Here is a 121,432-nt window from a genome sequence, read left to right as displayed (position 1 = left end):
CTGAACCCACCCCCTGAAAGGAACAGCTGGGAGTAAGGGCTCATCATCTCCTGCAATCAGAAGCATTTCTTCAAGTTCCTACCTTGGTTCTTTACAGGAACTCCTTGGAAGGGGAAGGTGAGTTGAATGGTTGGGAATAACGATTAATTAATGATGCTGTTCTCATTCCATAAACTTTGTGAGCTGGAAGCAATGTGCAAAAGGGAACAGCTCCTTCCTTGTACTGTTGTGGCAACTGTAATTTAGGGGACAGGATCTCTGTGGTGTCCAGCTTCACTGAACAGAGCAGGCAGGAGAGTAATCCCAATGTTCCCCTGCCCCAGGGATGGGCACAGGACAGAGCAGCTCAAGGGCTGAGCTGGCAGGTGCCTGTGGACCTGCACAACCTGGCCTTGGACAGCATATGTTATTCCTTCCTCTCCCTTTTTCTCCTGCTCTATGCAAAGGGAAGGATGTTCACAAGCCAGTTCTAATCCTGTATGACCAATAATGGGAATTTCCCAGGTAGCAACTTTTGATGGGGCTAAAAATCCAGGGCTAAGTAGAAGAATTGGCATTTCTAACAAATGGCTGTTTTTGGAGATCTCTTCCCAAAGCAGAATTTTCAATTGTAGGTGAAAAGCTAGTTCTCATTTGGGAAAAATTCAAGCAGTTCTAGTTCCAGTCCTGGAGAGCTCTGTATGGGTGGATTCCCTGGGCCACATGGAGCTCATTACAAGATCAGACACTCTGTAACTTAACAGAGTGAGTGAATATGTCATTTAGACAAGTGCATTGTCAGAAATAAGCCTGAGTTGGTAAAGTGGAGTCAGGATGCTCCAGGACTGCTCGGAAAAGGGAGGGAGGTGCCAGTTTGTAGGACCTGAGCAGGCCAAGCTGCAGCTGGGGAACTGCTGGGTCCTTGTGAGGACCTCAGAGCCCAGAGAGGTGTGATGAGGACACAGCCAGAGTGTGGGAATCTGGTGCCCAGGCCCCGCTCTGCTCAACGTCTCGGACGTGTGGAGGCTGCTCTGGGACTCATTGTGTGCGAGGGCAGATTGGGGAGAGCAGTATTTACTTTGGAAGGGTGAGGAGCTTCTGTCAAAAATACTTATTGTTGCTGTGAGACTGAAATACCTTTTGCAAGTGGAAAACAGAGATGTCTCCATGAAGTCTATGATGATAAAATCCAGGCAGCTGACCCAATGGCCAGAGAGCACATCCTCAGGAAGCCTTGGTGCCTTATCTCCTGAAGAGCATGAGAAATAATAATAATAATTTTAAAAAATAATCGTTTTTATTGCCAATTGCCTGCGTGGAGCCGGGTGGGGAGGCTCATCCTCTGGCGGGAGGTGCAGGATGATGCTGTGGGCGGCTGCCAGGGGAAGTCAGGGACCCCCCCTGGGGCCGGGAGCCCCGGGAACACGGCTCCCCGGACCTCCCGGGCCCCCCAGGCCGGCTGCCGCCCTCCCTGGCCTCCTGCAGCTCTCCTCTGCCAGGCAGGGAGCTCCTCACTCGGCCTCCTGGGCCGGGAGCCCAGCGGTGAGGACCGGCCGGGCTATTCCCGGGGACAAGTTCAGCTTCCAAATCCATCCCCCGAGCCAGGGAGCTGGTTGGGGTCAACACCAGGAGATGCATCCCTTCCCCGGTCCCCGAAGCCTGGGCATCCTCTTGGCAAATCCCAGAGAGTGCCGTGGGCATGGGGGAGGGAGGTGGGCCTGTTTTTGGGGGTAGGGATGCAGTCCAGAATATGCCCCTAAAAGGAAGAGGAAGTATTCTCCTAAAGAGGGAATAAATAGCTAAAAATATTAGCTATTAATAGCTCCTTTCCTCCAAAAATAAAATCCCTTAGTGATACCAAAATAAGAAAGCAAAGGAAAGTCGGAGGTATTTGGCCTTCCTTTGAAAAAGGAAGCTAAAAATAACTATATATATATAAAAATCTCTCGTTTCTAGGGAAAGTCTCTGCCCCCGCATCCAGCTTGCACAGTTATATAAGACTTGAACTACATCCCCCTCTCCTCCGCGGCCGCTCACAACGCGCTGGAGCCGCGGCCAGATGGAGAAAGGTTCCGTCAGGAAAGTTTAACTCAGCGGGGAAGCTGCAGCCAGTGGAGGACACGATTCTCTCGCTGAACTCTCCAAAAGCCTTGGAAATCTTACAGTTGTGTCATATGCTGGTTTGGGGAATGCTAGTCCGGAGGCAGCCGCCAGCCCTCTTTCACTTCTTTATTTATTTTTTTTTTTTTCGCTTTGCACTGAGTTTAATTTGGGTAGCAGGATTCAGCAGTTTTAAGTTGGAAAAAACTTAGTGGAAGAAGATATTTTAGGAAAACCCTGTCATGTGAACTAGCGGGAGCCGATCAAACTGAGCTATTAAAAGAAAGACATTGTATTTTTAAACGGGGCAGCCTAGGGCAGCCAACCTGTGTGCCCAAAACCGCGGAGCCGGGGCTGCTCCCCCGCTACAGCTCCGCGTGGGAGGAGGCCGAGCTTTCCGTCGGGATCGCCCATTCTCCGCTCGCTCTGGGATACCCTTTGGCAGGGCCAGGTGCCCTCGGCCGCCCCAGGTTGTGTGTGCTCCCCCCCTGCACGCAGCTGCTCACCCCCAGCTCTCCCCTTCCCAGCTCTGCTTCATTGCCCCCCTCGCCTAAAGCCCCCGTCCCAGTTCTCCGCGTTTCCCAGTGCAATTATAACGAGGGATGCTGGAGTGACTGGTCACAGGCACAGCGAGGAGTTTGGGTGACAAGGGTGGAAGCTGGGTTAATTACTTATTTCTCCCGACTAATAATTAATTAAAATCGTTTTGCTCTCCAAGCAAAGCCGCAAAGTCTCGGTTTCCCTTGAATGTTTCCAAATAGGAATCAGGTGGTTCTGAGTTTGCTTCACCTGATGCCAATAGTGGGTCCGATCAAACACGCCGGTGACTCAGGGGTGACACCTGTGAGGAGGGACCGGGACCTGCGGGGTCCCGTGTGGGGCCGGGGCCACTGCGGGAGCAGCGCCGGGGGAGATTGTGAGATCTCGCTCGTGGCTTCAAAGCTGCTCGTTGAGAGGGTTGTGAACGGGAAAAGCCTCCAGGTACGAGCCTGAGGGTCAGGTGCAACTTTTCCGTCCTTTTCCTCCATCCCGGGCTCGGGCAGGAATATCCTCACGGGAGAGTGGCCGGGGCGCGGTGCCGGTGCTGGGGGAACGGGGAGCCGAAGCTGAGCCCTGCAGGAATGGGGGGGAAAAGGCTCTCCTAAGAACCGGCGGGGTGCGAGGGGAGATTCATTGCGGGGGCTCTGGGGGGAGTTGAGGGGAGCGGGGTTACCGGGACGGGGCTCCCCTGCACCCCGGGGGCAGCCGGTTGCATAACGGGCCCGCGGGGCTGGGAAAGGTATTTCCGCCCCGACGTGTCCAAAGATGACAAAGGGTAGGAAAGTGAGGTGCGCTGAGTTTCCCTGGGCTGCTGCAGTTGCTAGCCTGCAGGACAACAAACCCGGGAAGCAGAAAGTTTGATTGCGATGCCTCCCTTCGAGTCGATCTGGGGAGTGAGGGAGTGAAAAATGGAAATGCGGTGCGGGTGCCAGGCACCCCTCCGCACGCAGCACGGCCAAGTCCCGCTGCCGTGCCTCAGCCCGGGGCTCCGGCTGACCCCGGCAGCCACCCGGCTCGCCGCGCACCCCGAGGGGCAGCAGAGCTGCCTCGCTCCCCGGAGAATCGTTTATATATGTGACCTCTTCATCTCTGCTGGAAAAAACACTGTGCAAGTGCAGTTGCACGGAGATCCTGAGCCCAGCACCGAATCGAGAGGCAGATGCTCCTTAGCACACTAGTGAAAACTATACGTTGTGAGACAGCACCAGTTCATGACATCTCTGACTTTATTTTCCTGTTTTCTTTTGCTTTATTTTCCTGTTTATACATAGGACGTGTAAACACACACGGGTTGTCTTGGTTTCGGAGGCTTCCTTGGCTATTTCATTCTTGCTAAGCTCCACGTGTATCGGTGGAAATCCATGGGGTTGCTCCTCTCTCTTCTAAATTGATCTAAAAATAGGAACAGAGAGAGTTCTGTGGAACACCACTAAACAGATACACTGATTTTTAATTTTTCTTTTCTTCTTTGTATGAAGAATTGAGCCAATGGTAATTAAAAGCCAAAACCGGTGCCAGTAATAAGATGGGTATTAATAGGGTGCTGGTGAATTTAAAAGACATAAATATAAGCTGTGGACTTTGCTTTTCTGAATGATTTATTCAAAGGTAGAGGCAGTAGGAGCCTGAGCTTGTCTCTGCTGGGAAGAAGGAAAACTTCTGCACAGAAGCCCTGTTGCTTTGAAAGGCTTTGCAGTTCCTGCAAGTTTTGTTTAAAAAGCACACACTGGGATTTTTAACATCATCCATATTTCTTTCTTTCTCGCTCTCTAACTTTCTGCTCAACAATTAAGTGCTTGTGCTGCAGACTGAGAAAGCCGCAGAGCTGCCTTGGCCCGGAGCTGGGAGACGTCATGGATTCCTGAGTGTGAAGTTGCAGGAAAGCCCTCAGTTTGGGAGATGGAGGCGATCCAGGGGTTTCCATGGCACTGGGATAAACAGGAGGAAACAGTGAGGGAATCCCGTTATTTTACAGCATTCAAAGACTATAAACACTCGGAGCAGGAAAGGAAGTGGCCTTTCCCTCTCTAGTAACCCTCATCTCAGAGCAGAGAACTGACTTCACTTCAGGAACAAGCTCAGCCCAGTTCGGATCCCTCTTTGCACCTCCAAACACTCACTAAGGAGGCGAGCAAGAGGGGTTCCCTCTGTCCGGGCGGCACTCGTTGAACATGGTTTAAAGAAGATTTTTTTTTTCCTTTTTTTTTTTTTTTTAATAATTTTTTTTCTTGCTATTGATTTTTTTTTTTTTTAAATTCCCGATGCAGCGAGAAACTGCCTGCAGGCTGGTACACTACCACCACATCATGAGGTCTATGGATCAAGGTAGGGTCTGACTGCTGCGGTGTCTGTGTGCTGTGTGTGCCCCCGTGTGCGTTCCCCTCCCCGGGGCTCGGCAGGTCCCTCCCTGGCCCGGGGGTTTGTCCGATCGCAGGCTGGGTGGGCAGGAGGGGGTTCATGGCAAGAAAGTCCCTCGGGGAAGGGACTGGGCTGGCTTTATGTTTGGTTTGGTTTGAAGCGCTCCGCCACGGCGGTACAAATCTGTCTGGAGGAGCCTCCTTTAAACTCCAGCCAGAGGGACTCTCCTCTTCCAAGCCATCACCCCAGGAGTCTCGCTGACTAACCCGGCCGCTTAACCCTTCCGCCGCCTGCCAGGTCGGGGGCCCGGGGCGTCGCAGCGGCTTCCCGGGACCCGGCGGAGCTCGAGGGGCCGGGCCGGGGCTGCGCGGCCGCGCCGCCCGCGCGGTGCCCGCGGGTCCCGCCGGGTCGGTGCCCCCGCGGGGCGGGCGCGGAAGGGCCGAGCGGCGGGGCGGGGGGCTCGGGGGCGGGGGGCTCCGGCCGCGCTGCGCGGGGCCGGTGGAGGCAAGAGTTAAGCGCGGCGAGAGGAGGAGCCTGTCCCGCTGTCAGCCCCGTGCGCGCCCCCCGCGCGGCCGCCCCGACCCGAGCCACGACCCCCCTCCGCAGCGCCGGTGTCCCCGCTGCCAGCTCGGGGACGGGGCGGCTGCGGCTCCTCCGGCATCCTCCGCGGGCCCCGTGGGGAGGGCCACGCGAGGGAAGGCGGAGGGGGCTGCAGGGTCGCACGGAGCGGGGCAGGGGGCACCTTTGCGGGCAGTGTTGGGGAGGGGTCTCTCGGGGTCGGCGTGACCACCAGCGGGCGATCCGTGCGGAGGATGCTCCGCGCGAGGAAAGCCCTCGCCGCCCGCAGCCCGGCTCCTGTATCGCACCCGTGGACCAGCGAGCCCGGCTGCCCCCGCCGGGCCCCGCAGCCTCCGCCCGGGCGGCCCGGCTGCTCCCCCGGGGTGCTTGGGGTGCGCTGAGCCCGCCGGCCGGGCGGCAGGCGCAGGTGAGTTGGGTTTTGACTGGGCTGCCGGGCCGAGGAGAAGGGGCAGGAGGTGGAGTAGGGAAGTGCTCTTCCATCCACTCGCTCCATCCTCGATTCCCCCGCCCGCGCTGGCACCGCCGCTCAGCCGCTGAGTCAGAGCCGCCCTGGGCCGGCGGAGGGTGTGCGGGATTCAGGGGACGAGCCGAGTACCGCAGGGCTGCCTTTGAAGGGCCCTTAGTAGCGGCTGTTTGTTTTCTCCTGCCCGGGTAGCGAGCTCCCCGGGTACCTGCCAAAACACACTCGTTAACACCTACACCCAAAGGGGATCATCCGAGAGCTCCAATTCTCGGACAAGCCAATGGAAAGACTCTGAGTGGCTTTATACCGCCTTAGGATCAGGCCATTGCCCTGCCTCGTGTCTCCTCTGCTTTCTCCAGACAAAACTCTCTCTCTCCTGAGTGTTCCATCTGTTCTTAGTCACTCTCACAACACCCTGTGGAAGTTATTTTGCTGCAGAGAGCAGCAAAGGGAATGAGGAGACTTCTTGCTCTTCTCAGTGATCCTGCTTTCACCTGCCACAGGATAGGAGTGGATCAAAGCACAGGGCAGCTCTCCAGCAACAGCACCACAACTCCTTCCAGTGCTGTGCAGCTATCTGTTCCCCAGAGCCCTGCAGTCACAGCCCAAAATGAAAAGCACTGATTTATTACTTTTATTTCCAGGTCAAATATTTGAGATCACAGTAGCCAGCTGAGCAGTGCAGTCAGTTGCACCACAGAGGCTAGAGATGCTCCTGGGTCCCAGAAGGTATTTTTCCCTTTTATGCAAAATGCTTCTGTCGGTGGTGCAGGGGTGACTGGAGCAGACCCTGCCACTGACTTGCCTTTGTGTTACGAGGCTGCTCCCAACATTTCCACGAAGGAAAAGCAGCAAGGGGTTAATAGCACATGACATTTTTGGATCAGTCTCAGGCTTTGGGAGGATTTCTGCACCCACAACAAAGTGTAAGAGTCTTATTAATACAGGGTGTGTAAATGATGATGTGTTAATAATTTTAAGTCCTCATCCCCTTTTATGATTAGAGCAGGCTCGAACTGAGGAATGAAGGCTCTCCATAGCCTAAAACCCTGCCAGCAAAAAGCTGCTTCAGTAGTTTTGCTCCCGGAGCTGTGCTTCTGCAAGGGTCAGCCGCAGCAGGAATTTTGACCAGGTGACCATGAGTCCCTGTGTCATCCTATGGTCTCACATCTGTGAATGCTCTGTCCCTTGAAGCAGCTCCCTTCTATCAGTCAGCCTGTCCTGTGGGACACAGTTACACCAGCTACAGTCAGCAAATGATTTCAGAGTCTCTCATACAGGCTAGGAATCACATTCACAGATGGGACACTGACATAACTGGAGCTCTCTTTTATAACATTCCAGTAGATATTCTAAGTGAAATGTTTCATCATTCGTTTTTTTTAAAAATAGCCAAGGATAATAATATCCTAGAACTTCTTTTCCACTACTGGCTTAATCTATTTTTTTTAAAACTATGATATGTGCATTCCTTTGGTTTGCACAGCAGACTTCAGAACTTAATGGGAACATAGAGATATGAGCAATTTTTCCATTGTCCTTTATTGCCAAACCACTTTAAGCCTGAAATTGGGGGGTAATCTCTCTGACTCAGCCTCACCCCAAAACTGAATAGCAGTGTGTGTGCATGTGTGCCTCTCAGAGGAACTACCAGATATTTCTCCCTTCTCTCTCCCTCCTTTTCTTTCTCTAATAGCACTCCCCACACTCCAGACCAAGCAACTAGTCACTCACAGTCTGAGCTCATTTTAAAGAGCTTGGATTCAGTCCACGTGCAAGTTTTAGTTGCCTGTTAAATTTCTAATGCCTGCCACATACACCATTAGAACACTTAGATTTTTAAGACAGCATTGACTCATATTTTCTTTGGGTTTTAGCTGCTAAATAGACAAGCAGCATTCTTAATCCACTTTACTTCTTTTGCTGTTAAAAGGTTTAAAATGAAAGTATACCAGTATTAAATTACAGTTTAAATTACATTTTGTGTGGGGCCACATAATAATTAGCACAGTCACCACATCTCTGAGAAGATCATATAAAACTTTCTTCAGCTTGGGGCATCCTCTGATCCCTTGCTGTAGTGAAGTTATTGGTACAGGGAATACAGTGGGACAGTATAATAACAAAATGAAATGAAAATAATAAATGATAAATTACATTTGCAGTACATTTAAACCCTGAGAAATATGTTAAGTACTTTTTAAGTCACAGTTTGTATTACACTAGAAACTACTCTTTCTTAGCTTTGTTTTTGGATTCCCTGTCCCCTAGTACCTGGGCAGTCCAGTATTCACATACTTTTAAAGTTTATTGAGGCACAGCCCTGCCAAAGGCAAGCAGTGATCCAACTATGTGGAAAAGGACTCCTTCCATTCTCCAGTTCCCTGAAATGGCAGCACAATGTATTTCCAGTTCTGCTCTGTGTGGAGCCTCCTGCAAGTATACGTGGCTGCAATTTTTGTTAATGCTGCCAAGGACAGACTTTGCTTCAGTTCTTGAAACACCTTTTTGGCTCATGACAAAGCTTTACAGAATAAAACCCAGGAGTTAACGCTGACTCCCAGATCTCCAGTGGGTGCTGTGAGCCCAAGTGGAGCCGTGACCAGGGGCCAACAGTTGGGGCCATGTTGGCCTTCTGATAGCAGTAACAGGAGAAATACATGGAGGGTCCTTGTAGAAAGAAAGTGTTTCTGATATGAGAAAGATTGAGATTTAGGGAAACCAACTAGTATTTCCTGTCTTTGGACACTGTATTCCAGCCTTCCAGTCCAGCCCTAATGGAAAACAAGCATTGGGAAGTGTTGGTCATGTTGTTTGGGTTTTTCCCCTTGATTTGGAGTGGCCAGATGATTTTTCTGTGTGTATTGAGCTGAAGAGCCCACAGTCTATTTAAGTCTAGTAGCTTCCCTGCCTTTTTTTCATTGTTAATTATTAATGACAGACTGTGGGTAGTATTTGTCACTTATGTAGTTATTAACAGCTAAAACCATTTACAATGTTTTATTCTCATTATGGGCTTGAGAGCCTGATTTTGGTCTAAACTAAACAACACACAGCCTTTGAAGGGTTCCAGAAATGACACCTGTCCCTTGAACTGAATTCTGCAGCTGCTTCATGCACCTCTAATATTTAGGCCAGATCTGTATTTCGTGCATTTGTACCATTTCTCCTTGAAATAATGCATTGATGGATTCAAACACAGCCCACAGTGTAGAGCATTAGAACTCACATCTCTGTGCACTCAGAGCATGTGGAAACTGTTATTCCTACAGGTTATGCCACAGTGATCCTATGGGCCCAGTGTCCTTACATGCCCTGAGAGCTGCAGGAGAGAGTGGGGGGAATCCAGTCAATCGATGCCTGGTCGCTCTTGCTCCTTGACATCTGTCAAGTTGTCTGCTGGGCAAAAAAAGTTGAATCCTATAAGCTGAGCTAATTCCTAAATTTCTCTAACACTTTTCTCATTGCTGTCTTGTCGCCCTAATTCCTCGCCAGTGTCAGAATTTATGATTACGTGTATTAGCAGCGAAACTATTTCGCATGACATGGTCGTTTTGGAAAGCAAAAGGTACATTTTCCATTTGTGGAGTATTACTAATTCTAGGAGTAGCTGGGGATAAGTTTGAAACTTCACATGCTTAATGGATTGCAGGCAAGCTCAGAAATAAGGGACGGGATAAAGACTGAGCAGGAGTTGGGGTCCTTTCCCCATGCTCTCCTACCAGTCACCCACATGTCACTTTAAAAGCCCAATGTTATTGTTCATATCGTTTCTTTTTGTGGTTGATACAATTGATGCTCTCCAATTGTGCTCCGTGTGCTGTTAGCTGCAAGGGTGACAGCTCTCTTTAATGCTCAGCCAAGATCAGCAAGTATATTTGGTTTTCCTAATGAATTTTAAACAGAAGGGCCAATGATAAAAGGCCAGCATTCAGCACACGGTAAGGATCATTGTACAACAGATATAAATAGTCCAATTTAATATATGCTTAAACAATTCAGAACAAATCAAGCCCTCAGACAGAGCAGCACGAGTTCCCCAAGGAGCCTCACGTTCCTGAGGGTAAGAGCTCAACCCCATGTGCAGCTTTCTGGGGTGGCCTCATTTGTGGATGTCAGTCCCAAGACCGCTAATGACCGGCTGCTCCGGCTCCCCCGTCTGTCCCGGCGGCAGCAGAGCCCCGGCTCTGTCTGAGGGAGACACTCCGGAGCTGCACAGCCAGCGTTTCGTGTAGGCTGGGAATCGCTGCGGCAGATGAGGTAGCCTTGAGCTGTGGTCTCCAGCTCAACCACAGAGCGAGCACTGGATCCTTTCCAAAACAGGCTCCAGCAGTCCCTTGCTCCAGCACAGAGCAAGGAGCAGGAGTCAGGAAGCAGCATCATGTGGCACAAGGGATGGACACAGCCTATGGTCCTTCCACACTGCTCACACACACGTGTGCACACCCTGCAGGGCCGTGTGCTGGCCACTGGCACCCAGCAAAGCTCCATCCCGGGTGGCTTTGGCAGTGTGTGCAGGAGAAACTTCAAGTAGTTAGATCCAAGGAAGCCATTGTGTTACTATGTATATTATGCATTAATGAGAAAAAATGTTATCCTTTCAGTCTCCACTGCTTTAAAGCTTGGCATTGACAGCTCTGACATCACTTACTAATCTAGCGCTGTGAATTTGGAACAATGGCTTTTAAATTGCTCCATTTAAATTGCTCTTCAGTGGGAAATGTATGGAGTGAATATATAGAGTTGATTCTGTGAATATACCAGCAGGGTTCCCCCTATTTCCAGCTCACCATCTCCTTCTGTAAATACCTCAGTAAACACCCTGGCACATCCCATCTGCAGGATCACTTGCCCTTTCTGACAGTCAGGTTTCTCTATCCCTTGGCACTTCCTAGTGACAAATTATTGCCACAAGGCCTGATTCCAGTGTGACTGCTGCCCGTCTGCCCTCCTGCAGCCCCACAGCAGGTGTTGCTGCCCCCTTACTACCCTTTCAGCTCCAGCCCTATGTGGTGTTTCTCCTCACCCACAGGTGCCTCTGATGCCTCCCAGTAACTCCCTTGGCTGACTGGCCAGTACTGGGCCAGTAGAAGCTCAATGTTGAAACTGATTTCAAACTGTAGGAAAAGCCTGAGATCTTGTCCTCTGGACTAGCAAAGGATAGAGCAAAAGAGTATGATGAGAAGGCAATTTGTCATTAATTGGCTGGACACACTAATGAGAAAGGTGACAGGGTATAAGCCCAAATGTAGAGATGCTGGTTCATGTGTGCTCTAAAACAGACTTTCTGTGAATTTAGACAAGTAATGTGGGGTCAGATTTGTCATGTAGTTAATGCTGCCGTGCTGACAGGCTTAGCAAATAAAAACAAGCTGAAGTAAACACCAAAATACTTTTTTAATGATCTTGGTCCCCCTGCCTTTGCCTCCCTGCCCTGTCTACAGACTAAGAGCATTTTTCAAACTCGCAAACCTGATGACAGCCATCTGTACACTAATAAAGGGCACCATACAAACAGGTATGTGCAAGGGAACAGCCTTCTGACCACAGATCCTCTGAACACACAAATTTAGGGTCTCCAGTTACCCACGAGTGAAGTCACTGGTGGTTGTAGCAGCCATCGGAGGGGTAGGAGGCTGCCTGGAGGCAGCGACCAGCACCCTGTGCAGGGCCAGGGGAAGATGCTGGTGAATAGAGTCAATGTGGTGGAGGTGGCTGAGGGGACCTGGGCAAGCTGGCAGCACCAGCAGTGTGGTCAGCAGGGAACGTGGAGAGAGCCCATTCTCTGAAATGCTGTTTGTGAGCAAGGCAGGAGGAGAACAGAGGCTTTGTGCATGATGGACTTGATGTCTCTAAGGGTGCTCCAGTTAAGGCCTGTGACTGCAGAAACCTGCCTGCTGCTGCCCTGGCTGCAGCCTGCAATGGGAGGCAGGAGCACATGGTTCATCACGAATGAAGCCTGGAGAAGGCAAGGGCAGCACCTGGACTGCCTGGAGCTGCTGGAGACCTGGAAACCTCAACAGAAAGGGGCTTGACTGCTGAGGAGTGCGAAGTGCGAGGCAGCAAGTAACGCCCCACATGGGGTAGCAGGGCAGAGATGCCCACCCAACAGGAGGTCATTTCTGGGGCTCCCATGCCTGGGCAGGCCTGTTACTTCCCTCGCAGCCCTACTTCTTCCATGTCCGTGCCACCTCCCCTGACCTCAGACCCTCTCCTCCTCGCTCCCACCACGACCCCGCGGGCCGCGCTGCCGGTGCGGTGCTGCCGGTGCGGCGGGGCCGGTGCGGTGCTGCCCGGGCCGGTCCCGGCTCCTCCTCCCGGGGGCGGCCCCGGCGGCAGGTGGCTGCCCGGAGCAGGAAGCTGCCACCGCTCGGCCCCTCGTGTGCCGCCGCCGGGCTCGCCGCCCGCACCCGCCGTCGGGGGCACCCGCGCCCGCCGCGCCCTCCGCCAGCACAGCTTTTTTGCTTTTTTTTTTGTTGTTTTACCAGCTTTATTCCTCTTTTGTTTCCCGCCCTCTGACTCCTCCGCACTCGCACTTGGAAGGACACCGCCGGGGGTCGCGGCGGCTGCACTCGGGGTGCCCTCGACACCGGGCGGGCTCCGCTCCGCTCCGCCGCTGCCCGCGGGCGCTGCCGCCATGAGCGCCCCGGCCCCCGAGCCCGGCCCGCAGGACGGGGACCCCGGGCACGGCCCCGGCACGGCCCGGCCGGGCAGCCCGCAGGAGGAGTTTGACTTCTCCATCCTCTTCGACTACGACTACCTGAAGCCGATCGAAGGTTGGTGAGGAGCCGCCGAGGAGGAGCCGCGGCCGCGCCCCGACGGAGCGGCGGGGCCGGGCCGGGCGCTGCTGCGCCCCTCGGCAGCTCCTCGCGGGGCACCGCCGGGCTCTGCCCTGACCTGTCCTGCCCGGGGCCGGGCGGTGGGTGCCGGCGATGCGCTGCTCGCCGGGCCAGGCGCAGGTCGGGGCCGGGCGGTTCGGGTTTGGCGGGGCTGCTTTGCCCGGCAGGTGCTTGCGGACGGTCACTGCTTGGTCCCCATCCCGTGCTGCACTGTCTGAAAGCGGCTGTGGGAGCTCCTGTTGGTCCCAAAGTTTTGCACCCGGGAATGAGCGCAGCTGCCAAAGCCGAGGCAAAGGAGCTCGGCTCAGTTGGTCGCCTTGTGACCATCATCGTCATCGTGCTAGAGCGTGTGTTCTGGAAACTCAAAAAGGCCGCTCAGGCATTCGGGCTTAGAGTCCCGAGGAGTTAATTACCTGCCACGAGTTTGAGCCTCCTGCTTGGATGGCAGGGAGCTGGGTAGATCTAGTTTCCAGTTTGGGTCCAAACACCATAAGCTTAAGTTAAAACTAAGAAAAAAAAGATCTGCAGACTCTTCTACTTCTCTGAGCTTATGCTGTGATATTAAAAGCACCGTGCCAAGTGCTCCCTGACTTCCTAAATGATAATTCTATCTGTTGATGATAGTAAAAAGTGATACTTCCTTACCCATAAAATACAGATATGTGTAAACCAGAAAAAGCTGAAAGAAAGAGGACCCAGAGGAATGAATTGCTGGGATATTGTTCCTAAGATACATTCATTTGGATTCTGCACGGTGGACAGGTGGCATTTCTCTAGGGCATCTGAAGAGAGATGTTGTGTTCCTCGAGGATGGTGTAGGATGAGACCTTTGAGGCCTCATGGTAACATTAGTGAAACAGAGCTATTAGTGAGGTTTATTCTTTGTGTCCCTGTTTAAATATACAGATGTGCACCAGCATCAAAGCTCGGGCTGGTTAATGTCATCAGATGCACAAAGCTGAATTTTCTTTCAAGTAGATCAAATTGTGCTAAAATATATCCACGATGGTCAGTGATTTTAATGAAAATACATTAAATCTCAGTGAAAGCTTCAAATGCTGATTTGTTCACATCTATATAGTAAGCAGTACTGCTGTGAAGCCTTAAGTGGGAAGTTCTACAGAATATAATAGTACGTAGGCGGAGTGTAGAAAGTTTAATCTTCAAACCACATAAGTGCAGAGCAGTATATGCTTGTAGAAGTAACTTCCTTCTTGAGCCTGCTTTCTCCACATTTGAATTACTGGAAACCATAATTAATAGTAATTTTGTTTGTTCCAAATATGGAAATCATTAGCATAAAAAAAAAAAGAGATCACAACCATATATACCAGCATTGTAATCTGGAGAACATTCTCCCTGGCTTTGAAAAGGCACCAGCTAGAGTCTGTAAGCAATCCAGTATACATCCGTGACCTTTAATGTAGAAAAGATTAAAGCATGTTTACATGAGAACAGAAAATGTTCACATTTTGAGGAAGGACTTTATCCACATGCCGGTGGTAAATGATGCTCATTGTTCATGTGCGATTCTGGCCTCGTCTGAACTGCAGTTGAGAAAACAAGGCCTTTTCAGAGGAGGATTCAAAGTGGAACCAAAACCATAGGAGTGTCTGTGGATCCCAGCACTTCAGTCTGGTTCCTACATTCAGAGCCGGTTTGAAAGAGGCTCTGGTGTCCTCACGGCCTGGGCTGCTCCACCCACTGCTCACGACAAGTCCTCTAATAGCAAATCTCTGTGAGCATGCTAAAAGGGTTTTTTAAAATTAAAAAAAAAAAAATAAAGGGGAGGAGAAAGGAAATTTGAGGCTCTAGGAATGGACTGGGATGAAAGTTTATTTCTGATAGGAATTTTTTTTAAAGGTTGGGATTTGGCAGTATCCACCCAAACTTGTGTTTTAAAAGTAGGATCTATATCACAACTTGTTGCCATGGCAATGCCAGAAATATCGTTGCTGAAAGTGGCTGGTGTTCAGTAGTGCTTAAGTGTGCCTGAGACAACAGGAGCATGGAACTGCTATAAAAGCAGCAGGGAAAAGAAGGGTAAATAAAAGTCCTACAGTCAATATTATTAATATTAAATATTCCTCTCTAAGCCAACCATTTCCAAAAGCAGAAGTGCTGTACAAAGTGTCCTTTTCCCTAGGCCTTCTCCCCTTACTTGCCAGACTTTAATTAGCAATTATCTTCTCAGCATTTGCAAATGAGAAACACCTGCTGAACTCCGTGTGCCCAGGTGAACAGGATTTGGGGAGTGTGGGCAGGGCAGGTATCCTGTGCTGTTAAGTTGAAGCTGGGATTTGACTTGGCCATTGAGGAAGTTTTCTGTCTCCTTTTAAAGTAAAGTGTTAGATGCATTCCCTTGAGAGTTACCTGTGCAGGTGTTGCTAGTGATATCCCAAGTTTTAGCTTATTTTAAGCACGGCAGGTGCTGCATATCTTTGTTCCTCCGTGCAGAAGATTGACAGAGAGTTAATGAGCATTTAAAAATGAGCTCCTACAAAGAGAGCTCCCTGGTGAGTAAGTTCTGATAACTGCTTTGTGTATTCTTCCCTAATACCTGTTGTTGGCTACTATGAGAGACAAAATACTGAAAAGCTGCTCTGCTTCAGCAGCTCCCTTCATGTAGTTTTGTGGTGTTCACTCTGTGATGATCTGCTGACAGGTAAAGCTGTCACATAATTTTTAATTTTTGAGGTTAACCCTTCTGGGAGTTGATCCTCGGAGGGGTGTTTTGAAAATCCAACCAAAACTTATCCTTAAATAAGATTCCAGACAAAATCCTGCCCTGAGACAACAGGTGAGACTGCAGATGGGAAAGAGTATTTTCTCATGGGCTCAAGCCCTTGCTGTAGCTCAGCAGACTCTTACATTGCATCTGGTGATATGAATCTACAAAGTCTGTGTATATATAACACAGAGAGGGAAGCAGGGAGCATCCATAAATATTAATATTCCTCTAAATGCTTGTTTGTATGTAGACAGGCTCCCAGGGACATTGCCACGTCTTGTAGGTGTCAAGCCCTGTATAATTTGCCTGTTCATTTTTTTTTCTCCCAGATGCAAAGCTATTAAAAGGGAAAAAACTGAAAGTGCCTGCAGCTGGGTCCTGGCTCAGGAACACAGGAGGCAGTGTTCAGCCCTGCCGTAAAGAAACAAATATGCACATCTAGCAGAGAATTCCAGATTTCACTCAGGAAACCAGCTCTCACTTGGAGCTTCCAAGCAGTTTGTGTAAATAACAGACAACCCGGCTTTTGAAAAATGCAAAAGAGCTCTGCACTGGTCCCTTCAAATGACAATGAGCAAGTTAATTAAGAAAAAAATTGGCTCTTTTACTTATGCAATTAAGGAACTCCATTTAAATCCCAGGAGCTGCGCTGCAGCAAGAGGATATGAGGTCAAAACCAAACTTCAGTCCCTGCCCTCCCTTGTCCTGCACGTGTCTATCTTTAGCTTTTCCCAGATGATGGTTTGGATAAACCCAGCGTGGAATGCAGTTGCTTGGGTGATCTTTTATTCCCTAATTTCATGCTAATTGGCAAGGTCATATTTGGCTGACTGGATGACTTTGAAGTAACTGCCTTGTTTTAAAGCAGGGGAGGGTGGCCCTCACAGAGCTGCCTATGCACACACTGGTGTGGTCCTGGGCTTGAGGGATCTCTGGATCCTGGCAGGACCCAGCAGGGTTCTCCTTTCTGCCTCTCAGAGGTATGTGAAAAGGAGTTTTATAGATCAAGGCTTGAATCCTTTGAAACTTAAATCCCTTGATCTTTTCCACCTGTGATTTCACTCTTGGGTTCTGAGGGCAGTCCTGAGGGTACCTACCTGGGCACGCTGCCCAGCTTCCAGAGGGCTGGGGGAGCTGCCTGCACCCTTCCTGGACCTGTCTAGAGGAGCTGGTTTGTTGGTTATTTGCAATACAGTAGCTCTGCTTCCATTCCCTGTTGTGGGGAGAGAGAGGGAGAGGTGGTTTTGTGAACTAGCAACCAGGTAAATGCTATGGAAAAAAAAGGGGAAAAGCGAGCTGACAGCTTGGAGGCAGTTTGGGTGGGATCCTAGGGGGCTCGGGGCTCAGACTGTTCTAGGTAAGGGACATGAGTGATGCAGGGTAGGCTGTTTGCTGACAGTAAAGCTGAAAGAGAATGTGAGGAGGTGTCAGTGCTGTCTGGGTGAGAAACTTGCTTTCTTTTAACCCACTGTCAAACCAGAAGGATATTTTGGTACTGAATCAGAGGGTGATTCAGCAGTGAAACCTCAGGCTGGGAATGCCTGAGTGAAGGGAGATGGGAAAGTGCTGTAACTGCCCATGCAGGGGAGCTGTGCTGAGGCTGCTGTGGTGTTTGCTGAGATGTCCATCACAAAAGCAGTGAAGAGGACAGTCCTTTGCTGGAGTATTTCAGTCTGTGTTTTGGGATGCAATATGCAGGAATGGATGAACTGCTGAAGGCGTCACAGCCTTGGGTGCAAAACCTGCACCTCTGGGGAACATCTTCCCCCTGTCTGCCCCCTCTCAAACGCAGGAGCTTGACCCTGTCTACAAAAGCAAACTCCTGGTGGTGCTCCTTGCCTGGGGAGGCTGGGGTGTTGGCTCTGGTCTGTCCTCTCCTGGAGCAGATTCCTAACTCCAGCCTGCCTTAGCCAACTTGGCCTGGAGCAGAGTAGCCAGTCCCCTCCTGCTGAAGCAAAAAGCAGAATTTCTCCTGATTTCGGTGGAAGAGCCGTTTATTTCTGAGAGCAGCAGTTTCACCCCTGTGCCCCTTTTTCCCTCCCCGGTGAGGTCAGAGCTGCAGCATCACCGGCGTCTCCATGGTGACAGACCGTGACGTCACCGGCGTGGGCAGCAGCAGCCGGGACAGTGATTTCATTGTACCTCTGGAGTTCTGCAGGGCTGGGACTCGCTCAGGAGACCTCCCCAAACCCCCCAAGCCTGGCTCCTGACGAAGCCGTGCCGATGAGTCAGGGCCGGCAGCCTCTCCCCTGCCTGAGCCGCAGCCCCTGGGCATCGCTGCCTGGAGCTGTTCCCTGAGGTTTTGTCTGCAGCTTTGCCCACGGTCCTGCTTTATGGATGAATTTGCCATGTGGGGGGAAAGTAAATATTGTTGCTGTCCAGAAGCTGTGGGTGTCTGCTTGGCCAGGGGCTGTGGCCTGGGTGAGCTGTCCCAGTTGCAGGACCAAGGAGCTCTGCGGAGCTCTTCCCGTGAAGGCAAGGGCACGCTGTGGCTTGCTGTTGTGTGTAAACGTTGTGATTAATATCTGGAGCGTGGATCCTCTGGGAGGGTGAATGCCAAGGGTGAAAGTGCTCTTTTAAACACAATATTACAGGGATAAGCAAAGAAAATGTAGGTTATCTAAAGCCCAGTTTTTAGTGGGCAGTGGGTGGTGATGTTTGTTTGTTATTCAGAAGACTTTAAAAATTACATGTGCACATAGAAATACATGTTTGCTTTTCCCATATCCTTCGACGTGAATCTACCTACACTGGCTTTGCTGATGATACTCTGAGGAGTTTTAGTTCTTTACCTGCTGTCTGTGTTTCTGGCACAGATAAAGCAGTTTAAGTGTTCGATGGGGGCAGCTTTAGCTGTGGGTGTGTTGAAAGGGTTGCCCATTCCTTGACGTGAAGCTGTTCAGCCTGGAGAATTTTTCTGCAATTGCTGGTCACTGCACACATCCTGCCCTAAGCCCTGGCACCAAGCCTCACTGTGTTTGGTGCTGTTTTTGCTCCCTTGCATCAGCTGGAATCGGGGGGTTGTGCCTAGAGCAGTGGGAGTGATGTTTTGCGTGTCTGGGGGGGGTGTGTTTCTCTGCCGATGCCGAAGGCGTGACGAGTTCTATTAAAAGTGAATCTCAGCATCAATATCTGGGCTTGATGTGTCAGATCTGACTGATGGGGATGACACACTATTCCTGGGAGTGCCAAAGCTCTGAAATCAACGATGCTAAAAATATGTTCGGCTCAGAATTCGGTTGCTGTTTTCCCATCCCCAAAACAGCTGCGTGCTGGGATTAAAAGCCAGAGGGAACCTTAAGAAATCTGCAGGCTGGACTCTCCTGTGCATCTCCTTTCCTGTCACAGGCATTCTGTGTGTTGGTTTGTTTGCTTGGCTCTTGGGGTTTCCCACTAAACATGAAGGCTCAGCAGTTCCTGAAAACAAACAGAAACCCCCTGAAATTAAGTAAAAATCTCTCTGCCTGTAAAAGTTTCACTACAAACTTTTGCAGCCATTGCAGAAAGCACAGTCAGCTCCTACCTGGCATTATGCCCGACATTATTTTCTCGTGTCATGTAGGAGTTAGAGAAAATGCTGGAACAGTTATTTAAATATTTAAATGAAACCCTCTTCGCCTGTGGCACATACTGACCTGTGCCCATAATCCCAAACTGTGGAGCTGTTTCAGCTATTTCCTGCTGGATATGTTGAGAGCTTTAAAAACATATTAAAATCCTGATAGTACTTTGCATGCTTTTGTGTGATGATGAATATTATTCAGCTCCCAGGCTGGGGAAGCTCCAGGAGCTGATGCACATGATCTGTCCTGGGGATACCTGGCATGACTCCATTCTCTTGGATGCCACTGGCTTTAAGCACCTGATGGTGTTCTGGAATCAGATCAGAACGGGGCTCAGTGATGCTGGTGGGAATTCTGTGTTGCCTGGAAGCATCCCTGTGCTCTGCAAGTTGGGCATAGTTTGCAAGATGAGAATCTGAAAACTGAGGATTTTTTGCACCAGGAGAGAGGGTTGCACTGAGCACTTCTCTGTTACTCTGTGTTTTATAATCCCTCTCTGGCCAGTTGGGCTGGAATTGGAATGTGATTGCCTGTAACCATGGGGCTGGATCCTTTCTATCTCTCTTTTCTAACGAATACTTGTGAATGTGTTTTCTGATCATCTGGTGCATTCTTATGTGCAACCTGTCACCAAAACTTACTGACATTATATGGAGCCAAACAAATCATCACACAGAACTGGCTTTTTAATTTAATAGTTTGAGCTCAGCTTTGGTTGGTTTCTTGAAGAGCTTGGCTGTGTAAGAAAGGTTTTTCTCCCTTCACCAAAAGCTGTTCCTCAACCATTTGGTTTTACAGAGACCTGTTTGGAAGTGATTTTGTGATGTGATGGTCTCAGGCCAGCTCCTAGTTAACAAAATTTGACCAAAGTCACAGCGCCCCAGTTTGCCAAGGGGTGTATTTGGCAGAAAGAGCAGGAGGGCCAGCACTAACATGGGCAGAGAGGCTGACACACTGCTGACCCTTCCAGGTGATCCCTCTAGGTCAGGCTCAGGCAGTGTGGAGGTGTTTGCAGTGCTTCTGTCCATGCTGCACCTGCTCTGAGCACTTGAACTTCCCTGGCTGCTAATCCAGTACTTTTCACAAGCATTAACTGCAGTTAAAAAGAGTTAAACAAATATTAAGCTAATACCAGATCACAACCAGTTTATAAATATGCATTTTTTTTAATCCATGATTGCTCAGCTTCTGTAATAATATTTATAGTCTTAAAGAGACCCTTCTTTTTCCAGAAGAACCGACTCCACATAAAACCAACAGCCCACCCTCTGGAGTTACATACGCTCATGATGTCTTGGACTGTGGCCTCAAGCCATGCCCCCTGCCTTTTCCTAGCCTTTCTGCAGATCCCATGGGCAGATATGGACAGCCAGATAGTAGCATAGGGACAACACCTACACACCCTGCCAACGCTGCAGGGGCCTCTGCTCCGAGCCCTAGGATTGAAATTACTCCATATCATGAACTGATTCATTCAGGGGGTCCCTTCCGCAGCAGAGACACAGATGTTCTTTTGGTAGAACATCAGTCAAACTCAGCCACCACTAGCCCAAGGGTTACCCTGCCTGTCCCTGGCTTTGAGGGCTACAGAGAACCACTGTGTCTGAGCCCAGCTAGTAGCGGCTCCTCTGCAAGTTTCATTTCAGAGACAAATGTATCTCCTTGCACGTCACCATGTGTTTCACCAAATAATGGTCCTAGTGATGACCTTTGTCCACAGTTTCAAAACATCCATACTCATTATTCTCCTAGAACCTCTCCAATAATGTCACCACGAACAAGCATCACGGAGGAAACCTGCTTGGGACGACATTCACCATCAGCCCGTCCCAACTCAAGGTCTTCATCACCAGGTGCAAAACGGAGGTACTCTTGCACTGAGCTCTACAGCACTCAGCTGCCTTCCACCTCTCCACGGCAGTCACGGACCCCCTCTCCACAATCCTCTCCTCGCGTCCCCTTGAGAGAAGACAACTCTTCAGTTACTTACACACAGCTGGCCAGCGCTCCTCTTTCCATGGATGCTATGAGCAGCCTTCCTACGGATCCTTCCTGTGGTGTTCCCACGAAAATTTGGAAAACCAGCCCTGATCCTTCATCAATGTCTTCCCACAAAAACAGCATTTCATGTCACGTCTTTCAGACTGTTGACTTCCACGGGCCTTGTGAGCAGGAGGACAGGAGAAACTCAGCCCCAGAATCAATTCTGTTGGTACCTCCATCCTGGACAAAGCAACTGGTGCCTGCAATCCCTATCTGCAGGTAGGTACATCCTTCCCGTGGGAATGTGTTTTCTCATGTGTGGTGTCCTCTGTCATGCATGATGATCCCTAGGGAGTGTTTTCTTGGGCAGATCCTACTGCAGATCAGAGCTAAGTGCTCAGGCACAGCACTGGTTAATGGGGGCCCAGTCCATTATGATTCTGAGAGATGAATAAATCTGGATTTGGAAGAAACATCACCAAAATGGTTCACTGATAGCACAGTACACTGCAAATTCAAATTGCCAAATTATTTGTCTCAATAGCAGACTGCAGACAGCCCTTGACAAAGGCTGAAGAAAGCTGGTGCCATCCTGCTGCTTTTAAAGAAAATGATGGGATTGCTTTTGTAAATTCAGTCACTTACAAATTTCCATCAAGGGTGAAAATGCTTTAAATAATTCCTGATTCAAAATAGAGGACGCTGCTTCAAGTCAGACTGAGTGTTCAATCAACTCCGAGTGATTTACTGTTGGTGGTTAATTTGTTAATTGTCCCTCAACCCAAATCTCAGCCATTGGCACTCCCCTCATCAGCTCCATCCATTGTCTGGCACCAGTGGCAGGGCTGGACCCCGAGGGATGCAAATCTGCCAGGACCGAGGGTGCCAAGTGTGTGACTCAGCTCCCAGTCACCACTGCCACCCTGCCAGCCCTGCCATCCTGCTCAGCACCGAGGCTGTCCCCTCAATGACATTATTCCAGGTTGCTCCTGACCTGCTAAACACAAATTCTGAGTGAAAGAACACAGGCTGTGACTTCCCTTGGCTCGCTAGACTGGTTTCTGGCAGCAGCTTGTGCTCCCAAAATAAGAGTAATTTGAAATCCAGTGCAAGCTCTAGTTGTACATTTCAGTGTATTCATTTCATGTTATAAACCCTTGTGTATTTTTGTAACAGGAAAACTAGTGTCAGGTAAGAATATTTAGCATTTTATTCACGTGCATTTTAATATTTATGGAAATCATAAAGGTTATTAATTTGCACGACCGGTAGGTAATGGTAAAAGGAGTTAATATTTCACAATATGTATTCTGTGATCAAAGTTTAAGACACACAGCAAAAGCTAGATAAAAGAGGGGGATCTTTTAAAAAATAAAACTGCTACAGGTATTTCTGCATAAGAAATATAAATATTCTCTTCTGCATGGAGATGAGTGCTCAGAAATTACTGTCCCCACCCTGAATTTCAGCAGAGTTTGTAATCAGATGTGAGCAGGACAGCATAATGTCGTCGGAATTAATAGCAGACTCCTAAATGGTTCAGCAAGAGATGCCGCGGTGGGGCGCTGGGAGGGAGGTGGGGTCAGGGCTTTGAGAAATGAAGGGCTCAGGAGTTTCACTGGGGTGTCCTCTCTCTGCCCAGTCTGCCTGTTCAGTCGCTCCCGCCCCTGGAGTGGCCCCTGTCCAGCCAGTCTGGCTCCTACGAGCTGCGGATCGAGGTGCAGCCGAAGCCCCATCACCGCGCCCACTACGAGACCGAGGGCAGCCGCGGCGCCGTCAAGGCTCCGACCGGGGGCCACCCCGTGGTCCAGGTAAGGGACTGGGGAACACCTCCCTAGAGGAAAAGTGGCAGTGAGTTCATTTCTGAAGGGCTTGCTGGGGGCTGGCCCTGAAAGGGGAGGACCCTGTGAACCTGGGCGTGGTTGTGTTCGAAGGGTCTGAAGCTGAACTGTGGTGAAGTCCAAGATGTTTGGAAGGTTGGTTTGGATTAGCTTGTGAACGCTCAGGAGCTTGGGCAACGTATTTGTCACCTTTCCTTGGCTATGTGTTAAACCTCCTGTGATCCAGCTCTCATAAGATGCCCGGTTATCCTGAATTCCAGCTGAGCCCCGTTTTACCTTGACAACAGACTCTCCTGTGTAAACGAAGGCTTTTCATGAGGTTCAATATATACAAACATCAAACCTGATTTTCCAACTTGTCGTAGCTCAGTGACCTCTCAGACTCAGATTTGAAACAAGTGGCAGATGGTGTCAGATCTGCAGCCCCACGTCCTCCTGCTGGCGGTGAATGAGGGTTTTGGAGCCACAGCCACCCGGGGCCACATCAGTTGTTTCCCTCATGTCCCCCTCATTTCAGCCCATGTCTCTGGGCAGGAAAGCCAAAGCCAGGCTGGTGGTGTGATAGTGCTGGGGATGATGTGTGGACCTGGCCACGTTGGCCACAGCTACAGCTTTCCCTGAGCAAAGTTGGGGTGCACCCTGCAGATGTTCCTGACACACTCAGGACTTGCATGAACCAGGGAAATATTGACATTTATGCTTAATTTTAATCATGTGATCAATACCACTAATTTCACTGGGTTGATTTGTGCTTAACTCCAAACATATGTTCAGTATTCCCCTGCAGGCTCAGCCCCTTTTAAAATCAAGCCATAAATTGTTAAATCAAGGAATTAAGTTTACTTTGGTTGAGCTGGACTTGCATGAATGGAGTGGATATTTGAGTAAAGGGTGCAGGATAATAATAAATAGCAATCACATTTGCCATACCTCGATATATGCAGGCTTTTTAGTTTGAGTCTGACAAGCTCGTAGCCCTCTGTGGTGTGTTTGAACCTACCTGGACATAGGAATGATCTTGCCAATCAGCACTTGCTCCTTTCTCAGTTTGCTTACAAATACAGTATCATTTACCTTCCCAAGGTAGTCCTATCAACTGGATATTTACTGCAGTGAAGGAGTTTCTCTTGACATGGGGAAATATTAATAATTTGTTTCCTTCCTGTAATCAATATCAATCAAAGAGGGATTTATATTTTCTGTTGGGGGCAGGATCCAATACTCCTAGTTTTATCATAATTTGCCTTCAAGCTTCAGGGTCTAAAACTATAAATTCAAATGTCCTCATGAGTTTCCCAAGCAGATGTGCCTCTGCACAGCTGTTCCTGCATCTGGGGAAAATATGGACAGTTTCTTTCTGAAGGTTTATTGTAAAGCTGGAAGTATTTGTTGGATTTGTGTTCACTTGAACATAACAAGGTTCATATGGATGCTGAGCAATGAGATAGTTGCACCTGTATGTTTTATGACATTTGAAACTGGGGGAGGCTGGTAAAATCCAAAGCTTTCATGTCAGAAGTTATTTGGCTTCGAAGTTTCTTTTTTTTTTTCTTTCTCCTTCTTTCCCCTGAGTGAATTTTAACTTTTGCATCTTGTCAGATGCAAACAGAGAAAATGAAATAGGAGAGATTTTTAAAAGGTGGGTGCTGTGTTGAGGGAGGTTTGCGTGACTTAAAGGCAACTGGTTGCAAGGCAGTTAAATTGGTCTTCCACTATTTTGATTACCTTTTCTAAAATACAATGTATTTTTTTAAAAAATCTGAGTTTAAAAGAATTTCCCATTAAATTAACCCTCCATGTGAGTAATTACCAGCTGAACCTTCCGGAGGAAGAGATGTTGGCTGGTTTTTGCAGCACGGTGTTGGCCTGCAATATTTTTTTTTTTTGGAAACTGCATTTTGCATGCAAGTTTCTTCTTTTGGGTGCTCTGAAGCTACAGACCAGCAGATCTCATATCCTCCAGGCCTTATCTTGTGGTTTATCTTTCTGATGCTGCTTCCTCTTCTTCACGTGTCAAGCCCCGAGAGTTTGTGCACAAAGCTCTGCACCAGCTGTACGCTCCAAGCATGGCAGAAGAAGAGTCTGGTTAATAAAACCTCTGGCCAGATGCACCACATGCAATAGGGCATTTACTTTGTCTGCCAGGAGGAGGAAGAGAGAAGCCATTCATGACATCATCTAATTTTAGGCACCATCTGGAGTCACATGGAGAAGCGTAGGCTCCCGGTTTTAGGTGGTTTTGAGTCACTCTTGGGAAGAACCTACAGCTTGCTGTTAATTACAGAGAAACTCATCTAGCAGGTCCACCTGGTCACTAAGACCACAGAGAAGGGTAGGCATGTTTGATTTCCTGCTCTTTTTCACCAAAGTTGAAGGACAGCTGCTTATTTGTACCCAGCTGCTCCAGTCAAGGCTCCGGAAGAGACCATCCAGTAGCAAAGGCAGTGACTGTTCCTGTGTGAAGAGCTTATGGAAGTGATTGGGATAGAGGTAGCAGTCCAAACACAAACCTAGCCTGTAATGGTAAAAATTCAATACATTACCCAACTTTTTAGCTTGGTACAGCATCCAAATGTAGACCAGGGCTACAAAACCCTAGTTCCCAAGTGGAGGACAATGGTGGGCACAGTGTAACCCTAACCCATCCTGTGCCTGTGTGTTCTGGTCTCCTCCTCAGTTCTCATCTTCAAAGCAAGAAAGCTGTGCAGAGACCCAACTTTCCTCTGGGTTTTAACTTTTGAAATTGTGGTGACTTTCACTGCCTCTTTTTTTTTTTTTCTTATTAAAAAGAGGCTGGAATGGCAGAGTTGTTAGTGGAGCTCTCAGGAGCTGCTTTACAATAACAAACGTATGTTCCACTTTGCTTTTATATTTGAATTTTGCTGTATGTGTTTTCTTGTGGTTTCCCAGTCAAAGGAGACCTTGTTTCTTAGCCTGGGCTTCCCATGGGGCTCTGACTTTTAACTGTATGTGACTTCCAGCATTCAGCTAATTCATTCGCCTATTAGTGAAACCTTTGATGGAAACTCAAAACCAAATCACAGCTTGATGCTGTGATTCACACTCTCACGCGTAGGGCTGGGCTGGGGACACGCTCCTGCTGAAACCCCAGCCAGCCCTTTCATGGAGATTTACTGCCGAGGGCACGTCAGGGGAGCTGAGTCTGTCCTTTTCCTCCCACCTTCCCACCAGCAAAAGCGAAGCCCAGGCTGTGCTGGACTCATGTGGCAGAGCCAGCTCATGCTCTGCAACATCTTTGTGCCATTCTCGTGGCCTTCACTTCCTGAGTGGGAGCTCGGCAGGTTTTGGCTCTTGCAGGGGTTTCTGTCCCCAGCCCAGGAGCAGCGTGTGACAAACTGGTGCACGTTTCACACCTGATTTACCTGCAGGACCACGGGGCTTGTTTGCACAACTGTGATCATTGTAGGGGCCTCTTGAGCTTTGAGCTCGTGGGCTGTGGATATATTTACTGTTGTTATATGTGCTATTGCAGGGATTAATGTGCAGTGATGAAAATGGGGATTTTAGCTACATCTGGGAAATTCTCTTCAAAACTAATACCCCATCAAATGTAATGGCAGGTCAGTACTGTACTGTTAATGTGGCTGTACCTTGAGATCTGTCTATCTGAAAGCTCAGGGAAGCCATTGAGGAAATGAAATTGCTGAATAAATCAAAAGTAGTGTAGGGAAACACTGGACTGGAAAACAGGGCAAGATTAGAGGACGAGCTGACCTCTATGCTTCTCTAACTAGTGCAAGAAGGGGAGTGCTGGATAACAGTGAGGATAATGAGCTTCTGGGAGAATTTAACCGGAGATAAGTTGCATGCTCTGTTGCTTAAAGTCTTTAAAGTGGGTGTGCACCCCCCTGTGTGAAAGGGACACTGTCACCCAGATGTGGCTGAGTGTGTGCAGCTCTCTCAGTCCCTGAGAGGACAGGCAGGGTGCAGTTGGGGTGCAGAGGTGCAGGGCAGAGGGTCAGTGAACCCCGTACCCCAAGAGAGCGGTGGGATTTTCCCATGTGCCAATCTGCTTTGAGTTAGAAGTGAATGAAAAGCTCTCCCTGAAACTTTTGAGCCCAATTCAGAGTACATTGCTTTTGACAGGAAAGAGTTTTGGCAGAGGTGAGGGGAAGGAGGATGTACTAACTGGTTTGAGGGTGATGCCTGTGCTATGCAGATCGGATTGTGTGGATTGGAAATATGCCTGGATTAAGCAGATGCATGATTTAGGCTACTCTTTCATGTAGGTTTTCACTGGAGAACTGTTCCATGTTTCCAATGAAAGCTGGAATTTCTGGCTGTTTGCCATGAACGTGGACACTTCCAGTGCAGCAGTAACACCAACATAACTCATCCCATTCAGGACGTGCTCGAGTATCCACAGGAGAAGTTCACACAGCGTGGACAGTGTCCTGTAAACTCACATCTGAGCTCTCTGTTCATGGGCTTCACGGTCCAGCTAAGCCTCCAGTTTCCTCCCTTCCTCTCTCAAGGCCAATGTCTGTTGAACTGGAAGTGCCTCATGCCAAGCCAGGGCTCACATCTGGGTCTCCCCGTGTCCAGAGGGAGAATTGTGCTCACCAGGCTAGGGCTGTTCAGGGGGCACTGGACTCCTCCTGCCTGCTCTATGAAAATTTTCTGGAGTCTCTATTTCATTCTGAAACAATTGTTGAAACCCTGATGCTTCCAGCAGACCTGAGTTATTCTTTCTCTAATCATGTCTTGTCTTGTGGGTTTCAGCATGAGAAGGAAATTGGGGAGGGGAGAGGTTCCTGGGGTTGCTATTTTTTCTTCTTTTTTCTTTTTCCCAAAAATGCTTTTTTGCCAAGATCCTTTCCAAAATCTGGCTGACATTCAGTCCAATAGCCAGTGCCTGAGCAAAGGCCATAGTGTGGTTTCTGGACCCCAAACCTGCTTCACAGGAGGCTCAGCACTGAGCCCTGGCAGAAGGGTACTTGGTTCAGTGCAGTCAAGTCACTCATTTTGGACTGAAATGAGTATGTCCAAGATGCTCTCGGTGCTGTCCCATCTTGCCCCTTGTCACCATGGTTGCTCTCAAGCTTTGTGCCACATCTGGGTTGCCTGGTGGAATGATCCTGGGGCTGCCACACTGGGAAGGATGAGCTGACTGTGGCAGAGGAAGGTGAGGTGATAAAAAGCAGCTCTGCTTTGCCACCCTCTGCTCCGCTCCATCTGAGCTGAGGCTGGTTCCCACAGTGCCTCCAGTAGCTGGCAAGGGTCCAGCTTTGCTAACTGGTGGCAGAGCTCCATGCTGAGAAACTCCCCCAGTGCAATTCTGTCAAAATCATCAAATTTGCACCCTCTGATTTACTCGTGGCACAGCGAGTTCTGTCGTGCTGGGGAAGTTTAAATATTTTGTCACGAGTGTGTATGGAAGTGCTTCCATTACACAGTTGGGTTTCTTAGTAAGAAAAAGTTCATATTTTCACCCAGCTATAATGTGATCTCCAACTCCTTATACCTCTACATGTGCAGTAGTCAGTGCCTCTTCTTTTAAACTTTCAGCTGAGGTAGTCAAAGCATCTTGAAAACAGGATCAGCTCTTCATAGGAGTAGGGAAACTGAAGCATAGAGAGGGAACAACCTGCTCACATTGCAGTATAAGGTCAGTCAGAAGCAACCCCCCCCAACTGCTTTCTCCCAAGAGCTGCTGTCTCTGTCCCAGCCCTGTATTTTAACCCCATCTGAAAGCAGAAATTCCAGTAAGACACTGGGAGTCTGGTTGTCATTTGCTGTAAGGAGCAGCAGAGCAAATGAGATTCAGTCCTTGGAATTTTGACAAAGTTGTCACCAAAATAAGAAACACTTAAAATTGAGTATCATAAAAACTCATAATTTAGCAGAATCAGATGTTCAAAGGATTATCTTTGGAGGCCTTTTTAGACTGCTCTGGTAAGGAGCAAAAGGAACCAAGGCAGAGATTTCCTTCTGGTTTGCGTTCTTTTGCTGTGTCCCAAGTACATTAAATTGAACAAAAACATGTGACAAGATTCAGCTTTGTTGCTCAATGTCAACTCTAAGTGAAGCGGACAGAGAAGCCGCTACATGATACAGTGGCTGGATGACTTTGTCTGAATTACTGACAGTTATTGATATGCCCCTCTGCCTGAGACAATACAGGGACGTTTTCCATCTTGGGAACAGTATTGTTGAGCAAGGACCTCCTCAAAAATCCTTGAAATTGTCGCAAAGTGTGTTAATGATGAGGAGTAATGATCCAGTCCAAGACATGAAGTTGGTTGCACCAGGAAGGGAGCTGGGCAGGCATGACAGAAGTGCTGTGCCAAGCTGGGGCTGTTCCAACGAGGACATCTTCCTCTTGTCTGCAGCAGAGGGTCTGAAAACGCTCACTGGCACGGAAACCAGCCCCGGGGCTGATGAAGAGGCTGAGCAGGGAAATAGTTTGCGGTGTCAGAAGCTTTGAGAGACAGGTTTAACTGTGCAGGCTCTCGCTGTTTGTAGAGGAAGGTGGGCGTTGGGGAGCGGTGGCTCCTGCCTGGGGCAGCCGCGTGTCGCTCCTGGCCGGCCCTTCAGGGCTCTCTTATCTCCTTGTGTACAGCAGGAAGGGGGAAACTGTAGGAGGAAGCGATTTCTCACGCGGCTTTGTATTTGCTTCTAATTAAATGTTGCTTGCTGGGCCCTGTTTTCCCACTTTTCACTACCGGCCAGGGATGGTGTGTCTGAATCAGCCGCGCTGTGCTCGGGGCTGACCACACACATGCACACCCCGCTGGGGGAAGCCGGAGTGACTTCCACAGGGAGAGGGCAAGTGATACACAGCGGTTAATGGACCAAGCCTCATGTTACAGTGGGCTGAAAGACGCAAAAGAGCTGATTATTTTCAAGCAAATAAAATCACCAAGACTAGTGAATTAATTCCCCGAATTTATATCTTCCTTCTGGCGATAGCTTGCATTGTCTAGACAGGAAGATGCGTGCAATCGGCTTTAAAGATGCAGCTTTATACCTCCCACGGGAGAAAGACCTAAATTCCTGACAGGCAAAGCTCTGTTGAGATGAATGGGAAACAAATTACTCCCTTGTACTCTTTAAGGCAATTGGCGTCTGTATCACACAGGCTCTTACTGGGGCTCTTCAAAGATGCCGGTAAGATTTGCAGGTGCTCCTGGCTTTTGTCTTGCAAAGCCCATCACTGTTTGCACGGAGACTTTCAATGTGCAACACCTAAACTAGAAATCCCCCAGAAAATTCGGCTGTGCAACCCATCAATTAAAAGGCAAAGGCAGAAGCCTGCAATAGAAGTGGGAACTGAGGTGTTGCAGCTGGTGAGTGGTGCTACTGCCTGTTTGTGCCATTTGCAGAATGAGAAAGGCATTCCCTGCAGCAAGGCAGGGCACAGGGGATGGGGACCTCGGGTTTCTCACTGTGCTTTGACTGCCTGTCCCTTGCAGGACCTGGGAAATCACTGCCCCTCTCTGCCCTGGCTTCCCTATTTCTTGTGAGTCATCTATTTCTTGTGAGTCTTCCTTTCTCTTGCTAATAATGTAATTAAAGATAAAATACAATAATATTTAAACTCAAAAAAAACATATCCAAGATTGAAAGATTTAAATTTCAATGGTTGCACTAAATTCCCCCTATATATGCATATGTTGTATCTATAGGTCACCACCTACAGAATCTTTAAGGAATTTGCCTTGCTTTCCAACTCAGCTGTCAATTTATCCCTTGGCTAACAGACAGCATAAATAAGCAGTGTTACAGGCTTCACCTGTGCCAAGAGATTTGCTCTTCATGCAGCACAGCAAAAGTGCCCCTGTGTTTTAAATCCCCCCAGCCAAAGGCAATGCCAGCTGCAGGGTTTGGTTTGTCTGAACCCTGGGGTAGGGATTGATTTAGGTGTGAATTTTAAACTCCAGCTTTAAGTGCTCTGTATTTGGAGCTGGGGTCTCAGTTTATGAGAAGACCTGAGTTTTGAACCAGTGCAGGAGAAAAAAATGTGTTTCATGTGCCTGATGTGTGGTCTCGATGGCTGTGGTCGCTGATCCTGTCACAAGGGTTGTGTTCAGGTGGGAAACTGGGCAGCTGATAAACAGCAGCTAAAGGCACATCTGCTCAATTTTTTGCATGCAGAATCACACATTTGCCTTTTTGAAAATGACACTTAAATCCCCCCTCTCCCAAATTTGACTGGTATTGATCCGTGCATTGAGAGCAGAATGAATGAATTTTATTTATGCAGAGGTGAGAAGATGATTTTAATCGTGCTGCACATTTCCATCTTGTTTAGAAACCCAATCATAGCTGCAAACCAAACAAGAAAAGTCTCCTTGTTTTCTGAATGATGTTATTTGTTTATCTGCCAAAGTGCTTTGCATTTCCTCAGGTCACAGACCAGCCCATGTCTGGCTATGTTAATATTATAAGAGTTAGGCAAAAGCAAAGTTTAAGAAAAATCTTTCAACTGAAAGAAATAGGATCTTAAAATCCCAAAATAGAGTATGGAAAGGTACACATCATGTCTGGCTTCTCTTTTCCCTTGTGGCAAATGTGACTCAAAGGAGTTGGTTTTTTTCCAGCTTGATCTGTATACAGTTTGGGGGAGTTTTATTGTGAGTAGGTCACCTTATAATACACAAAAATATTCCCTCCCAGAGGTCTGTATGCATAAATCTTTCTCGATTCTCACTCTCTTGAAACTGAAATCCAGATGATTTCGTTTTCTTCATGGAAAGAAGAGTGAGAAGGAGTGGAGGCACACCTTGGTGTGGGGCTGGTGCTCTGGTCCTGCCGTGGCTCCCGTGGCTTTGAGGAGCCGCTGGCTCCCTCCCTGTGAGATGGGCAGAAGAGCAGCACCGAAAAACTGAGACTTTAGAGCAGCTTGGTTGTTGCTACGGAAGGAAAAACTGAATTTCAAAGTTATTATTTAAAAACCGTTTTAAATCTTCACTTCTCAAAGTTTGTTTAAGGGTCAAATTTATTCCTTCTTTGCTTCGCCAAAGAAAAGATCAGCACTATGGTTAAATACTAAAGCAGCTGCCTGGAATAGTGGAGATGAGTGTTTATTGACAGTAGCAGTTTTTTGTAGTTCAGTTTTGAGGAGAAACATATATCTGAAGCGTAGCTTTAATGTGTTCTTTCGTTCTACCTCACAGTGCGTTTCTCTTTATGAAAATGCAGCACAAAATACTAACTCTGTCCCTGCAGAGCAGGGTTAACATCACTGTTCCCCTGGTATAGGTCAAAAGAGAGGTTTTATGACATGATCGAAGCTATGTGGTAAATTGGAGGCAGAACTGAGTGTAAAACTCTGATTTTAAAGTTCCTGGAGTGTTTCTGTGGGCTGTCCATCTTCATTTTTTGTTCCTGAGTCATCCTGATGTGTTCTTAGCAAGTGGAAGGTAGATAGAAATGCTTATGGTAAATGATCATCTACAACCTTGAAAACATAACCAATTAGCTCAAGATTAGGACACACCCTTTCAAATGGGGATACTTGACTTTTACATATATTTTTCTTTATTCTTGCATTTTATAATGCTATTTGGATTTTACAATGATGTCATCCAAAACCATTGCCATAATGTCATAAATTACCAAAAAATATGTTATTTTCTTCCACTTATCAAACAGTTGATTTAAAATCTGGTCCTGTGGAAGACCAGGAGGCCTTTTACTGGGTGTTTTATACCCTCTGGCCAGGAGATAATACAAACATTGCCATATGAACAGGCAATCAGTTCCTCTCTTCTTTAAGTTGTGTACATTTATACAACACATACCCACAGCCATGCACGTTATTGGATGACCATGAACAGTTTTGCCTTGGGAAATGATTCTCTACATGAACAAACACCACTTAAAATTACTTTTAAAGGTGGCCAGTATTAAAAACTATATATGTAGCCAGTTCTGTTACAGCTGCTACTGACTGTGCTCACTGGGGGCAGATTTTCTTTTGTAATTTATTATCTGTTTTCCTCCATTTCAGCCTCCCACCTGTAACTCTGGGATTTTGTTCTGCCAGGACAGAGGGTCGAGCAAAAGCTGCTTTGCTGTCACTGTAATAACCCTTCCTGTCCAAAGAATCCCCTCGTAAATGTAGCTGGATCCACAAAGAATTACTCTGTCAGGCATGACAATAAACATGCTCAGTACTTAAAAAGTGCTCTTCCCTCCACCCCCCTCCCCTTTAAAGATGGCTTTTGGTGATACAATGGCTTTTCATTGAAGGCCAGGAAATCTTGGATTTTGAAAGTACCATACTCAGGGTGAGTTTCCGTACAGCTCCCAGCAGACCTGGGCTATGGGCCTCCATGGATCAACAGGGGGTGATTCCTACATTAATGCCTGTTCCCAGGAGATCTGTCATCTTGGCCTCTGTTGCCTTTAATCTCTATACACTCTATACATTTCTAAATCTCCCCATGGCTGCCGTGGTATTTATCACATTCTTGGCAACGCTGCTTCTCCAATACCAACCTCTGTGCTTGGAGTCCAGCTCTGCTCCTCCTCCCCCTCACTCCCAGAGCCAACTGACATGTTTGCACAAAGCCTTGTACCCAATTTTCCCTCCTCACCATCTCCCAAAGCGCTTGTGCGAGTGAGTTATCGGAGGTGTCTGAGCTGTGCCTGGGCTGGGTTCTGTAATTCCGTCTTGCACAACCCCTACTTAAGGCTTGTTGACTTCAATGGGGCTATTCATGCAAGTGGAGGCTGCACATTCGGGCCCTTGGGTTGTAGGGTCTCTGGGGCATAGACCCTGTCTTTGTGTGCCTCAAAAATATGTGCTAGATGAGTTATGATAGCTCAGAAGAGTGAGTGTCGCTTTACATTTGCCATACTGAAGGAAGGTTGCCAGGATTGCATTGATGCTGCATGTGGTCCCCTTCCAGGGGGGAATTAATCCTTCTTTGCAAAGATACCTCCTGCTGACTGGTGAAAAGAAAAAAGGAAAAAAACCCTGGTTTGGCCATGAATACCATTAGCTTAATCTTCCTTTTCTCTGATCTTCCAGTACTATTTGCTTTGTATGGCTTCATCAAGGTTTTGTATGTGGACAGAATAATTGAAAACAAATTTAGCATGTCTCAGACCATAAAGTTCCCTTTCAGCTACATCACTGGCTATGCGGTAGATAAATGTCTGGTTTTCATTTTTGGTTATGTGAGAAATTTAGAATGGTTTGATTCGTAATTTTGAACGTTAATAAAGAAGGAGAAATTTCCTTGTCTCCTGGCCTATGGAGGCATTCTGGCTTTCTTGCAGCAAATGCTGTTAAAAAAAATGTTATTTAGTACAGAAGAGTCTGTTTGTGTCCTTGAGGCCTAGAAACCCCAGTCTCCAGGGTGGACTAAGACCTCCTTGTGCTCTTCAGTCTCAGACCAAAAATGCCACTTCTGCCCGTACAGGTAGTATTTTAGTGCAGTGCAAGATGAATGGCTGAAGATGAACCTGACTGGGGGAAGGATGAGTTTCAAAGAGCAGTGGATCAATGGCATATATATATATATATATATATCTGTGTGTGTATATATATGTGTGTGTGTGTGTGTGTTAATATCTGTGTATATATATGTGTGTGTCTGTGTGCGTGTCTATAGATCTGTTTGGTTTCCTGACTTGAAGGCATTGCAAGCCCGGTGTGTGATAATAATTTTTTGGGTGTCTTACCAGCTTCACGGGTACATGGAGAACAAACCCTTGGGTCTGCAGATCTTCATTGGCACAGCAGACGAGCGGATACTCAAACCTCACGCCTTCTACCAAGTCCATCGCATTACGGGAAAAACTGTCACCACCACCAGCTACGAGAAAATCATCGGCAACACCAAAGTTTTAGAGATCCCACTGGAACCCAAAAACAACATGAAAGCAACGTAAGTGTGTTTCTTTTTATCAGCAAAGTTGAGGCAGATGAAGTTGGCATGTGGAGTTCCTTCTCTTTGGAAAGGAGTCACTAAAATGAGTAAAGATCCCTGCTCTGGAGGGACTCTCCTGTCCAACACACTGGGATGATACACAAGTGTAAGACCCTTTTTACAAAACCATGAGCAGCAGGTACAGGCACCTGGGTTAAAGCTGCTTGAGGAGTTACCATTCATCAGCTGACCATGCAGGCACTTTTGCTCTTTACTCCAGCTGCTGCAGTGACTATATTGTAATCACAGAATGGTTTGAGTTGGAAGGGACCTTAAAGATAAGTTTGTTCCACCCCCCTGCTAAAGGCAGGGACACCTTCCACTAGACCAGGTTGCTCCAAGCCCTTTCCAATCTGACCTTGGACATTTCCAGGGATAGGGCATCCACAGCATCCTGTGCCGGTGTCTCACCACCCTGTAGTAATCCATCATCGTCAAAGTCAGAATGGATTTGTGCTGCACTAAGGAAACAAGACTTGAATCTCAAGTTCTTATGCTGCAGGGGCACAGTGAGAAGCAGGAGCAGCAGACAGTGGAGGAAAGGTGTACAATTCATTTTACAACATTTAATGGAAGAGAAAACATCTCTTCTGAACTCAGCCAAGTGCTCTGGCCATGAAATCGCTCTCTACTGTTGTAATAAGGTAACAGGAAAGCAAGTACAGGCACATCTTGTCTGTATTACTCCTACCAGTTTTATGGAGGCAGAGGGATGAAGTGGGCACCAGTCTGAAACTTTAGGCTTGAATGTGTGCCAGGCAGCATGAGAGTGATTGCTCTGCAGAGGGAAGAGCTGTATCTCCATCCTTCAGAGGATAAAATTGGCAGAGCAGTTATATTTTTAAGCCCCCCTACTTCATCGCAAAATCCACATTCTTTCTTCATATTTTTTTCAGAAAATATACCTCATTCCCAACAAGGAGCCCTGGAGTAATAAACCTCTGCACATATGCAATGGCGAGGAACCGTGTGGGTGTAGGAAACAGCTTGGGGTTTATGCCTCCCCAAATGTGATTTTAATTCTTATCAAAAGAAGAGAAATGATGTGTCTTCAGAGCTGATTTAAAAATGGGTTGGCAGTGCCTGTTTAATAACAGTGCTCACTGCACCCTCTGAGGAGCATTGCTGAGCTAAAGATCTCAGATTCTGTAGAGATTAATTGCCACATTCTCCTAGTGTGGACAGGCATGTTTGCAAGGTTACACTGGGCTCTTGAGGAGCGATATTAAGTCCACCAATATTAAGTTGTGGTGCTGATTTAAGCAATCCAAATCCTTTCATTGCTGCTCAGTCCCATCCTGCTCCTGTCCAGGGACACGTGAATGGATGAATGGGAGCAGAGAGTCATTTTTTGCTCTGCCAGGCTTTTGCCTTGGCTAGGAACAACATCCCAGGACTTTGGACATGTTCTGGGACCGGGCTGCAGAGCACAGTTCTAGTAGTACAACCCACCCTGTCCAAAAGGAGGAGAGAGCAGTTTGGTTCCTGCTTTGGAGTTGAATTCATGCTTGCTTTACAAACTAGGGGGGAAATGTGCCTGGATGATGCATGCAGTGATGGTTCTGTAATTAGCTGGTTTGACTGCTGTGATTCCCCATGGAGCTGAACTAATTTGGCCACGTGCAGGCAAGAGCTGCTGTGCAGTCCCTGGGCACTGGGCTGTCTGGAGAGCTGGTGCTGGAGGCCCCTGCCCTGGGGTGGGCTCTGCAATCTGCACTCTCTTGCTTAGCACTGGAGGGAAATAAGACCTGGGCTTATAACCTTTGGAGAGTGGCTTCTGCTGTTGCCAGAGAGTGGGGAGAGGTCCAGCAGCATCTGCTAGAGTTCAAGTAGCATTGGGATGATACTCTCAGGCATATGATGTGACTCTTGGGGATGGTCCTGTGCAGGGCTAAGGGTTGGGCTTGATGATCCTTGTGGGTCCTTTCCAACTGAGCATATTCTGCAATTCCGTGATCTCTCATGTGCTGCACGTCTGGGATTTCTTCCCCTGTGCCTGCTGAAATGTCAGTGTCAAGATCCTAAACAAAGCAAGCACTCAGAGGTGTTCCTGGAGCTCAGTCCTCGTGGCTGTCACCCGTCCCCAGGCTGTGGGAGAGCGGGGATGTCGAGCTAACGGTGTGTGTTTGCAGCATCGACTGCGCGGGGATCCTGAAGCTGCGCAACGCGGACATCGAGCTGCGCAAGGGCGAGACCGACATCGGCCGCAAGAACACCCGCGTGCGGCTCGTCTTCCGCGTCCACATCCCCGAGTCCAGCGGCAGGATCATTTCCCTGCAGGCGGCATCCAACCCCATAGAGTGCTGTGAGTATCCCTGAGATTGGCTCCTTCTCTTGCAACAACGACCACCCCGTCCTTTGGCTCCAGGCCGGTGCCCTGCCCTTCTGTGCTGGCTGGGGCTGTGCCGCCGTTCAGGTGACCTGTGGCTCTTACCTGTATACGCTCCCTGTCCTGAAAGGAGCTTGGGTGGCTGGTGGCTCCTCAAGGTGCTTAGAGCTTGTGAGGACAGCACAGGACCTGGGGGCTTTTGCAAAGTTTATTTATTAGTGTGTTGCTGCCGGATCCCTCTGGCTGTCAGGTGGTTACTGGGAGCAGGGAGCCAGCGGGGGGGTGTGTATATGGCACACATGTTTGTGCATGAGCTGCCTGCCTTCCTGGCCATGGCTTTAGTTTGAGAGGAGGCACAATCAGAACTTGTTATCCACAAGCTGGCAGTTGGTTTGGGGTTTTGAATTCAGACTTGGGACAGATCCTAGCACTGTGGCCAGTCCCGTCTGCCAAAGGAGTGACCACAGCCCTCTGATCTGAGCTGTGTCAGAACACAGCTGAATTGGAGGAGCAGATTTGATTTTGAGGCTCAGGTGCATTCTGGTTATTGGTTTTTCTAGCTGTCAGTGCTAAGGGGTGCACAGCTCAGGAGGCTGAAGCAGGGAAAGCACAGGTTGTTCTGGTATTCCCCTGAGGGACAAGAAAACTCGCAGTTTTGATTTCTGAACTGCAAATCCTTTAAGTTATAAGCTGAGAAACCTGCACCTCCCACGCATTTTAACGTACTGGATCCTGAGAAAGAGAGGCCTCTGATGAGGTGCCCCCTGTGTCACAGTCATTTCTGGAAGGGCTCCACCCACTTTGCTGGTTCATGTGCATCCTGTGATGCTTTTTGTTGGTAAATGGTGCCTTTTTGGCAGTTTGGGGATTTCACAAATACCTAATGAACAGTTTTCCTCTCCCTTTGTTGAATGACTCACCCCTTTAGCAGAACCTGTCTTGCCATAAGTCATATGAAGTTACTGAAGTGTTTCTCACGTGTGAGTGTTATTTATTGAGATGCAGGCTTTAACTTAAATAACAACTGCTTAGAATGAGAGAGGAGCCAGTTTTGGATGGGAAATCAAACTGGAGAGTGAATTATTGATGGCAGCTTTTTAAAAAACAGTACAAACGAATAACCAAGGCTAAGGAGTGGGTGATGGATATGTATGATCTCTTGGCAGTGGTTATGAGAAGGTACCAACTGTCAGATCATTTAAGCAGCTGAGCAAGTCTCTGGGCACTGTGATGGGGAAGGGAGAGTGGTGGGAGTAACCACCACCTTTCTCCATAGGAAACAGTCACGGTCCTTTATGGGACCAGATGGCTGAAACAATAGTGGCCTCCACCCCAAACATGTCCCTGCTGAAACAAAGGTCCATTTGCTAAAGGAAGCATTCAACGGGGAGCTACTCGGGTGGGGAAACTCCAGGTGTAACTCCTACACCCACTGTGCAGGAAAACAGCACAAGCCCAGAGCGGACGGTGGATGGTCAGGCAGGGCGTCCCACAGATCACCCCCCACTGACTCAAATTCTCCTCAGGAAAAGCAAATAGGAGTTAGCCAGGCATTTCTAGGGCTCTTCCACAACTGCACGTTGTGTTTGTGCCCATCACCCCAGGGCACTCAAGCAGAAATCTGGTCACGGTTTAAAGAATAAATCACATTTTTCTGAACTGTATGCACACAACTACTTTGCCTGTGCAATGACTGCTATGGCAGTGGCTTGGTTAAGATGTCTAGGCTTTTATTCTGAGATGTCTTTGCATTGATTAGTCTTAGGGACATAAAAAAGCCAAGAGTGAAGATACTGGTATAAGTGGCTTATTTTTTTTTTTCCCCCATAATTAAAGTATTAAAATGTTGGCTGCATAGCAGACAGCAAAGCTACAAGAAAAAAATGTATTTGATCCCTAAGGAAATAAAACCAGAAAGTTTTATTTTTGGGATACTGGATATATGGAATTTGGAGAGATATGTTAGGGCCTGTGCTTTTCCAAACTTGTGGAAGCAGAGTACAAAGTGATCTGGAGTAAGAAGCCTCTCCCATTCAGTGGGTATGCTGCATATTTAGCGCTGCTTTTGCATTTCAGTAGCACTTCCTGATCTCAGCCCAGTTCTGGGAAGATGGTTATAAACATCAGTTGGCTCGGCCAGCATTAGTAATTCAGACTGAATCTCACTAGCAATGGTAAACTCAGCTTCTCCCAGACAATCTGCACAGAGCTCACAGTCAGTCTCAGGTAAGCTCAGGTGCCCTCCCGAGAAGGGCTATGTGACATTTTCTCCTTGTCCTACTTCCCACCTTCATGTGCTGCTGGGATTGGCTTTTTTCCCTTTTGTTTGCTCTTCGTATTTTTTTTTTTTTTTTTGACATGGCCACCTGAGAACCCTTTTCCTCAGGGACTCTCTGTACGATCTCTCCTGTCTGGTAGCAGTTAATAATATCCCGCTGGAAAAGCTTCAGTAAGTAGCAGCTCTAAGATAACTGGCCATTTCCCTACCAGTGGGGTTCCCCTGAGAGCACTGTTGCTACCAACAGAACATCTGAGTGTTCTCCTCAGCAGGAGCCGATCCCAGCAGAGAATTCCCATCGGTGTCAGCAGATCATTATGAGCTGCAATGAAGCAAGAACTGTGAAGTATCTGCTTTTCACAGGGTGATTCGGTTCCACCTCATCTGTGTCACATTCAGCACTTGACAGATTTTAGGAGGGGATTTCACGGGTTCAAAGCATCATCCGGAGCAAGTTCCTCCCCAGGCAGTTGTGTGGGAGGACCGAGGAGGTGATATGTTGTTAAATGATCAGTTGTGCCTTAAAAAGGACCTCATATCCAGACAAGCCTGCACATTCAGCAGCTCGAGGCCTTTTTTCTTCCTGTTGCCTGTTGATTCATTCTGAAGCCACTGAGGAGGCAAAGGCATTTGAAATCCCTCTGACAATTGTAGCAACAGGCCATTGCTTAGTTAGATATAAAAACACTGTCTTGTAGGTGTGGTGCCCTAGGAACAACAAACCACTTGGTAGATCACCCATGGAGAGCTTTGACACCTGTAGACCATTATTTTCAAACCATGAAGACAATTTCTGTAGCAGTAGTTCCATTCCTTTGCTGTAATTTGCCTTTCACTGTGACATGGAGCTCATTTCTCAGTGAGTGAGTGGTCTCTGGTGTTAAAGACATTTTTGACACGAGGCTCCACCTCCCTCAGATAGACTTGTTGGCGCAGGTCAGTCATGATACCTGGTAGCTCCAGCAGGGTGCCTTAACATCTGGAGTTGTGTCTCTGCTCATCTGAACTGTCCAGAAGGAGCAGGATGGAAGGGAGTCCAGAGTAGTCACATAAGCACCTGCAGGGCAGCTTGTTATACTCCAGTCTGTCAGCAGCCAAAAGCTGCTTCATGCAAGTGTCTGTGAGATGTGAGTGTGAGGCTTAGGAGTATCCCCTGCACTTTGTCCCAGTTTTTATGCTAATGAATCCTGGTTACACCTTCCCAAAGTGTGTCACAGTTCTTGTTTTGTATAATCCATGTTTGCTGATACTAAGCTGTGCTCATGAATCCCTTAAAATGCAAACGATTGCACTTGGCACGAGAGAAGGAGACTAAAATCTTGTTCTTATAATAGATATTCCGAGGTGGTAGAAAAACAAAACAAACAAAACTTATTGCTAAAGAACCGTGTGTCCATCTAAGGAATTTAAATAGTTTCTATTACTGACTGTATTTTGTTCCATTAATTGAGTCAAATATCTTATTTCCCTTTAATCAATTTCCCTGGAAATTTCCTTTATTTTTCTCTCCTTCTAGTAGATTTTCCCATAATATTAGACAATCTAAGCCTATGATTTGTGACACATTAATAACTACAGAGGAAAGAGCTAGTCATGTAAAAGAATGTTGTCTTGGCAAGCCAGTGAGTGCTTTTCCTCAGCCGGGAGTTGTGCTGGTTGGAATATAAGGGCAGGCAAGTAGGAGCTCTAGTTTATTCAGATAGAAAAGCAGAAACAAATGGTCTTTTGCATTTGGGAATATATACCTATGTGCAAGTATAACCATAATCACAATTATTATGGGAGTATCGTGATTTCCAGATGAATTAAATGAGTTTTTTTTCCCCCTTTCAAACTTCAAGACAGTCACGCAGTCAGCTGTAAATAGAGCTGACACAAAACCTGGTGCTTTCTCTAAAGAGAACGTTTTCTCTCTCTTAAAGCACAGAATGTAAAAGCTAATTCTGACAACGTGTACCACTTTTAATATGCAACAAAAAAAATTCTGTCTTTGAAGTCTGAGTCAGACTGAAGGGAAGTGCCTGCCCTTTTTGCAGGCTGCAAGCCTTGCTCCAGGGGTAAACTCCTGTTTACTTCTTGTCTTTGCAGTGCTGCTGGTGGTGAAAGCAAACGCCCCAGCATGTTACACAGAGCATGGACTTCTGAGTATAATTTAAGCTCAGCAGCTCTCCTCCACAAGGGATTAAAGGGAAATGCTGTGCATACCCACAGAGATGATTGACAGAGAAGTGAACCGAGGCCATGGTTTTCCTGTCATTAATCACACACTGGTTTGGTGAGCTGGCTGCAGTTCATAGAAAGTATCACACTGATCTGACACTGCTGCCATCGGGGCTTGTCACTCCTCCTGTGTGAGGACATCATAAATTATGTGCAGAGAAGGAGGTGGAGAAAAGCCCTCTATTTTTGGTGCTTTTAGCTTGGATGGCTCTGCACAAACTGCTGATTAAGTCTTGCTGGCAACAAATTGGAAACTGTTGTCATTCCTACTGGGTTCATTTCATAGCATTTAGACCATGTTTTCAAGCTTTCCCATCTAATCACAGGGGTTGGAAATTTGCTTTATTGACTTGATTCTAAGTCTACCACTACCCCATCCCTCTGATTGCAGCTCTCTAGGGTGTGTTGCTGATGTCTTATCTGCCTGCTAGAGATCTCTCCTCCCCTTGGCCCTCCCCTGGCTCCCATACTGCAGTTTCCCAGCCTTTACTTCTGCCACCAGAGAGCTCAGGTTGCTTCAGCGTGTGATGGATGGGATCAAAATCTCTCACAACATTAATGAGTTGGATAAGCATTGGACACAGGAGTTCTGCTCCTATCAATCCTACCACAGGCAGCTCATGGTAAATACATGCAGTGTGACAGCAGGAATGGAATATTTACTTTGGCTCATTGAGGTTTGCATTGAGGTGGAAGAATTAATCCCTTAACAAATTACTCCTCTGCTATTGCTTCTAGGGGTCAGGCTTTTTTTAGCACCAGACACCCAGCTCTCTCTGCTCTTTTCAAATCCAGCAGAAATCAATGGCTGGATCCAAGAGCCTCTCTTTAACCTCTCATCAGCAATGGGGACAACAACCTAAGCTCTGTGTTCAGTGTTGCAAGTGTCAGAGACAGCGTGGAGAGGTTTCGCTCTAACAGGTATCCATTGTAGAATCACAGAATGTCTTGGCTTGGAAGGGAGCTTAAAGCTTACCTTGTTCCACCCCTGCCAGGGGCAGGCACACCTTCCACTGGACCAGGTTGCCCTGTCCAACCTGGCCTTCAACACTTCCAGGGATGGGGTATCCACAGCTTTTCTGGGCACCCTGTTCCAGGGCCTCGCCACCCTAACAGGGAAGAATTCTTTTGTCACAGGGGTTTGCCTGGAGATCTCAGCCTCTCTGCAGAAGGTAGCACGGAGGTAGTGCTGGTACTCCAAGGCTGGGGAGTATCTGGGGAGTATCTGTGGAGTATCTCTGCTCTGGAAGTGTCGGTCAGATGGGCACTGCTCTGCACAGAGTTCACGAGTCTGTTCCTCCTGAGGGGCAGGTCACAATAGTGTTTTTTTCTTTGCCTACATTACCCCATCCAGCCCTTGTTTGTACTGCACATACAGGGAGAGAGATTGCCGAGACGGTTCCTCTCCAGAGGCTGTTAAGAGACATTTAGCTTCAGTTAACACTACTCATAAAACGAGTCAGCTTTTGGGCAAGACAAGGCAGCACTTGGAAGCCCTCCCAAGCTGGTGGAAGGAAACATGATGCTTGGGCAGGGAGAGAACCACTCGTCCCAGGAGATGAGTGCAGGAGGAGCATGGGCAGGGAGACGTGGGAGGAGAAGGACTCGCAGGAGCTGGGATTACCTAAGGAGCATGTTATGGAATACAACTGGTATTGTCATTTGGAACCTGCTAACAACAATGGGTAACACTCTCCTGGGGGAGATTTGGAGCCACAACAGACTTATCCAGGTAATTCAGTTGTCTCAAAACATCCTTTTTTTTCCCCTTTAAAAACAAATATCCTCTCTGCTGAAAAAAGGAACACTTATGGATGCTGCGGGCAGGTGGAGAAAGAAGAAACGCCTTTCCCTGCCTTGGCATACTTCCTTAGGGTCAGCCTCCGGGCTTGTACATCCCATGTGAAGCATTCAGAGCTTTAGGCCTTCCTAACCTTTCCTGCACCTGCTGCCATAGGGAAGGGAATAAAGGCTCAAGCCCCAACCAGTGCAGGGTGCATGTGAGCCTGGGTGGGCTGTGGGCAGAAGGGGCTCTTCCCTCCGGGCTGAGGCTCCTGGGGGTGGTGCAGCACTCCAGGACAGCGGCTCTCTTTCTCTCCTGTGTCACTGCATGCATTGTATTTCTTGGCACCAGGAACCCATGACATCTTGATTTGCAAACGGTCAAATAAAATAGAAAAATAATGTCCCCTGTTAATAGGTTGACACACTGCTTCAGGCCAAGTGTGAGTATTTCTATAGCATTTGCTTTGCTGCCTTATGTCAGTAACTGTTGCTATTGAAAGTAAACACCCCAACTGGTTAAATCAACAGTGTTTTGTTTATTCAAAGCTCATAAACTCCAGTAGCTGTAGGTCACTTTATGAAGTGCCAACCCCTGGGGGGAAGAGAAGGAATAGTGTGAAATTATTGCATGCAGTCCACCCATCGTGAGCCTTAGAGGAAGGGGATTTATTGGCAATTAATATTTCTTGCAGAGGAAAAAAAGTAATCCTATTGAGGCAGCTCCACACTGAACCTTGAACCTCCATACTGGTGGAAATGGGGAATGGGATGAAACCTTCTAGGTTTGGGTTAAAAAATGAGACCTTTGAAAATGAAAAGTGGTTTTGTTTTTTTTTTTTAAGAGCACCCCTTCCCCTCTCAGCCTTCCAGGCAGTGCTGTTGAGACTGTTCCAGCTTGTCTGGGGAGGGCAGAAGGGCTTTTGGCACTTCCCAAGAGCCGGGATGCACATTCCTGCTGCTCCTGGACTGCTTGGTAGGTCGCAGTGTACACAAACACTGCACTCTATGGAAGTTGGACAGGGCTTTGGTCTTCAGCAGCGATTTCCAACTTGCTGAGATCCAAACTAAGATGAGTCAGATGGTTATTTCCAGGCTAAAACTTATCCTTCCTCGTCCTGAAAAAGCCTTGGGAACCACTGATCTGGGGGATGTCAGGTACCAAACTCTCTATTAACACAATGAAGTCTGAGAAATGTAGGTTAATTTGGAATTTTGATGACCTAGGATGCTTTGGAAGTGAAATTTGGGGATTGAATAGGAATAACCAGTGTCCAGGGCAATGCTTACATGCATCTTCTCTTGCCTATTGTAGACGTGTTTTTTGATGATTGCTATTTACTCTTAAGATCTGAGGTTAAAGATGTGTCTTTGTGATAAATCCAATTATGAACTCATCAAAAATTAGAGTATTTTGGGAAAAGAATTAATCATACAGCCATATGAAAGAAATTATAGCTTCTGTGAAAATAATCTGAATATATATTCTTAATTGGCAGTATCTTAGCCCAGATGTTAAATGCTTGAAAGGAACGATGAGTCATAAGGTTGTTCTAAATAGATTTCAAAAAATGCCTCTCAAATAGCACAAGAAAGTTACAAACATTAAATTATCTGTAGTCTTTAACAAGAGCAAAATCTCTGCCTCGTGACTGAAGGCTTCAGCTGAGCTAGAAAAGTTGCTCCCCACTTCTGCAGAATGTATGAAAAGTTTAATGCTGGTGTTTTCTCACCGAATATTTAAGCATTTTCTTCACGTAACGAGAACCTTTGTGCAGCTCTCACTGTGGCCAAGAGCTGTTGGGTTTGGGGCTTTCTGAAGCTTGCACAGCAGTAAAACAGTGCCAGGTCAGGTCACAGACAGCCCAGCCCTGCCTGTGTGTGAGTGCAAGGCCAGCTGAACATATAGGATATCATTTCCTGATTTTTGGCTCAGCAGCCAGCGATGTTCAGTAAAGACACAAGTACTCAGGGTCTCTTTGTCAGAGAAAGTTAAAATCCAGCCAAGGCAGCTGTTAAATAGATGAGCAGGATCCCCTGGAGGCCTTTTCAGTTGGGGTTGATGAATCTGGAGGAGTTTGAGTGCAGGTCATGAACTCGCAGCTCACCAGACCCAAATTGCTGCCCACCTGGTCTGGTCATAGGGAAGCTCCTGATATTTTCCAGCTGTAGGGAACCATTCTCACATCTTCACTTTCTTCAGCTCCTGCTGCTTGATAGCAAACAGTTGAAATGGCTTTGCAGGGATGGTGACCAGGATTCTCCAAAGCTTTTCTGACCATGCAGATGTCTGTTTTAGTAGGATGAGAGGAAAGTATGTGGAGAGATGGTGCTATCCTGGTTTTCTGGAAAGAGAGAATAACTTGCCAAAGTCATGCTCTAAATTTATGACCAAGAGCAGTAAAGACCTTAGAAAGCCTTCATGATGTGTGTGCCCATCTGGATCCCACCCTACCTTTTCTTCCCTTGCCTTTTGTAATCAAACTCAGTCTGCAACACAGGGCCCTGCTCCTCAGATGTTCAGGCTTCTGCAAAACATGCTTCCAAAAATCCCGGACTGCAGCAGTCCCAGGATGACCCCCCCTGCTCTGAAATGTGGCTTTGTGGTTGCCCCTCTTGTGTGCACAGGGCTCAGTACCTGCCCATGGAGACAGGTTCTGTTGGCAAACACGCAGTGCCAGGCCCAGCATCACCCCTGTTCTGTGGGAGGCAGTGGGATTTTGTAGAAAAGGCTCTTTTTTTTTTTTTTTTTTTTTTTTTTAAGGAATTCAGTGTTATTCAGTGGAATCCTCTCTGCAGGTGGAATTTTTTGGGCTCTGGGGCTGTAGTGTGCCTGCACTTGAAAATTTGGCCATTTACTTGGAAAGAGACATGGGCAAGTTTCAGCTCATTCATCCAAGCTGTCCTTTCTCAAGGACAAGGAGTAGGGCCAGCACAGCTGAACCGCTGCAGCCAACTCCTGGATGTTTCCAAATAAAATGCCTTGAGTAAGTTTATTTTTCCCTCTCAGACCTAAATTTAGCGCCCTGGAGAAGCTGCTTTGGCAGTCAGGGGATGGTAACGATGACAAGATCGATCTGTGGATAGTTCTGGGAAGATTTGGAAAGTCCTGGTAAAAAAGAGTTGGTTTCATTCATGTTTGCAATTTGTCCACAGCCCAAAGGTCTGCTCATGAGCTTCCAATGGTTGAAAGACAAGACATTGACAGCTGCTCTGTTTATGGAGGACAACAGATGATCCTGACTGGACAGAATTTCACAGCAGAGTCCAAGGTGGTGTTCACAGAAAAAACATCAGGTAAGGCAGTTTTTTTCTATCTTTCCCTAATGGGATAAGGCAAATCTGTAATGCCAAGTCTCGTTGTAAGATTTGTGCTGATGATTAACCCTACTCAAGTGAGTAATCTCATTCAAGTTCATGTAAGTAAAACCATGTGAGTAAAATTAGACTTGGGAGCAAATATTTGTGTTATTGGTTCACAAGAATGCAGGCACTGGGAATCAGCAGGAACAAGAAATGTTCCAAAGAAATGAGGTGACCATTACACGTTCCTCTGTGCTTGTTCAATCTCATGCTTAGTGAACGCTACTGTAGAAATCATAATTGAAATGAACATTTTTTTATTGATGTGAACTACAGGCAGAGATTGTGTTTTCTTCCCTTTAGAAGTCTGTGGAGAAAAAATAATGTATATTATATTATTATATGTAATATACATAATATATATTATGTGTAATATACATAATATATTCTGTGTAATGTACATAGTGTATATTTTTATATCAAAGTAAAATTATTTTTATATACACAGTGAAATACAAGAATGCTTCACTTCATCTTCTATATTTTTTATTGTAAACTTTGTGCTGTTAAGAAAAGTTGTTGCTCCTGAGTTTTCTGTTGGTAAGCTGAGGCAGAGGCAGCTTAATCCAGTGACTTGCAGGGGTTTAAGAAATTGCATTGCCCAAGAGAACTACATGTGCATGATCTATGGGGTAATGCCTTTGGCAAAAAGTAGGAATTGAGTCAAAAATGAATGTATATGGGCATCAGTTCGTGACCTGGGAGGGGAAAAAAGGATTCTGTGGGTCCCAGCTCCTTCTCACACCACCAGCAAGCCAGGCTATTTTACAGCAGGTATGAAAGGATCTGCAGAAATGTGAAGGTTCAGATGAGCCTGTGCAGTCAGAGGAATTTTTTTGGCATACTGTGTTTCCTTTCAAGCCCATGTATTAATTCCTTCCCACTGTGCTGCCACTGTTCCATGGATGTCAGCGAATTGTGAAGGGGCATGGGAACATGCTTGGCAGCCCACAACAGTACCTGTCCCAAGAATGTTTTGCAGTAACTAAAGGAGATGATACACTCAAAGAAGGGAGCTCTTAATGCCATTTCGAGGAAACATCCAAAACACCCTGCCCCTATTTCCATATAAGAGCAGAGAAGGCTCTGGCTGGAATAGATGTTAGAAAGTAAAAGGAACAACAACATTTTCCACACACTAAATCTAAAGCTTTTCTTCGCTGCTGGGGAAACTGTGGGTTTTTTTCTTCTTTTTTTACCTCCTGTTAGGGGAGAGCCATGACTTATCCCAGCGGTTGTGCCCAGTCTGGAGCAGGGATTTGCTTGCTGGTGTTCCATATCCTGCCTGCCCCGCCACCCCTCAGTCTCTGCCGGCAGCCTCAGTCTGCTGGACTTTGTATAAATGATTGGCAGAAGGGGAATTTAGAGGATGGGAGGTCCAGAGTCAAATCCTTGGTGTGAATCAGAAGTCTGTGTGGTATGCAGTGGGTTATCTGGGGGACTCTGCTCCGTGCTGAGCCAGTTCTTTGTGTGTCCGTGCACTGCTCCGTCATGCAGCAACACCTCTTACAGAGATGCCCTAAAGTGCTTTTAAATGAAGATTGCTTTATTTAATAGGTATATCTTAAAGTGAGAAGGTTGAGAAGGTTAAGAAGCTGAGCTGGATATGCAGATCATGCAGGGCTGACTGCACCATACTGAGAATTCAGCCAGTCTGCTGAGTGTCCCAGCCTGCCTGAATGTTAGGATATTGTACACCTGAGGCTTTCAACTTCCCTCATTATACACTGTATACAATTGTAAATATCACTGTGAGGGCATGCCTAGTTGCTGCTGTGTTGTGCTGCACAAGCACAGAACAAGGAGCCCAGTTGTGCAGCCCGATTTATCGATTCGAAGTCTCTGGGTGGAAGGAGGAGGTGGATCCTGCACTCAGGCAGCTCGCTGCAGACCCGTCTGCACCTTGCAGAAAGCGCTGATGAGCTGCTCAGAAGCAGAACAAGCCACAATAAACATCCCTGTGGGTGGAGAGCACATCGCTGGCGTGACCCTCTCATTGTCGCGGCTCTTCCCGAGCGCGGCGCTGCCCCGGGGAGCCTGTGCAAGAATCACACCTTTCTCGAGGCAGGAAGATGCAACAAGCTTGCAGGGGGGAGCTTGGTTTTCGTTGAGGTTCATTTTAGCAACTCTCAAGCCTTGTCTGTGCTAACAAGTGGTACTGGATTTGCCACTTTTGCCACCAGTTTTAGCTTTGCTGGCAACGACAAGGGTGAGAGCAGTGGTGTGGGTAACCACCTAATAACTTTCATCAGGCTGTACTCCATAGAGCTCTTGGACTTGGCTTGTGAGTCCAGTGTTTAAGATGAGAGCAGCAAGACTGGTTTTTTCCCCAAAATCCTTTGTGCAAGTATCTCTGTGCAACAAGATGTTAACTGTTTTGTAGCCTCCAAAATCTGGGTGCATCTTGAATCTGGATCAGTGTGTGATGATGAGAAGCAGCAATCGGTCACCTTACAAAACTGAGGAAAATGCAATTGGGGATCACATTTGTAAATTAGGTTTCATCCCTCAGGGGAACACTCAAAACCTATTTCCATTTCTTCTGGATCTTGTAGACAATTCTTCACTCACTACTTGCAACGCAGAGGGACGTAGAACTGCTCATAACTGTGACTGAAATACAACAAGGTTCTGAGAACAATAACGAGCAGCTTTTATTTCTCTGTTTCATAGAACTATAGAGACGTATATTTTTCCTAAGAAATACCGGGAAAATAAAAAAGACTATTCCCCAAATTGTGCCAGGATGTCCTTCTGAAAATAACTGCCTGGTGTCACGCGAACTGCAGGCTGTGGCACCGAGTTCACCAGGGACAAGGCTGTGAAAGTCGCTCGTTTTGGGCTTGCGACAGGAAATGGCAGCAGGAAGTGAAGTGAAGGGGCTGGAGCTCAGTGCTCTGGGGGGACAGAGTGCTTGTGTTTGAAATGCTGATGCATAAATAGCGTTAATTTTCGTAATGATAAGGTTTTATCAACGTGCAAGCCGTAGACTGTTTTTTTAAACTTTTTTAAGGTTCTCTCTTCCTGATGAGAGAGTGTAATCTGTAGCTGCTGTAAGCCAGGGCAGCTCATAAATTTGGTAAGTTCAGCACACAAAAGCAGAGTTTGGCTGAAGGAGTTTTAAGATCTGAACTCAGAGACACATTACTGAGCCCAGCTAAATAAAAATAGGTCAGGAGAAGCAACTAGATTGGATTGTACGGGTAGCAATTTTTGAAGTGCATATATTCCTTTAGTTTTGGTCTGAAAGAGAGAGCTCGAAAAGCAGTCCTAGAGCTATCAAGGATTTGGAATATGTTGAAGGTCAGGAGTGTCAGTGTTTGGTTGGGGCCCAGACCTTACAGTGCAGTTAAAAAAAGAAAAGATTTGGAATTCCCCCTTTTATTTATTTTAATTGTCATGTAATAATTTGCAAGTCAGATGTTGGTTGCATTGTGTTTACTCCCATTTGTGTACTGGTTACTGCTGCTCTGCTGTCAGTGATAGGGGAGTTTCGTGTTTCTCTGGGAGAGAAGTGCAAATGGACTGTGATTTCCCCTGCCAAACTCTTCTGGTGGCCACATGGACATCGTGAATCATCGCTAGGACAATGTGGGTGGTGGAGGAACAACCCAAACAGAGCGTCCATCCTTGGAGGGGATCCATCATAAATCTTTCAGTCCATCCAGGCAGTGCAGGGAGAGGAGGTGGTGCTCTCTGTGCCCTTGGAACTGATGCAGCTGCCAAGGCCCCTGAAGAATGGATGTTCAAAGTCCCTGTGACAAAATAAATCTTTCCAGCTCTAGACTCAAGGAGTGGTGCTTGAATGTCTGCTGGTTTCAGGAGAGCTCACCACAGGGCAGGATCAGGACCATGATGTTCAGTGTGTCGGTGGTGAGTTGAGGTTTCATCTGCACAGAATGCACCTGCCTCCATACCCTAGAAACAAACCATGGAGCATGTGCCAGTGGATTCCAACATCCAGGAGTCTTTCAGGGCAATTCACCGTAGAAAACTGTGGTGGGATGGCATCATGGCATGTATAATGTGAATAGGAGGTGGCTTGGGTGTTGTTTTTGATGGTAATGAGGAGCCAGGGCTGATGGTCATGTCATTTGTGGGAGAGGTGAAAGGAAATTCTAACAATGTCTACAGCAACATTCCCTTTTCTGTTGTGTCCAGTCTGAAATTCCTCACCATGCCCCAACCAGGGAACTAAATCCCTGTTTGTAGTCTGAGAGTTACATGAATGATCCAAAAACTCCAGGAGAATGCAGAAAACAGCAAAGTATTTTCAACATTTTAGCCTGTGAACTTAATAATGCAGAATTAATGGTGCAATTTTCTCAGGCAAATTGAAGATTAAAAAAGAAAACTTTTTAAAAAAAGTTTTATTTTCCCCAAGTCCACCCAAAAGAGGGTTTGCTATTTGACCAAATAAACAACTTTAAATATTGAATGCAAGCACTAATTTCTAAATTAATGAACTTAAGGAGAACTAAGAGGAGCAGGACATATGTTAGAACAAGGCTAATAATACAGTGATAGATGCAATCCACTGCTGAGTATGCATTAAATGTAGGTTTGAAAGGCATCTTATCCTGAGATAAAAATCCAGCATCTGGGGAAAAAAACCAAGCTACTGGTTGATTTTTTTAATGGGAAAGGCTAAGGAAAAAAGCACAAATATTTGGTAATAGTTACAGAGTTAGCAAAAGTGAGTGTGGTACTGTAATCTTAAATGGTTCAGTTTGTTTGCAATATGTGAGGGTCTGTAGAAAGTATATTAAATAAATTTGCCACCTTGCTATTTTCCTGTCATTTTTGAAAGAGCACAATCCCTGTTCCACTCAGTCTGTGGCTGGAGTCCAGCATGTAAAGCTGGATGCATATCACATCCACCCTAAACCTGCAGAGTGATGGGATGGACTGGGGGAATAAATTACAGATGTCTCTGTCAGGAGTTCCACCTGATTTTTGCATTAGCCTGAGGTGTCACTGTCCAGGTTCATCTCCCTCCTCAGTGCACTGAAGTAAGGCAGCAGCAAAGTGACTCGAGGCTTGGGAGTTCTCTCTGCAAAAAGGTGTCAGAAGTGGGGAGGATCAGGGAGGTTTTGTTCTCTTTGAGTTTCTTTTCTGTTCTTTCTATGCAGAAGAAGGAGGTGTCTCAGCAAATCCCACTGTTTGTGAACGCTGAAGAGCAACAAGTGTTAATCAGGATTAGCCTGGTTTTGCTGTGCAAATTAGAAAGTTTCAGGGTAAACGGAGCACCTTCTGCTTTTCCTTGCTCTTATAGCTGCTAAAACCCAACAAACCTTTCTACCCAAAGGTTTTCCTCCTGGCTGAAATGTGCTGCCTGCCCCAGGTGTTCTTGTAATCCCACGGGACAATCGCCAGTCATCTAACTGGGGATCCCAGAAAAACACTGCAAAACAGGAAAAAATCTAAGGATCACACACACAAAAATGCAAGAGAGTGTGGCTGCAGAAACGGAGTTGCCATAGCTGTGAGAGACTCAGCGAGACAGGGTGGAATCCAGTGTTTTGGAAGGTTTCCCCGTATGACACAAGATTTTGGAATTTTACAGCTGGTAAATCCTTATTAACACAGGCAGCCACTACTGGCCTGGATTCCCTGGCTCACTGTTTACTATGGGGGCGCCTGATGGAAGATTGCCTGGTCCTGATTATTCAGCTTAATTGTTTAGGAAGAATATTAAAAAATAATAATAATTCTTGGTATAAACAAAGGGCAGAGAGACAAGCTCCCATCACCTGTTGACAGAAAATTGATCATGAAGAAAGCTGGCATGGGGAGTGGAATTCCCTGTTCTCCCACTTAGTCATCGCATCCTGGTGTGACTCATTTTATTACATGGAGGTTCCCAGTGGTTTTATTTTGAGAGAAGCTTTTGTTTAATAATTTATACACACACACACACAAACACACACTTATAATCTTAAAAAAACAACAACTCTATTCTGATGAATTGGCATAAGGAATCATTTTGGAAGAGCTCTGGAATGAAATACTGTTCCTGCTGCTTCACAGTTCAACTACTGTATTTATGTTTTATTTTAATGTCAAATGAATTCCTCAACAATAGATGGGGAGAAATCTCCTCTAGACTTGTTCTCACTGTGCAAAATGTCAGATTTGGGGCTGGGCTGGATGGTGGATGACTAATCCATTGCCCTTTTACCTCCTGGACCTTGACTTGTATCTTTGGCCTTGGTGACTCAAACTTATGTCCTCAGTGAAATGAAGGCACTGGGCTCTGCTTATAATGAACAGAGCTCCATTAACTGCAGTGGGCAGTCTTGCTTCAGAAAGAAAAAGAACTACATAAAAATGAAGCTCAGAAAAAAGATCAGTTGTTCTACTTTTCCTGAGTTTTAAATACATTCGTGCCATGTTTGCTGTAAAGTTTGAAAATTATTCTGAAGTAAGAGCTTAGAAGGAGACAACTGCTTAGAACCAGATGCTGAGCAACCTTGCACTGACATGGAGCAGGATAACTTCCCAGCTGAAATCAGATTTTGTCCCTGAAAAGGGCAGCAGAGAGGTTGAGTGAGTGTTCCGTGCCCTTAAGGTTTCCACATCCCAGAGTGGTGTCTTTTCTGCTGGAAAGCATTCATTGCTCTTTCTTTTGTTCTTGGGGTGGCTCTGAAAAATCTTGTCTGTTTTCCAGAGATGTCTGTCATCTACTGATAAAAGCTGACAGAGATAATTGTTGTGCTTTTTTGGAAGACCTTCCAAGAAACACAGTGAATAGGGAACTCTGCAGGAATGTGTAGTTGCAGCAGCTGTCCCAGCAGTTACCAGGCTCAGTTTCCTTGGGGAACTAGCATGGTTTGCTGCCTGGGAGAAAGGCAACAGGTTGTTCATTAAGTAATTTGTGTAATGCTTGACTGAAAATCAATGTACGTTTTCAGGCATAAAATCATATGCAGGCATAGAATCCCATACAGAATCAGCACAATAGTATATTTAGTCTTCAGCTGGAAAGAACTGCAGAGAAAATTTCCTGAACCTCTCAGTCCATCAGTCATGCTTGTTCAAATAAAGCAGTAAGTTTGTTTCTCTGCGAGTTACTGACCCCAAAGTCATGAGTAAGGGGTCGTGAATAATGTGTAAAGGCTGTAACTGGTTCAGAAAACCTTTAATTGGCTAATTAAAAAAGGGCCTATAAGGGGCTGCAGAGAATCACCCAAAATGTTCCTAATGCAGGCTGACATTTTGATTTTCCCCAGTTTGAAGCAAGACTTTTGGTATGATCACAGTTTGAGTTAGAAAGGGTAGAATTACTTTCTTCCAACAACTCATTCATTCCTCCAAAGAGTGCTGACACAATCAGATCTCTCATCAGGGTTTAATGCTAAGTCTCATAGCCCTGAAGCAGCACAAAAATCTCTATTTCCTGAACATTTCACTGACCTGTGGTGTTAAAGACTTGCCAACTAAGACAAACCATTAAATGAGCAGGGAACCACAACAGTAAAAATACTGCATGAGGCAGACATGGCTGGTAAGACCTCAGAGTCTACATCCAGAAATATTTTATCGTCTTTAATGGAACTACTGCTCTTTCCAGAGGCGCAGATTGAATTCTCCATAGTGGAGTCAGAATTTGAAAGACGCCACACACGTGGACATGACACCAAATTCCTGTGTGATCCAAGCATGTCCCAGGACATCCCTGCAGTGCCCTGGCTGCTGCTGGGGCAGCCCAGCACTGATTGTGGCTTGCTGAGCACACCCTCTCTGTATTTCTGTGCTTGTGCTCTTACAGTGTTTCAGCAGAAATGGTGCTGTTGCTCTTTTGCCGTTTTTCTTCCCTGTCCATTGTTGAAGCAGGTCTAATTATAGCAGTAGAGAGCTATCTGTACTTGTAGACTTTAGATTAAATTATTAGTCAGGCTGGGGTTTAATCTTCTCGGTTTCCAAGCAGGAGGGAACCAGTCATTTGTCCCGTTTGTGGCATGACAGAATTACAGGGTAATTGAGGCCAGAAGGGACCTCGGGAGGTCGTTGAGCACAACCTCCTGCTCAAAGCTGAATTCGTCTGTGGTGCTGAGGCACCACCTGAGTTGTGACACTGGCACTGGAGAGAAGAGCCCACCACAGTTCACCCAAGTTGTGACACATGTTTTGAACTGGGGGCTGTGCTCTGCCATCACATCAGCATTATGACTTTTACAATAAGAATCTCGTTTTTGCAGATAACTTTCTTCAAACATCCACTTTAATTTCCTCCTAAGAGTATTCTGATTTCTGCTCATTCTGAAGATGATCTGTTGACAGTTTGGTGCAAGTTTTCTCTGTTCAAAATTTTCTCAGGTGATCCTTAGCCTTCTCAGTTTATTCCTCCTACTCTCTATTAATTCCCTGAGTGTGCATAATCAAAAGTTTTCTTTTCATTACCAGCAAAAAGAATGGGTTAAAGTAGGGAGAGATTTCTGAATGCAGTTGTATTTTTCATTTTATTCACAGCCTCCCTCATCCTTCTGCCAAAAGCTCACCATAATGTGTGTATCCAGAGTGGTTAAAGGAAAAGCAAATATTGATTGTCTCGAGCTAAAGTGAAGCAGTGAGACAGATGGAGCCACATCATCATATTTAAGCATAAAGGTCAGGGAGTGAACTGCAGAGTGGTTAAATTCAACAGGGCTTCAGTGCTCAAAGAACAGGGATTGCTGCTGCTGACAGATTTGTTAGAAACCTGTTTAGCTGCCACCAGTATGAATATATATCCAAACAGAAGCATCTATCATTGTTAGAATGATAGCCCCAAATACATTTATTTCTTGTTTGGTTAGACTTATTCTCATTCTTACTCTTGATCCTCACGGGCTTTGGACTCAGGCTAAACATCATTTGATTTGTATGGTTGGCTTCATTAGCTTTTAGTGCAATTTAGTGGCTCAGTTACTAAATCAAATCCACTGTGTTGTGGTTGCATGTGCTTCACAGGCCTCTGGAATATGGTAGATGACTTGGAGCCCCCTTTCTACTTTAGTTTATGCATTTTGGACCAACAAATCCTTTTGATTTCTACCTTCTTTGTGAAGTTGGTACTGTTGTATCTGCACAGACTGTTTGAATTTAGCAGTACAGAAACAAAGATGAAAACATTCTGCCTGGAGCAAAACCAGTGTAAAATATTCCTTCTTGGCTGTCCTTCTTGTCAGGACATCTTCATATTGCTTTGCTGAGGCAGTTCTGATGTGTGTCTCTATCAGAGCTCATATTTTATGACATATGTGTTTCCTTTTCCCTCCTCTTTTCCTCAGAGGACTATAAAAACTTATACTTTGGGTTTCTTTTCCTGGAGCCTGGGGAGGTTCCTTAACACACACTGTGGTGGTTTCTTTTCGCAAAGGTCACCTAGAAGAGGAATCCCCCCACTGGGTATTTACTGCTTTGTCATCTGGACAAGTATTTGCTGGATTAAACCCTCGGTATTTTGGCTTCTCCCTTCCCTGACATGTTTGCTGCCTCAACAGCAGTAAGATGCATTAATAGGGGTATAGACTGAATGTGCAACAGCCCAGAGCAGTGACCAAAGTGAATGCTTATGTTAAATTACATTAAATAGTGGAGTATTTTCCATCCCTTTGCACAGAAGTCCCTTGGGATGTGGGGTGAGAGCCTCACTGGCTCCAGTGACACAGCTTAGGCCATCCCAGCTCCAGGGCCACTCATCCACATATTAGTGTAGAAAACACAACTGACTCACTGGGGGAGAACTTGAAACACTTTAAAAAAAGAAAAAAGTCCAAGTTTCTTAGTGTCTCCTCCTGCAGCAGGATGCTCTGGCAGTAGCTGGGTGAGGAGCTGGAAGCCTGGGATCTCTCTCCCCCTCTCCTCCTCACAGGCAACTGATGGATGAAAGCAAACTTCCAGCTATTCCTTAGTTGCCTCCACTTCCCCAGTGGGAAGGATTGGGATGAGGAGGCCCAATCAGCACTGGGTGCCCACTCCTGCCCCACCACAATCCCGGTGCCCATCCCGAGGGAGGAAGGGACACGCTGTGGGTGATGCCCTCAAGGAAAACCCGTCTATCCCCAGTGTGTGCTCAGGGACCAGAACACAGCAGAGGTGTCTCAGGTGTGGGGTGGTGGGACAGGTGAGGTTCTGGAACGCTGGGAAGGACCCCCAGGCTGAGAGGACACAGAGCTGGAGCAGGCAGGGTCCCCCAAGAGCTGTGTCCTGGCCATGGAGCAGCAGCTGAGCCCATCTTGGGTTGAGGCCGCCTGGAGAGCCCGGCACATCTGTCAGCTCATTGTCTGGGCCCAGCACAGAACAAAGGGGAAAACAACAGAAAAAATGCAAAATGCATTTAAAAATACTCTTTCATTTCCCTTTTCGCCAGAAGCAGAAGTACTTAAATAACAGAGGACAAAAGCAGCTCTTGCAGAACTTCCAAGAATTGGGAAAAATAAAAAGTCCTGTGAGAAGGACTGTTTTCAGGAGACTTCCACCCTTATCCTGCCCAGCCTGGGCAGGCAGCCTGGGGAACCCCCAAAGAAACATGCCTGGAGTTGCCTCCCCCCTAAAGCAAACACAGCCTCAGGCTGCAGTATTCCCAGTCACGTCGGGGCCTTTGGAGACGTGTCCCCTGGTCATTCTAAAATCAAACTTTCAGAAAGGTATGAGGCAATTTTTATTTTCTTTTTCCCCCCATCAGTATTTTTCTTCTGCAAATTGCTTGCCTAAAAGGCTCAACGGAATATAAAAATCAAAGGGGTAAAGATTAAAATCTAAAAAAAATAAAGCAAGAAGGAAAGCATTGCTAAAACATGTTTCTGGGGAGACAGTAGATTTAAGGAATATTTGTAACCAGATGAAGCACCCATTCATACACCTTTATGTATGAATGTCCTGCTACTACTGATGTACTCTTGCAGCACAGGGGTTACTTTGGTGGGGTTCAATACAAGGGGATCAAATTTTATTTTCTTCTGTAAATACGGTTTTGTGGAGCTCAGAATGGAGAAGAGCTGCATGGATGTGATTAAGAGCAGAAAGAGTTCCAGTGGTTCAGAGGCAGAGGCTGTCACACATGCAATGAAGTGCTTTTACCCTGAGCACAGTGAATATTTGGTGCTTTTTAGGACTGTCGCTGGCATTCCATGGGAAACCATGTGGTCTTGGCTTAAAATGGCAGAAAGTGACCATTAACAAGTTATCTGACCTTCTGATGCCCTCCATCAGTCAGGATGGCTGAACTCAAGTCTGGTAAAAAACAGATGTTGCACCTGTGCTAAATATTTCATTCCTCAGTTTGGCTAATTTCTACATAAACATTTAATTTTAATATGTACCTAGGCTTTTTCCTGGCAAGAGAAGTGTTTGATGATGTGTTTAAATTAAATGCTGTTGCTTTTGGTTAGGGCTGGGAAGGTGCTTGGGATTAAGTCCATTTTGAGAGCTTTGCTAAGTTGATGCCCTTAATTTGTATCCTTTTTTTTAAGTCAAGTTCTATGATTTTAAAAGAAAAAATTACAGTGAGGTTAACATTGTGATATTCTTCTAGATGGGCAGCAGATCTGGGAAATGGAGGCAACAGTGGACAAAGATAAGAGCCAGCCTGTAAGTATGCAAAGCACTGGATGTCCTCTCCTCGAGCTTCTCAGAGAGCAAGTTGTATTCGAGGGGTAGTTTTGAAAGAGCGTCTCAAAAGCAGAAAGAGCAGCAATCTTGCTGCTGGGATGAACAAATGTCAAATGCTCCAGCAGTAGATGTGTTGCAAAAAGAGGCGATTCATTTAGCGGCAACCCACAGCAAATTGAATAACTGCTGGATTTTGTGTTCTTGCAGAAGACTCTATTGTACCAGCCCAGCCCTCTGCAGGATGCTGGCTGTCCTGGCTTCCTTTGCCTGCGTGGAAGCCTTGGGTGCTGTGCTCTTTGCAGGACAGGATTTGTCCTACAGTGTTTCGAATGAACACTGATCTTTCAAGGGAATGAGCCTCTTTGTTCACTTTGCTTAATGGGACCTTCCTGTAGTCAGTCAGTGCATTTAGGAGCTGCACTGACACTGCCAAGGGCCATGCCTGCCCCGGCAGAAGGGAATGGGAGACTTGCTCCTAATTTCCGTGGAAGTGGGATCCGGATATGTGTAAGTGAAAAGCCTATAGAATGATTAAGTTCATTCTGACAAAAAGAGGGAATTCTGTAGTGCACACTTGTTTGTCAAGCCTGGTGTGATTAACAGTGCTGCTGCTTTTATCACCATTTTGTGTGTTTTATTTGTAGCTGAGGCTTCTCTTTCCAAGTTCAGGACAACATCAAGTGCAAGAGAGGATTCAGTACATAGAAACCAGCTTGCCAGTACCAAAAATCTTTATCTTGCACCATCTGCCCTTTTTTCCTTTCTTATTCTCATACCCTTTACAGTGATGAAGGGGAAGATTTCTCTTCCTTTGTGCCTGGACGTGTAGCAAGGGGAGATGCACACAGACATCTCCAGTCAGCCTCAGTTAGTAATTCTTTGTTGTCACCCTCTGTTGTTTCAGAGCATGCTTTTTGTAGAAATACCTGAGTACCGTAACAAGCACATCCGCACAGCCGTGAAGGTGAACTTCTATGTCATCAATGGGAAAAGAAAAAGAAGCCAACCCCAGCATTTTACCTACCAACCAGGTAATTCTCAAGCCAGTTGTTGCCTAGCTCTCATGAGCAAGATTTGATTTTCTGCTGTGTTGTTTTCTTGCTGTTATTTGAGGATCTAAATGTCACTGATTTAATTCAGCTAAGTGCTCAACAGCTGTTTGGTTTGAAGGATGCGTGTGATTTATGATCAGGAATTGCCATGAATTTGAGGTGACAGTTATCTTGGCAATGGGCTGATGTTGCCCCATTCACTTGAGGGAAGTTTGCCAAAGCCTCAGTGGGAACAGACTCGGTCTGTGGCATGGTGTGACCCCTATGAAAACCACGAGTGTTGCCTTCCCAGCTGACGTGTCCAGCAGTAAGATAACATCAGATCTGGGAAACAAGGCCTTGGTATGGAGGAAGGCAAGCAATATATATTCTTCAGGACAAGGCTGGTGGAGAAAAATATGAATGCTTTTCTGATGTTCTTCCTCTTGGGAATTGGTCAACCATGTCACAATAAATGTAATAGATTACTAATGAGATTCCCAGAATTTCTCAGCTTTGGCTGAGAGAAAAATATTGTGAGAAAATCAGAGTATTGTGTTTGTGGAAACCAGAAAGCATAAAATAACAGTACCAGATTTTATGCAAGCTTCAAATGATATCTTAATTTGACTTGTCTCTAAGGACAGGCAAACATTCATTGTGATTCTTATTTTGGTCTCCTCCAGCCTGAAAATCTCTGGTCCTCTCCCTGAATTTATGAACCAATCACCAGTGTGAAGGTTTTGTGTAGTTGCTAAACTGTTCTGCTTTGGAATAGTATTGAGAAGTACACTTCTATCTCAATACAATCCTTAAAATAGACCACTTAGGGGAAGGAATCCTTACACTTCCAAAAAACAATCCTTTGGCATGACCGTTATATGGTTTCCATTGTATGGTGTTTCTGTAGTGAGTTTTGGGGAAGATTCGACAAAAAAATCATTAGAAATGTGAGAATTTGCCTGTAGAGGACCATCATTTATCCTACCAAGATTCACACAACTCTCGCTAAATCCTGAGCTTTTAGATGATGATGTCAGAAAGATCTTCAGTTCTCAGCACTGAGGAAACCACATGAAGCAAAGGAGCTAAAACAACAGCTCTAAAATAGTTCAACTCTGCCTTTGGTGTCTAGCTAAAAGTTTGACAGAAAAATGAGGAGTTGCATATGTCACAGGATTTCTATTTATTCAGTCCTCCTTTGAGATGGAAGGACTACATGAAACACCTATGTACGGCTTCTTATTTTGCACGTGTTCCAGAATGGCCCTTAAGTGAATGAAAATATGAGCTGAAGTATTGAATTTTCCAATTTTAGAAATTTGTGGTTAATTAGTACTTTAAAGATTTTCAAGAACCTCTTAGTACAGAGTGTTTTCAAGAGAGACTCTGCCATGATTGCATATACGTGATGCATTAAACTCGGTGCCTGCGAGATACGAGTTCACACATGCAAATCTTGTAAATGGCTTTAATCTCTAATTACTTCAAGGAAAAACCTCTCTGTTTCTCACCAGCTCGTTACGAATAATGTCCTTTGCATGCTTTATTCTAGTACCATCAATCAAAACAGAGCCCATTGATGACTATGATCCAGCCATAATCTGCAATACAGTACACAGTGGTCTGGGAACAGTAACACAGCCTTACTATTCACAGCACACAATGGTCACCGAGTCCCCTTCCTGCCTTGTGCCCACTATGGCCCCTTGCCAGCAGTTGCGCTCAGGCCTTTCCTCTCCTGATTCTCGATACCACCAGCAGAACCCGGCCGCTGTGATCTACCAAAGGAGCAAGAGCCTGAGCCCCAGCCAGCTGGGCTACCAGCAGTCCAACCTGATGGCTGCACCAGTTGCCATTTCAGATGCCCACAGGTCGGTGCTGGTGCACGCAGGTTCCCCAGGCCAAACTCCGGCGGTGCTCCACCACTCTCCAGGCAACCAGCAGTCATCTCCTGTGATTCACTATTCTCCAACCAACCAGCAGCTGAGGTGTGGAAGCCACCAAGAGTTTCAGCACATCATGTGCTGTGAAAATTTTACATCCAATGTCGCAAGATCCAGCCAGCCCCAGGTCAGTCAAGCACAAAGGTTAAGCCCGAGCTCGTACCCGACGGTGATTCAGCAGCAGGCAGCCTCGGGCCAGCGAGCAGCAAAAAATGGACCACCAGGGAGTGACCAGAAAGAGGTGCTACCAGCGGGAGTCACCATCAAACAGGAACAGAACCTGGACCAGGCCTACCTGGATGATGGTAAGTGCCTCACTTCTCTCTTATGAGTTGGTTTGCTGGAGGGAGGGGGCAAGTTTAGAGCTTCTGAATCCCACCTGTTCCTCAGCGTGGCCTGCTTTTGGTGGGTGTGGATATTTGCTGTTTACTCATGGCATATTTGAATCCTGCATTTACATTCTATTATATTGGGTCTTTCATTAACTGCATTTTTGGTAGATGGTGATGCACTTTGGCAGCCAAGCAAAGAAACAAGTGATCTGCAGAATCCCTCTGCTTCGTGCCATGGGCTGAGCTGTCAGGTTTAGCTGTTGCCATTTTGTTTCCATTTGCCAAAAGTTGGTTTGGAAAATGGTGACTCTGAAATGAAATGCACTTTTAAATTAATTTTTTATAATTATTCATATCAGTGCAAAGTCCACTTTGTAAAATGCCCTTGTACATTTTGTACCAAAAAAAAAAAAAGCCCATTGAGCAGTCTATCAAGGCCTGTAATGAATGGGATAGTGCTGCAGGCAAAACTATTGCAGATGTTCTAGATGAACAGTGGGACATTGATAAGCAAAACAACGCTGTTTCTTTGTTGTGAGCCAGCTGATTTAGCCCTTAGGAATGAATATAAGTTGGAGTAAAGCTTTCTTTGAACATACCCTGCTTATTGTTAGGTAGGCAGCTATTGGTGATCTGGTTGATTGGCTCTTTTATTAAAGCATGTTCCTTGCAGAAGGAAATCAATGCAAAATTAATAGTGAGGCTGGACACTGTAGTCATAAACCCAACATGGATTTTAGTGGGAGCAGAGTGAGGTTGCTGGATATATTGCTGCAAATACTGGATGTTCTTATGTAGGAAGTACATACCTGGTGGTCACAGATGGTAACTGCTGCTGCCCTCCCAGTCTGGGCAATCAGATCAGGCATGGCTTGATCTTGTAGATGTGCACCATGATGTGCTGTAAGCACACAGAAGTTTGGGATTTTTACTGCAGTTACTCACCTGGAGTTGTGAAATTGTGCCCATGAAGGTTTTACTTTCTGCAGTTTAGGTACTGAGTGTGCTCTGTGGCTCTGTCATGTACAGTCTTCATTGCTGGGCAGAGTAGAGTTTGGATGGTTTTCTCTGGTTTTCTCTTTGTCTTTGTTTGAAATGTGCTTGGTATAGCTTTGGTGCCACCACAGTAAAATCTGCAGTGTTTTTACTGGTCCCCTTGTCTGAAGAGTGTTGAATTGTATTTTAAGAGTGAATTTCATTTAGGAGATCCACCTCCTATTCAGGGAATTGGGCATGTAACAAAGCAAGATAGAATTTTTAACAGGAAAACTGAACACTGTTGTTTAAGGCACTTTTAATATGAGAAGTTGAGAGATTGTTCCACATTTCTAAAAATACTTGGTACAAACCTTGTAAAATAAATAAAAAATAAAGAATTCTGAAGTGAAAGCTAGCAAACTTCAGAGTCAAGCCAAAGTCTTTTCCCCTTAAAAGAACTCCCCAAATGGACTGCAAAATTAATTTCACTGGGTTATGAATTGGGCCAGTGACATCTGACTGCAGCACAGCTCACAAGGGATGTACTCAACCTCTGTGCTAAGAGGAGACATTAGGCAGAACAGCAGCAAGTTAGTAGTGAAATTCCAGGCTTCTGCTTGGCTGACTGGAACATCTTGAATTGATTTCAAGAGATCAGTTTATCAATTATGCCACCCAAGTCAGGTCAGGGGAGATTGGTCTCATGGCATCTCTTTACTGACCTCAGTGAGTTCACATCAGCTGGAAGTGTGACTTGGAGAATTGGGATTTACTTTAGGACTTTGCAAAGCATTTTATTCTGAAATGTTCAGGACTTGAATTGAAAAGCCACTTTGTTTGCTGCTGAGGAAAAGTGACTCAGAATATAACAAAAGCTATGTTTTTCCTGACTAGAAAGTTTGGGTTTGTGCTTTATAGTATTAAAAGAAAGCAAACCCAAAGGATTATGGAGGCTTTACCCTCAAATCCCTTTTATCCAGACAGCTCTTCTGAGATAAAGTGAGCTGTTAGGTCTTGCTGGGGTTTTCACGGATGGATACTGAGATGAAGGTTACTCAACCAGGCTTGGCATGAGCAGCTGTGGTGCTGCTGCTGCTGCACAGGCTCTTGGGCAATCAGTGTCTCGGTGTCTCTCGCTTCCCTTCACTCCTCTTCCCTTCCCCCATCTTCCCCCTCCCTCTTCTTTATTCTTCTTTCTCCATATTTCTGCTGAGAGTCCAGCTTTCATCCCTTTGCTGTTGTGACCTCCTCTCATCAACTCTTGTCCGCTGTCTTCATGGTTAACCCACAGCCTTGGTGTTCTGGGCTTTGTTTCTATTCTGAGCTTTGCCACAACCTTTTTAAGTGTTGTGGGACATGCTCCACTGTCAGTTCCTCATTCCTGAAGCTGGTGCCTCTCAGCGTGGGCATGCTGTGCCAGCCTCTGAGCTCTCCTGGAAGTGACCATGACACACATGACACAACATGACACAATTACTGTTTCTCTTTACCTCTTTCAACTTCCTCCTGCCACTGCTGGCAGGACCTGTCATTATTTTCTTCATTTGTCCTTCTTCCTGAGACCGTGGTTTGGTTGTGCTCAGAGCTTTCACTGCTCCACAGGGCACGTAATACTGGGCACTCAGCACACTTAACCTGTCTACATCCTGCCTTATAAAGATAAGAACTGTTTCCACCTCTGCAGGAGCTGTAGGCTCTCGAGGTTGAATAGCCCCAGCAGCACAGCCAAAACATTGTGGTCCTCAAGGCAGGTGATGGCAAGTATTTACCTGTCTTCTCAGGTGGGTTTTGCCATGTGCAAGGACCTCTTTGTGCAGAGCTGCTCAGCTGGTGCCATCCATACTGGCTGCCTTAATGACAATGACATCAGTACTCATTTCTGATGGTACTGTGGGTGTAGAGACCTGCCACGTGCTTTCTTGGAAGGAGACACTCTCCCTTCTTCTCCTCCTGCTGGTGCTGCCTCAGAGCAAGAGATATCTAACCCAGCCCATGCAGCCCTCTTGCAACTTCCTGCCTTTCCCCTCCTAGACAGAATTACAAAACAAGTTGTTACTGGAAGGAAGGCTCCAGCCATCAAGTCGTAGAGGCTGGATTTGAACATGCACCCATTGGGGACTGATGCAAGTTCAACATTGCCACACATACATATATATATATATATATATACATACACATAGTCCTCCATATACCTCCACATTTCTCTGTAAAAAGTAAATATATATTTATTTGTAAATTTTGATGTCAAATAGTGTAAAGAATCTCCAGAGGAAGGGAATATTCATGAAAAATCGTCAGGGAAACCTTTGTTACACACCTCTGCCTCAGAGATTGACTTTGGGAGTGAAGATAGGCCATGTTTAGGAGACCCTTCAGGATGCATTAGGTGTCCAGGTTAGTGCTGACAAGCAGTGATTAGCTTCAAATGCAAGTGAAAGCCATAGGATGAGAGAGTGATCAGCACATTTCAGCCGAGGCCTCATTTTAATATTATTCATAACCAAAACCACCCACAATGGTAAAAGTTACCCAAACAACCACAGAAATATGTTGACAAATAGAACTTAGTTCTCCCATGACCTTCAGAGCAATCAGATGAACTATTTAAAGCACAAACCCAGCTAAAAATGTAGTTATTTGCACTGGTCATGCCCTGGACTGTCCATGCTCATGCTGCAGAGACAGAGGATTCCTCTGTAGCCCTGGGGAAGCTGCTCAGCTGCCATGTGCCAGTTCCCCATCTGCAACTCAGAGATACAAGGCTCAATTCCACATACAGATAATGGACATGCAGCATGTCTTGAGTGTTACCAACTTGCCTACCTTAGATTTAGTTCTTTTCGGTTCAGCTGTCCTGCTTTTTACTTTACAAAGAAAAATGATTGTCATTATTCAAACAGTAACTGTCTAACCACATCTGACACTCAGAACTGTCTGCTTGATACAGCAGCTCTAAATTATTTTTGGTGCAGCAGTAATCCTTCTTGGGGAGGAGAAGAGCAAGGCAGATGCTTGTGGTGGTTTATCAGGCTGATGATCAGCTGAGATGTTTTAATAGTGAGCTCAGGTATTTCACAGAAAATTTCAGACATATCAGATATTTCTTTAGAAAATGGATCCGCAGTGGGGGTTGGACTAGATGATCTCCAGAGGTCCCTTTCAACCCTCAGTACTCTGTGATTTTGGGCCCCTGTGTGCAATTTGATGCTTCTAAATCACCCAGTGCTTTCAATCACCCTCACTGCCAGCAGTGGGTTAATTTGTGCAGTTTTGCTCCCCACACAGGAACCACTGCCCTGACCATGGGTCTCATCCAAGACCACTCAGAGTGTGTCAGATCCCTACATTTTCTTTTTTGTGTTCTTTCATTCAAGAACAAGAAAATCCCTGTAAAAGTCTGTCCCCAGGGTGTCATGAAATTCAAATCCCTTCTGTCCTTCATGTTCAGCAAGAAGTTTTCTTTTCTGACCAGCTCTTTTCTCCTTAGGCCAGCAGCTGTTAGGGACGAGGCTGGGGCAGGCTGAACCTTCAGGGAATCCCCACTCTCCTGGGGATCCACAGAGCAAAGCCACTGTGTCAGCCCTGAGTGTCAGTCGGGGACTGAGCTCGTTTTGCCAGCTTTGGTCCCTGACAGCCCTTGGGACTCTGTCTCAGGTGCTGGCACGTTTTGAGCATCCTACTCACCCTGCCCAGCCCCTGCAGATGGAGGAGGTGGCACAAAGCCAGCTCTGTCAGCTCAGTGGCAACTGGGGATCCCCCTGTGCCAGGGAACCTCTGCTACACCAGGAAGGCAGTTTGGGGCCCTCCATGCACCACAGCAGTGGAGCTGCACCAAGCCTGGCTGTGGAGAAACTGCTTTTCTGTTTAAATGCTGTTGATTCCATCCCCAGAAAGCACAGAAGATGGTGGCTTTAGGAGCATGTTCTAGTTCGGTTTGTAGTTGTTTTCATCATGTGTCCACGTGCAAAGCAACACAGGGCAGAGGGGGAAATGTTCCTGTTTCCTGGCATTTTAGACAGGAGTGAATTGCAAACGGGCTGGGGCTCAGTTCGAGCAACAATTTGCGTCCAAAAAAGCCACGCTCTGTTTTTAATTAGAACTACTTTTCATAGAAGGTGTGGTCACTTCTGCTCAGGCAGAGTTTGACTAAGAGTGAAGCCTGTATGTTCTCCAAAACATTCTGCTCAAACACTCAAGCAAATCTATGTATTCATCAGACTCATTCTTGAAGCTCTGACTCACATTATTACGGATTTTCTGTTCTCTTCTGGGACCTTACAGCACTCCTTGGGTACACTGCAGGCTTTATTTTTGGTTCACTGCCGTTGCAGGTTTGTGTGGTGTTACAATCTGCATGCCCCAGTCATATGTCAGTCTTGCTTTTCTAGAAGCAATATAAAAAGAGAACAAAAAGGTGGTTCTGCTCCCAAAAACCTGTAGTTTGTTGGCAGGAAGTAGAAAGATCAGCATACCAGGAGGAAAGTCTGGGTCGAGTCTGAGTTTGGTCTTTCAGCAAAGTATTTAACTTCCCTGTACCTTAGTTTACCATTATTAAAAAGTATCTTATTATCCTTCCCTCTAACACAGTTAATCATTTAATTAGTTCATGTTACTAAAACCCACATGGATTCTCAGAAAAACACGTAAACTTGCATACCTCAATAAGAACTAAGAATTGTATTGTTGTGGCTGGCTCCATCTGATCTTCTTCACCTCTAGAAACAATTTGCTAATAAAAAGTTCAAACAAATCCAGCCCCGTTTCAAGACTGCCCTTTCCCCAGCAGCCTTTCTGAGCCGCTGTCCCTCTGCCTGAAAACAAAGCGAGAAAAAGAAAAACCCATACATCCAAAATCAGCAGCGGAGGAAGGAAGAAAATGAATCAAGTGATTAAAACCATAGTTCCACTGGCACCTCTTTGTTCTCGAGCTCAGGAATCTTTAATTGGTGCAGTAAGTGCCCACAGGCAAGTTGTGTTACAAAGCGTTTCCTGTTCAAAGGAACATGCAGACTCCATTAGGAGACCACGGGCACGGCTGCCAAGGGCTCACACTGGATGGGTACGTGGACACTGCCTCCATGGGCACAGTCCCACCAGGAGCTGATGCACCGGGACAAGAAACCCCAATTCCAGCGATTTTGGGTGGAAGGCATGTGCCCGTTTGCAGGCTGGACCAGCGGACTGTTATCAGCAGAAAGCGCTCAGTTTTCGGAAGGCATCAAGCGATTTTCAGTGATAGTTTTGACATACTGACAAAGAGTTACTTGAAAAAAAAAAAAGAGAACTTGTTCGTGCAGTTGGGAATTGAAAGCTTCTAAACCACAATAAAGTCCTTTCCCAGACTTGCTGTCCATTTACTCCAAGCTCATGGCATTCCTTAGACAGTCTGAATCACAGGCAGCAGACAACTCTTATAAAGAAGACCATAGACACCCATCTGTTGGAAGACATCTGCCAAAATAGACCATACATTTACTTTTATTCCTTCAATCCACTTTCAATTTAAAGGGATAATAACAATAACATTTTTCAGTCCAGTGACACTATTCATCCAGTGCAGAGAAATGAATTAAAATTATTCCCCCGCAGAAAGAGGCAGACAAGCTTTTCCCCAGCTCTCACAGATGGATGAAGTGGGATCAGAGCTTTTAAGGGACTTGCCCAGCTGATGCAAAAAGTCATTGGTAAAACTGTGGCTTGCCTGGGGGATCCCAGACTTCCAGGACCCCCAGCTGCATCCCTAGCACAGATGTGGGGGTACCAAAGGCACGTGATGCTGTTGTCCAGGTCTGCAGGAGCTGGGGCAGCACTGGCCGTGCTGTAGGTGGTTAAACACGTTACACTCAAGGGAGGGTTTGGCAGAGCTACTCTTTCCTTCTTCTGTCCTTCCACAGACTCACTCCCTTCATGCTGCATGTGTCAAAGAATGGGACGTGCTTTCTAGAAGTGAACAGTTGGTTGCTGGCAGGCAATGCACTGTCACAGAGGTCAGGTGTGTCTGTTAGAAACACTCATTTTTGGGGGCAAAGCCTGAGACAGAGCAAAGCTGTCATGGGAGCAATTACAGGAGGTAAGGAAAATGAATCACTGGTCTTTCTACCAGCCAGGAGTGACACTGCGTGCTTTACATGGAAATTCTTTTAGTTCAGTCAAAATCATAACTGTTTTGACAACAGTTTTTAAGAATGGGGACTTTGGAGATGAGAAATGTGTAGCTAGAAAATGGCTTATAACAAAACTATGCAAAGCAGAAAAGGGGGTTAACTCTTTGTAGCGCTGAATTCTCCATTTTGTGTTGAAGCAGAGAAGTGCTCTCTGGAAACCTTGAACAAGGCTTGTTTTACACTTTGGCAGATCACCACAGAACTGTGCTGGTTAAGGTGGTTGGGTTTTGGTATTTTTTTTATTTTATTTTGCTAACACAGCTATTATGGTCAAACCCCTTGTAGAGACACAGCTCTGCTGGTGTAAAAACACTGGAATCAGCACAGCTTAGGCCAAGTCAGGGAACCACCAGCAGCTCTTCCACTGGAGGCTGTTGTACTGGGATCACTGTGTCTGCATTAGAAGGAGGGTTTGTACCAGCCCTGCCAGTGCTGCTAAGCTGGCTAAACTTGTAGGGGCAGCTAATATAATAAATACAAATATAAGGTGTAATATAAGGGATTTCCACATGGACAATAATTGCACTGCTTTCTTTGTGTCTTGACCACCTCAAAATGAATCCTGGTGTTAGTAGCTCCCAGCAAAGGTGATGCAATGAGCTGGATTCACTTATTAGGAAGATGCTTTCCCTGACAGCTATATAAGGAACCTGCAGCTAGGTGTGTATTTGTCCTCACAAACAGAGAGGGGGATAAAATCCTCTTATCTCCCCTTTAGAAAGAGCATCATGTAATTGAATAAGTATAATCAGTGAACTGGCTTTCATCCACGTGGCAGCTCCAAGCTTTTGCTAATTCTTTGCAATTTCATTGTAATTCTTGCAGTGTTTATAGCAGTTTAAAAGTCCCTGTGCAGGTGATTGCAGCAAAATACAAGAGTTATTTTTTTCTTAATGATCTTTTCAAGTTTGATCCAAGAAAAACCAAAACAATAAAAATAAAAACCTTGATGCTTTAGTCTTTCAAAATCCAAGCAGACAAAAATGATGCAACTTCAGGGGTGGAGATTTGATTGCATGATTTTTAAACCAGTCTCATGATTGGAAGCCTGACTCGGGAACCCTGAATGCTGGGGTTTGGCATTGCTGCTCTTCACAGTTTCATTTGTAACAGATTGTGTTAATATTCAGAAAGTGCAAAGGTGAGGAAAGGGATCTTTTCACCCCTTAAAGTTCAGTATCATACTTGGGAGGATTCAGCTCCTCCTGCAATGGCTCACAAAAAGGCAGCTCGAGCCATTTTTGAGATGCACTTCTGAAATCTTGTGAGCAGCTGCAAAGAGCTTTGCTGCTTTGAAAAGTTTGGAAAACATCTGCGCATTTCTTTAACTATTGTGAAATAAAATGCCTGGCAAGAATAACCATCTTAAAGATCTACAATCTTTTTATGGTGCAAACTGAAAGCCAGTTATAAAGCCTTCTACTGTAGAAAAATGCCTGGATTCTCAGCATTATTCACACAAGCAGAACTTTTCCAGGTCAGGTCACATCCTGCATGGATAGTTGGTGGGGGACTTTTTGTCTCTTTTCTCTCACAAGAATGCAGACCTAAAGGTGATTAATTTAAAACCCATTTTTCTTCCACCCATTTTTCATACTTTTTTATAAAGAATACTATCACTTAAAAATCTGTGGCCATTTTTAAATTAAAAAAATGAGGATGAATCATCTGAATTTTCCATCAAGTTCATTTTCTTATGAGAACTCTTTAAGTAGTGAGAGCTACTTTTCTTCCCAGCAGAAGCTGGTAGGGCCTTATGCTGCCTTGTCATTTTATAGTGCTGTTTATTTACCAGTTCCAAGAGACTTCTGTGCTCTAATTTGGAAGCAGTATGTGTTTAGAGGATTTTAAAAGCAGACTGGACAAATGTACAAGAATACAATCCTGCACTGGCTATGAGAGGTACTGAATGACCTAATAGGTCGTTCCAGCTTCCCTGAGTTGAAAAACAAGCAGCACGTACGTAGTCGAGCCAGCAGGAGAGTCAGGGATTGGGGAAGAAGAACAAATAGTTGAAGACCATAAAACTCCCCTCCCAGCATATTAACTCCTAATTTGAATTTTCAGTCCCATCCTGGCTTTCACACTCTTTCATATTCTGTAATATAACGCTTTTTGGGTTCACCAGGAAGAAAGCAGAGGAAGGTAAAAGCCAATCTAAAAATGTGTAAACAATGCAGTTTTGTCTGAATCATTGCTCCAACTCCTCATGCTTCAGTTTTGCAAGCACGGAAATCTGGGCGTACATCCAGCTGGGAATTTCACAGATGACTCCTCGCTCTAAAAGGGGTTTGCACAAAAACCCCAAATCCAAGTGCTCCCAACTTTGCATTCTCCAGTGTAGGTGCACATCTACTAGAAGTACTGAAGTCTGTTTGGAATTAAAACTCTGATCTCCATATTTGCATGACTAGTGGTCTGCAAATGAAAACTTGGTCTTGAGTTGGATTTAACCAGTGTTAGGTATAAAAGAGTTAAATCTTCAGCTACTGTTAACTAGAATAAAACCACTGAGGATCAAAGACCTTCCACAGTGATGCCCATGTGACTCGGCAGAGCAACACTTTCTGACTCAGTGAGAAACTAGTCTAATACTTCCCATCTTCCTGCAGGTTCTCCTAATCCACACAGTTCCCATTTTAACCAAGCCGTGTCCTTTTGTGGATTTTTAATTTGGAAACTTTGCATTCCAAAACATAGACTGCCTTCAGCTGAACAAACACTATTTTTTTAGTGTGAGATCGTAGTTAAACTAGATGTAGTGAGAAAAGTATTACTGACTTTGCCCGTGGATGTTGAAGTGAGTGATAGGTTTGCATCTGAGGGAGAATTTTTCTGGATGGATAATTGTCAGGTGTGGAAGTAAAGGTCAGAACGGGCTGTCTGTGCTTCCACCCAGCCGTGTGCTTCGGGCAGGCTTTGGGCCGTGGGTGTTGGGAGGAGGCTGGTTGTGTGCCAGAGCTGTTTGTGCACCAAGCACTGCGTGACCACAAAACCTTGAGGCCCTGCAGAAATAGTCTGGTGACATCACTGCAGAGTGACAGGAGTTTGTTCCTTTGTCAGTGCTTACGTGATGGGTTGCTCTGACTTTTTGCAAGGAGCCTGAACCTCCACTTTCAATGTGCAAAGAATAACTTGGGCCAGGGCTAAAGTAGCAGTAAATTAGAGGAGTGTGAGTTTGCAATCATTCCCTCTGATCATCTCTGCCATGGGAGTCTAGTCAAAGATTCCCAAATTGTGGTGTGGTGTGGTTTGGTTTAGTTTGGTTTCTTAATGATGAATGACTTCATCATCTGTGAATGAATCGAGTCAAATGTAGGACAAATAGTGAGACACATGAATGACTCTTATGACATTTGCAGTGTCTCAATGGTTGCTGGTTTATTTAGGTGGTTTCTAAGTCTCTTTGGAAAGACTGAGAATGACTAAAAGAAGGGGGAACCACTTCAGAAGTACGGGAGTCCACGGTGAAGGTATTGTGACAGTTAAACCTCCCTGGGTTTAAATATTTGTCATTATGAGCAACGCAGCATCGGTTATTTTGTAAGATCTCAGTTCCAGGAGACCCTGTAGCCACAAGGCCAGAGGAAGCTGGATGATGTATCAGACACTGCATTCCCTTTATGGCCAAATACCTCCTGGTGCTCCTGCTGGGTCTTCATCAACCACTTCTGGGCTTTCAGTTCTTATCAGCAGGCATCAGGACTGTTCTTCTAAAGTATCTGTGAAGGTCCTGACTTTGAAAGATGCCAGCCCTCAGATGCTCTGTGTGGTTCTGGTGCATCCACAGTGCCTTTGGCCACAGCTTTCCAGGGAAGGGGCACTGCTGGAGGCACACAGGGCACTGCTGTCCCTGTGCTGTAATCACAGGTCTGCCAAAGCCACTTAAAAATAGGGGCTAACATTTCTGTAGGTAAATGGTCACCAACGTAGGAACCTGTCCTTAGGACTTGGAGAAGTGCCCCAGTTTGAGCCACTGGAGATGAAGTCATTATAATTTTGTACAAATTGATGTTTGCGAGGGCTGGAAATACTCTGCACACACTGGCCACTCCAGGCATTGGCAGGACCAGGGAGAAACTGGCTTGACTTAAACAAGAGCAGAGGCAAACTGGGGGGGAACCTCTAGCAGCTGTGGTTTTTTAATTACATTTTGTTTTGTGGGTCTTTTTTCCTCAAAATTACATTACATTTTCTCTTGTCTGGTTTCTTCTGCACACATGTTCATTTGCTTTGAGTGGGGTGCTGTGTTCTTCCTCAGAAAGCAACCCAAGATTCCAGCATCAAAGATTCCATCAGGTAGACCCTAGGGTGAGATTTTCAGCTAGGTAGGCTGGGTTACAGGAGAGCTCTCCTGAAGTCATCCTGCAGCTTCTTACCTTCTACTGTAACTTCTACTGTGTTTTCAGATATGTGTCCTTTTTAAAAAAATGCCATTGATTTTTATACAAATTTGTCTCCAGGACAAATTTTACAGGCTATTATTAAAATTAAACATACACCAAACTGGTACTGTATCTCTTTTAGAAGTTAATATCCCTGGACCTTTGTTTTATACTTGATTACATTTCATAGTTCTTCTTATCTTCAAAACTAGTGCAAATTTTTGATCAAGATTAAGACTTTCCAGCAATTCAGATGGTTCTGATAATGGTCTTGCTTTAGATGTAGCGTTAAGTGCTCATCCAGCTGTTTCTGCCGTGAAGAAAAACGTCTCTGCTTTTCAGAAACTGCTGAGCATGAGCGTCTCTGCAGAAAGGCTGAGAGGAACCTGTGCCCTGAGTGACATTCCAGTGCAGCCCTCGGGGAGCCTGTGCAGATAATCTAGCCCTTAATCAGGGTTAGACTGTAGTATTTACTAGCAGTTCACAGATTGTGGTCAGTAGAACAAGGCACTCATTTCCTCCCGGGTAGGCAGCAGTGATGCACACGCTGGGTTATTCCAGGAAGCGCGTGGTGCCGCACACAGACATCGAGCTGGGGCAGCTCAGCCTGGCAGCATCACAGGCTGTGGAGCGACAGTGGTTAGCACAGGGCAGCCTCTCCCTGGCCCCTGCACCAAAAGCTGACTCTCATGGTGCCACACAGACCAAAACCTCTCAAGGGTTTCTCTTTTCAGGACGTCCGCGGCGTTGAGCCGCCGGGCAGATGCTCTGGTTATCTGGGGAGTCCCTGTCTGTGGCACACAGACAAAAATGCTCTGGCAGACAAATCAGCGAGGAAATTAATTTTCTTGTCTTCAGCAAACAGTGCTCACCATCAGCCTGGACAGATCGAATTTGTTATGATAGCAAAACAAGTTCTATGGAAACCATTGTGAGCCCCGAGTGAGGCTGCCCAGGAGAGTTGGGGAAAGCCGCTTTTGTTTGTTGTGCTTGGCATCGTTTTGCTTTGGATGAAGATGCTTTAATTTTGTGGGGAGACCCAAGAGAGCATTCCTGTTTTTCCATACCAGAAAGCCTTCCAAGCTGGCATAAACGTCCCCTCTTTCCAGCTGCTCCTTTCCAAACACACTGTGCCTCCTAAAGATAGTCTTTACAGTGGCTGGGGCTGGTGGAAAACATGAAGCCTGCATGGATTAGCAGAGGAATTCATTTGGGCTGACGAATTGGGTTTCCCTCTATAAACAGCACTAGTGTTTTCATCTTCTGGACAGCACAGCAAACTTCACGTCCTCCTGCTCCTCACCCCGTCCCTCCCGTGCTGTGCAATGCCTGCTCCCAGCCGTGGGGAAAGGCACAGCAAGGCCTGCTCAGGGGGGATGGAAAACGTGTCCAACGAGGTGTTTTCAGCTATCTCCCCTCTCAGACAGGTTTTTTTTTCCAACCCTTAAAAGAGGTGGTAGAATTATTTTGTTGGTTTTTTCCAGTTTATTTTTCTTTCCAGGTAAAAGGGAAATTAAAGTAGTCCCTTCTCCACTGGTTTAGTGACATTACAAGCAGCCCACACTATGTATTCTCTTTTGTACTTTAACTTCAGTACAATGCACTTATCATTCACAGGAGTTAGGGATTCTTTAAAGAGGATTTTCCCTGTCTTTTCCAATCCCAGGGCTTTGCACAGCCCTGCACAGCGTCACTGCCTCCTGGGCCCATCCTGCCCCTGCCAGGGAAGCACCCTCAGCACACCCCCAAACAGCTCTGCTGCTCTAAATACACTTTGGTATCCCTTATAACTTGTTTCAAAGCTTACTTGGTAAATATAATCATCAAGGGTTATTAATCACCCAGTATTGTTTCCATCACTGCTTAGGAGGGGAAGGACATGTCAAGGCCAGTTACTTGATCAGGGTGGATTTAGTGGTGTTTTGTATTTACCTGACTGTTCAGAAATGGATTTTATCCATGTCACTGAGTAACTGAGCATGGAATTAGAGTTGTTCTGGATAAAAATGGGGGATTTGGGATTCAGCTGTAAAAGTGAAGAATTATTTAAATGATAAAGCCTTGTCCCTTAACTAATCACCATGTTTTCACATATATAACCCACACCCCATTGAAAGTTTGTTCCTTGGAAATAAATCTCAGCAAGCCCCCACCTCCTCATAACACTGCAGTCTGTCCTGCCCTTTCAAGGCAGTCTGGTCCAGCCATTCCCCACCTCTAGCAGGGATGTCTGCTCTGGGATAGAGGGAGAGAAGAGGGGATTATTGTGGCTGAGAGAGAGAGCAGGCAACTAGAACCAGCATGGGAGGAGCATCCTGGAAGTGCAGGAGTAAAAGCATTAATTAACCCTCATTCATGTATAATCTGCCCTGTTGCTGAATCACAGTCTTTTTATAGATGACATCGATTATACTCATGACAATATGGAATTTAAAAAGAAAAATAACAAAAAACCAGAAAATCTGAAAGTGAATAGCAATGGAATTTTATTGATTGGTTTAACAAAAGTGTTCTCTCTGCCACATCATTTGATATAGATACCTGCTTGTGCAGTTCTTGATTTCCACACTCATCTGGTGTGATTGCAATAGAGTTAAGGATTCCTATTCTTATTAGAGTGATGAGGAAGCTGCCCAAGGGGAGCCCCAGGGTGCTCTCAGGGGATGAGATGCTGGCCAGGACATGGGCTTTCATGTCTAGTTGCTTTAGACAGGCTCACTGGCTGCCAGGGGTTTGCAGCTGGAGCATCAGGCACACTGAACCACACGAGGAAAACAAAACACAGCAGATTTCCAAAATACTAACAGCTGGATGCAGATGACATTTTTTAATCAAGAGGAAAAAAAAAAAAAGAGCCCAAAGCAAAGCAGTTGCTCTTGTGTTGCTCTCTGGCCCATTCTGATGCTGTCCCCACACAGCTCAGGGCCAGGCTGGGGCACAAGTCAGTGAAGAAGAAATGCAGCTGGGGGGTGTTTCTGGGGCACCTACCACAGATGATGAGAAGGGGAGAGTGCCCACTGGAGACAGTCACCCCCCTTGAGCCACAAAAATTGCCTGTCTTTGTGGCCAAAAGGTTGCAGCTCTATCTGTGCTTGTTGTCCTTCTGATCTCAGTCAGGGTGAGCAGTGACCAAACCCTCTCTGGAGACTCTGCTGGCTGTTGCTGTTGACAGTGGTGATTTCCAGCCCAAATATAGACTGCAGAATTATTTTCAGTGTTGATTAGTCATGTTGAGGGGTTGATTACAGTCATGTTGAGGGGACCCCGAGGAAAGCCCCGTGTGTGACCTGTGTGTGACACATCCAGGGAAGAGCACAGTCCCACCCCACCTCCTGTGCCACGGTCCCCAGAGGGAGGTTGGCTGCTGGCTGGGCCATGAGACATAACTGAGCTCTGCTTGGCAGGGCTCTCCCAGGGTCAGTGGTTGCTGTCAGCTCAAAATGGGGGCAGTTTCAGTTCTGTGATGCTCCTTCTGCCCTCTCCCAGCACCCAGTGTGGCATGAACTTGCTCTGAAGTTACCAAGGCTTAAACACCCATTTAAAAATTCAGCCATCAGACCTGTTCCCAAGTCATAGAGCAGAGATTATGGCAGTGCTGTGCAGGGTCACTCCTTGATGAGGATGATAGAGAAGTCACATCATGATGTTGCAGCATCAGTCCTCATGGCAATGCTTCAAGGAACATGCAAGCAGTCAGTATTACCTCCCCACCCATGAGTCAGCCCTTAATAGTACAAAAACCTTCCCATCTCTACTTGGCATCCCAAAGGACAACCCCCAGTTCTGATGGTAGGGCATCCTCTATTGGTGTTCCCCAAGATTTTTTCCGTTTCCTCTTTCAGGGACATGTTGGGTACAGATCCCAGGAGGTGACATGTGCTTGTCTCCTGGTGTATTGGATATTTTAAAAAGTGGCTAGATATCTAATCCACAGAGATTTAGTTGAGAGCTGGCTACCAAAGTACCTGCAGAAATCTGACAGAGGATATCCGGTGGCTCCATATGGTTTCACTACACTCTGTGTGTTAGTTGGGGTATTTTGTTCCTGTTGGCAGCCACTCTCCTTCCAGGACTGCTCAGAAGGAGTTATGGTGATCTTGGCCTTCAGCTTTGCTACTACTGTGTCTTCCAGCTGTCTGTGGCTAGTTCCCCAACTGCAGGACAAACAGTATTCCCATTCAGTCCATGTTCCTGGCCGCAGGGACGGCCTGCCAACTGCTGCTGAATGTGTGCTCTAGTCAGATGAGATCATATCAAACGTAAGCAAGTTTTGTCTTTATTTTAGGCAAGAGGGTGTTTTATCACGCTGTGGTTCCAAAGCCTTCATTGTTAGGCTGGAATTCACCCAGGAAGTGTAGCAATGGATGGTTAAATGCAAAGTAATAGGTTCAATATGAGCCACAAGTACAGAGCTTGTGAGCTGGCTGTGCAAACTCGTGTGGAGAGGAGAACGTTGTCATACAGCTGGTGAGAACTTGGGAGTGATTTGGATAGTCTTGCCAGGTACTCACAGCATCTCGCACTGTGCCCCTGAGACACTGCCATGAGCACAGGATTTTACCTCCTGCCTGGGCTGTGTGGGGATACACGCAGCCCTCAGACCTCACAGCTGGAAAATTTGGGATGGCTCATCATTAAATCCTGGGAAGGATTCCCTGGGGGAGTCTCTTTGGGTGGTTGTTCCTACATCTTGATCTGGAATTGGGATGGGAGATCTGGAAGTAATCGAGGGCTGATTTCTGAACAAATGTAGGTTTTTGCTGTTGTGGTGAGGTTGGAAATTGCCCAACCTCGATAGCACCAGCTGCACTTCAGCTGAAGGGGAGTTACCCCACAGCTACTGGACATCAAGGGCCTCAGTTCTAGGTCTGGTAATTGATATCTCCTTTTCTTTTCTTTTCTTTTCTTTTCTTTTCTTTTCTTTTCTTTTCTTTTCTTTTCTTTTCTTTTCTTTTCTTTTCTTTTCTTTTCTTTTCTTTTCTTTTCTCAAGAATGAAAGTCTTCTTGTTCATGCCATTGATGCAGATTGAAAGTTTGAAGTCTTTGGATGATGCATATACATTTTTCTTGTTCTCTCAAGCTACTTACTGTCAGATGTTCCTGGCCTTCTTGAGGTGAGATGCAAAGCCAGTTGCAGTAACTGCTCCCCATAGTCTTTTGCACTCCTTTTTCTAGTTATAGGGGTCTCTTATAATTAACTCTGTCTCGTGGTCTCTGATTTATACATATACTCCATAGTATTATATAACATTTTTATTATTAAATTATTTTATGTTAGAAGCCCCAGCACAGATGAGAACTCCATTGTGGCAGATTCTGTGTTGACTTTAAAGGATAAAAAGCAGTTTCTCCCTCAAAGGACTTACAGTCAAAGTGCAAAATAAAAGCAAACAGATGGATGTGGGCAGACACACAGTATCTTGTATGTGGCACCTCCTTGACATTATTAGATGTGAATTGTAACACTCTGTCAATAACCACTTAAATATTTAATAGTCTGGATTCTTTCCAGCTGGCTTGCGAGCAGCAACTGTAGCCCCAAAGTTAAGTGCTGGATTCCCATTGCCAGGACCTGTGGAGGCAGTTCCTAACCCAGGGCTCCTCAAACAGCCCTCCCCATGTCATGTCTAAGGCAAAGGGGGGAAAGAATCTTGCCCCAAACACTCCTTTGCTGAAGGACATGGAGTCATGATAAAAAATAATCTCAGTGCAAAAGTGATATTGTGTGTTTCCCTGGCCAGTGTTGTGCCCTCTTGAAAATAAAGCACATAAGAAACCAATGCCTTCTGCACACTCTCTGGTGTGAAGTTGTTTGTTAAAGCAGAGTAATTGGAGGCAGAAGGATATTTGCATGCCTGGTCCAGAGGGGAGCTTAGTTTATTTGGCAGAATTGTTTGTAAGCCACTTGTGCATCTTCCCTGTTACCTTGGGCCAGGGATTTTCTGCCGGCTGTTTTCTCCTGGGAACTGGGCTCAAAATTCAGTTCAGACATGTTTGGAGGGAAACCTGGTTTGCTGGAGAGGCCCAGGTTCTGCAAGAATCCACAGGCCCTTCGGTGGGGATGCTTGCAGAGTAACACACAGCGGAAGATAAGATGCCAGAGAATTAGAGCCAGTGAGTAGTTTTGTGAATTAATAGACATAAGCACTAGTGCTCAAGGGAGCTGCCTAAAGGGAAGGGTAATATGGTTTGTTTTCCCTTAATTAAATATTTGTTAAATGGTTTGTTTCCTCTCAATTAAATATTTGTTCTGGCCGTTCTTTTGTGACAGAAATAAAAAAGCAGCAGCTTTGCCTATCCTGTGCATGTTCAGCTGATCCTGAACATGCTGTAACTGTTCTTCTGGTCCTACCCCCCAATTATTTCCTGTAAAAAAATAGCTTTCTCCCTTCCATTCTCTTTTTTCTCTCTGTTTTTGAATCATGTTGCTGAATGACTCATCCTGCCTCTCAGTAAATAGGTTAAGTCCAGGAGAATGATGAAACTGCAGAGTGACATGTGAATAAATAGTGCTATTGCTCATGTGTTCTCCCCGATGGCAGTTACTGTTTTAGAGGAGTTGTGGTGTCTAACACTAACTTCACCAGCTTTTAAACCATGAGGTGCAAGCTATTGGAGGGGAAAATTGTCACTAACCTCCTTTGGTTTTGCTGATTTTAATGTAAAAGAAATATATCTTCCTACCAAATGGCACTGCTTATCTCAGCAGTTCTGTAGCAAATTCATAAGGCCCAAACCACACACAAAAAAACCAGATGCAAGCAGAGTTCACCCTTGTGCTTTGCAGCAACATCATCAGCTGCCACAGAGTTAAATCAAGAGTTAGGAGTGACAAAATGAGCACTCTTGCCTTGTGTTTCTTAAGCTTCAGTCCATCAACCTAATATTTCTGTATTGCTTTAGCCAACTATTGTGGTCTATAAAATGAACTCCATCCCCTTCTGGTATAAGTTTTTGTGTATTTATTTATCATGCGCTCGTTCTACTCGGAATATTTTACTTGGTCTCGTTGCATGTAAACTAAAACTAAATACAAACTTCATCTTTTCTCAGTAACTCGCTAGCTATCAACTAGAGAGCCAACTCCATGACTCAAACACGTGTCCCTTCCCTTGCAATTGCAGCCAAAACTCTCTGGCATCGGAGAGCTGCAGAATGAAAGTCATATCTAAATATATGTGAGCAGAAAGAAAGTCAGTTAAAAAAAGACTTTGTTATGGAAAGCTACTACAAACCAAATCCACGGTGGCCTGGAGTTCCTCATCACACCCAGGCTGAGCTAGTTTTCCACTTTCAAGGTACTCTTCCCAAAGCAGCTGCTGACACTCATAAGAGGAACTGCACAAAGCCAACTCAGCTTGTTGCAGTCCCTTTATGCCTCCTGTGTAGTGACTAAACAGACCTAAAGGGTTTATCTGATAAATAAACAGGATCTTTATCATCGTCTTAGCAAACAATAACACAAGAGCTTTTGTTCCATATTCATATAGCTCCCAGAAGGGATATTCAGAGCCAGTCCCTTGTCAGGTAACCCAGGAAGGAGATGGGCAGCACCTGGCACCAGATGCCACCCTGAACACCATCCCTTGGGTTTGGTTTCAGTATCTGCAGTGCTTGGACTGGGCACAAAAAGGGTTTGGAGAGGGAGATTTAAAGAAACACCCCAGTTTGATGTGATGCTTCTTCCCATTCTACTCTAAGTACCTGAGATGCAACCCCTCTAAATGAAGGTCAGGAGTCTGACTCTGCAGATGGGCTCCAAGGGCTGCCCACAGGGATGTGCTGAAGGCTGATGGGGCAGGAGGGAAAGGGCATGAAATTGTTCCTGAAGGTGCCCTTTCCAGATTCTCAGCCGATGCTGGTTCTCCCTCCAGCTGATGCATAGGCAGAGGTTGCACCTTAGGATCTTCTGATAAAAAAAATGATGCCTAAATACTGAAATCCATCAAGCAAACAGCAAAAAATTGCTTTTTGTCTTGCTGTTCCAGTCAACAACCTGGAATTAGAAAGCTCATGTGTGCGTGTGTGTCCTGCAAACATCACATAAGCCCAGTTTCCTGATTCGTGGAAAAGTTGCCTCGAAAACTCATTGATTTCCAGTAGATTCAGACAGGGATCAAGTGGATTAAATAACCAAAAGCACCACAAATGGCACCTATCAGCCTTAGTATTCCTACATTCAGCTCACTTTAGGGCAACCTTTGGCACGTGTTTCTGCAGAAGAACGTGTCATTTTTGAGCAATATCATTCTCCTGTATATTGTTTGCACTCATATTTCAGCCGTCTTACTACGGGGTCTCAATAAACTGGTCTTCCAGGGAATTACCCAACCAGTTAACACCCAATCCTTTTCTTAACTGATTAACTGTGAAAGTCCTCTGGCCATGGAAGTGCAATGATTGTTTACTAATCACTTGCAGGTTTGGGTGCAACTTATTACTGATTTACAAGGTTGTAACCATTCGTGTAACAAGCTGAAGTGAAGCATGGCAGTGTAGTTGAGGCACCCAGCAGGTCTGGGCATGGCAGGAGAGCAGGCAGAGCTGCACAGGCTGCACCTCATGTCCACTGCTGCAAGCTGCTCTGTTTTCCTTCCCTCGTAACGGGTCACTTTGCTTTGTGTCACCGAGGAGAATTTGGCTGGAGAGGGAACTTCCGTCTGAGGGTAATGCACGAATAAGCAAAAACAAAGGGTTGTTTGTCTAAAAAGAAATTATTAAGGCTACCAGCTGTGTGGGGATACCAGTCCAAGCCTTCAGCAGTCAGTAGCAGCTTCTCACCAGTGGTACCCCAGTGTCTTGTAGGTCAAGGCATCCCCAGGCTGAGGATGCTCTGTAGCCTCCTCACTTTAGGTGCTGTACAGCAAAGTCAGAACTGGTCACTGTCTTCAAAGTGCTCTCTGCCACCTTTGTTCATTTAACTTCCTAATGGAAATACTTAGGGCCTGATTTTTAGAGGTGTTTAGCACTCCAGTGTTCACTGACATTTATAGATTTAAACGTTTTAGATTAGTAAATTAAACCGTTGTCTGTTGGGATTTTCAGAGTGCCTGAGTGAGCTCAGCACCTCATGACTGTGGTACTTTGAGATCTAAAGGATCTAAGGACTTGAAAACATTCCTGTAGGGACTCTTGAAAATGACTGCTCTCTACTACATCCACACACAGTACAGTGGATATACTACAGAGTATAGGTCATTCTGTGCAGGTCAGCGTCACGTCAGGCTGGTTTCTGTTAGCTAAGCATGGATTATTTAAATTCCATGAGTGTGACCTTCACAGACTTTCTGCATTTTTCAGAACAAGACAGATCTTTAATAAATTTGGTCCTTCAGGGGTGCTTTGGACCCGGCCAGAGCCATATGGCAGGATGATCACAGAACAGAGGTTCGAGCTCTGGAGTCCCACTGACCACTTTTTCCTGACATTTTTAAGGCAGTTGTTTTGTAGTGGCTGTTGATTTTTTTTCTGGAAGTACTCTGGCAATAATGAAAGTACTGAGAAAATCCTTAACATTTCTGAGATTTGTGTTTCAAGTACTTCCTCTGTGATGATTTTGATCTCTAGTGCGTTTAGGGCATTGAATTTTTTTTTTTTTAGCAGAAATGCTATCTTTATTTTCTGCTCTTTTCTTACAGGCACACCCAGCTTCCTGTTAAGCATTTTGGGTAGGATGGTACCATAGGTACTGGTCATTTTATTTTTGTGCCTCACTCTGGGACTGTACTGAGATATAGGGGAAGGATATTTAAATGTCCTGAGTGAAATCCAGATCCTGTGAATCCTGAGGTGTTTAGATATGGATATCAGTTGGGACAGCCTTTAGCCTAAAATATGCATTTTTATTTAGATTCTGTTTTTCATCAGATATCTGGGTTATGTTGTTAAATTCACAGAATAATGTCGAGGGGGTTTGAGTCTATTGAAACTGCTGTAGCAAATATGGATCCTGGGACTTGAATTGCCACTTAGTTTGAGATCAGTAACTTCCAAGAGTTTGCTTAATTCATGGAGATGACCTGATTGCTGTTGGGCTGGATAGTGTGGAAGAAGTTTATACACAGACTCCATAGATTACAAGCAGGACAGGGAAGAAAAGTTGCAGGGTGTATCTGTTGGCATTATTTCAGTAAGGAGTAAACCCTTTTCTTGATGTATAATTAAATAAAGCTTTATGGCCAAGAACATCTTAGCAGTTACATGTCCCAAATTTCCAGGAAAAAAAGCCTTTTTATTGCTGTTAATTTATAAAACAACCCCACACCCCCAGTATTTTTTCCCCAGCACAGTTTTTTGGGTTTGGGCTCCTTGTGCCTTATCCACCAAAGTTAGTATTTACTAGTCAATGAGTTGCTGTGCTCACATGTGCAAAAGCTGATTTTCCAGGATGCAGAGTATAAAATAGGCTGTGTACTGAGTGGTAGGTTCCAGTCTATGATACGTGGCTGCACAATCCTTGGGAGCCAAGTAAAATATTTCTTTTCTATATATAGTCACCTGAAATCCAGCAGCAGAGACGCTTCTGAATCTTGCACTCAAAACTTAGTTTTTAAGAAGCAGTTTTTCCTCCTTAAAATTGCGATTCTTTTTTTAATTTCCACGTGGTTTTGCAGAAGTGCCAAATGCTTTCACGGTGATTTCAAACGAAATTTAAAGAGATGAGACAGGAAAAAATGAAGCAGAATATCTTTTTTTTGTGAGGAAAAAAAAAATCACTTTATTTGTGTTTGAAGCAAAGACTGTAACTTTCATGATTTCTTTGCGCATCTTTCCTGTTCTGTAAAATTAAGGCAAAGTCTAATTGACACAGCCACTGTGGTTAGATCTCTTAATTAAAAGGGACAGACTTTTGATCTGGCATAAATGTATTGTATCTTACTTGGGCCACTGAGGTGAATAACAGACCTGACTTTTGCAAAAGGCAGTGACTAGTCTTTGACCTGACGTACCAGTCGCAGGGACCTCCTGTGCCTCTGAAGTCTCAGATCAAATTATCAGCATTTCACGTGTTTTGTCATCAATTTAGGAGTTGTAATTTTTGGCATATTCATTTTTAGATAATACCAGTCGAGAAAAGAGGGGGAAAAAAGTAAAATCCAGTGCTGGATCTGAGCAAACAGAAAGGTCAGCGGTTCAGTTCTGCCTTATGTATTGTATGTGCTGAAATGTCCTTTTAATAAAATAAACCACAAAATGAAAGGGTAGCTGAAAGCTGTAACATTTGACCGTGCAACATAGGTCAAAAGTTACCTTTTTTTCTCAAAAATGGTTTTGCAAATCTTTTTCAGAGCTGATAGATACACACCTTAGCTGGATACAAAACATTATATGAAAAAGAATGACTGTGATCTTTGATCCAAGCAATCAAAAAGAAAGGTAATTGGTATTTTTCTGCCTTTTCTCCAGCTGTGTGTTTCTCTTAACCTTTATTTATTTATTTTTTTTTCAATTAAAAAGTCATGCCCTTTTTTATTTGGCTTAAAGGGTTTAAAATCTTATTTAATTTATTTTTTTTCATTCTTTTTCTTCCCCACTTGTGAACCACAGAGCTGTCCTGAAGTAGCTGGGGCCTGGTGGGCAGGGAAGGAGAGATGGGGCTGTGCATGCTGGGCTAGAGCATCCTGTCCTTCCCAGGCAGCAGCTGGACCCACAGTAGGACTGTGGTTTGCCTGGTCACGTTTTGGGGGCACACTACAAATCCAGGGTTCAGCTTTCCTCCCCAGCCCCTGTTATTCCATTAGTTCCTCCCCACGTGCCTTGTGTTTGCTTTGCATGTCAAAACACTTCTTGGATGGGTCAGTGGAGCAGACATGGACTATTGCAGGAATATTGCAGGATCCCTGCCCGTTGCAGGGAGGAGCCCAGTGGGGCTGAGCTTTGCCCCCTCTGATGAGCTTGATCCCCAAAGTAAAGAGGTTACAGACACCCTACTGCACGTTCCTTCTGGTGCTTTTTTTCATTTTACATGAGAAAGAAGCAGCTGTAATTGTTGCAATACAATAAATGAGACAACTAAAGTGCCTTATAAAAACGATTAACATGTTATCAGGTGAAAGTGCTAACAAGAAAATTCAAGTTTTTACTTGTTTATATATTCAAAATATATTCCAAGTGCATCACTGCCATGGGTGTAGTACTGTGACAACATCAACTTCATTGGTGTTATTCCAGACAGATCCATGGGACAACACTGGTGGAGCTGTCACTTGGATGTGTGGCTGTGTGCACACAGGCAGAGGGGGGTGTGCACATATACAATCAACTGCATGTATAGAATCAATTAGATGTATAGAATCAGTTCCATGTACAGAATCAATTCCAGGGAGCCTGACTCCCTGCCAGCTGAACTGGGGGCTGTTTTCTGTCTCTGGACTACCCGGTGGAGCTCGGTATTTAATACAACCCACTGTCATCTTGCGAGTGAACACGCTCCAGATTTCTATCTGAGAGGATGTGAATTAGAGGCTTAAATGTCTTTGAGGCCTGGAGCCTGAGAGACTGACTCTGCCCCATCAAAGCTGAGCAATTAGGGAATCACAGACATCCTCCCATGATTCCAGCAGCCTCTGCAGTGTCTGATGGGGTCTCCAAGCACCAGGGCCGTTGTTGTGCTCGTACAACAGTAGTGTAACAGAGGATATGCTGAAGGGATTCAGGGCCAACCTTGGTCTGCATGGCTGATGTCAACTGTAATTTCAATATCCTTTTTTATGATTTAATCTTTCGTTATCTTAACCTTGTGACCCCATTTAATCATTAAACATACCAATAGCTCCAGAGCAGCCACACTCCAGGCACCTTAAACAACAATATTTTATTTATTAATCACATCATCTCCATTTCCTCTCAGCTAGAAATGAGCAAATAATGAGAACTGATACTCGAGCTACATTTTAACCATGCTACTAAAAAAAGATAGATGGGAGCTCAGAAGAGCAAGTTCAGCACATGATCTCGGCTTCCTCTGAGGTTTAGATAGGTCTCAGTTTGCTGATTTTGTTCTGTTGAAACCCAAATCTATTGGATTATACCTGGATCTGGATCCATGTGCTCCCAAATCACAAAGATGTGTGATTTCACTAGGCTTGGTCTGGAGGTGACTCCAAGCTGGGAGAGATACTTGCCTTGGGATACATTCCTGTTACATTTATATATTCATTAGATTTAGGGACTCTGGCTGTAGATCAGGACTTTTAGTGCAGGGACAAGCACTGACTTACATCTTTCACTCAGAGCTCCCAGACTACTGTTGTCCAGCTTAAACTGCACCTGACACTCCCCTCTCCACTTGGGTTTAGGTGAAATTCAGGGTGACGACAGGACCTTCAGGCCAGGTGATCACAGGGAGCTCTTGTCATTCAGGTGTCTCCAAGAGAAATCCACCTTGCCACCTGTACGAGCTCGCAGGGAGCAATCTCAGTCCTGCAGCCACTCCGTGGGGTTCTTGTTTCATACTGTTCCCTGCAACCTTTTAGCTCTATTCAGAGTGCAGTCCCCCTATAACCTCAGCCCACAGAACCCACTGCTGACCTTCTGTTCAGCACACAGGAGGGAAAGTGAAGTTTGCAGGCTGAGTCAGCATTTGCCCACACCGTCCAGTCAGGGAAACAGAACCAAATCTGGACCCCTCAAAAGCCTGTACGTTTAGTAAACTCAATTATCTGTTCATGTTTCTCTTGTATTTAACCCTTCCTAGATATGATTGTTGGCTCTGATATTTCCATTATTGTATTAAATAAAAGGAAATTCATATATGGTATTTTCGGTACACTGGCTGCTCAAACAAACGTGTCAATAAATAAATCAGCCTCCAGCCTCAGCCCACTTGTTTTTAGAAAGGAAATGACCCTGTAAGAGTGGGTGCCCATTTCTTTTACCTCACTGCTATTTTTAGCTGAGGCTGTGAAAAATTTCCATTGAAGACCTGCTCCTCTCATTTCCTGGGTAGAGCAAACAGGAAGCTCTGACTGAGCTGGAGGAGGTTTTGGCCTCAAAGTGGACCAACCTCACCTCCCTCTGGTTGCTCACTTGCACTGCAGAGCAGCACCACACCAGATCCCCACAGATTTGCAAGGGCTTGATTTGCAAGAATTCACCCCAGGGGCTGGTAGAAGCCAGCAGGTGATGGTGGCAGGTAGAATGTTGGGCAGCAGGAGGACAGGAGTTCTGTCAGCAAGGTTTTTTTGTCCATGTCATCTCCAAAAGGCACCAATCTGGTTGAAATCAGGCACTTCCCAGCTGGAATTAGAAAGAACTAAACTGTTGGCTGTTGATGGTGGGATTTGTGAGCATGGAGAGATGGGAACTTTCTGCATTTAAGTTCTGGAGAGCACTTAAATTCTAGAGAGAGAATTGTTGTTCCAGGAGGTACCAAAGTGTGCTTTAGGCAAGTAAGAGAGAAAGTTAATGGAGAGATTGGTTGTTGTATATAACACATACTACTGGTCTGACTTTTTAAACAGAGAACAAAGTTCTTCAATGTCTTCTCTTGAGTTTTATTAACAAGCCTGTCCCAGCCTCTCACAGTATCCTGGTGGTGCATGGAAGTTGCTCATGCTACAGTCTACAGACAAACTGTAATAAAAATGTAGAGCAAAGAGAGTTTAGAGTGAGATTATCAATTAAAAAGGAAAAAGAAAAGCAAACAAGAACCACCCAAACACAAACTACACTTCCTCACCTGAATTGCAGTCTCTGTGTTTTCTTCACTGTTCACTGTATTTCCTCCAAACTTGGCCTTTTTTCTCCTCAAAATAATCTTATTTCAGCTTAGTGAATGTGTTAAAATGCTTAGAGACTTTGAGATTTTTCTTTTTTCCCTCGGGTAAGGGCAATGTCTGTGGCAGAGGGCAAGTGTTGTGTGCGTGGGATGTGGCAGGTACTGGCTTCCTGGTGCAGCCTCTCAGGTGTGTTTTATGGTACTTGAAGCTGAACACAGTGTAAACCCCCTCTCTCTATTCCTTTCCCCTTGCCTTCCAAAAATATGTAGTCTGGGTAAATAGGACTAAAAATTTTAGGCTTTAATAAAATTATGTTATGAATGGAGGGGATGTTTTCAGCTTGACAGCAAACTGCCCAAGGATTGCTTTTACTTTCCACTTGTCATGGGTTTGAAAGTGCTTTAACATTTCCTCCTCTCTCTTTTATTTCACAGTTAACGAAATTATCAGGAAGGAATTTTCTGGACTCCCTGCCAGAAGTCAGACATAGAAGAAGAGATTTGTGAGACAACTTTTACCGAATCCTTCCATAACTGACCTCTTAGGTCCTTCCAGTGCCCCTGCAACCTCCAGCTTCCTTTACAGTTCATCTCAATGCAAGGAACAATGTATTGGCATCAAGTGACAGCCTTGACTAAGCAACTTGCCACCTCTCTCTGTAAACACCGAGAAGGACACCCTTCCTTTCCTCCAAAGATTGTATTGTTCTCATGTAACAGAGCATCTGTCTGAGGAAACACTTCAAGCCTGCTGCAAAATATCTATGTATTGATCTATCTTAGTGCTGAGGGAGAAGCGATCTGTCACTCCTGAACCACACAAAGCAAGGGAGGTCGTGCATTAGAGCTTATTTGGGTGGGGTGGGAAATGGGGGAAGAAAGAGTAATATATTCCATTAAAGAATAACATGATTTGCAGGTCACTAGCAAGGACTTGCCCTCCAGGTCTCAAAGCCCTTCTGAGAAATTCTATTATTATAGGAAACTGAGGCAACCCAAGCTTACTCGGCCTTTATCCAACCTGGGATCAAAAGCCATTTTTTTCTGACTCTGAGCACTGTGATTGGTATTTCCAACAGTAAATGTCAGCTGAATCCAGGAGTTTTCTTCATTTTTCGTGTCAGACTGGATAGGCATTTGAAGGAGAGGGATTCTCACTGAGAACCAGTGAAGAAGAACAATTCAGCAGTTGCAACACCTGTCCCAAGGTAAAATAAAGGCAGATAAAATAGAGATTAATATCTAGGAGTCACAGTAAATCCAAAGATTTTATGACTGATACTTATCAATATTTAGGCAGTGTATGAACACAACTTAGATATTTTCTCTCTAACAAACTGTTGCTGTTTCTTTTCATGTAGAACCTGCTATTGGCCTGTAACTTGTCTCATTGTCTCATTTAGCAGCTGGAACATTTAATCACCCCAAGCTGCAGAGGAAAATAATTGCATCCTACAGAAACCATACATTCCATAAAAAATATACACTTACTTATATTCACCTTGTCTCTTTAGCTTTGCAAAGCTACCAGCAATCTCTGGAAAAGTTACATTTCCACGTGAGTTAGTATTTTGTTGTGTTTTGCTTCATGTGTTAGAATAGATTGTGCTGACACTGCTTATCACAATACCAGGTAACCGCTGCCACCTGCAGTTGTACATCTACAAGTCAGAACACTTTGGAGTGTCGGTGCCTCCACAGGGGGATAAAAGGACATCCTGAGTGGATAATCGATGTGCAGTAAAAAACAGCCATAATATTTTAGGAAATAGGTTTTATAAATGAGGAACGCTGATACCTTTAGGAGTGTGGAGCCTGCTCTCTATTCTAAAAAGCGCAGTGAAATTAATCCTGTTTTCGGTTGTTTCCCGGTAAACTTTGCTGAATACCAGCGTGTCCACGTGCTCACAGCAGGAATTACGTTATGGGAATGCAGCAGAGCAGCCCCAAAGTTGGTTCCCCAATGGCTCAAGACAGATCTTGCACAATCCCTGCAGAGTTTGTGCTCAGTCCAACCAAAATCTCTTCGTGACTATTGAGTTTGTATTTTCTACCACTAAAAGCTGGTGCTTAAACTCTGCAAGGTCTTGGGGTTTAGAGTGGGAGGCAGATTTGGACTCTCCAGAACACCTGACCTGGGTCTCAACAGGTCTGGATCTGAAACAGAAATCTGAATTTCACAAGAGCAGCTCTAAACTCTGGATTCAGCCTAGCCCAGCTCCAGAACCCAAGCAGAGCCCTGCACATCCCAACCTGGCATTAATAACACACCTTGGGGACTTGGCTTCTGTTTCCACTTGGTGAGATTCAAATCTTTTGTCCCAGAATGAGTCCCCCGTGTCCCATTTCAGCCACACCAAAAACTCCCTGGCTGCCTCAGTTCTGGTGCTCATGTTGTGAGCTCCACACGTTGCAGCAGCACGACGGGTGAGATGGCCCAGCCTCAGCCTGTACCTGCAGAGGTGAAAATGGCCTCTTTTTTTACTGCTGACTTTTATAGAACCAAAACTGAGGCCCAGACCAGCTGAAAGGACTCCAGCACAGGGGAATTACTGTTAAACAGCGCTCACAGAGTACTTTGACTGGCTCACATGCCTCAAATAAGCTATTTTGGATTGTTTTAAGACTGTCAGTGTGCCAGAATCTGACAGACGTAGTGGATTTTTAATGCAGTCTGATGGACATATTCTAAAGACCAAAAGTTCCCTGTCAGGAGTTCTTTGCTGCAGCTGAGTAAAAGAACAGACCAAATGTGTCTCCCAGTTTCACACTTGGAAGTATTAACATATCTTTCCCTGGTCCAACCTGTAAAGTATTTAAAATTTAAAAACAATTAAACAAGCAAATAAACCAAAAACCCACTCACAGAAAACCAGAAAATCCCAAAGAAGTGACAGAACCTTTTCCTTTGCTGGATTTTAAATAGAATCTCAAGAATATAAAGGTCTTTTAAGATCTGTAGGTGTGCTGATGCTGTCTATAAGTATATTTGGTGATTGTAGCAACTGCTCATCAATTTAGGAGTATAATTTTTTGCATATTTATTTTTACAGTAATATCAGTCAAGAAAAGAAGGGAAAAAAGGAAAATCTAGTGCTGGATATGAGCAAACAGGAAAGCCAAGGGTTAAGTTCTGCCTTACATATCGTAGATGCTGAAATGTCCTTTTAATACATCACAAAAGGAAAGAATAGCTGAAAGCTGCAACATTTGGCCATGCAAAATAGGTTGTGGACTCATAGCAAAGGCTTTTCAGTGGTCAGAGGGCCCCAGGCAGGCAAACCCCTGAGCCTTTGCAGTGCTCCATGAACTCCTGTTCAGGACACACCCAGGACACCTGGGCTCTGTAACCAAAATGTACATTTCCACTGTGCTTATATGTTCCTTCAGGCACTTTGTTTTTGAGGAGAGAGTGTTTGGAGTTTGTTTGTTTTTTTTTAAAATGTGCTACAGGTGCTTTTGTTGCTCTTGCATTAGCTATATTCCTTCCTCATTTTTAATGCATAGATATTAATCTGTTCATGTGTTTGTGCAGGTGCATATACATGTAGTTTATATAATATACCCACATAGACAGGGGCTATTTACAAGGGCCTGAAGTGACAGGGCAAGGGAGAATGGCTTCAAACTGACAGAGTAGTTTTAGGTTGGATATTAGGAAGAAATTCTTGGCAGTGAGGGTGGGGAGGCCCTGGCACAGGTTGCCCAGAGAAGCTGTGGCTGCCCCATCCCTGGAAGTGTCCAAGGCCAGGTTGGACGGGGCTTGGAGCAACCTGGGCTGGTGGAAGGTGTCCCTGCCCATGGCAGGGGGTGTGACTGGATGAGCTGTAAGGTCCCTTCCAAGCCAGACCATTCCTCGATTCTCTGATCTATCTGGGTACATTGTATAAATATGATTTTATATGAACACACACAACCCCATTACAACGCTGGGTCACGATCCTGTCCTGGCTCCAGCCCCGTGTGAGCAGCACATGGAACCAGGACTGAGGGTTCATACCATGTACATACTATAGACTACATTTTAGTGGTTTTATTTACAGCTACATGAGGTCAGGCTGTGCTGCCCTATCTACTTTTATGTGCAACCAATAGTTAAATAATACAGCTTTAACCAACTTTGTATTTATTTCTGGAGAAAAGGAGCATCCTCAGACATAGTGTTATGCGTTGTTGTCTCTTTTTAAAATGCAAACTGAAACATTAAAATTATATAGCTTGGCTGAGGAACTTCAAAATATACAGTACTAAATTATTTCCTGTTCTTGCTGAGCAGTGTTTTTTCAGTATTAATATTTTTGTTACTTAATACAACTTGCTCTCTTTCTGTAGAAACATGAGCTTAACCTTGGAAGAGTTAATACCATTTTGTGAGTAATTTGTTCTCACTTTATCTGGAAGATAGCCATATTTGCACATGAGGAAATTCTGTCTTTCCTCAGTTATCTGAATGTTTCACCACAGTGCCTTCCTGCCATTGTACCAAAGGCCTACAAATATCTTGTCTACAGGGTGAACAACTCTAATGCATTTTCCATCAAAGTTACACCATGCAAAGTACATGGGGCTCGTTGGAACTCAAAAGTTCATCTCTTTTTGTGTGTGTGTGTGTGTGTGTTTTTTTTTTTTACTTTCATTTTTCCATCCAAGCTTTGGCTGCAAATACAGGATGAGCTTCTATAAACTTCTGCATCAAATATACGTAGAATAAAAATCATCATTCATGATATGTAAACAGTCTGAGAGTGGACTGGGAGTGGACAGACATCAGGAAGATTTTTTTTTTTTGTCAGTTATGAGTGTTGGAAGTCGAGTTTGCCAGGAGGGGAATTGCTTGTGAAGATACTTGCAATGAAATATGAAGTCCTGTTTTTGTTTTTCTCCATGAGAATGAGCAGAATGTAAGATCTGAGCAACAACAATGGAGTGAAAGTGTCTCATGTATGTGTTTTTATGGTAGAAAGAATGTAGAAGAGTCATGGTTTTTGCACTTGCTTTATTTGTATCCATGTAAATATGTATCACTTCCATGCTCCTTGTAGGAATACAGCATTTTCTGAATGTAGAATATTTCCCAAACCAGCACTATGTTATTCTCTATTGTATAAAAAGCTGCTGCTTGATAACATATCTAAACCAGTTCTCAGAGTAGCTAGCATGTTTTTAAAGTATATTTTGTAGTCCATATCTTTACAAAAAAGTGACTATGCTTTTTGTCTGACCAAATATGCAACACTTTTTGGATTAAGGTTAGTATTTATAAAGGATCGATTTTCATTTTCTCAATGTCTTAATTTTCTATGCAATTGTTGTTGAATTGTTACCGTCTTAAAAAAAAACATGTATTTGATAGATTTCCCAAAGACTTCAAAGAGAGCTTTAAATGCTTGAGAAATATGTTTCTAAATATTTCAATCTGACTTTTCCCCCTGCATTTCTTTCCAAATTGCTACTTAATAGGGAACAATTATCTGCCAGATGGGACTCCAGAAAATGACTGTCTTAATTTCAAATCTTAAACTGATTCAGATCCTCATGGTTTTTGCACCACTTAAAGTCATCTGACGTTCCAGTTTATCTGCAATTCTGAGTGTTTGTTATTTATGTTCCACATTCCTGTGCAATAGGAAGAGATGCTGATGTTGGGTCTAGATGGGCTGAATTGCAAATTCCTCATCGTTTACATTGCAGTGGTTTCTTACCTGTAAGAGTAAGGCAACACTCTGCTGTCACACATGGAAGGTTATAATTCTTTATTCATCTCAGTTCGGAATGAACAATCCACCTTTTTGTATGTTTGCCATAAGATTGACATCTGTACCTTTAATATCTGCTCCTTTATAAGTGCAGTGGGTGGCAGCTGATAGCGATTTGTTAAACTGCCTGTCAGTGTCTAACCCCCTCTGGGCTGTTTAAGGTTTGTTTAGCCATTTTTATTGTTTCTGGGGTGCAAAAAAATATGACTTAGCCCCTGACCCACGTTGCAGTAAATTTCAAATGAAGGTGCTGATGCTGTGAAAGTGATATCAGCTGCAAAAAGAGTGGTTATCTGGGGAATGGTGGTTTGAGTTCCTTGTCAATGACTCCCATAAAATAGCAAAGTGGAGTAGAAAGTTCTACAATGACTGTCACAAAAATGACTAGTGATTTATGTGTTTGTAATAGCCCAGAAATCCACAGATATGCTGTTGGAATCCTCAGCTGTTCCAGGATTGAGCTGCCCTCAGTTTAGTGGTGCTGAGCAGCACCTGAAGCACAGGTGGTGTGAGACCAACGGGGAGTGGAGGGACAGCTCACTATGAACAGTGATGGCCTGACTGGGACTCGCAGATCTGTGTGTTTGAGTGTGTGTGTATAATTCTGAAGTGATTCCCCCCCGAAGCCCAACACCCCCTGGAGCCCTGCCCTGGGTGTTCAGGTAAAGCCATATGTTAATAGACACAGGAGTGAGCATTTGTCACTCAAATCACCCTAACAGATGTCTTTTGAATCAAATTGCTAGTTCAAAAACCTAACTTCCACAACTGAAAAGGGGGTTCTGTCATTCACATTCCTACAACAACGTTGTTAACCTCCAATGTAATGATTTTTTTTTCTATCTGTAAAATATTTTTATATATTGCTTGTAATATGGTAGATTAGCAATAAATGAAAGGGCATCATCTGCTGCAAGAGTGTTTGGTCTGTTCTTAAACACCTTTATTGCCTCTGCTAAACTAATATCAAGGGGCTGAGTCACCCACTTGATAGTCTTCATGTCCTTGTCATCCTCCTAAATACTCACAAGTGGGATGTGCATAAGGATGTCAGAGTACAGAATATTTCTTCTTTAATGAGTTCCTCAGTTCCCCTTTGCATCAAGATCCCACTCAGGTTCTGTAGATGAGATAGATCAAGTCAAACAGGGACAATTTTATGAACTTCTTCATTTTTTTCTTCTTGTCTATTTTCACCTCTTTTGATTTTCTATTCCCACCATCCCAATAAAAAGCCCAAAACAATCCACATAACAGGTGCTGCAGACTTTCTACCTTAATAAAGAATTAATTTCTATCTGAGTAAATGTCCTTCTGCGTCAGTAGATGCTTTTTCAGACTGGGGATGTACTCCATTTCATTGTTGTTCATCTAAATCCTAATCCTACATTTCTCTACTGGAGACACTAAAAGAGACATTTTCATACTGCTGTACTGGAAGGGTGCCCAGAGCCCATTATGCCTCAGTAAGAGGCGAGTTTATCCAGCGTGCAATTAAAGACATTTACCTTAACAAAATCAATATTATCCTTTGCATTTAAAACCAGAGAATTCAAACCATATTTGATGCGTTTGCTGGACATGGAGCAAGCGCTTTGCTTTGCTTATTCACAAAAGCCTCGGAACAGGCACCATGTGGAAGTTCTTAACTCCCAGAACCCTGTACAAAGGCTGGGAAGCTCATAAACCAGACAGGCCTCGCCAACAAAGAAGCTGTTACTGGCTGGGAGAGAACATTTTATGATGAGCAAATATATGGCACACAGGATTTTAGCTTTATTCAGCAACAGGAAAGTTTAAGTAACTTAACCTGGAAATTCCACAGTTAAGGGCTGAGAACCCGAGCACCTGACCCGATCCTCTGGCTTTAATTTACGTCTTGGGTCGGAATTAAAAGACTACAACAGTACCCCAGGTTTTTCGTCTTAACGGGAAATTTCCTGGATTTTGTAGACTTAACTCCCTCCTTTGTAACCCTTCAACATAGCTGACTCTTTTCCCAGTTTTCAGGGTAGCAGCAAGGAAGAACAATCCCTGTTTCTAATGAACATCTGGGTCTCGTATGAGCCCTCTCTCGCTCGCGTGCTCTGTTGTGTAAATATGCGATTTACAACTTCTTTTTCTTTTTTTGAATACAAATGTAATTTAGGCAATTTAAGAAGCTGCCTTTCAGCTTCATACCAGATTCTTTTCTAAATACATCATCACTGGCTTGCTCAGGTGGCCAAGCTCAACTGGGCTGCTGTAAGGGAGCTTCACAGGGAAGATGAGCTCCCACCCCACACCATCCTTATCTTCCCTATCCCTGGACCTTAGTTGGACCATCTGCTCCTGTGAACTCATCATCTCAGTGAACCCATGCTATAGAGGGGGTTTAATTAGTTTTATTTAGGAAGGGAAGGCCACAGCAGAGGATTTGGGCTCCTACTGACCTCAAGGGCAACACTGCTGGCACAGCAAAATTGCTGAGACTGTGAGGAACCACTTACCCTAAAAACCCAGGGGAAGGAGGTGGTGGGAGAGGCTGGCAGGAGCTGCATGCACACCAATGGGCCAAAGCCAGGCATTGGAGGTGACTGCAGTACAAAGGCACCTCTTTATTCAGCAGACCACTGAAATTATAGCTGAAATCAAGACGGAGAGTTCAGAGGCAGCCCAGAGCTCGGAGGGCAGGCACTAAAATAAAAACATTATCTGTTGCTCAGATATACGCACAAACAGTAAAAGGATGTATTTTTCTGGGCTTTTGCAGTCTATTAGCTGCCTAACTGCCCATGAGAGCTCTGCTCTGCCCGGGGAGTTTGGATGAAATGGACTCTCAGGCCGGGGATGGGCTGTGGGAGCAGCCAGCGTTCACCGTACCAGCCTTGTTTTCCTCAGAAACCAAGCAGAAAGCACGGCAGCCCTTCCCAGCCAGCTGCATCAGTCATGCACAACTCTGGGATTTCATGCCATTAAAGAAGTTATTTCTAGGTGTTATTAACTGCTCTAAGGGCTGGGCTGTGCCTGGTAAGAAACCAGCAGTAAGAAAAAGCAGTTTAACTCCTTGTACCCCTGGGCTTGACCTGAAGGTTTAAGTTGGTCTGAGTGTATTTTTCATGGACCCTTTATTTAACCTTATTGAAATATGAGCAGTGTCATGAAAGCCTTCTCAGCTGCCTGCTTATATCAGCATGAGCAGACCCCTGAAATCAAAACCCAGCTGATGTTTAATTTCTAAGCTTTTTCATATTAGGCTTCACTAAAGGAAAAGTGGGGTAAGAGACCTTTCCCTTTTGAGTTAAGTCTCCAGTGACCAGTTCAATCAGGAGCACCTTTCTTTCCTTACTCTTTTCCCCAGTTTTAAGATCAGTTCTATAAATCAGGACTCATTCTGGCTTCTATACAGGGCTCTTACAAGAAACCATATTGGCTTCATTTACCTTTAAAAAAGATCTTATACCGTGAGAAATAAATGGAAGGAATAAATGTAATTGAGCTGTGACCGTGTATCTTACACTGGCAGCACTATGTTAAGAGTTGGACTCTGATCTTAAAGGTCTTTTCCAACCTGAGTAATTCTATGATTTTCTAGGTTTTGGTGTGGGAATGGGCAGTGTAACACTTTGCCTCACAACAGCACCACTCCCTCTCAGCTGCAGGCTGGGGCCAAGCAAAGTTTATAGAAAATGTGCTCTTTATACTGCATGAAGGGTTGTGTCTTTTTTTGTTTTCCCTAGCAAGAAAAAAAGTCTGGGAAAAATGCAAGGAAGGTTTGCTGCTGCACAGGATATCAGTGCCATCTGCAGGGAGCTGAGCTCAGCGCTGGTCCTGCACTGCAGCCCCGGGGCAGGGACCCACCTGAGAGACCCCCAGAGGGAGCAGGAGATGGGCTGGCCATGGAAAACCCTTCCCAGGATGGCCAGAATTTGGGGATAGGGAGGCAGGGTCCTGATGGCAGCAGCAGCACGTGCTGCACCCTCTCACATCCCAGCCTCCCACCCAGCACCGTGTCACGGCTGAGCTGTGAGCAGGTGTCACAGCCACTCTGACCCTCCCCACTCTGACAGCCAAGGACAGCCGAGGCACTGCCAGGCAAAGCTGTTACCCCCCAACACACACACATGCACTTTTCCAAAATCTTGGTTTTCCAGGTTTCCATGCAGTTTGGTTCACCTTGTGCTGCCTGGTTCCCTCCAAAGAAAGCAGGGAATTTTCTGGGCTGATCTCCGCTCCCGTGTCCCACACAGCAGGCAGGGGGTGATGGTCAGGGATGAGGCCTTTTTATTACTCACAGCAGCTCTGTGTTTAACCAGTGTTTGCACAGCAGCTGCAATGACAACCAGGCACAACCCAGTTATCAGAAGTCTGAGCCCCCATCAATACCCACAACCCTGGTCCCCCAAATTCATGAGGTTTGAGGTGGCTGCCAGCACCTCTTACCGAGGAATGACCCCTGAGGGAGGCTGAGTGCTGCAGGTGAGGGCTGGCTCCCTGGAAGGTGAGCAGCCTCAAGTTCCATGGAATCGTCTGGCATGGAAACCGCAGGTCACGCTGACATTGTTGCTGTTGGCACAGCATTCCTGCTGCTCTAGGAGAAACACCAGCCTGTTTTTCATCTGTCCTTTGTTTCTGATTTATGGATCCCTCTAAAGCAGAAGTGAAAGGTATTCACTTCATTTATGTTATGTGGTAGAAAGTGGGACTTCAAGAATGGCTGAAATCCTGCTGCAAAGACAGCAAATTCCAGGTTTATTTCCACTTCAATGGGTACAACATTTGCATACTAAGCAGGAAGTCACTGAGTAGTTGTTATGAGCAGAAATTCAAGGTATATTTTCTACCCTGTAATAACATGGGTTTATTAATCACTGCTCAAACCCAGACCTTGCTGGTTTAGAGGCTGGAGTTGCCCCCATTGTGTATTGACATTATACCTGACCCATTTTGCTGCTTCCCTCGTTGTTCCCCTCCGGCTCTACCAATGGCACTGATGCCTCAGTAATCCCAGGCAGCAGGAACTGCAGGAGCCTTGGCAGCAGGGAGGAGTGACACCCAAAAAGAGGGAATCTTGGCATGGTGTGGCTGCAGGAGCCTCTTACCTGGCTGCAGATCCGGCTGAAAACCTGTCAGCACTGCAGGCAAATTGGATTTCATCCCCCTCAGGATCAGGGGCTGGGTCCAGCTGTGGGAAGGAGAGGGGTAGGCTGGGGTGAGATGACACAGCAGAGAGAACAGCAGAGCACTGGCTGTGCCACCAGGGCTCTGGCACAGGGACATCAGGAAACCTGCCATGCCTGGCTCTGTCCATGCCCAGTAGTGGCCCAAACTACCCGTAAGAAAGCCTCTGACACAGAGTCATCCAGGTGCCAGACAAGCTTCTCTCTCTACCCTGGGACCCCTCCCCTGTACTGTCCTTATCTGGAGTGTTGTTTAAAGCCCAGTTCATTCACCTGTCCCATTTTTTTCCCATTCATCTCCGTGTAATTTTAAATATCCCCCTCCAAGATGTACAAATCCAGCTGACAAATAATAGCCCTCAGGGGAGGTGCTGCCCATCAGCAGGCACAGAACCACCCACTGAGAGCACTGGGTTTTCCCAAATCTTTTTTTTCCCCCTTAGCTGTTAAAAGAGAAGAGGGGGAAGAGGGAGAGTTCATACACGAAGTATATTTCTTGGTTGCTGAGAGACTTCAAATCTCCCTAATGAATAAACACAGTGCACTTAATTTTGTTTATGAAAACAGACTTATTGTGATGGCAAAAAGATGAGTCAGTGCCCTGGGTGAAGGGAGAGCAGCAGCTGGAGACACTCACCGAAAAGCAACGCCTCGGAAACCAGAGCAGCTCTCATGTCCAGCAGTGCCAAGAGATGCAATTTCTCCTCTAACAAGAACCACCAGGACACAGGGAGTGGGAGAAGGCTTCCTCATGACCTGGCAAGTGGCTGCTGAGCGAGTATTGCCGTGAAAAGCAGAGGATTTGTGAACAAGCAGAGGACACTGCACATCCTGCTCCCACCCAGCCCATCCCGAGGATACTCCTGGAGTTGGACTGAGCCTGGCCTGGGCTTGGGCTCCTGGGGAACAACTTCAGAGCTGCTGCTGGTCCCTCACTGAAACACGGCACAGAGACACCAGGGAAGGTGTAGATTTGAGCCCCTCAAGCAGGAGGAATTGCTGACTCCAAGAAGCACATTCCCCATCCGCCTCTGCATCCCCTGTGATGTTTTTGGCATTTATTTTGGACAAATATGAGCGAAGTGGGATCTGAAGCTGTCCCTGTTGCTTCCTGACCAGGTGAAGCCTCCTGAGGCTTCACATAAGCAGGTGCAACACAAACATGATTTCCTTTAAATAATTGTATTGTCTATAAAGAAATCGCATCATTAGAGTGACTTCCCACACATGTCCCATCTTCCCAAGATGTCCAAAACACACCCTACCCTGTGCCTGTGAGGAGCCCTGAGTTGTCAAACACATTTTCCCCCTCCCTGCAGCATTGGGTGACATGTCACCCTGCCACCAAGCACCTCTGCAGAGCCAGGCTGGTCAGATCTTCATCTGGTCCTCAGCATGTTGCTGGCACTTCATAAATAACTCCAGCCCTTCCTTCAGATCATGGGCCTGTTGTTTTCCCTCCTCAGTTTCACTGATGTAAATCTGCCACGTCTGCACGAGCTGTGGTGATGAATGACCCTGAATAAGGACCCACTCAGCCAACTCTCCCTGGACAGAGCCCCATTGTGTTCTGGGGGGTAACACACAGGGCTCTGTTCAAACAAAATCAGCCCAACACAAGTTCAAGACTTTTCCTTCCTTCCTTAAAAAAGAATTGAAAAAAAAAAAAAAAAGAAACCTGTTTGCTGAAGGCCAAGTATGGAGGAAGGAAAGAAGTTTCAATTAAAACCCTTAAAAGCCTAAAATTACTAAGCTTACATTGGTGCCTGGATCAGAGATGCAGGTGAATACACTGGATATAAGCACAAACCATACCAAGATCAAGGTTTTTAGGCACCACAGAGGTACCACCACTTCTGTGCTCCCTAAAAATGTCCCACAAAGGTTGAAATGTGTAAAGATTTAAAATTCTCTGTGTTCTGCTTTCCACATAAGGCAGAAAAGAGCCTGTCCCTGCAGTTACAATCTCTCATGGCTAAAAGCCAACAAACCAAAAAGAAATTATGGATTTTAGCACTGGGTTATCTGTTATTAAGGGGCCTTTCAAGCTTTTGCCATATAGCAGAAGAAATCAAGGGCTCCTGGAGGTTGGACTTTGCTCAACAAACACACAGTTGTTATTTTTCAACTATTTAAACCCATTCTCTAACAAGCTAATCTATTGCATCAATGTTGGTAGAGAAAGGATGGGGCTCATGGATTTTCATCACTAAAACTTAGACCTTTAGTAAAAAAATCACCAGCTATAGAAAATATACATAGAAGGATAATAATGCAGAGCATGTAATACCCACCCAGGCTGACCAAGGTGGATTTTTACACTGATTTTGCACTGGCACACATTAAAATACAGGTACAAAGCACCAAAGTGTGACTCTTAATGGTTCACAGTGCAACTGTTGTGTTCTATTAGTTGGTTTTACCTTTTATGTTATTTCTTTGTCAGTGTGATTAATGTGCTCTCTGCCTAACCCCGCCAGTGCTCCCCACATTAAGAGGAAACTGCTGTTTCAGAGGGTTATTAATTCAGCATTTTGCAACAGTAACTGTATGCCCAACTTTAAAAATTGTTTTCAAAGTGGGTTACATATCAAATGAAGCCTTGGATAAATAAAGGCCATCAAGCAATAAACTGTGCTAGTTACAGGCCAGTACTTTCTGTTACTGTAATTCACAGAAAAACTGTCATAAAAGAGTGAAAACTCTGTAATCCAAGACCTTTTCCTCTTTTTTTTTCTCGTACCAGACTTGTCCCCTAAAGCTTAAGATGGTTGAATCACAGATGGATCCTTTTCCAGTTCCTTTGAAGTTCCTGATTAAGCAGTGACTTTTCATGCATCTTCAATAGAAAGCCAATTCCTCATCTGCCACAAGAGCAGCAAATGGAAGAGGATGTGACACCAGCCCAAACAAAATGCCAGAAGTTTCCACAGAAAACTGTGGAAATTCCTCTTTGAATTCTCAGAGAAGTCAAACTTTTCAGGTTCCCTGGCTCCAGAGCATGAAGTGGAGGCTCCATCTCCCTGCATCCCTGGTTCCATGAGAGCCCACTGGATTTGCCATTTTGCTGTGCTGTCTGCTCCTTCTATAGGAAGGTCTTGGCCCTCCTTAAGTCATACACAAGAAATACAAAGAAATAATAGTGAATAATAATTTTCCCATAAGATCCATTTCAAATACTCTATATCCAAAATACTTATAATTCAGGGCAAAAAAAAAAAAAAAGAAAATCTATTAAAAACTAATTCTGTGGTACTAAAGTTGGCTCAAACCAGCCCCTTAAAAACAAACAAAAAAAAACCCTAAGCACTGTAGATTAGTTGGCTTTTCACCAACCAGCTCTGATTGAAAATCAAAGGCAGATGTGAGCAGAAAAGCAGCAATTTCAGCTCTCCCAGCAGCCGCCTGTTGTTGGCACGGGCCCGAAAAATATCATTTCAAACTGGTACCGGCTGGACCCGCTGCAGCCTTCGTGGCAATTACGTGGCCAGAGTGTTCCTGCTGTCCCTTCTCAGATAAACAGAGCTTTCTGCAACAGAGGGAGCAGGGATTAAGGCAAAGAAAAAGGACTCAGATGGGAAAGCTTAGTTTCCTTACATCTGAGGGGTATGTGTGCAACTCAGCATGAGGAGTGAGAGCTTTAGCCAGGAAATCCATCTTTTGGCTAGTCCTTGAGAATGCCTGGATGGGGAGAGTCCTCTTGCACAGGGCAAAGGGGCTCCATCACCCCAAACTGTAACCACCATCCAGAGAACAGCAACAGGCTGGGGAAGGGGAAGACAAGAGACTGAACAGCTTTAAACTCCTTTAAAATAGAAAAGAAGAAGAAAGAGAGAGTGTGATGATAAAAGATGTTTTGTGCTGCGCTGGCAGAGGAGCAGAATTGATGATGTGATGAGTCAGTTCCCTCTCCAGCATTAACAACCCTCCACATGCCTCTTCCAAAAGCAGCCTCTGTTCGGGGTCCCTGGCTCCAACATCAGCAACACTTTCCTTGGGACAAGGATCTGTCTGCTCTCAAACTTGACTCTTCTAAAACCACCACTGCACCAGGACAAATGATTTCAGGGCTGGAGGGGCTGCCTGTCTTCTGGGCAAGAGAGAACGTTTTGTATCAAAATACATTTCATGTGAATGATCCTATTTATGGTACAAATTTCAGCCTATTCTAGCTTACCATACCCAGAAATACAAAGAGAATTGAACTTGAAGAAGTGAAAATCAGATCCACTTCCACATGCAGAACTGAACTTTGCAGGATTTTTTTCTTTTTTTTTTTTTTTTTTTTTTTTTTTTTTTTTTTTTGAAGTTTATACCACTGGATATACTTCTCTGCACTCCGAAATGTTCCCTCCCTTGTGCAGGATGCCTGCAGTGACTATCACACAAATGACACATTGTCCCTTGGCAAAAAAAAGATGTGCAAAATGAGACTTGACTCAGAGACCTGCTCACCAACAGCAGCAAAAATTCCTCTCCAAGTGTTCTACAGAAGGAGTCAGAAGGTAACTCTCTCCTAATTATCTCTGAAGAGTGAGAACTTGGAATATCTCTGCAATACAGTGTACCAATGTGGTTTTTAAAAGAAAATAATTAAGTCTGTAATAATAGACAGCCTCAGAAGCATTCGTTTTTTCCCTTTTCTCTACAACAAAATAATCTGAGAACAGCAATGCCATTAAAATAGGGAAAGTGGAAATAAGATCCTTGAACTAGAAAACCATTCACCAACATGTCCAGGGATAAAATATCAGCTCTGCCTCATGACTCATCTCTGAATCTATTGCTATTTAAATACTCAAGTACTTTGAATTTTATGTGGTCACGATAAATAGCAACAGGCAACTGAATTCTCATCCTCAGTGTGCAGCACTCAGTTAAGGAAAGCTCTCCACCTCACCATCTGCTTTCTCTTCCCCCTTTTTCTTATTTCTGCATCATCTTGGATTTCTACTTCCTTTTTCTCCCAAGAGAGCACAGAACCCTAAAAAGCACTCCCAACATGGCAGAACCATCTTGAAAGAAATGCGGAATATTCCATGGTTTTTTACAGGAGCAGCTTTCATACTCTACACAGGAGAATGCTGTATATTTCCTATTAGAAAGTCTTTGAAGGTATCTCCATATTGTTCTGTCATCAGGCCCAGCAAAAGAACAGCAAAGACAGTCCTAATTAATTGCTGTGTCACTGAAAACTAAGATTTTTGCCTGCTTTTGGTCGGTATCTCCTGGAGTATCTTCACACAGGACAACCACAGTTCCCTGGAGGCTCATGCCAATGCCCTCTGCATCTGCCCAAGCAATTCTGTGTGCTTGAAGCCCACCTTGGAACTTCCTTCCCACCCACAAAAGGTGAATAATATCTACCCAAAACACCGACAACTGTGGTTGTCCCCTTAATTCTGCACTTCCAGCCACCAGGCACCTTGCAAGTGATTTGTTCAGAAACTGCCCAGCTTGAAATCAGCTCCCCCTCAGCTCTGCATGGCTGAGATGTCCCTGCCTGGGGTGGAGGAGCTGTTGGGCTGGGGACAGGCAGGGACAGTGTGGGAGGACGATGGGAGCAGCTCTGTCCAGGTGACCAGACATCCTTCTCTGTTCCCTTTGGCTCCATCTCACCTGCAGACTTTGGGCACTGGAAGCAGGATTGGTCCACGCTGATCCTTCCCTCTGACCCATCCCTGAATCCTGAGCTGGGACAAAGTGCCAGTGGCTCATGGGCAGCCCCTCAGATACTCAAAGGTTTAAACTGACACAGAAAGGACAATGTGGATTTCTAGTCCTATGGATTATGAGGAAAATCTCCTCCCTCTCAAGACAAACCAAGAGGATTTGGTGTCAGAGCCTGCCTGCAGGCAGAGGCCATGTGTGTGAGGAGCACAGGAACATGGGGACAAGCTCTGTGCACGCAAATTTAGGTCCATTTGGTTAGTTATTGGCCTGGTGGTAATCTGGGTCTGGTATACAAAGTGCTTCAATCCCAGTTGGGGATTCATACTGGAAAACAGAACCCCTGAATTCACAGCCCTGTTTTTGTCTCACTGGGGTGAGCCTGGGGCTGCACAGAGACACCCATTTGGCTCAAACCTTTCCCTCAAGACAGAGCTAGAGCTGGACTCCAGCCAGCAAGCTGCTCACGGGCAATCCAGGCTTTAATGGACTTGAACACACAGTCCATTAAAGGCATCAGCATTTCCCAAAAGCTGGGTGATGTGGCTCTTCCGAGCCCCCTGGCTGCTGACCCCGAAACCTAAGGAACAACCATGATTTCAGTGGCAATAACTTCAGGACAGTCATCCAGATACTCCAGAGCTGGGTTTTCAGCCTTTCTCCTCTTGCCAGAAAGGGCTTTAGTGCTAAACCCAAAGCCTTCCAGCTCCTTTGTTGTGGAGCTCTGTCCTGCACTGGGACAGCCTGAGCCAAAAACCACTTGCCAGTTCCTCCTGCATGGCTGAGGCCCCACCCAGGAGACTTTTCTGCAACACCCACCAGTTCTTACCTGTTTTTCTTAAGACTCAAGTACCCATCAAGCTCCACAGCTCCACCATTTATGTCCCATGTGTCAGAGTGTGCATCCATATGGAAGCACCTGCAGTATTCCTGATACCAAGGTCACTGTGGAGAACGTGTGTGGGAATTTGGATCAGACAAGTGCTGTTTCAGGCATTAGGCCTTACCAATCACAACCCCCCAGGTCACATCCCTACCTCACAGAGGGATCCAACGTGCACATTGCTCCTTCTCCGCTCTCCAAGGGATTCGCCACATCTGCGATGCATTACAGCCTTCTCAAAGAAATGTTGTCTACATTAAGTAGAAGTATTTAATTAGCACTTCATTTGGAGCATGTGGTACAGCTCACAGTTCCATTTTGGGCCAGAGATGGTTTTCAAGGGTGGGTGGAAAACAGCTGAGGATGCCAGGAGCCCAGTGCACTCCCAACAGGCACTCACTGCTCCTCTCTGTTCTCACATCACTGCAGGCTCTGCAGGGAACTGCCGCCGGTTGTGGCCCCAGTGAACTGGAAACACAAAGCAAACACAACAAAAACAACGCATAGAATGAATATTACACGTGTCCTGTGTCACCTCCATCCTCTTTGTCACCTGTGGCTACTCGGGTGTGTGGGTCTGACAGGAGGGAGGTTGTTCCTCCTGCAGGTCTGGGGAGGTGGAAGCTCCTTCCCTGTCAGCACCAGGCAGGGCGCTGTGCCCGGTGCTGCCTCGCCCCGGGGAAGCCCCGGTGACTCAGACACCCCTGTGAGTCACCTCCCTCCCCAGGGAGGGGATGATGTGCTGCTGCCAAGATTTGCACAGCCTGGGCTGGGGACAGGAGTGTAGGGGTGGTGTCCCCCATCCCCAGCACTGCAGGAGCTCCCTCATCCAGGCACACAGGTTCCCTACTCCCTCTGGGATACCCATCCCTAATCCCACTCGTCCTAAATACTTTTATAAACAAACGTCTCCAATATCGTTTAATGGAACTTGCCCATGATTCAAGTGTCTGTGTTGGCCTAAATATTCCCCTTTGGAAGGAGAGCCAAAGCCTCAAATGTGAGCTTCTAGCCAAGGTTGAGAGCAAGTCAAAAGACATCTTACAGGCAGACAAGAGCAAAATCACTGTCCCAGAGCCACTGGAGAGATCCAGCTCAGCATTTCACACTTCTCAAGCTGAAATCTTGACCTGGCCAGACTCAGGTTTTTGCATCTGCTTGAACCCCAAAACGCAGATGCCTACTACCTTCTCAGTACCCACAAAAAACCAGAAATAAGCAAAAAAACCCCTTGGTACATGTAGCAAATATGCTGTAATATCATCAGAATAAATCTCTACCAGACTTGTTAAACATTGCAGCAAAAGGACGAGACCAAGACTTTGTGGGTTTGTGTGATTTTATACATAAATGCATACACATCTATCCACTCATGTAGATATATTAATATAGCTATCTGTGTGTATATATATGTGTATATATATATATGATAAAAACTCTACCTTGGTAGTACCTAAAACTGCTGTTAAGATCAACATGGCTGTGGTGAATAAAGTCACTGATTGGATTCATAAAATCACTGATTGTCACTTTTCTAGTTTATGTGCAGTGTTTCCACAATTTTCTATACTGCAGCAATATACTGCCCTATCTCTTTGCAAATGTTCTCACTGCTGCAAGTGGCACTAGTAATCTATTTTTTTTTTAATTCTCTTAGAATATTTCTTTCAAGTATCACATTCTACTAGAATATGGCCATTATCATACAGTTATCACTGGGGACAGCAAGTGACACAGCTCAGGGACAAACAGCACTGCTGTCATTTTGATGCAAGAGATTCACACACAAAATTTAAATGTTAAATGGATGGAAGGCAACACACTTTCTGGAGCAGATTACTGATTTCTGAAATGCAGCTAAGAGAATACTAAGACTTCTAAGAAATCTATAGTTCAGGCTATGAAACGACCTTCTGAGACTCATATTTTAACCCTTGGTCCTCACTGCCAAACATCCTCTCACTGTCTCCATCCTGCATGTGCACAGTCTGTGGTTCAGAACCCCCAGAGCTGCCTTGGGGAGCAGACACTCCCTCCTGTGTGCACGGGGGCTTGTCCACACATAGTCAGATGGACTTTTCTCTGTTAGGAAGCTCTGAACACACCATTTTTATGGGTACAAACTTGGATTTCCTTTAAAAGTACAGTTGCATGAGGTAGAACTCCCCAATATTGTCTCTAACACTGGGAAGCCTTGTTCTCTGCAGGGGTATTTGAGCTCAAGCCTCTTTGGAGGCTGTTGTATTAAGGAGCTGTTCTCTGTCTCTGGGGTTATAGATCTCATTGAAACATGTAATTTAGTGATTCTGCTCCAGGGGATTACAAAGCTCACGTCAGGCTGTGCTCAGACATGGTACAGTGATGATATCACAGAATCACAGAATGGTTTGGGTTGGAAGGGACCTTAAAGATCATCCCATTCCACCCCTTGCCATAGGCAGGGACACCTTCCACTAGCCCAGGTTGCTCCAAGCCCTGTCCAACCTGGTCTTGGACACTTCCAGGGATGGGGCAGCCACAGCTTCTCTGGGCAACCTGTGCCAGGGCCTCCCCACCCTCACAGGGAGGAATTGCTTCCCAATATCCCATCTAACTGCCCTCTGTCAGTGTGAAGCCATTCCCCCTTGTTCCATCCCTCCAGGTCCTTGTAAATAGTCTCTCTCCATCTTTCTTGTAGCTCTTTCCGGCACTGGGAGGCCACAATTAGGTCACCCTGAAGCTTTTCTTCTCCAGGCTGAACAATCTCAATTCTCCAGGGCAGATCTCCTGGGGCCTCATTGCAAATTAAAAGGTTGGTTTGACAAAATGTAAATGCAAAAGGTACTTGTCCTACTATTTGCAATGACTGTGACTTCATGTCTACCACAGTAAAAGCAGCTGCAAAAGGCTAAATTTGCTTTCTAGAATTACATAATTCACACTGTGTACACACACTCCTGGGAAAAGCATGGCTGGTTGGCTCCAGGAATCAGTAACTGAGGATGAACATCAGTGGATGCAGGAACAGCATCTCTGTGGCTGCTCCCTTGCAACTGCAGGGAGTGCTGGGGAGAGGCAGCACATGGAGATTCTTAGGTGAGCAAAGATCAGGAAAGTGAACAGAAGGACCAGGGATCTCATGGGGAAGAAGCTTTGATTTACATTCTCTGAAGAAATAGAAACAGGACATAATGAGGAGAGAGGAAAGACATCTTAGGCTGTGATTCTCCTGGCTCTCCTTCTCCTCTCTGCATATTCCCTGGAAGGTTTCCTGGTGGCACAAACTGCTTCATGTGCATCTTGTTTATTTTTGGCCAGGATAACTTCCTTTCGAGTCAGCCCAGCCCCTGTTGGGAACATCAGATAAATCTGGATTCATTTGAAACTCCCTTTTGGAATAGGCAGGGTTGTCCTTGTCAACATGTCAGATTAGGAATGCTCCATTTGGTTTAATGGGCCTGGCTTTTCATTTAATCCAAAAGACTCCATAAACTTCCATTGTAATTTATGCTCCAGAGTTTAGTCTTCAGAGCTACAGATTCCCCACCTCCTTCCCTTTTTTTCCAAGGTAGTGGCTTCCTCATTGTGTTCTTTGCTGTACATCAGTTCAATCGTATCCACCAGAGACGCTCCATTTATTCCAGCATAAGGAACTGTTTTTATCAATCTGAAAACAATAAATTTTTATGATCTGTAATGTTTAAAAATGCATCAAAGACTGGAGGAAAACCGAGGAACAAAATATTAAAGGCGGATACCTGAAAATCACTACAGTATCGAGTGGGATTGGATTTATTTCTCCTAACACAGACTTTTCAGGTGTTACTGGCAAGTCACTCAGATGTGATGGAACATCCACTTGTGAAAAGTCACTGCAGTTGTTATTCTCTTGCCTCCTAGATGGATACATTTCTTCAATCCTAGAGGAGATGAACGGGGTAGTGAAAGGTGTCTTTTACGTTAGTAAGTTGTAGAGTTCTGCGAAATATCCTTTTATGGCAGCCAAAATGTTCTAAATACTGAATCAATAAGAACGGTTCTTGGATTTTGGAGAGGATGGACAACTCTGAATTTAGTGTGCTGAGCTGGCACTCAGGACATCTGGGTTTAAATCCCTTCTCTGGCATCTCCAGCATCTGGCACCCACACATCTATTGTGTGACTTTCAATGAGTAACTGCCTTCCATCTCCCAGGCCATGGAACAGGGATAATGACACTTCCTCACGCTCCCCTTTGGTCTGTCTGATCCACTTAGGTGACAAATCCATCAACTCAGAGCCTGTCCTTTCACAGACACCAATGAGCTGGTGGGACGTGGTCAGCTCAGGACTTGGAGTCAGCAGGATTTTGCAGAGATTGCTCAACCCTTTAGGAGGAGTTTCTTGCTCCAGTTGGAGACCCTGTACCAAGGTTTATTTTGCAGGGGGTTTGTTACCACTTGTGCCACACTGGAAAGCCAGTTCCTAATGGGAATGTTGCTGCATCTCCACCAGAGTGTCCAAGTCAAGATGCCACACCATGAGGAAATTCCTGTTGTGAGAGAACGGATTGTGTGATGGACAAAACCCATAAAATATTAAATTTTCTTCAATTTATCCAAAGCCTCAGCCCTGGGTAAAAGGAATGTTTTGTTTCTGTTTTCAAGGTGCAGATAGATAGTTCCCATGATCGTCGATTTTTTAGTCCAAATTTTTATTTGCAATTTATAAATGTTGAATTCCAGGTTGTCTGGCCCAATTTTCATTCATAAGCAGTAGACTCAGAGTTCCTGAGGTGCTGATTCTGTGCTGCCCTGCCAAGGCAGAAGTGTTTGTTTTCCTTCAGCCTGATACTTATATTGATATCAACAACAACAACAACAAAAATCCACCACAACCTCCCCCCACTTTGCATTTCAAATTAATTTCTCACATGATGGGCTCTGCAGCAGACCAGTGTTCAGCCCATGGTATTAATTTAGTCTTGACTGGCCATTTAGCTGGTAAAATATTGTTTGGGTCTTCTGTAAAGATTGCTGCAACACAAGCCAATCAAATACTGTGCCCTTGTGCCAGCAAAGCAAAATATAGAAAGTAATTAGAAGGATATGAAAAAATAAGTGACAAACTTCCCCTACAATGTGGAGCTCCGTAGGCAACTTAGAACTTGTAAATTAAACACCTTATTAAGGGCAGCAGGACTGCTGATCATGTGCTTTTGTTAGAGTAAAAGGCATAAAATTAAATATGAAATGCAAAAGGAGCTATCAAATCCAGTTCAAATACACAAACTCCAAAGTGACCAGTAAGATAAGCAATAGGGGGAGGTTACTAGGAAAACATTATCCTTAACTTCTCTTTTAAGAAATCCAGTTCTTAAAAATGCACATATGAGAAAAGGACTTGGATATTGGCTATGGCAGTGGACCAGATTGTCCCAGAGACTCTAAAACCTTCAGTGCTGCAGTCCTGTCACTGCTGATTTTGGAGGGGGCACAGAGGCTGGGTTTGCAGGTGCTGCCCTGTATCAGGGGAACACCCCTTTTCCCTAGACCAGCCCTTGAATGATCACAGAATCACAGAATGATTCTTGGGCCATTGGAAGGGACACTAAAGTTCCAATCCCATGCCATGGGCATGGACACCTTCCACTAGACCAGGTTGCTCAAAGCTCTACCCAATCTGGCCTTAAACACCTCCGGGGATGGGGCAAAAATGATGCTGAGAAAGCTCAGCACATTCAGGAAAACATTCCCCAGAACCCTCAGAGCTGGCACAAGTAAAGCTGTCATACATTTTTAATATTTCTCAGCTATTTAGAATGTGAATATTCATCATTCTTGCAAACCAGAGCCTAATTAGATTCATAAATCATTATTGCTTCAATGTAGAGCAGAACAGCCGTTTGTGTTCTGGAGCTCATTTCACCAGAGGAGCTCCAGTCACACGTCGTGTGTCCCTGGGCACAGTAATGAGGCACCAAACACGCCCTAAGTTTTACCCTTTACAAAGTATTAAGGGTCAAACCCAAATTTCCATGCTGTATGGCATAAATGCATCTTCTTAGCTCCAAAAAAAGCTTTTGAAGTGGATGCTGAGCAGCAGGAATGGGTGGGGAGGGATCTCCTCTGCAAGGCTGGTCTGTGGCAGCAAGGGAAGAGCACGGTCCCCGTTTGAACCTCTCACATCCCCGAGGCTGCTGGTTTCTATTTTCAGTGGGGATCTGAGAAGTCTGCAAGCAGATTCTTAAAGAAATAAAATCTGCAAAGGATCTGAAAGGCTCTTAGAATCACAGAATCATTAATGCTGGAAAAGACCCTGAAGATCACTGAATCCAACCTGTGCCTGATCTCCACTTTGTCACCCAGCCCAGAGCACTGAGTGCCACGTCCAGGCATTCCTTGGACATCTCCAGAGATGAGGACCCTGGACAGCCCCTTCCAATGCCTAAAAACCCTTTCAGTGAAGAAATTCTTCCTAAAATCTCAATCAGGATGGCAGGGAATGAGCACAGGAGCTTCACAGCTGCAAACTGCAGAGCTCTCGAGTGTCCTTTGCACCTCGTGGAGTGTTTACTGAGATCAGGCTGAGTCCGAAGGCAGAAGGCTAAAATTGCCTTCTCTGGAGTATATTTGTTAATCAGAGGGAAGCATAAACATTTGGCTGCAGTGTGGTTATAGCTGCATCTCCTGAGAAGCCCTCGGTGAAGCTGAGGACATGCATAATGTATGTGGACTAAACACATCAAATACATTTGGAGACATTTCCAGCTCCAAAAGCTGCAGATTTTCGTCTGTTTTGTAAATGAGGAACACTCAGTTCCCTGGTGGCACTGCCCTCTGAAGGTGCCTCAGCCCCAGAAAGACACCAATGAAAATCAAACTGGCATCGATGGTACCAAGTGATGCCCTGTAGAACGTAACCAAAGACAGGACACAAAACCAGAGGAACCTCTGTTCTGATCAGCTGTGAGAACTGACGCTCACACAACTGCTGTGGCTTCCTCTGTTCCTGCTCTAACTCCCAGATCAATTCCATTTCCAGACTGTTTTCAGGTCTTTTTGAATAGATCTGCTCAGCATAAGGAAAATGAGAGGGTTTAGTTCCACAGAGTAATAATTAAAAGTGAACGGTTCTGCCATATGTGTCAAAGTATTGGGTTAAATACGTATCATTTTTAACAACAAGAACAGTAATAGATATGCAGCAAATTCGAAAATCATGTCTTCCTCAACAGAAAAATCTAGAAATTAAAAAGGAATTGTTTATGTTTGGATTTTCATTAGATAAAAGACTTCCCATTTTAGCTTCAAAATAGTATAAAAAAAGCACCAGGGTTAAAACTAAAATCTGAACCTGTTCTATTTGTGTTAACAACAGTTCTAATTTCAGGCTGCCTTTTTCCTGAGCTACATTTTTCTATATTTCCTTTTGACAGTTGTCCAAGATCGTAGCCTTGAATCCAGACCTTTTACTGTTTTCTTGTAGGTCCAGGATCAAATCCCAAGGATCAAATTATTTCCTGGAATTTAAGTGTCTCTACAATAGATGAAATACAGATTTAAGAAAAAAGACTTGCAGATCATTTAACTGTTTCTTTTAAGAATATGCAAATTTGAAGAGGAAATCTGAAATAATAACAACTTAGATTGAGGTATAAATTTAACATCAGCTATTTTAAACTTTTTATAAACTATTTATATAGTTTTCAAATAGTGCATCATTTCTGCTGATATTGTAAAGAAAGTCAAGTAAGTGGCCTGAAGGAAGTAATTCTCCAAGAAGTTGGACATTTAAATGTGTAAATGATCTTTACTTTGAGTAGTAACTGGTTCTTCTGAAGGAAGAGGGAGAAATTCAGTTTATTTGAGTTTCAGCATATCTGCTCAATGAGTATGTTGTTCAACCCTGAGAAACCATCAAGGAGCTGAAAAAGCAAGAAAACTTGTTTTCTTCTTCCCATTTATCCCACAAATGAGGTGTGAGAGGCTGAGTTCTGTGAGCTCCAAAACTCTGGCAGACACATTGGTGAGAAAAAAGCACTTGGGTTTACTGATTTTGAGAAAAACTCCCCTTGGTTCATAAAAGCCTTAATTTTAATTGTCACTTGTGCCTGCATGAACTTACTGCTTCTCTTCCTGATGCACCCAAAGTATTTAAAGACAGCTTTTAACTCATAATTTTAAGCTGCTGCTTTTATAGCCTTTAAATTAAATCTCAGGTTTTATTCAAAAGCAGTTTCACACCAACTGGAAATGAAATCAGCCGTCCTTTAAATAACAGATGATTTTCAGCATTTCTAGCCTAATAAAAATAGAAAACCTGGTCATCTGAATAAATGCCTACTGAGTTACAGAGTGGTTTGAACATTTATCTATAAGGTCTCCCCTCTGAGAGCAGCTTTATAGAGCAAAATAAATCCAACACATAAAAGTCAACATTTACTAACAAAGTATTTTAAAAGAGCAAATGGAAAACAGCTTTAAATCTGTTCTTCAGTGTTTCTGACTGTTGATATAGATCATGACTTTTAGTTATCATTTAAATAACTTACATCAGTTCTCCCCAAATATTTCCCTTTGCCCTGAAGCAAAGAGGGAAGAGGCTGATAAACCCCAGCAGAGCTGGCCAGGCTCCATGCTGGGGTGGGAGCAGAAGATGATTGGAATTTTATAACTTATTTTCCTTTTTCCTCTAGCTAAGTGGAGAGTATAGTGCAGAACATGCCATTTTCCTTCGCAACCACGAGAGGGGAGTCTTCTCCTTCTGTAACTTAGGGATCGTGTGTTAACAAACTGCTCAGCACATGGAAAGCATCGGGAGAGGGAAAGTCAGCTCCTCGGATTTAGCAGCAAAGTTTGGCGTCGTTTTCAAAGTCAATAAATACATACATACAGTCAATTAAAACCAAACCAGCCAGCTTATAACCACGCTAATTATTTATATATGCATGTTGAAGAGTCATTGTTACAGGGCTTTTACATGAAATATTAATTTCCAGAGGAGCCTGCAGTGCCTCTCCTGCCTGGTGCGAGGCGTGTGTGGGACCCGGGTGGCTCCTGAGCACATCGTGGTCCCTGGTGGCATCCAAGGGCTCCTGCTGAAAGGCCACAGAGCATCAAGTCAGACCTTCAGTGACAAAGGACAGGCTTGCTGTAGGCTGGCAGCTCATTAATTGTAGGCTCAAATGTCATGTCTGCTATTAGACCTCAGCAGTTTGTTCTGCATGTTCTTTGTTTACGTGGCCAAGTTAATTATTTGGGGAGTGAGACTTGCACTTACCTGCAGGAGGGAGCAGGTGTTTTTCTCTTGCTGAGGGTTAATGAGCTGGGATCAGATCTGCACCCCTCAGGGTAAGAAATCCTCCTGTTGACTGCAGAGAGCTTGGACCAGCCCTCAACTGGCCACTGCCACAGAGGGACTCCCAGAGACCAAGCCCCAGTATCACTGGAGGAGACCCTGGGGCTGTTTCTGACAGCATAAGCCATTAAATTCTGTGCCCATCCTGGACCCCGTGAAGATGCTGAGGTGGCTCTTCGAAGAGAAGGCAGGTGACAAAGGGAGATGTCCAGCACAGGCTCAAACCCCAAACACATGGTTCAGGCCAAAGGGAGCCTTGCAAGGCCAGGAACCAGAAACATAAGCATTGCTCTGTTGTCATCTCCAAACTCACCTTCTTTCTCAAAAATCCACTTGCTGTAGGAAGCCTCAGGTAATTCCTGCTGACCTGCATTCAGTGCTGGCTGTGAGTGCCTTCCCAGCTGCAGGGCCAATGCCTTCATCCAGAGGGAGGTAAATGAGGATTAAATAGTGGCTGCCAGCTGCTCAAGAGAATGGGAAGTGAAAGCCTGAAAGATGAAAGATGCTCCAAGGTGTGAATATAAAACATTAAAGAAGGAAGGGAAATGTGAGCTAAACTGTTTCTCTAATTCAATAAATAGACTAGAACTCAAATACACATTCCTTTTCTGGATAGAAGAAAGCCCAGCTTGACATTCCCATTCCTCTGGTTGTATCAGGGCTGAGTTTGGCCTGTCATGCTCTCACTCCAGCTCTGCTCCCATGTGTACCCGTATCAGGACTACCTGCTGGCTGTTCAGGAGCTCTACTGTGAGTATCTGGATATTATGCCTCTTTATTCTCCTTACAGTTCAATCTCTTGATTTTAAGGACAGCTTTTCTCTCTCCTCCTACTCCCCCCTCTCCCCTGAAGCTGCAGAGTCAGAGAGCAGTTCTGCTACGACAACATTTGATAAGCTCAGTAAAAAACTGAGAGAACACGGAGTCCCAGGGGGGATACAGTGGATTTTCATCTATTGCTCTGCTTTGAACAAGGCTGTGTTCCACAGAGCACTGATCACTGATCCAGCACTACAAGATATCTCCACAACAGCCTGACTGAAGCTGTGTCAGGTCTCAGGTGATGCTGTCAAGACTGTCTAACCCAGAGCTCATTCCCTGCCAACACTCACTGCTGGTTCAGAGAGACCAAGGCAGGGCTGTCGTGGGGAAATTGCTGAGATCTCGAGTTTTCACTGGCTGAAAATTCAGGAGCACAGTTTCTCTGAATTAGTTCAGACAGTCTTCAGCAAACCAGTTCCCAGCACAGCCAACTCAGCCGGGCTCTGATGCCCTTCCCAGCTCTCCTTGGGAACCCCGTTGCCTTGTCACCACAACATTGTTTTTATACAACACAAATGGGCCTGGGACATCATTGTGGCCGTGCACTGCACATGGACAACCCTCTGCAAGGTACAAGCCATGAGCCTGGGGATGAAGAGGCAAGCCTTGATTGCTGGGTTGTCAGGATTCATAGATTAAAGCTTACCCAAGGGAAGGACTATTTTTTATGGTCAACATACTTCGTTTTCAGAGAAGAAAATGCACATAATAAAAAATCTTCACTTAAAACAGGTCCATAGAAGAGAAAAATAATTGAGATCATGTTCTTTATTTATGACCAGAAAGGGATGAGGTTTTAAAGCTGTTTTGTTCTACTTTACAGCTGCTATCAATTCTGACCTTCCCATGTAACTCATCAGCACTCTCTTATTTCTCCTTCTTTAAATAAAGGGAAAGAAATAATGAATTTTAACAAAGACTTCTTATGCCTCAGCAATTCTTAGAAGTCTGAATTAAAGTAGCACTAAGAAAAACCAAAGGACTTCAAATTGTTTAAAAAAAGTTCTCACCATCACCGTTGATCAGCCTTTATTTGCACAGTATTTCTTGCTTCATTACCCTGCCAGTTCTTGAGTCATCTGGGTAGAAAGGACCTGATTTAAGAAAACAAACAACAAAAAAAAAAGAAAATGAAACAATTTAACAAGTTAGAATGTTTGAAGTCTTCTTTAAACAAGTATCATGAAGTACTAATGAAATAAAGAATTTCACATGCTTTCCATCCCTATGGAGTCCACCTTGTCAAGAGAAGTGTCTTTGCTGGGAGTGACTGAACCTCTTCTGTTCCTGGTTCTATAAATTACATTTTTACTATTGCCTACAACTAAGTGGAAGGTCTTGACTTACACATGAGATAACTGAGGAGTGATCCAGCTGCAGACAAATTCCAACGGGAAGGACTGCCTTGGACACTGATGTGCTGGTTACACTGATTTACTCCTGAGGACCAGGTCCCCTTTCAGAGGCATGAGAGAGCCTCATTTAGAAGTGTAACTTTATTTAACTTCAATTATGGAGCCTTGGCTCCAAGACTTTTTCCTCCTCACGGGGCTGTGGTTGGTGATGGCCAGATTTTGATGCTCTCCCCCCGTGACAAAACTCCTGAGCATCATCCTCAATGAGCTGCTGGGGTGAAAACAGGTTCAAGCCATTGCCCAGTGAGTGAGAGAGGTCAATCTTCTGTGAGATATTGATCCTTCTGCAGAAGCAGTGACTGGCTCTTGGTGATACAAACAGCATTATTAATTACATTGCTATGAGTACTGCCACTAACGTTATAAGGCTTCATTATGGAAACAAATTGAGCTGCTGCAGGATCGCAAGTCACTAACAGAAGGAATTTGCACATCAACCTTCTCTGCTTCCCTAAGGCATGGACACAGAAACGTAGAGGTTTATTTAAATTTTCAGTCCATCACCACCCTTTCCTGGACAAAGGCTCTGGCAGACCAACACTGAGGTGTTGTTATGCCCCACCATCACTGTAAGAGGCTGTGTGTGACCTGTCCCTGTTTTGCCTTTTGAAACCCAGGGAGGGAAGAGTGCACTCAACACAAACTGAGAGACATCAGGAAAACCATCAGGAATCCCCAGTAGCTGTCTCCATGCATTGCTAATTCAAGATTTAATTTGCCCTCAAGACACTTGTTGGTCCTATTTATTTGAGCAGATAACCAGGCCAGCAGCTGGTGTGGCAGATCTCCCTAATTCACCTCCTTTGTCCATTTCCATGTATTTAAATTTCCCGAATAAGTTGGGAAAAGTTTCTGCTTGTCTCTCCCACTCAAGCAAAGCAATCTCAGAGTTTCAAGTTTGCATAAAGGTAAAGCAACCTCTTTGGTCACCTCAAGAAAAAATATCCCATTAATGTTACTGGTGTGTCATTTTACTCTCAGGTCAGAAATTCCCATTTCCAGCAATATTTCACAGTGTTTATCAGTTTCTGCCTGAAGCTCTAACTGGAACCAGGCACAAAATAAACAAAACTCTGGCACTTACAGAGATTTGTGGGGTGGGAGAAACTGCCCACCCTCGGAGAGAAACAAAGGAAATCTCATTAATACCTGTGTCTGCAGGGAGGCAGAGGGTTCTGTTTCTTTGGATTTAGTCATTAATCTGTTTTTATTACTTTCATTAGTATTGTCATCCATGCTTCTGCTACTTTACACTTTACCAAGTTAATTAATGCTAAAGATTAAAATGCAGCTGCCTAAAACATCTTACCAGGATTCATGCTGAAAAAGAAAAAAGATTATAGAAATAAAATTTTGTGAAAGAACCAGCTCTGAATGAACTGATTGGGCAAAATTCTTAGATGTCAGGAGTGAGCTGATCTTCAGCAAAGTCCATGATCTCCAGGACCTCATTTCTGAGGCAGACTGGGGGAATAAAACAACCCATCAGATCTCTTTTTCTGCTTAAAAAACCCTGTTTAAAAAACATCCATACTTGGATAGTATTTTATCAGGAACATAAAAAAACAAAGGACCCCAGAGAACTATGAATCCATGGATTGCTTTACCTTCTGCCCAGGAACACCAGACCCCCAGAGTGAAATCCCAGGGGCCCTGGGGGGCTGGAAACTGCAGATGGAGCTTCCAGCCCCAGGTTGCCTGTGGCTCGAAGCCTGGCTGGGATTAATCAGGGGCTGTCACCAACCCTTGGCTGATCCCTGACTCAGGGCTTGGTGCAAGCACAGACATTTCAATCCACATGGCTCATAAAATCAAATTGTGCCTCCAATTACCATTTGCAATGTCCCAGTGTTGCAATTGTTCCTAAGTTCTTGATCTTGATGAATTAAGGAAATAAATATTCTGGGGATCCTGAAATCTCATAAAAACAAAGATTTATAATCACAATTAATATTGAAATCTCAGCCTTCAGAGATCAAAAATGGTGAGACGTGTGGTTAAATAAGGATAAACCTATACAGTGCACTTAAAAACCAGTTGTACCTGGGATGAGAATTTATGAGGCTGTTCTGGAAGAATTCACCAGGCATTTGAACTGTTAATGAAATAGAGCAACCCTGAGTTGCTTGAGGGGATGGGGGCAATGAAGAAAAAGAAGAAATCCAAAAATGCTGTGAGGAGTGCTAAATGCATAAATTGGCATATTTGTACCTATTTCCATTCTTTTCATATTTCTGAATTAATTTGGTCTTCATAAAAAAATCATGCCAGCCTCACAGAAAGCTGCAGAGCATTTCAGGCCACGGCACAGAGTAGAATCATAATCACAGAATAGCCTGGGTTGGAAGGGACCTTAAAGCTCATCCAGTCCCACTCCCTGACATGGGCAGGGACACCTTCCACTAGCCCAGGTTGCTCCAAGCCCCGTCCAACCTGGCCTTGGACACTTCCATGGATGGGGCAGCCACAGCTTCTCTGGGCAACCTGTGCCAGGGCCTCCCCACCCTCACAGGGAAGGGTTTCTTCCCAATATCCAGTCTAACTCTGTTGAAGCCAATCCCCTTGTCCTGTCACTACAGTTCCTTATTTTGTCATTCTGAGCACGTGGGAGGGACAGGAGCTGTGAGGGGACTGTGCAGCCTGGCTGGTGGCAGGGCCTCTTCATTAGGAGAAGAGGGATGTGTAATGTCTCAGAGTACTTAACTCCAATTAACTGATTAGCTTGAGGAAAAACCCGAGCAAACACAAGGCTGTTTGACTGTTCTGAAGTCAAAGACTGCCAGCTGTCTTCTGTTTGGAACACAGACTGTCTGGGGGGTAATTTGGGTGTAGATTTTGAGATGCATGAGGAGGAACTCCTGCATTCAGCCTGTCCAGGGCACCACATGCTCTGGACTGTGTCCAGGGAAGCTGCTGCACTAAAGTGACAGCAGATCCGTGGGTGCCAAATTCCCACCTTGAGGTGACTTGTGTGCCTGAGGGTGGGGACGTGACTCAAGGGACCTCCCCTGTGTTTTGAAGAGAAGAACTGGAAAAAGAAAGCAAGTGGCTGTCAGAGATAACTGATGGCTCTGGCGTGTAAGTGTTAATAATAACAATAACACCATCTCAGTGCTCATATATGAGGCTTTTCATCTTTAGCTTAAACAACTCCATGTACTAGTCACAATTAGTACTAATATTTCCAAGGAGTAGGACAATTTCATGGCTACATGAAACAATTTGCTCATCAAGCTGTCAGCAGCAGAGCTGAAGGCAAAGCCTCAGTCTGGCAGCACTAAACCACGTGTCCTTCTTTTGGGGCTGTACCTCTAACCACAATCCCTCTGTGAGGACGCACATGAGCTGTCTGTCACTGCTCCTAAATGTGTTTTTCCTCCTGTCTCTCCCTTTTTTCCTTTTCCCTCTTGCTGCTCCTCACTTTGTAGACTGGACTCAGTGATCCCAGAGGTCTTTTCCAACCAAATTGATTGTGTGATTTTGTGAACAGCCTGTGTGGTTTGGATGAGCCCAGATCTGCACAGCGGATGCACGAGCCCAACCAGCTGAGGATCCCCAGGAGCCTTCAGCCCAGGGCTCGTTGGGAGTGACGGGGACAGGAGTGGCAGCAAGAGGCAGTGGCAAGACCAGGGACTGTCACCTCTTCCACTGGTGAGACAGGATCCAAAGGGAGACGTGTCTACCTGCCATGGGAGCCTGTGCTCCCAGACCCTCAGTATCCCAGTTTGTAAATATTTCAGGTAGAGGCACTGTCAGCAGACACTGCACTCCAGGCATTCAGAACCTGTCAAGATATTTCCTTGCCCCCACTGCGCCTCTCAGCCTCTGCTGTGATCTGTGCCTTGCAGGAGGTTTGAGCTGCTTTAATTAAACACTTACACTGTCCATCTCTGCACCAGAACTGAGGCCTTGGCTGAGACTTGGACTGTCAATTCTGCTTCCTGTATTTTTCTATAAAATTTACTATCTTTCTTCATTGATTTACCTCATATGGCATTTTTAGTTTCCTTTTCCAGTGTTCTTTTAACAGCACTCTTGATTCAAATGGATGCAATTAATCCTTTTCCAAGGAACACGGTTCCTTTTTAAGATCAAATCAGAACACTGAGCCAAGTTAATTGTCTTAAAAGGTGTGCTTAGGATCAGTGGAGAAAAGTTTTTTTATTGGATCAGATTCTGATTACAGATTTAATGAGACTTGCATGGTACGAGACAGGACAAATCTGGCCTTTAATATTTACAGTCCTTCAATAAATGTTGGCAATTAATATTTAAATAGTAGTAGCACTATTTATTACCAGAAAACCTTGAGGTACCCTCAAACCTTTAACAAAGGATAGTTTTCCTATAAAAACAATTTTTCACTTTGATAGACAAAAACATAAATAAAATACTAAAAAATACC

At 45.3% G+C, this 121,432-nt stretch overlaps 1 protein-coding gene and 1 long non-coding RNA gene across 2 annotated transcripts; both read left to right on the top strand.

Annotated features, from left to right (window-relative positions):
• The first annotated feature begins 12,601 nt into the window (after positions 1 to 12,601).
• Positions 12,602 to 91,656, top strand: NFATC2 (nuclear factor of activated T cells 2). Its single transcript, XM_039382590.1, has 10 exons — positions 12,602 to 12,795; positions 20,385 to 21,414; positions 22,778 to 22,946; positions 34,638 to 34,840; positions 37,015 to 37,187; positions 46,648 to 46,788; positions 58,373 to 58,428; positions 59,354 to 59,480; positions 61,036 to 61,731; positions 88,440 to 91,656. The coding sequence occupies exons 1-10, from the start codon at positions 12,657 to 12,659 to the stop codon at positions 88,493 to 88,495; spliced, it is 2,790 nt and encodes a 929-aa protein (XP_039238524.1). The 5' UTR covers positions 12,602 to 12,656; the 3' UTR covers positions 88,496 to 91,656.
• Positions 91,657 to 98,320: 6,664 nt separating this feature from the next.
• LOC114004162 lies at positions 98,321 to 100,130 on the top strand. The gene is made up of 2 exons (XR_003546478.2): positions 98,321 to 98,406; positions 99,487 to 100,130. It is a non-coding gene; the product is annotated as an uncharacterized LOC114004162 (long non-coding RNA).
• The last annotated feature ends 21,302 nt before the right edge of the window (positions 100,131 to 121,432 follow it).

The sequence above is a fragment of the Pipra filicauda genome, unplaced genomic scaffold (assembly GCF_003945595.2).
Source record: "Pipra filicauda isolate LSUMZ 115617 unplaced genomic scaffold, ASM394559v2 scaffold275_size1018216_pilon, whole genome shotgun sequence".
Classification (NCBI taxonomy): Eukaryota; Metazoa; Chordata; class Aves; order Passeriformes; family Pipridae; genus Pipra; species Pipra filicauda.
Note: the sequence above shows the minus strand (reverse complement) of the source record. Positions and strands in the feature narration are given on the sequence as shown.

Coding starts and splice junctions, on each gene's coding strand:
- NFATC2 (XM_039382590.1), top strand. CDS start 12,657: ATGAGCGCCCCGGCCCCCGAGCCCGGCCCGCAGGACGGGGACCCCGGG. Junction 46,789..58,372: donor GTTCACAGAAAAAACATCAG/GTAAGGCAGTTT, acceptor ATATTCTTCTAG/ATGGGCAGCAGATCTGGGAA. Junction 59,481..61,035: donor GCATTTTACCTACCAACCAG/GTAATTCTCAAG, acceptor GCTTTATTCTAG/TACCATCAATCAAAACAGAG.